The sequence below is a fragment of the Falco peregrinus genome, chromosome 6 (genome assembly GCF_023634155.1).
Source record: "Falco peregrinus isolate bFalPer1 chromosome 6, bFalPer1.pri, whole genome shotgun sequence".
Taxonomy (NCBI): Eukaryota; Metazoa; Chordata; class Aves; order Falconiformes; family Falconidae; genus Falco; species Falco peregrinus.
In genome coordinates, this window is record NC_073726.1 from 39,249,177 (window position 1) to 39,393,355 (window position 144,179).

Genomic DNA, 144,179 nt, shown 5'->3' on the forward strand with positions numbered 1-144,179 from the left:
TCATAGACCTTGACTTATCTTCCACTAATTAGGAGAACAGTTGCCAGGTTTTCACCTTCGGAGTACAGATAACGGTGTTATCTGTACGTGGGACCCAGTTTTGCAGTATACTGGAAGTGTTCCTCCAAATAAGCTGTTTTGACATAAATTCTAGTAACGAGAAGCATTTGTGTCCTTAATGTAAACGGTGTGTTCTCTAAAAACTACCCATGATTGTCGATTAAGTTCTACGGGACTTTGGTCACAGAGAAATGTGCAAAGCCTTGAAGCCTCTTTAACATTTACTGTATTTTGGAACAGAAAGCTTTTAAAAAGGACCATAAACTGAAGCCGTATGGGGGCACGCCATTCAAATCCATGCTTGTGTAAACATTATTCACACAGGGTATTTCTAACCCTGACCACTTCATCACACCTCCAACTTGAAGCTCCTACAACTTCTACATCTATGCACATGTACCATTCAATGTCAATGTCCCTTTAGCCAGGAAAGTGTAAAGCAAACAGATATAATACCATTTCTTACACATGATAATCTCTTTTAATATCTACAAAAGACTTTAAGGAACAAAAACCTAAAGGTAAGCTCCGAAATTCTGAAATCCATAGAAAGGCACCTGTCTTTTTTTTTTTTTTTTTTACATTTGGCCTTTGTGCTTTCACACCACAGGTTAAAAATATGTGAATACAGGTAAAACATTATTGAAATCGTAATTATTAAGAGTTCAAGTGCTAAGTCACAAACTTTAAAAACAATAGTATTAAAAGTGTTTTGCTTTGATTGTGTATTATGTGAAAGTAAAATAAATTCACATGTACTTAATGACAAATTTTACTGCACTTCTAAAGAACTATCTTCAAAAATACACTTTGCATGGTTTCAAATCAGACAGTTTATAATTAAAAGATTAGAACAATTTGTTTGGGTTGAAAAGACATTACAAAACAAAGCACTTAAGATTATTGACCAAAATATTACAGCCAAGTATTTCAGAAATTTGATATCATCTTTCTTGGGTCATGATCCAAAGACTGTGATACTTGCCTATAAGGTCAAAAAAGGCTAACAGCCCTCAAATACGTGTTTTTTTTAAAGCAAGGCTGCAACTACAAAAATGGGTAAGAGTCAAGTAGAACAAACATCTTGAAACAAATTAATATGAAGTGAGGTATGGTAGTGTTGAAGTGCTACAGTGGATTTCTGCATATTCAAACTTACTTCAGGTCAACTACTTTGAAGTTTGAGATCAGTAGACTGCTGACTGCTTGCTGCCATCTTTTGTCGTATGACCCTATGTTAGATGTCCAATAGCCGCAGAGAAGATACATTCAATTAAGCACAAACTAACAACGTGGTCAGATATGAATGAGCATATCTGGCAATTTAGAAGGCAAACTGTAAGTAAAAATGCAAGCATACAACTTATTCATAATAAATACATTTCCAAGCATTTAACATTATCAATATTTTAAAAAGAATTTAAACAATAAATGCAACTATTTTATACAGAACTGTACCATTTATTATACACACAAGTATATCAGTTCCCTTTGTTTACAAAGGCTGGTTACAGATATATGGAATGTTACAGTACCATCTTGCATAAAATTTTAGTACAATTCGTACTTCAAAAAAAGGGTGCAAAACACCAGCCTAATAAATTTGACTGAATTGAAATATTTTTAATTACATCATTAACACATACACAACAAGCTGTACATAAGCCCACTTTTCAATCACCACTTCAAGATACTGTAGCAAGTACATTAGATTATAAATGATTCCAACTATTCAGTTAAATTTATTAAAGGTTTGCACTGCTACTCGCTCTGGAACCTTTGAGATACAGCCTGTACTCATGAATTACTGAGCTCTTGTTAGTACAGTTAAAAGGCAGTCAGCACTGGTTGCCAAAGTACTAGTCACAAGAGATTTCCTCAGAGAAACTTCACCTGGGAACAAACATTTCTGGATACTTCTTTTCCTTCGAGAATACAAAAGAAGTTTTATGGGGTCAAGACTCTCCGTTCTGTACCTTGGATGCTGGTGGATGCATGAAGTCCTTAAAGGGAACCAGTGCCTCTTTCAGAGCTGAGCACACTTCTGAGGATGAGCAGGTGATACATTCTACTAAAGTCGGGTACAAGGCAATAACTTGTGCCCACGTGTTAGCATCAACTGCAATGAAAAAAAACCCCAGACTGAATCACTTACTACTGTCTAAATTCTTACAGCATACTTTTTTTTTAATACCTGTATAAACAAGAGCACATTCAGGTGCCTAAACATAGGTACCTAGTGCTACACGGACACTATGACACTGTACAGGGCTCTCAGATATGACGATGTATTTTTGCAGGAGAGCCACACTTTTTTACAGCAGCAGCTGGAAGCCAGATGGTACACCCATGAAATGGTGCTACACACCTGTGTTTCTACATATAAGTCATTCACTATGTTTTCTGGATGAAGAACTGACAAACTGAAGATAATTCTCTCATTAAATCTGTAATGCACATACATTTTCTGCCTGCTTTTCTCAGCTATTGACAGAAAGTTGTATTGGACACATTTCACTTTTGGAAACTTGTCAGCAATGGGGCCTTCTATTAATTTCAAGTCAGTCCAGATTAAAAGAGCTAAGAAAGCAGAGGGAGAAACACTGGACCAAGACACAAAAATATCCATGGTAAAGTTTGTTAGTCCAACAAGTAAAATTAAAGATTGTATCATGAATCTTATTTATTATGCCACTTCCTTATCTCTGTTTTGGCTCTGTTTCAAAAGAGAACAAACTCCTGATTTCAGAAAACATTAATAACCTTCTTAAATAAAATTATTAAGAGCTAGAAGAAGTGGGAATAAAGTGATTCTCTAATTTTTCCAGTGGCTCTCTTCATAAGAAAGTATGCAGGAGGTCTGACAATCAGTACTGTATGAGGCCCAGGTGAAGAATTTCTCTCATGGCAGGAAGAGGGATTTGGGGAACAGTCCAGCTGAGTTGGCTACTCTAGCCCTCCAAGAGAAAGGCCCACCGAAGTTGCACTTCAGTTGTCTTCAATGTTTGCCAAAGTGCTTTATGTATCCTGGCATAGTTCTGTCCTCAGCCTTTTGCCATCAGCCTTGGAAACCACATTATCATAAATCCAGCTGCTCAGTGATGCTGCAAGTGAGGCACTGCCTCTCCAGCAAACCCACTTGCCTGTGTTTTTCTGGAAAGGCTGGTTTGTTTGTTTCAGGATTGGGAAGATTCTTCTGTTCCTCATAATATCAAAAGCAGGGAGGCAGAGGGAAGTGTTGTATATGCAATTCTGTCAGAGTTTCAGAATCAAATACAGCTGGTTTAAACAAGACTCCTAAGTCTTCTGGTGGGAAATCTCTATGCATATAGCAGGGGCAGCTTACAGGAGGAACAGGATGCACAACTATAAATTTATTAATTTTATTTATATATATATATATATATATATATAATTCAGCCCTTTAAATATACCTGTCAGCCATTTACTTGGGGATCAATAAGCTAAGACAGCTTTTTCAATACGGAGGACAGGTGGTACTAGAGCAGAAGGACAGGGAAAGCAAGACTGCAAGTTTAAGTACACAGCAGCCTGCCCATGTGTTTAACTTGTACACCCCTTTAATTGCACTGCAGGGTCTAGCAAAACTACATATACTTAAGAATCCTACTAACATTTTATGGAATGGTTTTTGTTTGTTTTTAGAAGATACTAAGCTCGCTCTAATAAAAGACACCATCAATTGAAGCCCCCTATTTTATCAAGCCTATCTTAGGATCTTACACTTCTAGGTCTACTGGAAAAACTCTGTGGGTTTTTTTTTTTTTGTCTACCTGCCACCTACATATACACAGAATTACCCAATACTGAATTTTACAAATTACACTTTTTTTTCAAATTTATGTGAAAATTACTATATGAAAGAATAAAGATGTCTTTGTAGAAGATACAATGTTATCTTGTTTAGAACTATGTTGTTTAACAATAACTTACCATTTTCAGGTTGAGTTTTTTTAAGTGAATCTATGAGAGTACTGACAGCTTTTAAAACAAATATGATTTCTGTTACTTGTTGCCTAGAAAGGAAAAAGCACAAACAGTCAACTACTAATTTTTGGTTCAAGAATATAAGCTTTTCTATGAAACTTACACAACACTAAAAAACATAGGTAATTGAAACAGCTGCAATGAAGCCTACCAAAAAAAAAAAAGGATATTTAGAGATTAAGGTTATAATTTGTCTTTAATGTTCCCACCAGCATTGCTGCTGTCTCAGCTAGGATAGCTTTAAATGTCACACTGGAAACACTTAACGGCACACACATCTCAGTCTGAAAATACTCATGTACATGATTAACTGTAACATGAAAATAATCAGTTCCATCATTCATGATCAAAACCTTCAAAAGTTAACTGAAATTTAAATAAGCTCCCATTTTAAAGAATTTCCTGGTACTTCAGTCAGTTTTTCTGTTTCAAGAACAAGTACTTGAGTCATGATTCACAACATTGCTGTTTGGATATTTTCTCTTATTTTTGAGGTCACTCCACCTCTCAATTTAGAAACTATATATAGCTCTATTGGGAATAAAGAGAAATCAGATTTCAGAATTATTATGTTGTAGGTATCAGAACCATTGTTTCAATAACTGAAACTATTAGTTTCTAAATCATATTCCTACTGTCTGTGTAACCGCACCAAATGTGACCCATTATTATTCAAAGCCTTTTCAACAAAAAATTGGTATAAACATTTTCTTTGAAATGTCTTCTCCAGAAATATTTCCCTGTCTTTAGATTTCACCCACACACACTATTTTTTTAAGGACTGAGTGATATTTTGAATGAAACCTTCTCAGAGTACTGGTAATATCTTTCATTTCCTAAAGACAATGTACGTACCGTGGAAGAGGACATTTGCCACTCAATCTCTCATCTTCTATGTAGCGATGCAATACATCCTGTGACCTTTTCAAGAGCACAGAAAGTGCCATTCTAGAGATGTAGCCTTCCTGAGGAGTTGTGACTTTATTACTGAATGAAAACTGGAGCAGTGTTTCAAAACACACCTTAGAAAATTCCTCTCTCATTCGAATATCTATTTCAGCTTCTGTCAAAGTAAAATGTCACATTTAATTGTGCAGTGTGCATGCCAATATACTAAATGTTGCATTTCAATCAATTTATTATATTTTGCAAAAAGGTTATCACTCTTGTAGTATTAAAAAACATCACTAGTGATAAGAACAATTATTAAGAATACATTTGAAGAAAAAGTGACTGTGCAACAATCACAACAGTTCTAAAAAGACAGAATACGCAACACATTCAGTAACATGTCACCTACTTGACATTGCTTTAATAAAAAAATTATGAAATCAATTAAAAAAACCCAGCAACCCCAGTTCTACACCATAAGTACTAATAACTTGGTACTGTATAATCCAAATACTTTTCTCTGTCATGGCTTATGTCCATTTTTTTCATCTTTCCCAAAAAACTATAAATGCTTTCCTCTTAACAGCAGAGAAGGCATCTGGTTAGCTACACCATGTAGTTATGCTAAGGTCATTTAATTTTTAAGAACATGGTATTATGTCTGTCTTACAATTTTCTGAAATTATTGTTAGAAATATTTCAGCTGGCACAATGCAAAACAAACTACGTAAAAAGTATAAAGTAACAAAACTACGCTATTATATATGATACTGACTAAGAAGTAAGGAAATAATTTTTAAAAAAATCACAAGGAATGCTCAGCAACTTCCATGAAATAAAATATAATCTATAAAAACAAGCTGGATAGCAAACAGTTTATACTGAATACATGCCATGGAACTTCAAGTCTTTATCAGAACAAGTACTCAACATTTTCACTACTTTCTAGTAGATTTAAACACTGTTATCTTTTGTCATTCAGGTACCATACCTGTGAAGGAGGATGACTGAGAATGTATTGAGCCTTTATTAAGCATCGTCATTATTTGACCAACAAATTCCTTAGGAATAAAATTAGCATATGGCAGTATCTCTGTGCTGATAAGCTGCACCACCTAAAATAAATTGAATATATTTATATTGGTGTTCTGGATATTAAAGTAGTAATTCTAGCACGAAGAAGACAGAAACATTAAACGAAGAGACATATCTAATGAAACTTCACAAAATATTCCAATGCTAACTTTTACAATTTGCAGATATGTCTAAGAATTGCCATCTTGCATGTAACGTTAAACTTTAAATAATAACAAGTTTTTCCCTCCACTTTTGTCGGAGTCTCTGAAGCAGTTACCAGTCATATTTCACTGACATTTGAAGTATATTCTTCAAATGGAATTTATGGTTTTGAAAAGAGAAGATCCAATATTAGGAGTCTTTCTCTACTTCCACTCAATTCCATATCCTCCCTATGACATTAACAAATATATCATATGCTTACAATGAGACATCTGCAAAGCAGAACAAGCGAGTTAATTATCTAAACGAGCTTAAGGCAAAGAACATTAACTGAAATGCTTTCTATCCTTGGGTTTGATGCTCCTGCTTAGGAACAAAGTGGGTTTAGATCTCCATAAATTAAGGCATTAGACCTCAAGAGTACTGCTCACTGCAGGCAGAACCACTCCCACTTTTCATCCAGAAATCTCTGTATGCCAGCTGCCACTCTGGAGAGATGACAGGTGATCAAACCCACAGATACTGCCATATCTTCTCTGCAAGCCCTTCTACTTTGTACCCTTAATCCCTGGGCTGCCACACCTCTCTGTGCTGGAGTGAAAGGGGACAAGCCCCTCTTCATGCCAAGTACCATGTTCTCTTTAATTTTCTTCGGTGTTATCCAACCGAACATGCCCTCTTTTACAATTACAGCTGTCTCTGTACTGCACAAACAAGACATTTCTTCATTTATGCACAAGCTTTTCAGTAGTGAGAACACATCTGGAGGGCAACAATGTCACTGTTGGCTGAATACCCCGCCTCAACATGGAAAGCACTCCATGTTTAACTGTCAGCTTCCTCCATGTATACAATTACCTGTGTAATTGCTTGGCAATAACATACTAAATAAGAAACATTGTGGTTTCGCCACTTTACGCTGTTTTGAACTTCAGAGTTTTTGGCATGCCCCTTCCTACTTTCTGCATAACTCTGAAGCAGCCAAATTCTGAGCCTATGCTTTTCAAAGAGGGAAATGGTATCACAGGAAAAATAATGAATGGGTAACTTCTCAAAAAATTATTTCAGAACCAAATGCAATCTGTGAATGTCACCATCTCGTTACGTTTGACAATATCACAGGAAAAATAATGAATGGGTAACTTCTCAAAAAATTATTTCAGAACCAAATGCAATCTGTGAATGTCACCATCTCGTTACGTTTGACAATATATTTGTTACAGTCTCCTTACCTCAACATCAATACTCTCATTCTTCTGAAATTCTTGAATTGAAAGATTATCAGGAGGTGTACTAAAAATAAACATGCTATGTTATACTTTTAAATTCACAACGTTTAAGGAGATAAGTCTGGGGAAATGCATTACATTTAAAGTTAATACATGCATCAAGTTGGTACTGTTATATGGCAATGTTATGAATATCTTATGAATAATGATGATAAAAATGATTCAAAAGATACAAGTAGTAAAACACTGAAACTGAAGAGTTACAACTGATGGACCAGATTAAGGACTTGCACCACCAACACCATTTTTCATATGCATCTCAAAGCAAACTCTCATATGTGCAAAAGTCACTATATCTGTTAAGATGAGTCTGTGAAGGTATGATCAGGGGATCAGTTTTTTACATTTTACTTTTTCTCTCACTACGCAAGATAAAGAGACTTTTGAGTACATCTAAAAAATTACATTTTCTTCTGCATTAATGAAACACACTTTTCATTAATGGGACATTATTTTTCCTTGATAACTGAAATTATATATTTGTTCTCATTCTTAACAAATTTTATGAAGAGACAAACTCATTTTACAAACAATAATTTTGAAGAAATTCAGAACTTTCTGCAGTTCTTCCATTGTATATAAAAATTACTTACAGATGAAATGTCCAGAAATTATTCAACCATGACAATTACCCAATACTTTACAACATCCTACCTTACCTGCTTGTAAATTTGGAAATCTTGTACCATTTAATTGCAAATTTTATGCCAGCCATCTGTCATGCAGTCTTCTGTGGCGAAATTTTATCTCATTTATTACATCCTTCCCTGTACACACTGGACTACCCATTCAGCAAATTCAAATTCCTTTCCTTTGCTGGATTATGCTTCTGCTGAGTTATTGGGTGAAGTTCCTCAGCAGGACAGAAAAAGGCCTCCTACTCAAGACAGCAATCAACTACTTCAGCTGATGTACTGACATCAGTGTTTTAGTCTGTATCAGACATGGGCTTTTCAAATTAAACTTTTAGACATCCCCGTTTATAAACCTTGGTTCACATCTGACCTTAGAGTGCATAGAACTGGATTCATTTTTGATGAAACTAAATTTAAAAATGTATTCTAAACTCTCGCACATGCTTGCATGACAGGAAGCCAGACTAGAGCTACTCTGAAATAAAATATCTCAAGTGAGCACTCTGTGGGTGATGGATCCTTATCATGAACTGTTTTGCTTTACAGATCTGCTCCTACTGCACTTTGCAGGCTGGGAAATCAAAGGTACTTCACAAAATAGATAAACTCCAAAATACTTTGTTTATAATCCCATAATCACAGATCGCTTGCTAAAATCTACACAGATTCAACATACAGTTAGTGAAATTACTAGAAGAAAAACAGACTATAAGCCAATGACAACCCGTGGTATAAGAGCTTTCTGAGTTACGTAAATTGGGAGGCTGAAGGATTGTATCATGAAAGTATTATGTGGTCACCCTGCACTCTTCCTTAGGCATCCCACTAATCCAACAGAAGCAGCAAATAGGCCTACATATGTGTCTGTTCTGACCAAGTTACACTGCCCTCGTTTTTCTGACATAGACCAGAAGTCAGAATCCTCACGCCTATGTCTCTCTGAAATATAAAGACAGTTGCAAAACCCACTGGAATGTGGGTTCAGTTTCTCCACAGTGTGTCATGTGCACTGATGGTAAGAAGTTAGTGCATGCAGCTAATGGAATAACCAGTAGCATTAACAACAACAATTAGAGTCAAGGCACTATAAAAGGTCAATTTAATTTCCTATCTCAAATTCTCTCCTTCTTCCATAATTCTACATTTTGCCTTTTTAAAAGAATTATACAACATCTTCAAGCTGTGGAACAGTTTGGAAATTTCACCATTTCAAAAGAACAGTTAGAAATATTGGAATTAAGATTGTCTGTGGTACTTCAACTTGCTGCTACTGTGTATGTTTGTGTGTCACGATGCATCTTACATTAGATGATGCTCCCCCCCCCGCCCTGAGAAATCACCTGATTAAGTATACAAGATAGTCACTACTGAGAAGGAAGGAAAATGCTAGGGTCAATCTGCCACAACATTCCCTGCCTAATTTATGGCAGAATAAGCAGATGCAAGGAAAACAGCGCTCTGGACTGAACAAAGAACGAAGCTGTTCTGTAAGCAGAGGAATTGGTGCGGTACTGTAGTGTCAAGCAGACTGGCATCCTTTGGCATATTTCCTAACTCCGTCCCCAGCCCCCAGCTTTTCCTCCACCTCATATCCCTCCCCAGGAAAAAAAAGACATGTGGTGCGTACTTCAGAGCAAAGCACGTGCTCACTGGCAAGGCAGCTGCCAAATATACAATTGTGGACCTGTGCCAGCCTTGTCCTCACAAGGGTACTTGTCTGGGCCTGTCTTCTCCATCCCATTGCCAACTATAATGAAAGGTTTAAGAACTTTGGAGGCTTCTAAATCTTATTCAAATCTGGTTAGTTTAGCTAACAGGTTTTTGGTGGCTTTTTTTCCCCAGTGTTCCTCTATGTTGCTGACCAGGTAAGATTTTTCCAAAATAGGCTTCTTTCCCCGATCTTCTGGCTGCTTAGCATGAGACACCTAAAGTTCAGTCTGCACACCTATAGCTAATTTTCAGTTTTGACAATTATGACAGTAGGTGCCAATGTTTATGTTTGAAAAATAAATGTACCTTCCTTTCTCAAAGGGACTTTATGTAGATAACTTCACCATTGTCTGTGAAACACTCATGTGTAACATACATGACTAGGAAAAAACAAAAGAAAAAAAAAGAAATACTGTGGTTATTGGTGGTTTGTGTGTTAGGCAGTCAGAAAGGTTGGAGGTACACATTGAAAACAAAGAATAAATTAAATATTAAGTAGCTGTTCAGTCAGTACCTTTTGTAACACGAAGAAGCTACCTATGCAAAACCTTTAAATAAACTATTATGATGCATACAAATGCAAGTCATGTAGAAATACATGGGAAGCTTTGATTCTGACACTTCCTAATTTACAACTGACTGACTGTGAGCTGAGATTTACTTTAAAGAGATGTTAAGACCTTTCTGTCCAGTCATCCACATCTGATCTGCCATATATACTACAGATTACGCTACATACTTGTTCATGTAGCACATTATTCCCAGGTAAATAGTTTTTTCTAAGGTGTCTGTATGAAACATCTACCTAGGGGCCAAAAGCTTTGCTGGTCTGATGCAATACTGCCAAACCACACCCGAAGGGTCAAGAGCCAGGGAAGATAAGAGGCAGTGCGATATAAACTGTTGCTGGCTTTCCTAGGTACAGAGATTCCAGCCGCTGCCCACCATCCAAGGAGGGTGCTGGAGCCGTAACAACAAAGAGCTAACAGCCTCCCAGAGTCCTGCTGTGCACAGCAGCACTCTGCTCTGAAGCATCTTTTTGGAGGCTATTGATTTAATTCCCTCATGTAAGCACAGACTTCTGCTCTAGTAAATTATATATACACACACGTTTGTTGAATTTTATTTTATATAATGGCTTGACATGCTTCCATGAAAGCCTCTGGGAAAGAAGCATGATATGAAATAATAAACAGACCAGCCCCTTACTAAAAGACAATTTTATCTAAATTAAGTTACATTAAATGTATTAATTTTTAAATGTCGTTCTGATTTATAATAAAAATCAAGATTATTGAGCCTCCTCAGCTGTAGCTTGCTTTTTAAAGAAAAACAACAAAAACAACCCTGAAACTTACTGCTTGGAAGCCATTAATCCTCTATGACAGCAACATTTTCCTTCTTCCTGTACCTGGGCTCTTTTGGCTATATTTGAAATTTCTTGATGTACAAAGTGGCACAGACCATTTCTGCTGTGATCTGTACTTTTTAAACATGAGTTGACTATCTCCTCACATTCAGCCCCATAGCTGGCTTGAAATCCTGTTCCCGTCCAAAAGGCAGAGGCAAGACCACACAGAGGAGGTTCACTATTTTAAACACAGAGATTCACAGTGCTTTAGTTTAAGGGTTCTAACCACAGTGACCGCTTGCCTAACGAATGCCACCTCAGTTTCACCGGTGGAAGCAATTTCTAGAACAACAGTGATTAGAAGAACTATGAGTCAGACTAGAAAAATGTTTAAAATATTGATTAAAAATTAAGAACATCAGTGAAATAGATTTTTATCTTTCTACTCTATCCTCAGCCAGGTAGAGACTTGGAGAATGTGCATACAAAACCAAGACAATATGCACTGGGATATTTTAATGAACAACGGTAAAGGGAAAAACTAGCCAAATCTGTTATGCAGTGTTGCTCGGTGGACTGACTTCAATCAGACATTAGCAAGTTTTACAGAGATGCAGGCGTTTCATTTTTAGAACCATCCCAGCAGTGCTAAGTCAGCTTTCAAGAATAAAGGTCTGAAAAGCGAGTACAAAAGGAAGATATTTACCTAGCTTTGCATGAAGCCTGGGAAGATAATAGCATGGAACATGTAGAACATTAAATAGTGGAAAGTGTGGAGTATGAAAAAGCATACAAGAGTGGAGGAAGAAAAGGAAGTTTCTTTGTGCCAAAATATTTCAGTTTCCTTGAAGCAGAGAGCTGAGGAAAAATTACAGAACGCTGGCATAAAGTCAATTTTCAGCTCTAACTGTATTCAGATTTAACTGGATATATCTAACTATTCCTGTCATAAGGGGTGATACGTTGGATAATGGTAAAAATCTAGATAATGCAGTAATGCTTTTATTCTGTCTCACAGAGAGCCTCTTGGGGTGTCTCTGAATTGTATTTTCCAAATTCTTTGCGCGCCAGAACCTTTTCAATCCGTGCTGGTCTTCAGCAGTGCAGCCAGATTAGTACACTTCTGCACATGACTTAATAAACCCCCTGTCCTGCGTGGCATATTTGCAAGTTGGAAAGCCACCAGGGGTGACTGACTCACAGTTGCAGTAAACTGCAGTTATGGTCAGCAGGGTCACGAAAACCAAGTAAAGTGTACAAGTCACTAATCTAAGAGCACAGAGTGCTCTCATCTTCTCATCTGTAGCTTGGTCAATTGATTTTGGTGATACAGACAAAAAAACCAAGTACTACCAAAAGTTTTAAAAAACACAAGTCGTTGTTAATATAAAAAAATCAAGGAACACACCAGAAAACAGTTCTTACATCACATGGCCTAAAATAAAGGACCAACATGGACAGTTGGAAAGTGCATTCCCATTGCCTTCACCTATAATCTGAAGGCTGACATGCACCTCAACTCAGCAATAAATTTTAGCTATTATTTTCAAAACAGTGAATAGATTCTCCCAAATTATTCTGGAATAAGACACCACTATGATTAACATATATTTTTCTTTGTTACAGTTCTAATAGAAAAGACAATACAGTAAATTTGAAAATTCTGAATTCAATTTACTTAGAAATGGAACAACTACAAATGTAAGAGACTGACTATACTGCAATTACAATCCACTAAAACACACAATTTAATTTCAGCACAAAAGGGACAGGTTGCCCTATTTGCCATGGCTAGTTTCACAGCATCTTGCACAGAAGTGCAGGAGGACTTAACTGAAGGAAATCAGAAGAAAATTACCTCAGTGTGGGGAACTTCCACAGCTATCTCTAGAGCCCTCCTTGCATCACAGAGAGAGAGGCACACTTCAGGAGCATTGTGGGGAGGAGGAGGAGGAAGAGGATGAAGAAAAGGAGAAATGACTGCTATTACTGGCATGAGGCAGATGTACTCCCCTCTCAGCTTTAACTTTTTTTAGGACCACAAGGCTCAGGCTGATGGAGGGTTATCTGTCCTAAAGCTACAGGGTCGGGGCTCTAACTGTAAGTAGGAGAACCATGCACTTGGGAAGACAAACTGCTATTTAGAAAAAGATGGACACTAAAGGGGCAAAAAACCTCCCCCACACCCCAAACCAGACATTCAATAGCCATATAAACACACAACTACATCAGCAAAAATCACCTACTCATAACAAGCCCGGAAAACAGTAATGATAATGGCCATTAATTATAATCACAGGCCAGATTATCCTGCTACAGCCATAGGTTCTATAAACCTCTGGCCTATTTTTAATATTTTAAATTCTTTTGAACCTTAAAGTTTCTACATAAGAGAACAGAAAAGTTTCATATAACTTTTCTGAGAACATTTTTAATTTTGATGAAAATGCTGATCCCTAAAACACATTTTTGTACGTAAAATCATAGAATACACTCTGGTCTCTAAAGCTGAGAAAACATTTAAGCGAAGATAGACAAGTTGTAGGGCATCATAAATATTCACAGAAGTACTATTTTTCCTTTACCTCCAGAGAATATTCACCCATGTATGACAGCTGGCAAAAGCTATTAGAATTAATGCCAACAGTGATTGTTTCTAGCAGGCAACACGTTAAGATGGAATTTCTATGGTTGGAATAACTTTCAAGAAAAGTATAAATCACTTGCTGTAAATTAAGAAAAACAGACAACATATTTGGCCAAAAAGGTCATGCAGATAAAGGTGGATTATCTTGAATTACATTGAAGATCTGTGGTAATTTTACTTCCCTGGATTTATGAATGATTAATATTCAAAAACTGTAGCAGTGCCAGTCTGAATCAGCTAAAAACATGCAAAATGACTATGTTTCATCTGCTTTGCAGATATGTAGGAATAATTCATTTACAGCAAATAGTAGTTCATATTCCCAAAATAACTTCTAAATGAACATAAAATCTTCTACAACAACCTCAAAAACCGTCATTTTAATTTTGTATTCCCAACAGTTATATTGATTATAGGGTGTTAATTAATCTGGACTGCCTGTCTCAGAATGGAAGCAGGACTACTAACTGTAGCTGAAAAATAAAGCCAAACCAGATATTGGAAAGATTATTTTAAATTCAAGAAACAGTGAAGCATGAGAACAAAAACTTGCATGATTAAAGTGTCTTTTATGTAGTCTCGATGAGCTCTTTTATCTTAAGGTACTCCTACTATTCAATAATATTTCTACGAAGTAAATGGAAAAACAAAAGAAAAGTTTTTAATTAAATTGTCATGTAACCCTATTGATGACATTCCAAAACCATTCATTAGTACAAATATTTTCACTAATGAATTTGTCTCTAAAATTAAGTTTTATTAGTATTTATTTTTATCTGTTTGGGGCAAGCTGCTATTTATTCATCATTAGTAAATACAGCTGTGCTTGGTTGCTAATTTTTGTGTGTTTGCAAACTATGCACACACAAATACAGAACATATTAACATTAGAAAACAGTCAGGTTCTTCTGTACCTATTAAAAAGAAAGATTAATTTGTTACTGAAATCAACATACACGCAGAAAATCAGAGAATTAAATTTTTCATATTCCACATTGTCCTTTAATCGGAGACACTATCAGATATACTTGAACAACTCCTAAATGATGTTTACCCATAGATGTTCACAGAAGATGGAAATTCCATACTGCTCCTAAGCATCTTCTAGAATATCTAACCTTCCTCACAGTAAAAGGTTTCCTTAATGTCTAATCCAGACTATACTGTTGTACTGAAATGCATTTTTACCCATTCTCAAGGGACAATAAAAATTCTTCTCTAGAGCAATCTTTTAGAATATTCTGAAGACATATCATGTCTTCCTAATGATATATTCTTTTGGTTAAACAAACTAATAGATCAGATTGTTTAAGTCTCTGATTGTTATTGTTTTCCACTTCTGGACTTCTCAACCTGCACACATCTACAGCATTCCATTCCTGAGAGATTATGGATGTACTTAAACATCTGCCTGTCTGCCTAGTTACAAACCTGACTATTTAGCTACACTTTTCACAAAGTATTGTAAGTAAAGTGTGGTTAATTATTAAGGTGCAGTCAATTTACCTGTGTAGAAACAAATGCAAGAAAACTACGGGCTTCTAAGTGAATAGCAATGCAAGAAGTAATTTTCCAAAATCCATAGTAAGTTGACTACTTCAGGATGGAACTCAAGAAAAATAAATATAGTTAATGGTGTTCACCTTAACTCAAAAAAAAATTAAAAAAAAAATCATTGTTGCAACTCTGTTCAAAGTGAAAAAAGGAACAAATTGAGTATGTATCAGTAACTCTTTATCAAATCAATAGTAAATATCCTTGGGAGTCCATACAGAATTCCTTGGCCTGGTCAAAATAGCTATGTCTTGTATTCAAAGGTCAGTTGAGCTCTTTCATGCTCTGACTTTTCAGCTTTTAAATAAAGTTTTTTCTACTTTTCTACACTTTTTGAAGTAGACAGACTGGTTACATTTTTCATTCTTTCATTAAAATATTTTTTAGATATCAAATATCTCTACAGATAAGGCTATTTTTACAGAACTCTACTGACACATTTACAAATACTAAAATAAATAAATAAATAAATAAACTGTGTTTACCTTTTGGTGAATAAAAAGTCTTCAAAAGTATTTGCCAGCTCTGGCCACATACTGTCAAATTTTCCAGAAGATGCATGCTGCCTCGCAACAGGTAGTCCGATAGAGAGAACTTTGAGAAGAGAGGAAACAGCTAGCTTCCATGTGCTTTCAGAAGGACAGGAATATTTCAGACTAAGAGGTATTCTTAGTGTCTGCAAAAAGAAAGTTAAAATTTATAGTTGCTCAGACAAATCTAAGAATATGACAGGTTTCTGCAGAAGCTCTTGGCAGACACTGTCACAGATGATAGTACACATCCCTCCCTCCTTTTCTGCTGGTATACGAGATGTTCTTTTAAAAATGTAATTATAAAGATGATTTATATCCCAGCTGTCTAAAGCACAGGTCTGTTGCCAAGTACATGGTTAGAAGTCAGAGTTGATCCATTACCAATTAGACTGTGAAATTACATACTAATTTTCTTTTTCTGTATTGCCATCCACCATTTCTGCTAAACCTGATAAATGGGCTTTCCTAACATCTAACAGACTGTAGCCAGTTCATTATCATAAGTGTATTCTGGAAAGTTTAGTCCCGTTCCTAGAAAGCTATCCCAAGTGCTTACACGGTATAGGAAAAAAAGCCTCATTAAACTTTTCCTAATATGCAAAAGTTGAACTGTATACATAACCACTGCAAGACACCTGGTTGTTGCTGACCGTTAAACCACATGAAGTTTAAAAGCAAAAAGAGTTAGTGAAATTCTAAGATAAAGGCTGCAATACAACTCAAATGTATAGCAGATGAAAACAGCAAATTTTAAGCCTTTTAGATATTGAAGCTGTCTTTCTATCTATCAAAGAAAGTAATTAATGAGTTTAAAAACATTAAGCATTTATGCTATTTACACTGTACGTATTCATTTTAGAATTGTTAGTCAAACTAACTGAACCCGATATCAAGTTTGGAAAACCAATTATTTAATTTACATTTCAAATACACAGTGACTAAATTCAGGTATTACACATATGCTCCCAATGCTTTTAGTGAGGTCTTTCATTTGAGGAAAGCAAAGGGAGGAAAGATTCACTCTTGCTATCAAGTGTGAACCAACTGTAATTAACTCTCTATTGTCCAAAATTATTATGAGAGCTAAGATCTAACCCTAGAGATAAACAGAATCTTTTCTGCTGCTGCTGTTGTTCATAGGGGTCAAATCTAATTCCACTATCAACATGGGTTTTGGAGACATGAAAAATAATTTTTTAAAATTTTCATCTACTGCAAAGAATGACATTATTATCAACTGTGAACATTAAAGAATAGTAGTGTTTATATCAATTTAACCTATCCCATTAAAACAGAAGTGGAAAACAACTGCATTAACTTTGAAATACAAATATTTAATTCATAACAGATTCCAAATAATACCACGTAACTATTTTAAAGCACATTCGGGTTTCTAAATCTTTATACAGGAACAACCTGATGTCAGCCAAGTCATTACAAATAAACCTAGGTCGCATACATCTCTTTTTCCCCCAGACATTTACTACTACTACTATTATTTACGAAAAATTTTGCTAAAATGGAAACAAGGTCAAAAAAGAAGTTGAGTTTGGTAATTTCTCCTTAAAGGCACATTCGTGCATCTGTAACATTTCATAGCTACATCAATGACACACAAAAGTAATTAAAAAATCAAAAGCAATAGCTAGAGCGCACGTCCACAAAGCATATATGTCACTCTACAGAAACTGGTCTCTACTTCAACGCCATGTTTACCAAGAGGCCTGCTTATCAGATTCAGGTGCATAATACTTTAAAAGATTAATACTTTGTGGTCTAACACATTTGTTAATTTCTATCTTAACAGTGAAATACTGATGCTGACATTATCCAGCTAAAGAACAATACATATAGGCTAATCAATACTTTTGCAGCTTGAAAAGAAATTACTACCTTCTGCGTGTCTTCATAAAATTTCCATTTGTTTACTAAAGCTTTAGGCTTCCCAGAAAGTGTTTATCAATACTAGCTCAAAATAAAACTCATGACTTTCAATATGAGCTCATTAAATTCAGCGCGTATGCAGAAAAAACTTTTACCTTAATAATGTTCTGAAGAACCTTCTCCGTTACCACAGCTTTATGGCAAGCTGTCTTTTGGTATAAGTCCACAACAACTTCCAGTGATCTCTCAGCAAACGGTACATAATTCAATGCTACCCATTCCGCCTAGGAAAAGAAATCAGTAAATTACTGAACTATATGTGAAAACATATGTTTTGCATTGAACTTTCTGTTTAATGCATGCAAGGTTTGCTAAGAATATGGTCCAAGCAACAAAACTGCAAATACAGTGTAGTCTGACTATGGAAATGTACTCTACACTGAAGTAAAGTACATTTAAGTAGGAGAAATGTTGCAGTCTAGGCAAGACAACTACATTAGGACAATCTGTAAGGAAATTTAACTCACCGGTGCAAATAGTTGTATCTAGTGTGATTCCATTGTGTTGCAGGACAAACAGAATAAGAAGAATTAATACATACATAATAGTTACCTCTTTGATTACACTGAATCAGATGCTCATGCTTAGTGAACAGCAGAGTACACAGATCAAAAGAATTACTGAACATGTCCCATTTCTCTACAGCACGTGCAATTAAAAAACTTGCAGCTTGAGGGAATTTTCTCCATTCAAAATTATTATGTCTTTCTACTAAATTTGGTATCACGTGTAGGACAAGTTATTTTAGATTAATTCACTGGAAAAATTCAGACACATTCACTATGTCTGGTGTCCAGGCATGACCCTTCCTACACAGAGGAATACAATCTATAAAAGCAAAGTAGAATCCAAAGGGAGCAAACAAAGATAACAAAAGCATGTTTCAAAAAAACAACTAATAAATTAACATATTATACTGTACAACATGCACAGCAAAGTTTTTCCAGATGGAATAAATGCATCTTGCAAAACGACCTATATCTGAAACTGAATTCAGTTCACCAGCCAAGTGAAACAAGCGAGATTTCTAATTAATTACCTGATTATACTTTGCATTCGCAACATGCTTTGTTTCCAACTGTCCATACTGTGGAGGCTTGCAGGAAAATTCTACAAAGGCCAACAGCTGGTCAAAGATTGCAGGATACATTATCTGCATACTTTCTGAGCCCACACATATAGCCTATACCAAAAGAAAATACAAAAGCTTAATATGTATTTTGAACTTTTGTATTCAAAAATCTGCATCAGTACAAGGAGCTCCTAAAGAAAAATTCCCATATAAGACTATGCAAGAGTCTGTACAGCAAGAGCTGTATAAAAGACAGTGTATAGTTCTAACAGTTTAAGGAACGTAAGTTTTGTTATTCTATTAAAGTAAGTAGCAAGATACCTGGGCATATATAGCTTAGTAAATACAGCTATCTCATTTTGTCCAATGAAAGATATCTCTTCTTCACAAATTCTGATTTGACATGACAGCAAAGCATAAGGCCTACGTAAGTCCTGTCTGTTGGTCTCAGCCACATCTTCTTTAAGTTCTACTTCAAAGAACATTTAAATCTCAGAAGTAATTCATACAAGGTTTTCATAAGCAGATAAAATTGTGTCTTACAGAAAGGAACATAAATAAAATGAGGATGATATGGTTTTAGTATAGCTGAAACTCATAATCTTGCTTTAAAATGGAAAACATTTCACGAAGGGTGATATACTTAAAAGATGTCAATGAAATACCACGTTGTCGTAATCTAATGATTTCCTGTTGCAATATAAATCCCAAGGCAATCTTGGGGCTTTTATTTTCAAAGCCAAACACAACGATTCTATGAAGTTACTCCTAATTATTTTCTGTCATTTTAAATGTCTTGCCTTTCTTCTCAAAGTCTCTCCTCTCAAAGCTTCAAGAAACAGTCTATTTATTGCTCCACAAAAAGACCTTGTGCTTGTACTGTCATTTTCCTCAGGGGAGGAATTACCCCCTCTTTTCATTAACCACAGATCACGCATGACAAGTTGTGGCTGAACTCACTCAAGGTGCCAGCTGCTCCAAAGCTGTTTGAGTGCAGCCTCCATGCTGGGGCTGTGTCATGAGCTGTGGCAGTAGACGGGCTAGCAAATATTCTGAGTCCCCAGCCATGAGAGGGAGCAAGCCAACAGGGGTTACAGGCACTGTCATCACTAGATGACCCTAAGACCTAGGTGCAACCTTCAGGCAATCTACAACTCGCAGTAGAGCGCTCCGTGATCCACAATGGCCTTTCGCTTTTCCTCAGCTTTCTGCAATTCAAAACTCTTCTCTAATGCTCAAAAAGCTTAATCAACATCATGAATATAGCGCAGCACTCCTTCTAAAAAGCCATACTTCTTTTCTGGAAAAGATGCTTAGATCCTAGATATTCACCTGTGTGGCAGAAGACTAAAGGTTTAATTGCTGATCTAAAAGTCACATGTGTCACTAAGGATGTTGAAAGTATCTTTAAGAGATGCTTATAAAACAAAGTACCATTTACTGCATGAAGTGCACTTATTTACATACTTAAGAGACATGTATAAATCAAAAAGTAATGGTTGGACAACAGTAAAACACAGCCAAAACCTAAAATAAAATACTCTGCAGTCAACTGTTTGTTGTAAAAATTGATACGGTACTTTAGGTTCAGAAATTTATGCTTTAAAGGATTCTAGTACTAACCTTCAAACTTTTTAAATAGTTCAGATTTATCTAACAACTCCCAGTGCAACTACTGTCAGACTACTGGGTTTTTTTACAGTTTTCTGTAGCTAATTCTCTACCATCTTTGTCGGTATGTGTAAATACAGCCTTGAGTCTACCACACTCATCGCTCAAGAGGTTTGCATCCATACTGCCTACAGAGGCAGAATTCAAATGTGTCTGACACCCAAGCATGTATCTGCGTTCCTCTGTTTGATGAGCCAGCTGGCTCACTGCAGGGTTGACCTGGAGTTAACGTACGGAGGGACTGAGAATAATCAAGAGAATTTGCACTTGTGTACAAACTTTAGCTGAGGCTACAGTGATGAAGCAGGCAGCTACACTACAGCCGTGAAAGTCCAGAAGACAAGGTCTGATGAGAAATAAAATTAAGAACAAAACAAGGAGTGTAAAATGGGCTCAACACATGGAAGTCTGAAAGGAGAATCAAAGTTCCCTTCCAGTGCTATATTCCCGAGTTGCAATCTTTTACTAGTGCAATCACATCATAAAATCTCTTTATTAAACCAGTCAGAGGCTCAGTCTTAAAAATGTTGGGGTTTTTTCATGCTATTCCAACTACAAGTTGTTCCAGAACTTCTTAGAAAATCAGAACTGACCCAAATCTTCCCGTATCAGCAAAGAACAAAACTCAATCTGATCCCACATGCAAATATTTTAGAAATACTTTGTTTCAGAGAAAATGGAAAATATTTACATACTCTTCCTTTAACCATTCCACTAGCTCCTGTGAGTACTCCTGAGAATATTAATTCATTTCAACTGAGGAAGAAGATACTGTGGCCTCCAGCAAAACCACGTGATGGACAGCCTTTGCTCCACACCAGCACTGCCTGCCTGCCTTGTTATGTGAATTGTATCGCGTTATATATCCAAGAAGAGCGATCATATGACTTCACAGAACTTAGTGATATCCAAATACACTTAAACTTATTTTTTGATTGACTTCAGTGCTGGCTTGTTAGTAATACAACTATAGATAGGGTGGGAGCTACTGTATAAACTGAGGTACCTTCCTATGTAAATCCATGTTGTGGTTTAACCCCAGCTTAATCTGTATTTGCAGAGGCTTGTAACTGCCATACTAACTATTTATATTGGGACAGGGGAATAGAGATATCTCTATTTTTCATGGGGAGTTATTGCTTTTGTTATTGTTTAAGTAAACTTCAGCTAAACCGGTTTAACATCTTGACAAGATCAAGAGTATAAAAAACATGCAGGTTTTCCTCCTTTTAAAAACTCTGGTAACCCCTTCTTTGAAAAGCACTAATACTGTCCTGGTTTTGGCTGAGATAAGAGTTAATTTTCTTAACTGGTACAGTGCTGTGTTTGGATTTAGTATGAGAATAATGTTTTAGTTGTTGTTAAGTAGTGCTTACCCTAGATCAAGGACTTATCTGTTTCCCATGTCTGCCAGTGAGCAGGTGCACAAGACGCCGAGATAAAGCAAAGTCAGGACAGCTGACCCAAACTAGCCAAAGGGATATTCCATACCATAGAACGTCATGCTCAGTATAGAAACTGGGCAGAACTGGCCAGGGGCTGCTGATTGCTGCTCGGGGACTGGCTGAGTGTCAGTCAGCTGGTGGCGAGCAACTGCATTGTATATCACTTTGGTTTTTTCCTCCTTGGGTTTCATTCCCCTCTCCCTCTGCTTTTTATTACGATTACTATTGTTTGCTTGATTTTGTGCTTTTTGGTGTTTTTTTTTTTTCTTTTTTACTTTATTTCAATTATTAAACTATTCTTATCTCAGCTGATGGGTTTTACCTTTTACTGATTCTCCTCCCCTTCCTATTGCAAGGTGGGAGGAGTGAGTGAGCAGCTGCATGGTACTTACTTGTCAGCTGGGGTTAAACTATGACAGTTCTTTTTGGCACCCAACACGGGGCTAGAATCCCAACCCTGGAGGTATGAAGGTATTGTGAGGAAAACCAATCACAAATGGGGGTTCTTCCAGGAAACCTGCAGGACAAATGCCTGCAGCCTTTGGGAACTAAGAACACCTGGATAAGGAGACCAGCAAAGAAACAGAAGAATCTTAGAGATGAATACATGGAGTAAGTGGGGAGAACAGGACTAGGGCAGGGCTGACCTGCTGTAAAGGGAAGGGTACAAAAGGGTCAAGCCTGACTGGAAAAGGATGAAAATGTAGTGGATACAATTGGTGTTAAAACTTCGCTATTTATATTCCCACACACAAAACTGAGATTTAATACCAACTTCTAACCTTACACATCTGTTCTCAAAATAGATTAATGAATATTCGTTAAACCCATAAACTAAAGAAATGACTGCAAGGTAATGAATCTGCCTTGCTTCTAGGGTTTAAGTAAGTATGAGAGAAGTCAATCCACATGAAGCAAAAAGAAAACAAGATACTGAATTGCTGCTCATTTTGTAGGCACCACGTGTTCCGTGAACGAAATGGGGCAGGATCCTTTCGGGGGCAGTTGGCGGGCAGGGGCGTGACCACACAGCTAAGCGAAGTAGGCATAAAATGAAAGCCCAAAGGAATAAAGTCAGATCACATGGATAGCTTTCACTCTAGCATTTCCTGAGTAGGCTTTTTGGGGCAAATTTGTAGCTTCGGGGTTTTTAAAGCAGCACAATATAAATGCATGATCCCAATCATTATCAGCTTTGTTTCTTTTGAATAAACAAGTTTTCTGAATGAACACTGTATTTTGCAAGGAGATATTTTACAACTCCAGAAAGAAGCAATTTTTTTTTTTTTAACTATGCAGAAAAAGGGCACCCTAATCTGTTGTTTATAGATTCACTTCCAGGAAAGGTGCTATTTGAGGGTAAGTTCTATAGTAGGAACTTCTTAAGGAAAATGCTGCACTTCTGCTTAAACAACTGGTTAACAAGAGGCAAGAAGGCAGGCGGTCTGCCATAGACGTTTTATATATTACATTTTGTATGAACTCGAAGTTCTCATGATCACTGTTCTTGACTTTGTTTATGGCAGTACCTGGGCAACGTAAGGAATACTGTTTGTGGGACTGTTCCCCCAACTCTATGTACAGACCTTCGTACAGTACAATAATTTAATATTAGACAGACAAGTAAATGGCTACAAACACAGCACAACACTGAGGGTATTTCTGCAATCAAGCAAAAGTGGATTTCATAAAGATTACACCATTCTTTTCAATGATGAGCACCTGGGCTGCACCAGGAATGGAGATCTGATTGTTCCAATAACACTGTGCAATTACAAATAATATAAAAATTCATGTTTGAGTCACCACACTATAGTTCTGAGAAGACAAATTGAGACACGGTGTAGTTTATCTTTTCACCACGCATTTGAAGTCACATTATTACCTTTTGTAAAACATCTAAAGCTGTAAGCACTGCTTCCTGTAAACTTGTCAAAACTGCCTCAGTGTAAGATGGAAGGATGAAAGGGGAAGCATCAGAACTGATTGGAACCGAAACAGCACCGTGCAAAATGACACCCAGCTTCTGCAGATCATCCATGCTGAAACCAGTTTTGATGTGCTGGTAAAGAGCTGGGAATATCTGAATTAAAGCTGTAAGAAAAGGCTGGCTGGGAATGAAAGTCAATTTATCACAAGTAATTGGAGGCCTTGTACTTTCTGAACCAATCCTATACCAGCTGTTCCAGGCTGCCCACCAAAGATTCAAATCTTCAATCTCATCTGTTATTACAGGTGGTTCAGAACCATTGTATCTTCCTATTCTTTCTCCTATGGAATCAGTTCTCATGAATGATCTGCCAATACTAGTGGCAGTTGTTGTCCCTACCACCACAGGTACAGAAACGTTGATAGCCGGTGGTGTATCAGGTTTCTCTGAGTCTCGGACAGGAGAAACAATTTGTAAGATCTCCTGGAAGCTTTTCAGAGCAGCCAAGGAAACTTCGTTATTTTTGCTGAGTGCTGCTGATTGGATGTGATCCAGAAGAACATCCCAGGCTTGGGAAAAGTCTCCTATTTAAAAAAAGAAAGAGCAAAAAAATTAACTTAGAACTGTCCTCCTATTCCCCTTCCCATCCACCCTGTCTCAAGAAGGCTTTTCATGTACTTGTTACTCTAATACAGAAAAATATCATGAGGTTAGGTGATGGCTTGGATGAATTTCAGAATATTATCAGTTCAACTGTAACCAGAAAGAATGAACATGAAATATGAGGAAAGAAATAATATATCTAAATTCATGTCAAATTTGCTAGCAAAAAAATCACATACCACATCCCATATCAGAAAAAAATGTTTTCTTTATTCAGGATAGTGAAACAGATTTGTTCTTATACATACCAGATGCCTGCTGAATTCAAAAAGTGTGAAGTACACACAAAGAATTAAGGGTCAAATCTATAGTCATGCAATAGAGTTATAAAGAATTTATTTTAAAATGCTCTGATAATTGTACTGTGGAGAAAGATTTTTGGAGTTTGAGTTTTTCATTAAATTTAGCCTTAACCTTCAATTTTCTATGTTACTAATTACAGGGTTTGAATAATTAAAACAGCCCTGTAATGTTTTAGTTTTTTATTCAATTTTAACTCAGGTCTAATATAATTTAAAATCTACTACATTTCAGCAATACCCTTGATAGTTATTCATATATTGATATCTGTATCAAAAACAACCAAAATGAAATAAAACACAACTTATTTCTAGTTCATATATGTATTAATTGCATACTATGGGATAAGGAAAGTATATTGATGTAGTGGGGAATTTTCTTTGCAACCTATACATTCCCTGCTTCTTTTTCCCTTTCTCCTTAAAGAAATTAAACATTAGGTCATTTACCAAGCTACTGTAAAATAATACTGCATACAACTGAACAATATAAATGTTCAGTACTTCACTGAATGAAGTGAGATCTCTTCATATTGTAAGAACACTGCTAAACTTGACACACTGATGCTACAGAAGAGTTCCAGGCAAGTACTGCGTAACCTTAGAAAGACAAGAGGAAAAATATGTTCTGACAACCAAAAGAACAGAAAAATTATTCTTGTTATCAGGCTACCAGAAATTAAAGCTATTTGGCACCTAGAATTGTGACTAGTGAGATTTAATTTCAAGTACTGTCATAGAGAAGAAGAAACTGGTACTTATAACTTTTGGCCCCAAGGAACACGAATTAAAAACTCTGTAATTTTCATCACACTTAAGGCGAGACACAACAGAACACATTTTTAAGCTAAGATTCTTGCCCAGTACTTTCACTGAAAAAAAATAAATAATACAAAAGCAGAAAGTTTATTACTGTATCTTTCAATAACTGTTTAAAGTTATTGTATAAACTTTACCTAAAGGCTGCAGTAAGTATCTCCTGGTGTTAAATATTCTTGCAACTCCAGCCAGTGTTAATACCCATGTCTCAGCCCACTGTTTCTCAGCTGTATCCCTTGAATGATGGATGAGAATGTTGCCTCCTCCTGATTCAATCTTCTCTTTGTCAGCTGTGGTGGAAGATTCTCGAACCCTATCCAACAGGTGAAATAAAACCTGTAATAGTCAGAAAAAGAGGAAAAAAGCAACTTTTCAAATAACATAGTTGTATTTATGGTAAAATAGCAAAACATAGTAATTTTTTCCATTGTCCTTTCTGTCACTGTGTCTTCTTGAGAATTCTCTTATTCTAAACAGTCCCTGCAACAGGTGAGAGTAAGGATCAGTCAACGGTTGTTTACTTGAGAAGGGTTAGAAACAGCATGATCAAAACCACTGAGGGCAGTGTTACCACTAACAGAAGTTAGCAAACCAGTGGATGTCTGATACCTCAACAGATACAACTTGCAGACTCAACTACAGCCTGATTCTTCCGTAAGGTATAACCCAACATGACTGTGATTTAGAACAGGGTATTTGACAGATCCTCTCAAAAAGAGCCAAAACAGAGCACAAAGCAACAACAGATCAATAATAATATCAGATCAGTCCAATCATATGACCCTCAAACGTCTCTATACTTTTGCACAAAGAAACGAGTCATTCATTCTTATAGGAAGGGAACAGCCTTTTTATCCAACTCCTGAGTAAGAAAGAACTCATGAAGATACAAAAATCACATTTCATAAGAGGCTTTAAGGGCCAGAGAAGAGACAGTGTAAAAAACCACCCACAAAACCTAAGAAATCAGACTTCTGCCACCATATGTTATCTTTAAAAAGTCTTAATAAACTAGCTAATTGATATTAAAATAGCATGTCAATGGTTATTAAAATATGAATGCAATTTAAAAAATATTCAGTGAAAGTTTACACATCATACCTTCCATATTACTGTGTGCCATGTTGAATGTTGCAACAAAGTTCCATGAGCACCAATAGTAGAAAACAATGTCTGCCCAGCGCTTTTTCTAACTGCAGGTCGGGGATCCACACACAGCTCTCCAAGTTTGGCATACAGGCATAACCAAAGACAGTCAAACGGTGATGCAGGATGAAAAGGTCTATTCAGCATCACTCCCTTTTCTTCTGCCTGTTTCTGCAACACTGCTTCTTCTTTGTTTAGCTCCTTTTCAATTATTTCACCTCTTTGGAAAAAATAATCTGAAATATTCCACTACAAAATAAATAAGACATATGCTGTTGTACAATAAAAATATTACAATGCTCTTAATGATCATGAAATAAACTGTTTCTCATTTTCACATTTAAAAGCATTTTGCAAAGTACATCAAGATATTAATTTCTCTGTACTGATGGAAGACAGTCAGCACATAAGTACTGTGAGATGCAGAAAGTACTTTTCTTAGCCTCAGCTTTCATGCCCCAGTCATACATGAAGTACTAGAAAGGGAAAACGTATATTAAAAATAAGACAGCGATGAATGTGCTTACAACACAGTACTATTTCTTTAACCCTGGAGTCATGCAGATTAAAGATAAATTGTGCCTACTCAATTTACATATGATTCCGAACTCCAGCATAGGAGTTCAGTAAGAACTCAAAAAATAGGTTTTGCTTTCATCTGTAGAATTGACTACAGATAAATTTTCATTTAAGAAAAAAAAGAAAAAAAAAAGAAAAAGCCAGAAGCAGCATCATTGTAGGTTAATATAAAACTCACCAACAAACCAATTGAAGTTAAGCTAATATTTAGCTCTTGATTGTGAAGTCCAAAGCTTCCTGCAACTTCAACAACTATCTGTAGACAAGTACATGGCATTGTTGGAAGAAAGTCTGTCACAACCAACTGAAGACACTGGAATGCAGTCCGTATTAAGGACTCTCTTAAAAAAAAAAACAAAAACAACACACACACACACACACTCATTTCAAATTTCTTCAAAAGCACAGCAACTTTTTGAATATGATACAACAGGAGATAGCATTATTAAAAAAAAAAGAAAAAAATCCACTTAATATTTTGACATTAATGTGCAACAATGCAAATGTTTCAAAGGGTTTTTTGAGATATAACATTAAGTTCAAGCTTCCAATTCTGATGTATTTTAGACTGTTAATTAGCTAGTGAAGTCGAAGTTTAGACTCTCCCGTGGTCCTCAGCTAGTTTTTTATAAAGTGAAATCCACTTCTCTGTTCTAGAGTTCTGGGACTTGTTAGTTCAAATGTGTCAGCTAAAACATTCTAAAAAAGCAACAATGGAAAAAACAAAGCTTAAGTTTAAGCATGATAATCTTAGCTGTTCTGAACAATTTTTTGTATCAGCAGTTACAAATTACTCAAAGTATGCCAAACAGGTTGGCAAAATGCATTTTTATATATTAGGAAACATTCATGCTAATGTAATGGTAGTCATAGTTGCTTCAATACTACATTATGTTAGACAAATTCTTTTCAAAATATCTGCCATTAAATAGATCTTTAATAAATACTTTGCCTTCAGAACCAAATTCTTAATACAAACATTAAAAAAAATTAGCATAGAAAAGGTTTATAAAAAGGAGCTCTCAGAAGCAGCACAGTCATCTAAAACAAAAACCTTGTTTAGTGAGACACAAAATGAAGGAACCAAAAGGATTGGTGGACTCTAGATTACACAAAATAGGGAAGATGCATTTCAATTTCACTAAAGAGTAGGTTTTTTTCATGCTTAATATTCAACATACGAAATAAAAAATTCAGAAAGTTTGTGATACAGAAACTTAGCGTCCTTCAGAATACATATCGCAGGGAAAAAATCAGAATACAGATGTGTCAGTTACATATTTCAGAATTCTAAATAAAATAGTAATTTTTTCAATTAATTCAAAACGAAAATCATAGGTGGGCCATTTCCACTGTATCGTAACAGCCAACGTGATATGGGAGAAGCCAGAGGAATGCACAAGAAACTTCACATGGACCATAATGGTAAAACTAGTAATTCTCTAACACGATGCATACTGCAGAGAGACACCCATCCTACCACATAAGATCAAAGGATTTATCACTGCTTTATACTCATGGAGGAAACGCTTATACACCACCTTCTCTCATATTCATTACAGGAGTCTATAAAGTGAAACTGCAGTTCCCCCTCCACTACAAAGTTCCAGAGGTATGTGACCTTCAAGGACTCCCAAGAGAGAAAGAAGGCAGGAAATGGAAGTACAGTTATACTACATTTTGAAGAGCTGAGTTAATGGGAAAGTAAACTCTCTTTCCAATCTTCAAATGCAAGGCTGCTAGAACAAATTTAAAACCGTTCATTTCCCAATTTATGTCCCACACTACTATGTGTTTGGAGGAAGGTTTCAAAGTCCTTCACGCAAATGGCAACAGCAATACAGCTCTTCAAAAGGTAAAACTGTCCTTGATGTTATAGGTGGCATGGAAAGGTAAACACAAATGCAAGAAACTTAAGCTTAGCTTGAAAACTTAAGATCAGGGTTTATCTATCCTTAAAATAAAAAGGGGCATCCCGTTGAAAAAATCTTCAAAATCAGACTTCCTTTTGTTTGGCAGGCTAGTACCACACCATCAAGAAGTGACCAATGTTATCACTGGCTCTCAAATAGCATCTTCTGTATTTATAGCAGCTTTGCAAGTTCTCCTAGAAGGTAAAAGGATTTCTGTCCTGGAATCCAGGATTTTCACTGACCAGAGGGAAGACATTTGTGAAGAAAATCTCACGGTTAGTAAGTTTAATAATGAAGTATGATAACAGTGCCCACATCTTGCACTCACAGTAAGTGAGGTAAGAAATTCCGTTGTTTCCCAACAAAAAGGAAGCTTGCTTGATTTTGTTTCCCCCTTCTGTAGTTGATACGATGTGGGCAAACAGTACTACGTAGTTGAAGAAAAGTAGATTATTCTATACGCTTTTTAGGAGGAGATGAAGATATTATACAAGATCTTAGTAACATCTTGAGATACTGGCCAGTGAGGCATGGGTTTAAAATGTAACGGGATCTGAAGACTGTCTTCAGAAGGAATCTGTGTTGGTTCTCATCCATTAACAACAGTGAAAACCAACATGCATGTAGGAACCACAGAACACACCGCACTCACTGTGGGAACAGCAGGTACCAAAGGAAGCACGGTTACCAAAAAGAGGATGTTCACAACCAGGAACGTCAACATCCTTGGGGATTTTTTTGAGTACTACTGCCAGAGCAAACAATGCTGGTACAACACCAAATCCTTCAAGCATTTCAAGGGGCTTTAGGAGGTCTTCGTATGGCCAGAAACTAAGGTGAGGTGAAAGAGATACGCCAAGGTGAACTGTTCTGATACCAGAGTTATTTGATGACCTATCTTGGTGCTAGTCTTGACTCACACCAAAGAAGGAATAATGTGGTCTAAATGTATGGGTATGGTTCTTGGTGCTTATAGTTCTAGGGGCAGATGTTCATTTCACTGCTCATTTGAAAAATACTCCTTGCAACTTCACCTCTTGCTTTCCCTTGTGGGCAAGAGAACCAGTCCAGTAACATTCCCTCTCTGTTGGCAACAGTCAGCTGTTAGTCAGTCAAGGGATTCACCCACAGCAAGTAAATAAACTTCCATCCTTGTGCTACCAGTAGCCATTTAGAGAGGAAGGCTTCAACAGAAAAAGAGAGCGTTCAGATGACAACACATACTAGAGACTACCCAAAGATTAAAGAAGAAAAAGAAAGAACAGAGGAACTGTGAGCAACAGCTAAGACAAACAGAATTGTCTGCAAGCACCAGAGCTATGTCCAGCAGCTGGTTAACATCAAATTAATTGGCGCAAGGAGTACTCCTCAGGGTATACTGCATGCTGACCACAGGAGAGCATAGAGTGGAATAATACTGTGGTCTTCTGAAAGATTAATTCAGTAAAATAAAAGTGTGCTACAGGACAAATTAAAAGGTATATTTGCGTTGAATAAAATTGTTCACAAGCTACAAATGACAATGTAAGTTATGGCTATTATCAAAGTGGCTCTTAAAGTAAGAAAAAAAAAAAGCAGAATTATTTCTATTATTCTTACCTTACATGATTTCTAAATTTCATTTCCACCACTTACCCCTGATCACTTCGGATTGCCCCCATAACTCCAAGCACCAATGGCCAACCAGGTCCTAAGCTGTCACCCTGACTTTGCAAAATCTGTAGCACACACTCCAGCTGCTTGATCCTGATATCAGGATGACTGATGTTTGACAGTTCCTTTAGTGGATTCAATAAAAGCAACTGCAGTCTCTAAAAGTCAACAAAAAAAACATATTAAGGATGCTAAAATTTAACTGAACCTTAATTATTTCTACGTATAGCAAGTGAAAACATACAGTACCAACTGAAGATTTATTAAATGAATTCAGTAACTCATTCATTACATGCTCAAATTCAGTGTCAGACTGGCCTTTCTAAACAACTGTTTTAAAGGATCTCATCAGGAGATCTAAACTTTTTTCTCCTCCTCCCTGACAACCACCCCTCCCCCCAACCTGTCCTCCAGGTCCCTCAGGAAGTAACTACAGCATGCTGCTGTAAAAACCACCATGCAACTTTATGCTCACCCAGCAGGGCTAGACCCAGCTTCCTACTAAAGAGACCTTGAAAAAACTATCCACTGAACGTCAGTAAAATTATGAGAACGTTTTATTAATAATGGATTAAATAGCTGTGATTTAGGAGGTCAGGCAATTTATTTTTTACCTGCCATCACATCACATATATACTTCTAAACATTCTGGAATCGTTTTGCACTCATGAGGGTGATCCATAACTTGTTCTAACAAACGGACATTGTATGCAAGCATCACTACTCTTTGTTACGCATTTGAAAAAGGAAGGAGAGTAGTTCATTAGAATGCATAAGGTGATTCTCAATAGTTACATCTGAACATTACAGCTGTAGGCTTTATAAACTCAATAGTAAAGTTGCTGTATGAATGCCTCTTATTCGTTGAACTGTTGAAAACTTCCTCTAGGGAAGATTTTGATTTCATGTTCATTTTAAGTTCCAGAAAAGGAGGAAAGCAGCTGCTTTTAAAATTACTTTACCTGATTTTGAGATAATGGAGGATCATGGCTGAATGTCAGTCCTGCTTTAATGAGAGAAGTTAAAGCTTCTGCTCCCCATTCTCTCATTCTCGAGTTTGGATGCTGACAGACCTGAAAACACAGCAATATTTTGTTTAAAGTCACTTTTATTTAACCAAGATTTGAATACTAGTAATATAAAAAATTGGATATTTTAATTATATTAGAATGTACATAGGTATTATTTTTATAACAATACAATATATCTATAGATGATAAAATTAGGTTTAATAATAAAAAATGTTTATCTTTTGGACAGACATACCTTCTGAATAAGGAAGCAATAGGAAGCAGTGAAAGACACAGAAGGAAACATAATGAAAACCACAGCACTTCAAGCCAATATATTTTCCAAAATGAATATATTAACTGCTAATTCAGATAATGATTGATTAAAAAGCACCAAACATCTCTTCAATGAATGCCTGAAACTCTCATACGTATAGTAGCTTAAGGCTAAGTTAAAACTCAGTTTCATCTTTCACGCACTGTTTAGCGTGACAGTAGCTAACACAGAAAGTGTCTGCTCTTCTGTATTCTCAAATACAAAAAGTACATCGTAAATGTAGAATAAGCTTTACACTTCATTATTTCAAAAACTTGACAAAACAGTAGTGAACAGTATTTCAAGCTTAAGTTTCAAACGTTTGTCTTCATTTCTCTTTGTCTTCTAGTTATCTAAATCTAATAGTTTTGTTAATTGCTTTTTTTAGAATAGAAAAATGTAAAACATTGTGCAAATCCATTGCATAGATACCTAGTATGAACTGTACTCCCATATATGATACATCACCCTCAAACAAATAAGTCTATGTTTCATTGACCTCTACATAATCATTTCCACCCACCCTGCCAGCCCTAGCTCAGATGGTGTGAGAATCCAGAATCAGTGTCCAAGGCAGGATCATAAGGAAGGCTGATGGTTTTATGGACCATTGCCTTATCAGCCACTAACCAAACTGAAAAGGAGGACAATGAAGTAAAGCTAGCTTCACGTTACAAAATGCAGACAAGAAATAACTACTTTCCTGAATTACTTATATTTTTGCTACCCTATATAAGAAAAAGAGAATTTTAACTACTTCGTGATGCTCTGAATCTGACCAGCTAATCAGTTCCAGAGACAGAGAACAAATTCTTCCCTCAGGTTCTATTTAATTGAATTTGCAGCTGGTGTTTTCTTCTTCTTCCTTACTGTACCTCAGTGACAGGTTTAAAAGGAAATAGGGCAGTACTTTAAAAGAAATTTAAATAGACTGTGTATTTCCTACAAAACAGTGACAAATACCCACAATGGATAGCAGACTGAAACAGACTGCTTACTAGATGAAAACAAAGAGTCCCGAGATGTGGATGGTGAACGTTATTGTCTTGGAAAGGGAAAAAAAAGAGAAGAAAAAGAGATGCCTCTGCTCAAGTCTTTAAACCCCCCAAGTATCCAAATTTCTTCTCCTAGATAAAAGATTATGTGGAGATGATCTCCACAAATAAGGTTAGAGATGTCAAATCCTTAATTTGAAATAATGCACTGGTTCTATGGAAGTGTCTGTTACGTTCTGGAAAATGAGGAAGAAAATCTTTCTCCTTTACCCACTTTAAATCAAGCCCTGTTCTTGTATTTCATTCTTCTACGTATCTTTGCAGAGAATTAAAATACAATTACATTCTATCACTTGTTTTTAGTTTCACATTAAAAATTTAAGATTTTTTTTTCTTGATGGAGCATATAATTCATGTTGAAGTTAAAATACTTAAGAAATTTAAGTAGGATTATGACATCTGTTTTTATATTTGTACAATGTTTTCTTAAAAAGAACATTCAAAACCCTTTGTTAGTAAAACTAATGGCTTAAATCTATCTGGTAAGGACAGAAAACTGTATCTTAAAATATTCCTAGATATTTGTACTATGTGAATCCAAAGTGAAACCCATTTATGTAACCTTAATTAAAAACACATATGAAGTATAATAAATTGATAATTTTAAACACTGCAGTGTTTTAAACATACAAAGACTGACCGCACCATAAAAGACAAAGTCAATAAGATATTAAAATACTGGAATTTAAATACGTTAATTCACTTAAAAATTCAAATTGTGATGCATTCAAGTTGCAAAAAAAGAAGTGCATAAACAAAAACATTTAAATACTGCTCAGATTTTTTTAAAAAAATACACTTCAAAAATGCATTCCCACAATATCTTTATTAATACAAACTAAATTCTAGTATAACTAATAAAAGCAATTAGTTACCTCCAGAAGATGACCGGTCAGAGGTCTCCAAAGAATCTCTATCCTGTGCATGTTGACTAGTCCTGTTTCCAGTAATTTAGCAACAGCAAAAAGCGATGGTTCCTTAATAAAATGGAATTTGAAGACATGACTTTGAGGTAACTCAGATAATGTCAGAGCTTTTTGCTACATTGTAATTAATAAATTAATGTGCAATTAATCTCACTGAAGTACTGTGTTTTGTAGACTGTGAATGCTGTCACAACAGTTTAGGTAGCAGGGCCAGGAAGTTTCCACAGCATCTGCAGTACTTTGTGAGAAGCCACAAGGCAGTAGCAACACCATACCATGAAGAATATTCTTTCATAATTTCATTCTTTCATAAGTTTTCTCCAAGTTTGACAATAGTCAGAGCACTGGTATTCCTTTCAAAACTCTTCTTTTTACACAGTCCTCCCTCTAACCAGTTTTATAACATATTTTACTAGAAAAATAGCCTTTTTCCCATCACAGCTTTTAAAGCTGAAGTTATATATGAGCAAACAATACAGAATATTTAATTTAAGAATCCCCTTATGTTTTATCTTCCATTGGCTTCATAAATTCCTCGTTCATCAAATACTCTGCAAACATCTGTGATATGCTTCTTAAATTATTTTTTAAAAAATCAACATATAGTCAAAATGACTGTTGCATTGGAATAATTTTCTGTTTCCATTTCTGATGATTCTTTATTCTCATCTTCTACCGATTTTAAATGCAAACTTTGCTTATTTTAATTCATTCTGTGTTACTGCAATTGTCAAATATTATAAAGGATATTTTCTGACATCATTATCTCTAGCACAATAGATCAAGTAAGAATTTTTAGAAACCCTCCTCTGGGATTAGATTATGACAAGGAGAATATATAATCCATTTTATTCAATCGCAGGGTCTTTAACCTTTCAGAGCTAAAGGTTGTTTACTGAGGCTGACAGGAATACTATCATTTTCCCAAGTAAATATGAATTATCAGGGGGTTTTTAATATCTAAATTGTATGGCTTTTTCTTAAGTATATTATAAAAGAAAACTGAAATTAATATGAGCACTCACAGAACATACTGTGCTATTCAAACCCCCTAACTTCTGAAATTACAAGGGCTTTAAAAAGTTTTATCCCCCCATAATCTGATTAATGGAAACACATGACATTCCTTAGTTAGCAAAATACATAGCAGGAACACAATGAGAATGTTCAGAGAATTTAGTAACCATATGAACCATTGTAAACAAGACATCCTCTGGTTCCTAATTTGTTTTTTACTCTAGAGTAACAAATGTATTACTGTCTTAATATGAGAAATAGTATAAAGGATAAACATTCAAGTCTTCTGCCTGTTTCACAAAACCATCTAAAAAGAAAATAAAGAACTCTACCTTATTGTTTCCATAGGCCATATCCATGGCTTCCAGAGACAAGGAGCAAAGAGCGTTTATTAAGTGATGTAAAGACACATCATCAAGGTACCTGAAAAATAACAGCTATCAAAACACTGCCAAGTTTGATATATATACATTATTTTAATTATAAGGTTTCTTACTGTGAGCTTTCAAAAAGCCTTGAAAGTATGTTGGATATAACTGGGAGATCAGTCATAACTGCTGTAGTCAGAACCTTGAAAAAGAGACAGAAATGTCTTATCCATTGCAATAAAAATTAGTGCATAATCATTAACGGTAAAATGAACAAGCATGCTTACTGTGCTGGGCCCTTCTACAGCTCTTCCAGGTTTTAACGCACCCCCAACACCAGGCTTCAGTCCCAGAATCCACACAAGATGCTGAAATACAAAAGGATCGTTTTCAGCAGAAAAGCCTTTTCAGGCAGAGAGAAAACTAACATTGTACTTGAGCTGGACCCGGCAGCCTTCCAGCCAAACAGAATTCAAGGGAAATGCTACAGTACTTACTCAAGGCAATTCAAAGTACACCATAAGTAGAATCAAAGCTTATTCTATTGCTCACATGAAAACCTAAAACCAAATTACAGCAAAAAAGCCAGGCATAAAAGCAACGTATAAATATTTCCTGTTTTACCTGAAGAGTAGCCAGGACAAGTTGCCACGACGTACCAAGAACGGCTCCATGGCAGTGAGCTAAGTTGAGTAGTGTCCTCATACACTGTATATTTTTTGAAGTCAGCTAAAAAAAAATAAAAACAAACCACCAAATGACCACACAATTTTTATTATTCTACAATAATAATGTTTCTAGGAAACCTGCACTTTTTTACTAATTAGCTTAAAGATTACATTTTGTTTGCACTGATGCAATGTATCTTTTTTAGAGTAGTTCAGTATCTCTCCTTCTCTTAGTCTTATCTTGCTGGGGGTTCGAATACAATTTGGTCGCTGCCCTCTCCTCCCAGTCTCACATCATCACCAAGAACACAAATGCAAGTACTCCCACTATAAGTGCATCTTCTCCACAAAACCAGAGTCTATCTTAAAAAAAAAATAATGTAAGCGAACCTTCACACACAGGCACATAATGGAACTGAGATCTAAGGTTTTTCAGACAGAATGGATGGGAGCTGCTGAGCTAAGTGTCAGATGAAAAACAAGAGTAAGTCTTCCTTACAGCCAGAGAACATTGCTGTCCAGGGCTGTTCCAAATTAAAAGTTTAACACAATATTTCAGATAACCAGTATTTGTAAGAATGCTGTGTATCTGTTGCCTATTTTTGAGAGACAGTGAGATGCAGAAAGAAGCAGTTAAGCAGGCTGAGATCACTTACAAGTTGTACTTACCATTACTGTTCCTTGTGGCTGAAGAGCTAAGGGCTGCCCTACTGCTACAACCTGCTGATGAGATTCGCTTGAGGGACTAATCATCTGAACATTCTGTCCCTGAATGGAATATGCTACAGGAAAATTGAAAAGAAAAAAAATCTAAGTTTAAAATACAGTACTTACTTGTAGTAACAACCACCTTCTGGCAAACACACTCCAGAGAATTTTTGCACAGTACTAGTTATAAGGTAGCTCACTTTGAGACCTTTAGTTGTGTTTAGATTATTATGTCATTGCCTTATGGAGTTAAAGGAGGCAGTAATTACCCTGACTTGCTATTAGGTATGGCTTGCAATACATCGAGACTGGAGTATTTGCACCAAGACACAAGCACTAGACTATGTCTCAACTCAGTCATCTGTGGTAACTGTGTGTAAATGGTATCATTGTGTGCTACAATTGTACTTGTGCATTCAGAAAATGAAGGTGTCATAAATGCTATGTCATGATGTTTTTCCAGTACAGGACTTCAGGACAGCTATTTTGTAACTCACCTGTAAAAAGAAGGGTAACCTACATAAAGTAAGTTCATTGCTTCATTTCCGCAGAAATCCCTGTAGCTCAGTCATGCATATTGCTTCACAGACTTAAGATCTAATAATACACTTGGTTCGTGGGCTGGAGTAAAGGTGCTGGTCCTTGTTCCCACACTAAGGTATTTTTGTTTTATATTAAAAGGTCTAATATTAGATCCACCTGCATAGTCTCTAGGTAGTTACATTTCTCGCTACATAGTAATTAATTTTTAAAATTATAAACAAAGTACATCCTCAACAGGCATATCCTATAAATTACAACATTCTCTCAGGATGTAGGAAGCATCAATTCAACTTGTAAGCTGAACAGAACCCAGAATTTGAGATCTTCCGTTTATGCAGTAAGTACTACCATCACTCAACAATTGTACAGAAGACTGTAGAACACCACAAATGCAGGATGTTTTAGCCAACTCTTAAGTATCCGAGTTGCCCGGAGAGCTTTTCAGAATCTGAATACCTTATTTACATATCCTAACAGATCTTTAGGATGATAGACAGATCGCCTTAGAATATGAACTTCTGACATACACCACGTATTCAGGAAGTTTTAGGTTGACTAGAAAGATACCCAGCAGATGCAGCAAGACTAACCAATTCTGGAAAGCAGGCAGTCTAGGCCTTGTCTGAGGATTCCAACATAATTTAGGACAGCCATATACTACAGTTGTATATCTTTGGAATCACATCCCAAGAAAATTTAGGTTTACAGGACAATACATGGAAACAAAATTAAGGAAAACCTATATACTTACATTTGCTAGACAAAGCTGCAGTTGTGCTGTTTAATACAGTAAGGGCATAGTGAGGAGGCAAGGATCCTTTGCAAATGGCAGTGATAAAGGCATCTCTTGATGTTACAAGACCCAGTCTTCCACAAAGTGCAGCCATAGTCAATTCTGCTTTTAGAATATTTTCAGTGGCAGCTTCATCAGTGCTGAAAGAGTACACATCATTTATCAAGAACTAATCCACAGCACAGAAGCAGGCAGCTAACCAAAAGTGAAAACAATGAGAACAGCTACTTTAAACCTGTCAGCACTATAAATACTGAAGAGCAAGCATAACCAATCAACAAAATACTTCAGAACCACTTCCTGTAAAATTGATCTTCAGTTCTGAATGATTTGGCAAAGAAAACTATGAGGAGATATGTAACATTAATTTTAGAAAATGGCATTTGATAACAACAGATGCTTTGAAAGAGACAATTAAGTTACCAAAGTTATCACCTAGTAAACGGCTTTCCACTTCAGAGACTGCATAGTACTAATGAGTACTGAGACATTATTTAGTCTTTTATCACCAGTAATCAGAAAATGAGTAGAATCACTTCAATGTATTGAAACATTCAAAGTAAAAAGGAATAAAAATAATATAAATCGTTTAAATGCAAGCCAATCTAATTAATTGTGCTACACTGAAGTGCATCAAAAGCTGATGCTAGACTTCTGGAGATCTCTGTATCTCGTACTCAACACAGCCTCACCCTGTCTAGCCACCACTAACCCACAAACTGCTCATGTGCCATGAACAGTGTACACTCATACAACTGTCAATTTGACTGGTATCAAAAGTCAGTTCAAAGTACAGTTGGGAATCTCGTCTTTGAAAAATCAAGAGAAATGAAAGACCTAATACCTGGCATCAAGTAGGAGGGATAAAGCAGCCAGAAGACCACACCAACAAGCATTTACCATTTCTTCCCAGACAGCTCTGCTAACTTGAAAGAAAAACATATATTTGTTTTTAAGCAGAAACACAGTGTTTTACTTAATAGCTTCAATTATATCACAAACAAAATGCTTGCTACTGCATCTTTGAAAGTGTGGGTTTATGTGTACGTTTACACAAACACATATATGTGTACACACAGACACCCTCACATCAATACCATTTAAACAGCTGCCTTTAAAGTAACATCCATAAAGTAAAAAATGTCATCAAGACAATACTTATTCTAAATTACACTCAAAAAAAACCTTAGAAAGGTATATATAACTATTTTTAATATTTGTCTGTAAAAAAAAAAAAGCATTCAGAAGCGCACAGATGTGGGAAAAGAAACTCACTGAAATTTTGCAGTGAAGGAAAAATCCTCCCCCCCGTGGTATGTATAATTCTCCATATTTTATCATTTCTTAATTTAAGGGGTGGGGGTGTGTGGAGAAGGTCTAATAGATTTATAATGTGCCCGCATCCCTTTCCCAGCTCCCTCTTTCCCAGCTCCCTCGCTGCCCCCCGCCCGGCCCCGCCCAGCCAGTGTGCCTGCAGCACCACGGAGAGCTCCTCACCGCCGAGCGGCGTCCCCTGTCCCCTGTCCCTGTGCCGCCCGTGCCCCGGTGCAAACCTCAGTGCTACCGTCCCGGCTTCCCGGGACACAAGCCAAAATCACTCTTGAGACACAAATCTTTCTGTATGTACATATACAGCCTCCTGATATGTTGCACAAATACAAACTTCAGTTCATACTACGTCAGTTTTTAAATAAGTTCTTCCCTAAATACTTCAATCATATTTAAAATCTCTTAATTAAAATGTTTATCTTTTTATCTTGTTACTAGAACTACATTTTTCTTTTAAAATGGTTGTAACTGCCACATTCTTCTCAGCCAGGTTGCCTCTTGTGACCTTGGATCTCAGTGTTAAACAGAATTAAGGACAAGGCACAACAGTAGTTGTGGAGAACAGAATGCCTGTTACCTCCCCCTCACACACCATGTACATACCTGTAGAACAGTATTAATTGACCATAAGGAGTCTATGGCTAAGGTGCTATAGGACAGAGACAGTACATCAAGCATCTTTTTTAGAGACTACCGCTGTTCCGTTACAAAAAAAAACCCACAAAACAAATTAATTAAAAGATTGTATGTATGATTTAGAAACAATAAATTTCAGCAAAAAAAGCATGAACTACTTTAATCCTGCTTTACGTAAACCCAGTATTTTACACAGTATGTGCATTTTCAAATACCTAGTTCTTTCTCTGATTGGTCAGATACAGACTGCAAGACTTGCTGCTCTGAAGACTGCACCGGTAATGAAGATGTCTCTGTTGTGGTTTGACCGACTGTTTCTGCCTCTCCCAGCTCTCCTTCAATCATGGTAGTGATACCACGGACAAGATCCAGTAAACAGTGAAATGCCACTGACATGGCATAGCCTTCAGGAATCGTAGGTGGCTCTACTTTGTCCAGCATTTCCAAACTAAAAAATTGAAAGCATGACAAGTAAGCATGTAACAGTACCACTGTGATTAGCAACAATAATAAAAAACAAGATTCCAAATGAATGTTAAGTAGAAACAGGCTCCAAACACCATCCTTTAAGATTTATAGCAACTCAAGAAAAAAAACTTGATTAATCAAGTCATTAAGTAAAAAAGTAAATGAATCACTAAATAAAATAGTAAATGAAAGGGTAAAAACTCCAAGTACAGTATTTAGATCTGCAAATAAATTACTTTAAGAAAATAACATATATAAGCAAACATTACTGAATGAATCATTTTACTTTTATTATTTTACTTAAAGCCACTGCAACAGAACCTATTCAGTACACCACAAGTACGTAGGAACAACAGAGGAAATATGTCAGAAAACCATGACAGTGTGAACATAGTTACAACAAATTGAGAACAAGTCAGATGTTCTGTTATTGTTATCTTTGAGTCCATATGACCAGAAAAGCCTGTCATAGCTAGATAATACATGACCAAATATTAATCACCTACATGCACAGGTAAACAATGGAAGTTATTCGTACAAAGAGGAAATGTTGACATGATTCACTGCTGAAAACCATGCAATTAAAACATCACTATATTGGAACTACAGCCTCGCTGCCGCTTTTCTACATAATTTACCTGAAAAGCACATAAAGAACTGTTGCGTTAAAAATCCAATAGGAAACAGATTGTAGCTGCCACAGCTGCAGCATCTACACAAGGAGAGACTGTCTGTTACAAAAACTACCTGATATCCCAGCCACCACTATTTCATCATTTACTCTTAAAAAGGCTAAGCATTCCAGCTACAATATACCAAAGACATTTTTATACTGCAGTGTCACCACTGTTTTCTGCACAAAGGATTTTCCTTCTCCCACATGTGTAACTTTTCAGTTATTACCTCTAATTTCCTGAAGATGGCTGCCTTAGATATCTGGAGGCATAGGCAGTATAGATAAATCAAATGGTCAGCATTTCACCCTCTATCTACAAATAAGTGTGAGTATATATATGACTGTGATTAAAATTATTAATGGGTTTTATAGTTACAATGTACTTGTGAGGTAGAGGTCGTGTACCCTTACTTTCACAGATGGGAGAGCAAACCACTGAAAAATGAAGTGAGTTGTTTATTTACATGGGAATGGCCATGAAAAACAGTCTTTGTCTATTCCTCTTAAAAACACTTCCTCATGTAAAGTGGAAGACACAGTGGTCTGGGAAGAGACAAGCCCACACTGACAAAAAGATCTCTGCTAGCTCTGTTCATTATTCATATCTCCAATTAAAACATTGTGTAAAAGTATAAGATGTGGCCATTGTATGAAAATCTAACGGCAGCAGTAGGAGCAAATCAATGCTAGGATGTGACCCAAATCTACAGGTACAGTTAGTCATCTCCTTACATGCAGGGACTACAGACAAAAGTACAAGATAGAAGAAAAACTGCTGACAAGACATATGAGCAACTATTCTGTAATCTTACACCGAAGAAAAGAATGCAAGAACTACTCAGAGGGAATAATGTAGTCACTGGACAGATCCAAAGGTAAGACACAAGTGAGTTAAGAGCAGCACAGGAGACTATGATGGTGGCTGCTATGTTCTTGAGCCAGTTAAGAACAGAAAGTAAAAAAAAAAAAGAAAAGCAGGAGGTTGTTGTAGCTGGCCAAAGCAGGAACTAGCTTTCACCCACTTTTGTACGAAATTTGCATTTCCTGAGGACCCTCAGGTAACCTGAAATAACATTCACGGCCACTGCTAGAACAAAAGTCAAGTCAACACACACATGCTTAACTATTGAAATCTGAGGATGAATTTGTCCTTCTGCATCTCAAAGGCAGATAAAGGAGTTTCTACCTTAAAGAAGTAGTGAGATCCAGGTGATTTGCTGATTTTACTGAGTATTAGTATGCTAAAATTTCATGGGCGGTACAAATAATTTCCCATTTGGAAGCAACTGACCCACAACGGTTATGACTGATATGAAAAAAGCTTCCACGATTTTGAAAGTAACATAGCATTCACAGCTTTAAACTGAGAACACGATCTCCATTATACAAAGTCATGACAAAATAACTGGTCATTCTAAGAAGCATTCACAGTCTAACCTTCCTATATAGGTCAATACATTGTTTGGAATGACAACCTGGCCAGCATCTACCACAATATCCTGTTCAATAAAAACTGTAAATACAGTAAAGCTGGTGTAAGAAAGCTATTTGTCACTCCCACTGATGTCTCATTTGCTTAATGCCCCTATTATCTGCCATTATACAATCCAGCAAAAGATACTGTAAAACAGTTACATACTGTAGAGTGAGGCCCAAAACTGAAGAGTAAATACAGCTCAGTATGGCAGAAAAAAAGCCCAACAGATGCTAAAGCCATAGGAGACATCTGGATCAGAATCCAGAGCATTCAGACAAAACAGCAAAAAATCAGAACACCTCATGGCACTGACAAAAATAAAATCCATAATATACCTGAATGCCAGTGAAATGAAGACCTCAATATTCAGTAATAAAAAAATAAATATATCCTTAAACCATCAAGCTGGAAATAACAAATATTTGTTATATACAGTTTCAAAAAGATAGAGGTACTTACTAGGTAGCTTTAGCACTGCCTTGTACTGTTACATTCAGGATGGGTATCCAAGTGCCTCTGTACTCAAAGGCAGGTAATACACTTGCACCTCCTCCCATTCCAAGCACTCCTGGGTTAGTTTGTGCTGAGCCAGTATTCCCAGATGCATTGCCTCCTGTTGAGAAAAACAAAGTTATAAAATTAACCGTTCTAATTTTAGCGATCAGCAAACATCCTTTTTCTACATTTAATTTTCAAGATGAGATACCAGGATTAATCTGAGACATGCTGCTCGCTAATAAAAGCCACCACCAACACAAAAAAACTATTTTTGAGCTCCCTCTGCTGTCTAAAACACGATGTGTAAAGTAATTATTTTGAAAGGCACAGTTGGTAGATGCCTACTGCTGTATTTTCAGTCAGAATGAAATGGTTTTGTGAAAAGTATAGTAGCTTTCATTACATTCTGTGGACGAACTAAACTCCAATGGTCTCAATAAAACAATACATATATTAGTGAAGAACCAGACAGATATTTCAAAGTTAATTTGAATATTTGCATCTAGAACTCAGTAGTAGGAAAAAGAGGTCAGTCAATACAATCCCAAGCACAAATACAGGCTGAGTGGAGAATGGATTGAAAGCAGCCCTGAGGAGGTGGTCTTGGAAGTGTTGGAAGACAAGAAGCTCAACATGGCCCGGCAGTATACATTTTCAGCCCAGAAAATCAACCATATCCTGGACTGCATCAAAAAAAACTTGATCAGCAGGTCAAGGGAGGTGATTCTCCCTCTGTACTCCACTCTCATGAGACCCCACCTGCAGTGCTGCATTCAGCTCTGGAGCCCCCAGGAAGGACATGGACCTGTTGAAGTGAGTCCAGAGGAGGGCCACAAGGATGATCAGAGGGCTGGAGCACCTCTCCTCTGAAGACAGGCTGAGAGAGTTGGGGTTTTTCAGCCTGCAGAACAGAGGGCTCCCGGGAGACCTTACAGCAGCTTTGAGGTACCTAAAGGGGGCCTACAGGAGAGCTCGAGAGGGACATTTTACAAGGGCATGTTGTGGTGGGACAAGGGGCAATGGCTTTTAACTAAAAGAGGGAAGATTTAGATTAGATATTAGGAAGAAATTCTTGACTGCGAGGGTGGTGAGGCACTGGAACAGGTTGCCCAGAGAAGCTGTGGATGCCCCATCCCTGGAAGTGTTCAAGGCCAGGCTGGATGGGGCTTTGAGCAACCTGGTCTAGTGGAAGGTGTCCCTGCCCATGGCAGGGGGGTTGGAACTAGATATTTTTTAAGGTCCCTTCCAACCCAACGTGTTCTATGATAAGACAGCCTGCTACAACACAAATTTCATTATAATCAGAAGACTACATTAGAAAAGTAGGTTGCACTGAGCTGCTCTTTGCATGTTAGACATGGCCACAAGAAGAAAAAGAGGCAAACAGAGACATGCCTGAGAGACATCAGAAACACTTGGGTGGAAAGAGTAAGTGAAAAGCTAAAGAAGAAAACAGACTGGAACAATAAGCCAGAGAGACAGTAACAGCACTAAGGGTATGACCCTACTGTGCTGCTGTTTCATGAAGGCAAAATTTAAGTTTTCAGGAGAATATTTTAGAATAGCTTCTCATATGTGCGTGTTACATGATGAAATGTGCTTTTCTGATTTACCCTTAACTGGATTAAACTAACCCAGAAATAATATTAATAAACATGTTCTATCAGCTTCTGTACAGACAGCTATTAAACAATAGCCATTGACACAAATTTCTTCACGTTACCAATGCTAACACCAACTTGGAATGCAGACTTCATGACTGAACCCTGGAAGGTGTGAGTTTAAAACCAGACTTTTTCATGTTTATTAATTTAATAGTAGATATGATAGATAATTATACTTTGATTCTCGGTTTATTATCTCTTAAGAAGGCATGTCAAAAGACATCCTTAGAAATTATTTTTACATTGTTGCTGAGGCATCTGTATCTAGAACCACAGGGAGAAACAGACTCTTAACTTGGATGTAAACACTTGCAAAGTTATTGACAAGAGGACAATTTCTTCTTATAAAAATAAAAATACACCGAGTAAAATACCAAACCCTGGCTGCAAGAAAAGACAATCAAGTTTAGTTTCAGTAAGTGACTGTTTTCAGCTTACAGAAAAAGGAAAGATCATCTGAAAAACACAGACCTATCTTTCTACCTCTTGGCTTCCTCAGTCCCATTTTGTCCCTGGACATCCAGAAGAATTAGCGACTGCCTCCCAGGAGGAAGCAAACACACACTGTCTTACTACTTAAATTGCACACTGCCAAAAATGACATCCCCACACAAGGAGACAGAAAGCAGACAAATGTGTTACAGTCAGAAATGAGAAAAAATTCCCTCAGAATTTCTCTCAGAAAAGTTGTGAGCCAAGAAGCTTGGTTGCTCTTGAAGCAGATACTAATGCAGGAGCACTGCTCTGCTGACTGGGGGCTACATCTTCCCTGCAATACAGGTAGATAAAATCACCTGTTGTACCAGACCTGAAAACACCAGTTTGTCTCAAACTAGCTTTTCACTTCAGTGAACACAAAAGTAAAGAACTGTCACAATCCAAATGTATATACTGAATCAAATCAGAATTTACTATTACAAGAAAATCCTGGGTAACTAAAATCATAGTATGGACAAGGTTTTACCAGTTTGGTTTGGTGTCATCGATGTGTTCCCTGTGCTTGGTACAAGAAATAATGACTGGATGAAGGAGCCCAGTGCATTCACAATATCACGGAAAACTTTAGTGGAATGTTGCTTCATATCATACGATTGACAAAAGGACCTGGAAAGTATTTTATAAAATATAATAAATATTTGACAAATAAGGGACTAAAAGATTATTTTAACAGCAACTCCCCTGCCCCTCCCTCCAAACTGCAGACTAAAAACACACTTCAACTGCAAATATTTACATTAATAATAATATTTAGTTTTAGGTAAATTTTCCTTTGACACTGGTTAAGAGAGGGTTTGGAATACTCAAATAACTATAATTCATCCCCTCTAGGATAATAATCATTGCCTAATGCTTTATAAAAAATTATCTTGAACAGTTTACTACATTTAAGTTTCTACATAATTTTAGAATTTACAATGTTTATTTTCACCCGAGAAAAAAATAAAAATTTTTTAAATTTTACGTAAAAGTGAAATACAATATATTTAATACCTTAATAGCTGAGGCTGCACACAAAGCCTATGAATAGATTCTACTGCAACAGCTCTTAGCCACTGTGGTTTGTCTGCATCCAGAAACTTAACCAGCAACGACAGGAAGATTTCACATTCTGTTACCTGAAAGATACAGTTCATAGCCATTCATTTAAAAGAAGGCAGCTCCTACAAAACACTTTTTCCAAAAAACTTCTGTTTCATCTTAGGAGTCCCATCCCAGGAAGTTTTGTACAGGATCTAGAAAACCCCTTCAAGAAGCATTTACTCAAAATCACATAAAAAGCATACCTAATAATCATAATATTTTTGCCAAGCTAACATCATATATGCAATTGTATTGAAGGAGTTAAATTCCTCAAAGACATTGCATTAAAGTTCTTACATGTGCTACAGTAAACAAATGAAACAGAAAAATATCTTCTTTAGCAAGTATGTAAAATTTGAGAGGCAAGAACAGCTGAACATGGGGGGGGCGGTTATGCACATTCTGTCAACAGCTTTAGCAACACAAGTCAAAAGTCTCTTAGCAAGTATTAACAAGGCATAGCAATTAACGTTAAAGCCAGGGAATCAACCTAAGAAGTTCAGAAGGTCCCCAAAACCTTAACTGAAAGGCAGTTAGATACAGAAAGGACAACAGCTAATTTACTCTGACAATTTATACAAGTCCATATTTAATAAAATTATACATGTAGAATACACATAAACACAAACACATTTAAGAGGAAAAGAATATTTAGACTTTTCTTCCCTCAATATATGTCAACAGTTCCCAAGAACTAATTGTTACTGACCACAGTACTGGATATACATAGAAAAACACAATTACATAAAGAAAATTTGAACATATTCTTACCAGCAAACTGTAGAACTGCTTAATCAAAACAGAAACAACCCTCAGCAAACGCATACAGATGGGGAAGTATGGTTTTTCCACTGGTGCTGGGGAAGATGATGTGCTCGAACCTTGCCTGAATTTGATATTTGGGGAGAAGAGCTTTATAACAAGTGGGCATACCCTTTCTTTAAGAAGAAAACTGAATTCCTGATGCTGAAAAAGAACACAGAACAAATTATAAGCAGATATTCTTTAATTGCTACCATTAACTCTCATTATACATCTTATTTACATTTACTGTTATGATCAAGCATTCTGAAGTCATGTAAATCTTGGTATAAATTAGATGCTCAGGAAATTAAAAGGAAGAACAGCCAACATCATTGCAAAGCTACCAAAAAGCATGATGAAATGACATGGTTGGGTTCATACCATACACTCCTCTTCTTGTACTTTGCAAATTGAAATAGGCTACTAATACATCATTTATTGTATATTAAACTTTCTAATTTAGCTGCTGTCTGCTAAAATGTGTTACTGTATGATCATGGTGCATTTATATGCAGTAGATGCACACAATTCATAGTCATGATTCTTGCTACTTTGCAAGTGGGGCAAGGTTGTTTTCACAGAAGTAGCAATGCCACAAACTAAGTTACAGAGCTGTCATACATCATGCAAGATAAGAAAATGCATCTTTGCAGGAGATATAAACAGCAAAACAAAAAGTGAAACAGGAGTACAACTTGCTCTACAAAGTGCACAAACACAGGCAAATAAAATGTATGGGAATCAAAAAATGTGGACAAAAAGTACACAGTACTTCTCTATTATAAAAACACAACATGTAAAATCTACAAGTCCTTTTCAAAAAAGTAATTCCTCTTTAATTTAGCATGAGTACTAATGCAGTGTAAATTTTACTATCTATGTGAACAAAAGTCTTCCTGTTTTCCTTGCAAGAACTACTCACTTGTAAAAAGACTTGCGGAAAGTCATTGAGGACTGACTCAAGAAGTTCAAGGCCAAATGTCCGGGTCATTTCTGTCATACCCACAAGCCAGTAGGGAGCATCAGCATTAACTAACTGACAAAGATCCTTAAAGAGAAATACAATAACATTTATACTCTCTGCAATCCTGTACCAGCATAAGTTTTCTGAGCCTACAACAAAATCTCCACACACACACACCCCCCTTGTAATGAGTAATTTTCCAATTTCAATGTAAGGTTTCCTAAAATAAATTATTAAGCAAAAAACTTTTAAATAGAAGTTTTAAACTTTGCTGGTATCCTTGTAGCAGTTGTGTTCATTCCTGTTCTTCCTGTTCTCACTGTTCTCAAAAATATCTCAAGACCAGTAAACCTGCTAAATCAAGAAAATTTTTATTGGTGATGACTACAACTACTACTTTTTATTATACACTCAACTTCAATATACAATACCAAGCACAAGAAGCAAGACTGAACTATAGTAGCAGTGTTTGGCTCACGAAAAAAAAGAATCTTTAATTTAATGCAGACAAGCATGCCTAGTTATTATTTAAGATTTATAGTAAAACGCTCTCCTAGGCCACTTTGTCTTCATTTTCCAGCCATTCCCTGGGATACAGGATATCACTGCCAATTACAATAAATGCACATAAGAAAGCCTAAGGCTCTGGTTAAGGGCCTTGTCAATATACTGAGAGAAAATTTTTGAAATTTCTGACAGAGATGTAGAAGCACCCAGTCATAACTGCAAACGTATAAATACATGCTCCCCAACTACCTGAAAAAGCATATATGCATCCTTAGCACATGGCTTCAGTGTACTGACAGATCTTCTGTTACTATTTCCTTGAACTGCAACTGGCTGGTCAATAGTATCTGTGTAAAAATAAAAAAACAGTTTTGTGAACAAAGGAACTGTTGAAAATCAAGTACTCATTAAGTGTTCTTACAAAAAGATTCTAGGAGAACACAAAGGTAATTCTTCTGCAACTTATCATGTTGGCAGAAATACACATTAGATTGAATACCAAAGATCATCAATACCAAGCACCTCTTTCCAATGAATGTTCTCTTCAAAATTACTACTGCCACATATTTCACACTCAGTAACCTAAGTTACTTTCACCTTAAATGACACCCTCACCTCAAATTCCTTCACAATACTAACCTGAAAACCAGCTCTCATAGCTTGAAAAAAAATCAGCTTTTATATATTGCTGTACTGACCTGGACTGACACAATGGCTAAGGATTTTGTTTCCTTTGAATACAAGTAAAAATGTAAAAAGACAGTAAAAATTTGAAATATCTGATTTTTTTAAATAACATTTATACTTTTTAATACTTCTTTATCTGAAAAAATGTTTCATGTGTGTCTAAAAAAAAGTTAATACAAGCAAGCAGAGTAAAAAGCATACCCACCTTTGTATCGTGCATCTTCAGCAACCACTCTCTCAAATACAACAGTGACTACCTGCCGCACTGTAGCTGCCGCAGTGTTATTTGTGATATTATCTTTTGTGAAGTGCAATCGAAAACAAAGTACAATTGCCTGAAAGGAGAAGACAAAAAAGAAAATACATCACCTTACAATAATATATTTTCAACTTTCAAGCTCAAGACAGCTAATTGAGGAAAGGTTTCCAATCCGCATTGTCATGTTAAATTTGAAGAACCAGAAAAAGTTTTACAGAGTACCCTGGCCAAAAACCTCTTTAGTAATCCTCCCCAAAGGTAATCTAGAAGCGGTGTTAACTGAAGACATTATGATGTGGCAATAAAACTACCATCATACAAAGAATACACAGTAATCTACCATGTAAAACAATTTGTATCAATATTAATGTCAAAAGGCCACTAGAATTACATGGTTAATCACAGAACAGTCAGTCAACGCCAAAGCTAAAATGCCATTCCTCTCCTACATTAGATCACAATACCTTCACAACCATGTTGACTCAACTGCTATTATTCCTCTATAAATGTGTATTTTAATGTGACATTGTGTTGGCAGTGACTTAATACTGTTTCCCATTGGATTCCATACTACCTCTAACACATGGTTTAATACTTAATTTTATAATGAATTTTGAAAATTAACATATATATGTGTAGTGAAACCTGTATTTCTTGTTCTTCTGTCCTCATTATGTGTCCTTGCACTTGCATCAACCTCAACCACACCCAGCCATAGCACTATATGCTCTAAGCCACACAAGACTCAGAATTTTCTTTTGCTTGTTTTTCTTGTAAATGATTTGTGGACACCCAGAGACGGTATCTCTGTGTTAGTTTGAAATTTTACAACTCAGTCATATACCTATGGACTTTCAGAAGATACTGCAAGATTCTCTAGGTTGATCTAAAAGCAGTGCCTGTATTAAGGGGCTTTTCAAGATGGTTTACCAGTAATTTTCTTAATTCAAATCAGTCGAGCTGAAGCATACATGCAATATATTTCTGGCTCAAACTGATTTTCTCTAAGAATTTTTCAGCATGGAAAAAACTCCAACTTTCAGAAATTTTTCAGGTGGTGGTGGTGGTGGTGGAATCTTGGTGGGATAAAATGAAACCATTGCATCATTTCACCCATGCCAAGTAATGCTTATATTTGGTTAACTGAAAAACTCTAGTAATGTCACGCTTTGAACAACACAAAGAAATTTTACATACATGCTGTCAGGAATGTTTTTCCCTTAGCCCTGTCAGAGCCTGTCAAAATTTGACTATACATTTCTAAATGTACTAGATTTTAATGTGCACTGAGAAAATTGTTAGAAGTACAGCAATTAGATTCTCCAGTAACTGTATTATGTGAGCATGCTTCTGGATGAGGACACAAGGTAAGAGAAAGCCATGCTGGGAAAGACCTTCCCTATTTGACGCTGCTGTGCTCACATGTTCTTGTGGTTGGTGTCCAAAAGGAGAAAGGTTCTAGACATTAGAGAGATTAACAGATCAAGGATGTTGAAAAAAGTCTTTGGAAGACACACACAAAAAAAGTAAGTGAAGTAGGATGTAGATACCATGAACCTAAGAATAAGGAGGTTGAGAGACAGGATATACAGAGGAAGGGAAAGAAGAATTAATGAGCAAAGGGATGAGAAGCAGATAAATGATACATGGAAGGGAAAGGTAATGTGGACTTAAAAAGCAATTGTCTTCTTCTAGAGCCTAGATTCAAACTTGATAAAATGACAACACTGCAGGTTGTTAAAGAACATCTGCTACTCAGCTAATGACTGCCAATCCCACTTTCTAAAGTATTTCCATTTTCTTAAAAAATTATGCTTCTGCCCAAGAACACAGAATCTGATCTGGGACAAAAGAAACAAGATAGTGCTGGAGTCTTTTAAAATAATTTGAATACTTAAGTAAATAAAACCTACACCTACTGACAAACCATTCAATCCTTAGCAAGTTTTTATTCTACCATTTATAGGTTTTATTTTCCATTATCTTCCTGCCATCAGCAGACCTTTGTAACTTAGCTTTGATTTCCCTCCCTTAGTTAAATGGATTAATAATGAATTTAACATCCACAAATTTAACCAGCTAAGAAGTTATTTCATTAAAACCGAAGCAAAGACAAATGGAAAACCTTCCACCAGAAAAGAATGCCTTCAAAAAGAGTCTTCAATTCTATTCCCTCTTCCTCTCTTACAATAAAAAAAAAAGGGTGCTTTGATATTAAACCAACACACTGAAGGCAGAGCATAACAGAGACAGCAAATTAGAATGATTTATTTAAAAACAGAAAATCTTTCTTAAAGAGGAAAAAATTATAAAATGTAATCTAGAAGAGGAACTGAACCAGAACTTCACAGTTCACAGATGGATAAACAATGTTGCTCCTTCAAAAAGAAATATCTTGCGATGTAAGATTGAAATGGATCAGAAACCTTATTTTTTTCTAGTTGAAACATAATATCCAAAATGGTACATGTTTAAATTATGTAATGAAGTTACTTCAGTTCTGACTGAAAGAGCAATATATCTGGATGGCTTGCTGAAGAGATTTAAGGCAGGGTGGCAGGCAGCTTCTTCTAATATTTGCTTTATTAGTGAGAGCTTACACTGTACTTTGTGCTCTGAATTCAGTTCAAAAATATATATACGACAAATTTAGCATATAAACCAGATAGGCATTAGCCCAGTGCTTTTATTTAAAGTTCCCATTAAGTCAGTATTACTGTGGAGGAACTAAAAAACAGACTGAATAGGAAGCTAAGAGAAATTGTGTCTTCAGTCTAGATAGAGAGACAATAGACATACAATGGAATCAAGAAAGCCCTCATCTCTTCCATTATTTCCAAATGCTTCATGCATAAAATTTCTCCCTGTTTTTCCTCTTGGATATTTTAAGTACTATAGGTGGTGCTAACAAATTCTTACCTTGGACAGTGCTTCATCATGCACAACTGTGTTGGTTGTTAAAAGTACAAGAACTGTCTGGAGCAATTTAAGTTCTTCAAGGCTATTTTCCATCAGTTGCCAAAGCATATTAATAATGTTTCCTGCTGCAGCCTACAAAGAAATATTTTTTTGCCAATAATTAAGTCATTTACATATGGTATATCATGTGCACACACATAAGAACAGCACTGTCACAAATGAGTAGCATAACTGAATTTGCCTGTTTGTCTATACCGTAGGATTACACTGAGAACATAAAGCCAACACAAATTTCCCAAAATATTTTTAAAGAATTGACAGCAGAAATCTCTTAATGTGTAGTCCAAATTAAAGTGCATACTTAATTTTCTACTTAGAAATGTAGAAAGACAGTAAAAAGACAGTTTATCCTCAAAATTCATTCATATCAGAGAACAGCGTAATTTTACATTATGCAAGCACAACTGAAGGTATATTTCGATAGTATTATTTTCACCAGCTTCTTAACACACTATATATGCAGTACTGTAATATATCATAACATATACAGATGCAGGAAATGTGCATCCATTTTATCTTATTTTTAAAAGTAAAGTGGAACAAAACCATAATGCATGTTATCACGCAGAGTAAATTTTGTGGGTGCAACTTTAAGAATTTTATTTATCGATGACCATTACATGTTCTCTTCCTGCAGTGTAAGAACACAAACTAAATGAGGTGGTTTGAACTTTCATGGATTTCCTTCTAAAAGTTACTACTGTTGGGTTGTTTTTTTTTAATTGTCAGGAAGGTTTCCTTTTCAATTACAATTCTTTAAAGACAGATATGAGTAAAATACTTTGCAGACTACGTTCATTATAATATAAACAGCCTCCAAAAAAAAAGCATTCACCTTCGATTTCGGGCCTGTATTTCCCATACTGAAATATTTATGTATTTATATAAAGATTGATCTTACCTCTGAAACAACTTCATGGGACATGAGCCTCTGTATGGCTGCTAGACACAGCTGAGTGATCTTTGGTTCCTTTGTTCCACAGCCCATTAGAAAAGGCTGAACTACCTCTGAGCTGTTCTCTTTCAGTGCTTTCAAAAAGAGATATGGAAGCAGTCAATGTTTAATACCTTGAAGAATACAATGTAAAATTTGTTAATCATACTTATCAAGAAAAAGCAATCTCCGCTCTTGGAAGTTTGGGATTTACCCTTGCTCCACCGGGAAAAGCCAAGTGAAGACAGACACTGGGCTGCCACAGCTCGCTTACACAATTACCCTGGCTGAGGCACAAATCCCAAGCACCTTCTCACACTCAAGTGACTTTCTCTTTCCAAATCCAAAATATAGAGTCCATGTGGTTAGTAGGAAGCTGTAAGGTTCTATCACCCCAAGCCTCATCTGGCCTTGCAGCAGTGACCAGCGTCAGGCTGGCAGCCTGCTCCTTCTGCTCTGCTTCACCTCAGCACCAAATTCAAAAGCAACACCAAGTATGGCACAGAGACATATACCAAAACAGGCAGCATGAAGGGGAATAGGAAAATGCCACCAACAAAACAGGAGGAGAAAGAAACCGCACTGTTTGTATCCTGGGTACATACACCTGGCTGTGAATTCTTCAACCAGTGTTTTAGCAAGAAAGGGCAGCTTCTTCAGATGAAGCTTTGAGCTTTGTCAGGAGAAAGCAAGTTTCATGAACTTCCCCCTGGCCCAGGAAAAAGCTTCACAATGATACAACATTCCACGCTGACATTTTTTAAAGTTTTTCCCCATAAAAGTAACACTAGACATCTGAGATAAACTCCCTAAAATTAAAAAAGAAAATATTTCTGAAAGACGAAAGGAAAGCATGACTCCGATCAATTAGTGCTTTTCTATTTGCGGGTGTGGTCGTCAACTCATGCAAACTTTTGATTTTAGCTGCTCAGCACCATTTCAGATACTGAAAATTTCCTCACAGTTGAAAGTTCAATGTGTATTCTTACACTGAATATCATACACTGTTTTAGTCCATGTGTAATAAGAGAAATGTATTCATGCAAAAGTTTCACACACATTTTTAATCACAAATCTTACCACAAACAAACAAAAAATATGTTCTCACATAAAAATGCAAACATGATCCGCTTTATTTTTTTTATTGAACAGTTTGGCTCACAAGAGGATTTATTAAGTATCACTACAACTAATTTGGAAAAAAAAAGAAACATCAAGGTAAAAGCTACAAACATGTATTTTAGTGATATTTTTCAACTGAAGCACTAACATGAATAACAAGTTAATTATAGATGCCAAATTTCTATAAGGTAATAGCTCTTACAGGGTGATATTAACACATATGCAGTCCACAGTTTTGTCAAGTCTCTTCAGAGCCAGTACAGGCTCTATGTCCTGTTGCAGAGGCTGACCTTGCACCAAATGCCTAACCAAAACCAATTAAAATGTCAGCATAAATGTGAATGAATACACTGCTTGTTTAACAGGGTTTTTTTACTACCAAGCAAATAAACCTGCTTTTAAAATATACAGTAAATATCATATCCACTGATACCGTTCTCTTATGAAACACTTCATAATTTTCCAATCAAACCCAAAACGTTGGCTACTGATTAAGACATGTAATTTAGGCATCTAATTGTTAGTGTCTACATGAGCTAGGTGTCTAAGCTGCCCTAATAGTCTATGAACACCTACAACACACGGCCAGTAGAGGCTAGAGAGCTCATTTTAACATGGGCACAAAACCTTCTTCACTCATATAAATTTGTGGACTGCCATTAAACTCTAACCATTGAGCAGAAAGAAGAAAGCAAAATTTTTAAAAAGATAACACAAGCATTTATACTTAACATCAGATTAATGATAAAGTTCTAAATGGCAAAAATGGCATGAAAGTTAATAAATAACAAGACAAAGACAAATTTAAACCTCTTACTGTATTTTTCCTATAAACTATTAAAAACAATAGTCACGCAACAGGATCTATGCAAGGATTTTACTTTATGAAGCTGAAAAATTAGTGTTTCATAGAACTGGTTTGGTAGTGATTATTTTATTAGCTCCAGTCTTAAAATACACAAAAATTTTCTCATATCCAGGTCTGCTTCCATTTTGCTATGAAAACTATGTGAGAATATATTGAAAAAGAAATATATCATAATGAACCACATCAGAAAAGAAGTTTTGAGAAAATAAAACTTACTCCTTCATTCCATTAGCAAGATTATAATTCTAATTTTTTAAAAGAACTTCTAAAAAAAAATATTTATGAATTGCACATTTCAGAGCCATGTGAGAATAATTTCTTACATTTATCTCCTATGATATAAAGCACAAGCTGAGTTCTCTTTTGGAATTATCAAATTCTCATAAATAAATTACAAAGCACATACAGACTTCCAAGAATGAAGACTCTGAAACTGCTCAACTTTTCAAAGAGAAAGAAAGAAGTTAGATCAATGACATCAGAGTTCTGGCAAGTTAAACACATCTCACCAGACTATTAATAAAGATTTATAAGATTTTAAGATTGCATCTATTTTCTTAAAAATAATAATCCTACACAACGTAATGCTTCAAGAAAGCACCAGGTCAGCTTATTCAAAACAATCCAATACAGTTGTTCTCATCTAATCTAGTGAAATGACAGTTTACATCAAATTATAAAGAAAAACCATATCCTGAACAAAATATTTAAATTACTAGAATGTCTAGTAGATATTCCTAAATCATCTAGCAGTTAAAAAGTATCTACTTCACTAGATTTCACAATTATGGTAGCCTTTGGCAGCTTTATTATTGCTATACATACTACCTTCTCCTCCAAAAATTTTAAATAACAGAGATCTTGACATTAGCTTATCTACAAGATTAGGTTACAATTGATATCTCAAAAAATAGAAGAATCCATAAATAATTTGGGCTGTTTAATGGCATTATGTTTAAACTGTGGAATGTTAGGATAATGTGCAAGCAAAGTATATGTTCCCCTCTGTTCTGCAGTTTCTTACTGCGAAAAAAATTATTATCCTATTAGCAAAGATTAACTAATTAAAATAACTTTTACGATCTGCTGGTTTTCCAAACCTTGTATCAACAAATCTGCACAGTTTTTTTGACAAATTAAATACTAACTACAATCTAGTTTAAACCTTCCAAAGGAAAAGTACTTAGAAAATTTGACCAACTGCCAGAAAGTGTTCCCTCAAAACGATACAGACTGCCTATCCAGGCCCAAAATCAATGATCTTTCACATTTCTTTGAGATGAAGATGAAAAACCGATTTTGCAGGATTACAAACTAACTTTCTAAAATATAAAAGTTCTTTACACAGTAACATGCCAAAGAATGTTGACAGCTTCCCAAATGTCTAACTACAGACTTCTCTTGTTCATTTGTGTATTTTCATATAGCTGACATTACCTGGCATAGTTTTCCCACTTATGTCAGCATTCATGACAGCAGTAAAAACAAAGAAAATAAACAAATAAAAAATGAGGCATTAAAGTGAAATATTGAGGGGTGGGACTGCTACTTCAAATAATTCTAGAAAGGGCCTCCTTACTGATATCTGGTTTACATACCTCAAAACAAGAAATAGTTTTAATCTGTTTCATTTGGACTTTTCAAATAATTTAGCATTTTAAGAATTTTGACTACAGCCGGCACATTCAAATCTGGCCAAAGGCTTTAGTAGCAATTGGCAAGAAGCCATCAATTTACATGATATTTAATAAAGCTGAAGAAAGTCAGAGACACTGTTTTAAGCACGTACAAAGGTGCAACTCACAAGATATCTCCTGTCCCTAAAGGCAATGGTACATCTTAAATTGAATGACCTTGTCTCAGAGTAAGATGGAATTTTGCCTGCCAGGTACAAATCTCCAAAGGCTAGACCCTCACACTAAACACACAGAGGAGGATCGTACTGCAGAACTCCACACAGAGCACTCAGTGACAACTGTGGTGAATGTTGACAGTGAATAAAACATAGATAATTTGGAGTCCAAGTATGTCATGCTGTTTTTCTAAGTGGACAATTACTTTTCCAGAGCCACAACTGAAAACGGAGACCTTCCTCAGCAACGGTATAGCCCTAACATAAAACAGAAGCAGTGTTAAAAATTCTCAGGCTACTGGATTTTTTGCTAGGTGCCCAAAAGTAAAGCATCACTGATATAGCACACACTAGAAGACACATAGGATTATTAGACATATCCGAGACATCTTTTTAACATTTTGATCTGCAACCCTTGTTTATTTTTTGCGTTGCATTGCAAATAATTACCTGCCAAAATATCAGTGTTCCGTGCAGCTATTGTTTTCACTTTTATTATTCCTGATTCAGCAGCCTGGAAGAGAAGAAGATAAGTAGTTCAGATGCTATTTCATACATCAGTATGTGGAAAGAAATAAGAATATTGAAGATAAATAAAAATGCACAGTCTCCAAGCAAAAATGTTTTTGTCATGTTTTCAGTAAGCTGAGCTAATGCAGAAGTGAGATCTTTGTAGCTTCTGGAATTCCTTTCCAGAATTCCACAGAAAGTGCTATATTCTGTGGTTCAGAATTTTTAGAAATCATTATTCTCATTGTATTACTTCCCAGTCCTACGAACACACAGAAAAATCACTAGCAAAACAAAAAACCCTGTTACATACTCTGTAGAATTTCACACTGTGAAACAATTACCATGATATATCATCTGTCACATTCATCAGGTTGAAATTCTGAAGAAACCAAGAACATCAGTAATTACATCAATGCTTAATACTTAACACTTAAGCAATGAAATCTGGTTAATAAACTGGATGTGGTACACAACACTTGCCTGAATATCATCGTTGTTCTTCCAGCTGGGTAGCAGTATTTTCCATTCAAAAGCTAACACTCACTAACAACAGGTACCAGAATGAAACCCATTTTCCCATGAATTTTGTCTCCCTTATGCCCTAAACAAATTATCCCAGGTAGTACCATGAAGAAGCCTTCCTAACAATACTCTCTGTTCTTCCTAACATGCCATACAATCCACACGAACAGTTCTTCCCCTTTCCCTGAAAGTACAACCTGACAGACCAACAGCATCCTCCTTCCCGTCCTGCACATCTTCAGCAGGACCCAGGGCTGCAGATGTGCAGGTTGGGAAATGCATGTGTACAGACTGGCTGGGTGACAACCAGGGGCTGCAGAGCTGAGCTGCCCACCAAGGAGACCCCATACTGCCACGAGGGAACAGTAATTCTCTCTTCAATTGTTCACAAACACTTCCCAGCACAGATTACTAGTCATGCTCTCCAATGAAATCAAGCCAAACTGAAAACACAACATTAAGGCTCTGCATTTCAAAATTATGATTTCTGACAATTTTTGTGTATAAAACACAAAAATACATTGCAAATGGAACCTTTCTGGTTTGTAATTCCATTAATACCCTATAAACGTCTGGAAACAAAGAAGTCATGTTCAATACACTGTGCACCAAAATAAACGCAAGAGTTTTTTGCAAGCAATAGGACATAAATTACTGGAAAATATTGTTCTGCTGAATTTGAAAGTACATTTCCCCTTTTATTTCAGCTTTTTATTTCCACACTAAACATTTCCATTTTTCCTCTAATACTACTATTTAAAGAAGTGTGCCATCACTGTATAAAATGGATTAGAGAAGCAGACAAGCTGTGGCAGCAAAAATATGAAAGTGACGGTACATGAAGTTCTATCAAGTAGCAATATTTCCCCTCCCTCAAAACACTACTCCAACAAGACGTCACCAAAAGTCAAGATGATGATATAAACTCATAATCAAGTATTTTAATTAGCAGTTGATATACGTATTTCTCAAAATAGCTAAATTAGAAATGCAGAACTGAAATTTTGAACTTTTTGGTTGTTTCCGGTTTGTTTGGTTTTCTTTTTTTTAATTTCCAAAAATAACATAGAAAGACTAAACACTGCCATAAAATAATTTAAGTGATTTGTGAAATTCTGGAGAATTATTTAAGCTTTGTTGAACATAATGTTTCCACTTCAAAAATACAGGCAGAATAATATCCACAGTACCTGAACTAACATATAACATGCTCAAATGAGTATAAAGCAACATGCAAATATTATCTTTCACATAATTCAAATGAGGGGTGCCAAACAGTTCTCATTTACATGAATTATGTTAACTTAATGTGTTGAAGTGTCTTACATTTTAAGTTAATCCCCATTCTTCTTCAGTTATAAATTGTCAGATAATTAGGGGGGTCTTGTCACAACAAATTGTTCCTATTAATTAATATGAAGGATTTGTCACAGTCCAACTTCAATTATCTTCAAACTAAACCTCATCACATGTGCTGTCAATCAATTTCTTTCTTGCCAGGAGTGACAAACCCACTCTGAATCAAATATTAAGGCTGCCCACATGCGTGACATTGGCAAACACTGTGCACTCTGCATGAAGAAAGAAAAAATTATTTCCAACATAATGTCTCCTAGTTAATTGTTTCTATGCTAGCTTTGTATAAAATAGCATATAATTTTTTAAAACTAAGGTACAGCTATTTGACTTTTTACAACCACTCTGAACACGACAGATAGGTTTTCTCCATGAGATATAGCAAGTTCTATGATGATCTGCATTATACTACGGTTTCTATTTAGAATCCAAATCCAAAATGGTTACAATTTAAAAACTAATTACACGGCATACCTCATACAGGAAAAAAATCCAACACTCCACTATATATGTAAATAATACCACATATTAACATTTACAAAAAAATAACTTCAGTTCATCTCAAATAACCAACAGAAAAAAACAGACTATAAACAGTTATCTGGCTATTCTGTCTACATCAATATAAAAGTGTATTTGGATTGCATCAACTTAGCAAATTGAAAGAGATGTCAATAGATTTTAAGTTTACCGATTTACGTCAATTACTACAGCACTTTCAGGACACTGCCCCATTAGAAAAAGAACTTCTAGAAACACTAATCAAGGAGATGGTCAGCATCATACTGTGTATCTGTGGGTACAAATATGATAATTTGCTTTCACACAAATACAAGGCACTATGCTTTTAAAGCAGTCACCACTTTTTCAAAAGTGGCATTATCAGTTTCCCTTAGCACCACAGTTAATAGTAGTCTCATGAGCAAGTCAGCTATCTCTATAATCTTAAAAAGAATCAAATACATGTAGTTCCTCTAACATAACAAACCTCAAGTATACTGGAAACCTTCAGTCAATTAGATTTCCTGTTCTGCTACTTTAACAACTGTGAAATGAACTGAAATAAAATGTCTCAAGCACACACTTGCCATTATTGAGGTTTGCTTCATGTTTCTGCTGAAGCAACTACAGCAGCCAGTGTGGGGAGGGGAAATGATTGATGAAAAACAGAAACTGACTCTCAGCGATAGCACATATTCAAGTCAATCTCTTCCAGCACTTTAATTTGGTTTTAATCAGTCAGTCTCACAACAAAATTAAATAGGACTCTCCAGGCTCAAGCACTTAACCCATCATCTTTCTGCTTCCTCAGAACTTACCAAGTATTTGCTGATTACATGAAGATCACCCTTCACAGAAGTCAAAGGCAAAGAGGAAATGCATGTACAAAAATATCAAGACACACATAGTGCAGTTTGAAGTAGACTGAAAACAAGCCTGTGCATGGTATCTACCTGCTGGCCTTGAAGTTCCTCTCCCAAGGTACAGTCTGACAACATTCATAGTTCCACAAGAACCTTACCCTGAAGCTACCTTTTAGACAGAGGCTCTCTGCACAAGAGCGACCCAGCTGTGGAAATTCATAGACACTTTCAAACCCACCTTTAAGGGTTTCTCAGATCCAAACCTCTTCTCCTCCTTACAGATTTCTCAGTCCTCGGTTCAAACAGGGAAGGGCTTCAGCCTTCCTGTCACTGGATGCGCTGTGTGCATCTTTCAAATTTTTGTAAATTTTAATGCTTTTGCAGGGCCAAAAGCAACAACAAGGTAACAGAGTTAAGTAATTTCTGCTCAGGCACTCAGCAAGCAAAGACTTAACCCATCCTCAAGCAGAATCAACATTTTCCAACATCCAAGAGCTGAATTTCTCCACATCATAGTTTTGTGTGCACATATTTAAAGATCTATAACTCATAAATAGCATATGGAGGGATTAGGATAACTGGGGTATGCAATTCTACTAGCTGCTGTTCAGGGTGATGTAAAGGCAAGCCACCCATAGCAGCAGCAGAGTGATAAGCACATCTGAAAGGCACCAGTTTCTCAAACCTGTCTTCCAGGGACACTGTAGAAGCACTCAAACCTAACTGCAGCAGTCTACATTACCAAAAGATACCACTACAGCTAACTCCACTATCAGCTAACTCCACTATCGTGGCAGCCCAAGAATGGCCACAAGGAATAATGGCACAGTGTATGCTCAAACATCTAACTATCTAATTACATAGCGGTTTTCTCCTCACAGGCAAAGACATCATGGAACCCCGTTGCAATGCAGATGGATGGGCAAGCTAGGTACCAGAGGGGTCAGCCAGGATGCAATTCAACAGCATGTCAGTTGCTCCACTGTAATCCCTATGGATTTGTTGTTACTCTGGGGTAAACGTCAAAGAGCTACCCTTCTTTCACTGAAAAATAACAGCATAGTTGACAATTTTTCATAAGAGAAAGATGACAAAAAATTCTAATCTGGAATCTCTCCTTTACCAGCGACCCTTTTCAGGAAGTGGAAACACCACCCACTGTCTCTGCTGTTTCAGTATTTTTTTTTTTTTAAGTTTCAAAAAAGGGTTTTTAAAAAGGTTTTAAAAAGGATCAACTTGCTGATCCTCGAAACTGGTACCTCAGAATTAGGACCAGAAGTAGCACCTTTTTTTTTTTTTTTTTAACAAAAATTATATATACACATAAAGATATTTAATGCAACAACCAGGCACGTGCTCATTTCTAGTAAAGATTGATCTAACATTAAATATTTTGTGTAAACTACTAAAGGTGATAGTACTGTTACCAAAAGTTATTAAAATAGAGAATTTCCACTCCTAGTGCTTTGAATGACCATTTGTGTTTTGACTGTATTTTGAGAACAAATTGCTATCTCCAGATATACCAAAATTGCTGGTAAGGTTTGCAGCTCTTACTACACAAGCTTTTGATTTCTGTCTTCTAAAAAGAAAAGCATTCAGGAATGCTTTCAGGAATGATGGTCTCTGTTGGCATTTACATTACACTGTTTGCTAACCTTTTACCAAGATTAGATGAGAGTAATATTTGTCATCTATGGTCACTTCCATATCTATTATGGGAAACAAAAAGAGCATTTTTTTTTCTATTCATCATTATCTGTCTTTCCAACTGGAACACTAACCCTACACCCAATAGTTTAGATAAGAGATCCTCCTGTCTAAAAGTACAGTTTCACTTCATTGTTATTCTGGCTTGCTTTGCAAAATCACATTCTCGACCATTACTGTACTGCTAAACTATTATTTGGAAAAGGACATACTCACAAAAAGCTCCACACTAAATCAGCCTCATGAAAGCACCCAAGTATACCACATTTGTGTGAGAAAGCACTGTACTTGCCTTCTGCATTTTTATCTTCCTCCCCAGGAGTACAATCCCTACTCAACCCCTTCTCTTTTATATATGCTCATTCTACCTGTAATTTAAACTGGTGAAATGCCAGTTCTGTTCTGACAGCACTGTGCACTCTCAGGGATCTATTATATTGAATTATTTAATGTATCTGGATTACAGCTTGCTCACATGCTACTGGCTTGGAGCAAGGCCTACCAGCAGAGTCTCTGGGAATGGAGCACCATAAAGGCAGATAAAGGCAGGGAGTATGTGAACCAGGTACTTAATGTCAACTGGACACATACAAGCCCACACACCCAAGGGCCAATGCCATTGAAAGGACAACCTCTATCCGGGTCACAGTGACTTGGGAAGGTTATTGATGACTGGGGAGAGGTAAATGCTACACACATCTCCAGAGTGGGCTGAGAAGAGCTTTCAAGACACTACAGGACAGTCAGTTACACATCACTAATTGGTAAGGTTACAGAACAAATCCTTCTGGAAACCATCGTCTAGACACATGCAGGACAAGATGATTAGGAATAGCCAACACTAATTTAGCATGAGCCTCACCAACCCAACTGCCTTACTGCCTTCTACAAGGAGATGATGGGCTGTGTGTGGCTAAGGGGAGAGCACTACGTATTTTATACCTTGACTAGAGCAAATGCCATCTCCAGTTGTATCCTTATAATCAAATTGGTGAGATACAGACAACTGGAGAGTAAAGTGGGTAAAGATTGGCTCAAAGGGTCATTACAAATGGTATGAAGTCCAGCTGGTAACCAGTCACTAGTAGTGCTTCTCAGGGGTGGATACTAGGGCTAATACCATTTAACATCTTTAACGTTATTAGCAGCCTGGATAAAGGCATAGAGTCTGCAGACAAATGCAACATACTTGGGGGGTGCATATTCAGAGGAACCCAGATAGGCTGATTGTTGGAAGAAGGGTTCACTGGAGTCAAGAAGGCGCTCAATGAGTTATGCATCTTGCTCAACTTTATTAGTTTCTAACACTACTTATATAGAACCGATACACATGCATATCCGTAAAGCAGAAATATAATTGGTTAGTAGTCTCTAAACACGCGCGGTTCTCACACCCCTAATTATCATCACTAAAATAAGTGTTCTATCCATGTAGCTAATTGTGTTGCTGTGCTTCAGCCTTGCAGTTTGTTACTCCCTATTTTCCCATACTGGTCCCCATCTTTCTTGGCCCTGCACCTGCTTTCCCAGCAGCTGTAGCTTGTTACAGCCACGGCCTGTTGGCACAACATAATTACTCGGTCTCAGGATTCAAGAACAGCTCAAGGCTACCTTTCTTGTTGTCTCCAGCACAGCAACTTCAGTACAATTCTGATTACAGGCCTATTCTAATACCAGGCCTGGATTGTGCAGATCTTCAGAGATTCTAAGGCCGTGCTTCTGCAGCCATTCTTCTACAGCTGATAAATGGGCTGGTAGGCACCTCACGGAGTTCAACAAAGGCCAGTGCAAAGTCCAGCCCTGTGCACCAGTACAGGCTGGGGGCAGCCAGCAAAGCAGCCTTACAGAAAATGACCCAGGGTCCTGGTGGACAACAAAATGGAACCAAAAGCCAGCAGTGAGCCCTTGTAACAAAGGTGGTCAACTGCATGCTGGGCTGCATTAGCAAGAACACAGGCAGCAGGTTGAGGGAAGGGAGTCCTTCCTGCTCTTTGGCTCTTGTGGGACTGCTGCTGGAGTAAAATGTCTAGTTTTAGCCTCCCCAGCACAAGAAAGCCATTGACATGTTGGGGCAAGTGCAGTGGAAGTCTACTAAGACAGACAGGAGATGGAGAACAACGGATAAGGAGATGCTGTAAGAGCTGCATTTGTTCAGTCTGAAGAAGACAAGACTAAAGGGAAGGCTTGTTAATGTCCACAGTTTCCTAAAGGAAGGCTGCGGTGAAGGTGAAGCAGTTGGCAATCACTCTTCAGATGTGTGCTCCACACTGAATATATGCACAAGTAGAGAAAGAAAGCGGGGAACACTGACAGCAATAATGCTCCTTTCAAATCACTTCATATACTGCAATTCCGCACAAGCTTCTTACTGTGATTTTTCTTCCACAGAATCTTAGTAAACACAGTAAAATAGTACTAATTTTCCTATAAATTAAGAATTGTATTTTGGTAAACCACCTTTCACTATCACAAAACCCTCAATACAAAACCAGCTACAGTTTTCCAGTTTTTTTACATTTGGAATATGTGATTTACGTGAACTGCTGAATAGCCTGATTAACTTTTTTTTTTCTTTTTAAATAAATAAATTAATATATTTGCTGGTTTTCTTTGTATAACCTTTATTTATCATATGAAGACAAGAAACTGCAAACAGGCCATCAGTCTCTATTCATATACAAAGTTGCTTCTTCACCTGTTCAGACTTTACCTGAGACAGAAGCAAAATTGTTCTGGTTTATTCTACATAATGTTCTACTTGAGCTCGGTGAAGGAAATAAATAGTGTACATTTCTGATTCCAGCAACAGGCACAACAACAGTTGAAGATACCAAGTTAATTCTGGCTAGACTTGACTCTGCTCAAGGATGGTGCCATTCTCAATGGCCAGAGCAACTATGCTCTGAGAAAAAATTAAACCATTAACCAATTCTATTATACACTTTCTCCACCGATTTAAGATTAATGATATAGCAGGGTTTGGGTTTTATTTTTTAAAACCACACTATCTTGTTCATTTCCAGCTTTAGTGCGACTATGTTAGTTGTCCTCATATTAAAACTGCTCTTTCACTTGACAGGAGCGACTGCTCCTCTGGTCCGTTAATCCTCTGAAATTGTCAGTTTGCAGTATCAGCAGCCAATTCAGAATCCTGAAGGTTAATCATCAGTAATGCCAGGAGAGGTGCCAGTGTTATCTAAATTGCTTCAGAACTGTTGCCTCTGGAGGTACCTCACTTGATGTGAATGTGGAGGTATAGATAATGAAATACAAATATTTAATATCAAGAGTTTTCTTCTGACAATCAAAGCATTATACCTCAGCTGGAAAAACCATCACATATAAATCAACAGAACAAATTAGAATGAATTAACATAAACCAACTAATTACTGAACAGCATCAATATAGACAGAAAGAAAAAAGCTAACAAAGACTTGATACAGAAGAATTAGCAACAAATTCTTAATTTACACTCCTCTCCTCCACAGTCAGACAGAATCAGGATGTACCCTCTATTTTGTATTATATTATGTATGCTATATTCATACATTATATTTATATATATATATATATAAAATCTATTCTACGGATATCCTCAGAGAGCACATGTCTACCATTAATGGATTTCTGAGTGATCTGTCAAGTACAACACAACTGATTATAAACCATGGAAATAGAGAACTTGAATTTTCATTACATACTTTTGTCACAACAATCATCATTCTACAATAAAATAAAACCCAACACCCTGTTCCAGAGCTTTAAGCGATTTACACTTGAAGATCAAACTAATTTTGCCTTCACCTTGTTGATCAGAACAGATGGGACCATGGAACTCCTAAGGCTTTGCCATAAATACTATACTCGGAGTCACACAGTCTGAGACAGCAGCGCCAGGGGCATGGTAAAAAGAAACAAGAGACAACAGTTTGGGTACTAGTTAAGAATAGGAGTTGCCAAGAATTTCCAGCTTCTGCTACAGCTTTCCTGTATAATCTTCAGGAAGTCATAGGAGACAGGTAGTGATTAAATCAGAGCTTGAGATGCACACATTTACATATTTTGACTCCCTTTACAATGCAGATCTAGTCTCTACTGAATGCTCCTTAATTCTTAAAGCGCCTCCTCAAGCTAACTCAACTGACCCACTACCAGGGGCTCAATACCGAGGTCTAAGCTTAGGCCTTTGTATCCAAGACAACATGCAGGCAGCAGAAGACCCATGCTCTTCCGACCAGCTGCTGGAAGCCAAGGAAGCAACAGTAATGCATCTCTAGTAGCAAAGATACAACGTGTAGGTTGCAGAGTGAATCAATCCCCTGGCCACAAGATCCTCTGAATAGCTATTTGGCTCCATTGACCGTATTTCCATAACAAACCGAGCCGGCACAATTGATGAAGGGAGCTCAGACACCTGAAGTTAAGCACCTTAATCCTGCACTGAAAAGTTTACAGACACACTAAGATATGGAAAGTTTTAGTCATTTTTTTTTGTTCGTTACATTGCAAGGTATTACATGGTGAAGAAATTGGGTCTACATATATGATGGGAATAATTTTTGAACACATAATATTTCTTACCAAAGACTAAAATGATGACATTAGACTTAGGATCTATAATAAATCTTGATGCTTAGAACATATTTGAATAATCACGGTCCCCTAGAAACATAATACACACTTTTAATATTCATCTGTGTACTTTCAAAATCATGTTTTTGAATAAAAAACACTGTAAAATTAATGGCCAAAAAACATGAAGCCAGGAGACTGCAGTTAGTAAAGATCAGGAATTATAAAAGGAACTATAGGAAATACTAGGGCTCATTTGTTTCAAGCTACCAGCTCAGCTACAGGCTGGCAACTAAAGAATGCTATGGAATAATCTCCAGTCACATGCACAAAACACATGCTTGAGTACAAACTGCCTAATGATGACAATATGCATTTTACAGAGCATAGTTTCTTGATTTCAAAAGAACCTTTAAAATATTAGTTAAGTAAATACCCATCAAGGCAAACTCTACAGTATTTACATCCTTCTGAACTAATGCTGTAAAGACCTGAAAATCAACCAACTTGGTAAATTCAGTGTAGGTTAAGTTCCCTGTAGGCTATAATGTCAGAATTATTTAATCCATTTTATTCAATAAATAAAGTAGAAAACCCCAAAACTTGGTTACTACTACAGAAAATGGTCCATGTACAAAGGTTTATTCTTTGCCAGGTCCATTTGGCTCATCTTTTTACCACCAGAGTAGCATGGACACAAAGCTCTCGGAAACCATTCAATGCTAGTAATACATTAAGTGACTCTCATGCCCAAATCACAAGGCATTTTAGCATGTTGTTCTCTTTCTCAGTCTTCTGATTTGTGTACTGCACTACATTCAACACATTTTCTGAAATATTACTACTGTATTACTGTTACAGACCAAACAGCTAACATTCCCACATATTTTTTTAACTGCTCCTTCCAGTTGCATTATGAATCCTAATGTTCACTTCCACATTATAAACCAAAGTAATTGATCTGTATCTTTTTAACACGTTTAAGTTTTGCAATACATCCTTATATTTAGTTTCACAGAGCTACCCAATGACGTCAGAGAGGTTCCCTAAAAGCACAAGCTTCCCCCCCAAAATTTTGACATTAGCCCTAAGATGTGTTCAGGATCAGCATATCATTCCAAAATAACCCAGGGGATAAAACTGTCATGTATGTCACTCGGTGCAGACAGGAGTGGACGCCAAAGGAAGAAATGTATGAATAAAATCTGTGTTCACAGAACACAACAATCTCAGTGCAAATGCTATCTCTTGGCTCAGCTAGCCCACACCACTTCTACTGTAATTAAATAATGTAAAGTTTGCTTTATCCAGAAGTCAGTCAAATCTGGATTCTTTAACTTTTACCCAAAGAATTCTGTAAGGTTGCCTGCTTGCAAGTAGTTATTTCTAAAAGAAGGAAACTAAGACTGCAAAATTGGATTCTATTATTTTTCCTAGATACAACAACTTAATTTACAATACAGTTTCAAAAATGTATCTATATGCCAAAGGCATACACAACTCAAACAGTTAAAGAAAAGCAATGCTGCTGTTTCAAAGAAAGACCTGGAAAAGAAACAGCACAGAGATGCTATCAAAAGCTATCCTTCAGGAGTCTCAAGAGAGCACTTCAACTGACCAAAGCACTCAAAGACAAAACTGTGCTGCTTTTCCAGGTTGAGGGAAGTTGAACCCTATTTCTTTTCCGGCCTACTATTTCAAATCACCACAGCAGCAAGCATCCTAGAACACACGGACACCTGCAACCCACTACACCACTGCTACACAGATGTCCCACAACAAGTCTAAAGCAGGCCAAGCTCATCCTGCCATGCGAGGGTGAAGTCCTTGCCCCCCTCTCCCTCTCTACCAGCACAAGCGTGCCTGTAACTGTGCAGGGAGCTGGATTAGAGTTTGTTGGTGTTTTTTTTTTTCTTCAAGCTCGTTTTGCTTTTACTGCTATTTAAAAAGTCAATAAAAAAACTGAGTCAATGTAGAGACTACAAGCCTACTAGAGAGCTGTGACTTTTGAACCAGAACTGTGTAAACAACGAGGAGTTACATACCACTGGAATTCAGGCTGAGAACTTTTTGCATATACTTATTTTCCCTTTTAACTCCATAATTTCTGCTAATTATAAATGATTTCCCCTTGTATTTCTAAGGGTTTCTTATGCAGTGAAATTACCTAACTAAATCAGACACAACTTCCAGAACAATATTTTCATTCAGTATTAAGAAACAGCAGGTAACCAACCTATTTAGCACACTGAACTATTTTCAATTCTGTCGTAAAACTAAATTCTTACTCCAGTTTACTAGAGACCACCACAGCTTCCCACACACCCAGCACAGGATATTCAAGCTCCAGTCACTAGCAGGTTAAAACAGTTTATAAAGCTCTGCATGCAAGCCACGCAATTCAGTTCAGAGTTAGAAGCATTACAATGCTCTCTAGCACAGAGCAAATCTTAGGGCCTGCAATATTAAAACAACAGAATAATGGCCAAGCAGTGTTGTTTTCTATGAGAAATGCCCAATTACTTAAGATAACATGAGCACAACTGATGCCTATACCAAAGACTGCTACATCCTCTGTAATTTCAAGCTCCAAAAGCTACTGTTTAATTTACAATTGCCCTGAGAGCTTTTATCACATCTGAGGCTGGTGTCTATTTTTCTAACTGAGAAACAGGAATAAATTGTGAAAATATGAATACATTTTTCAGCAATATTATTTGCACATCTGCCAGTATACACAGTTTTGGCATATTATACACAGATAACCACCAAATCACTCCTTGGTCATAGTATATAGCTTTCATGCTTAGTATACTTCTGTAGTCAGTGATCTGAGGAAATACCAAATAGAAAAAACACCTAGCAACAGACAGACGTGGGTCTGAAGTCTAATAGTAACTGGTATTCCCCACACCTTTCAGAAGAGTAAGTCTAGCATGTTAGTTAATCCCCAATCATCAGCAACACAATTTCAAGCCCACAGATTCTTTCCGCAGCTCCCATTCTCAATGTATTAAGCCCCACCACCTAGGAAAACCATACCCTGGTACTATTTGTCACACAGAGCAAAGACAAGGTGTGGATTGCTTTAGGGCCATCCATACATTCCGTTACTTCTTAGTTAAAAGCTCTAAGGGGAAGGCAGTTTGCCACATATTTGGGTCATAGGTTTAACATTGGGAGAAACTCAGTAATTTCAGTGTTTCTTAACAGATTATCAAAAAGTCAGCAAAAAACCTCAGAATCCACTAAGTGACTTACAACTACATGATTTCCGTATAAATCTGACCTGATAAGAAAACTTTACAGACTCAGAAGTAATAGAAAAATATGAGATTAAAGTGCTTAAAAGAGTGAAGAGTTCAAGTTCCATTCCCAATAAGGGCTTAAAACCTTACTTCCACCTCCTAGCTGAGGATAAGGTCTAAATCTCACAGCCTGTGGGATCCCACAGCCAGCTGTCCCCCTTTCTGCTGCACACACACCACCACCCACCAAGAAGAAATATCCAATAAAGCTCTTCAGCTGTGTCATCCATCTGCCTGTTCAAAGAATCATTTAATATTGTTTTGGTCCGTCTGTACCTAAGAGATATGGCATTAGTTTGTAATAACATAAGCATTAGAAAGATCTTTGAAAAGTGAAAACCAAAATCCTATTTAATTAAAAAAAAAAAAGGCACCAAGCTCTATTTTTCAGATCATGCCACTTTCTATCTCCTTACAGTATGGATTAAAAAAGAATTCGCTCAAATTAATCATTTGAGCAACAAGCAGAATTGAGAACTGCACTACTACTTTTATCAGCAGCAAGCCTATCAGCTAAACTAATTTTGCAAAATTTCAACAGTATTAATATAAAAAAATTAAAAAAAACAGAATAGACAAATCATTTTAGAAAGGACTGATGAAAACAAGTACCTGTGAGCAAAATTTCAGATCATGTTAGAAATTGGAGAGATTACTTAGAAGCAGTTTACCTTCATAAACTTTGGTAGGTAGGTACCTACCAAATCTAACAACTGCAATACAGCTCACAACTGTTAATTTTGGACTAGAAGTTTTTCAATAGCTTTATCACACCATGGTAAGTTTATTAAGTGACATGGAAGCATACACATCAGCTGCAAGATAAACTCATAAATTACAATGCATGTGGTAGTGATGAGGATAGTCTACTTACATTCCAAGTGAAGAAAGTGAGATTGTAAGCAGTAGGAATTAGTTTTAAAAAGCCTGTTTAAATACGGTTTAAAAAGCTGGTGCTGTTCCAAATCAGCAAGAAGCACATGCCATTCCTCTGATCGCTCTAGCTAAATCTAATCATGATCAGACCAAACACACGTGATTAATATACCTGTTTAGCAATTGAGATTTGACAGAAAAGGCCACCCATTTCCCTTAAACCAAGAACAAACCAAAACAACAAAAAAAAAGGCTTCCAGAAGCAAGGAAGTAAGATCGTTTCCTGCAACTGTCTCATACATCCTATTGTAGGACTGCTTTCACCTCAGACTTCTAAGTCCACAACTCACAGCAGAATCCTTAAGCACTTTCCAGTACTATTCCGTAAACCTACCCAAACTCCAGACGATTGTGAAAAACTATAAGTGTTTTTAATGAAGTAAACCATGCAAATCATTGTCGAGGTGTAAAATGGAACAACTCATGTCATACTTACACAAGAATATGATAAACATACTGAACAAGTATCAAGAACTGCACATGCAGTAGTTAACCTTCACCATGTCAATATAATGAAGTACTACTAATAATACTAGCTTAAGAATTAAACTGCCCATCTTCTCTGTAGATCTTGAAGAAAGTAAACATTAATACAGAGGGGAAACTTGTTCAGAGACCAAACAACTTAGCCACACAGTAATACACAGGAGAAAGTGGAAGCAGCACGCCCACCTCCCTCCAAAACCCACAGATAGATTTCTGTTCAACTGACCACAACTTTTTCTTATTTACATTTGACCACACACAATTTCTCAGTACTGATCACAACTTTCTCGTTTTTCTGTGACCACACACAATTTCCCAAAACACACCTGCATTTCTCTGCAACCTACAATCAATCGCATATAACATGCTCTGCTACAGTGTGTCACTTCATGCCTTTCAAAACAGTCAGTCATTAATAGATTCAATTAATCTGTTAAAGTGTGTGACACTTCATACCACATTAAACATGCTCACAACTAACTAGAACTAAAGTCACATTACACACGTAATTCCTTTCTTCCAAACAGGTACCAGTCTTTACCGTATTTTCCCAAGTACCTTTCTGTTTCTGCAGCTTAATCTGAGTCAATATATTAGCATTTTTTCCTCCCACTATCATGTAGACAAAACACTTTTTAAAATGGCAAGTGGCAAACTACCGATAGGAAAAAAGTTAAACTGACTGTGTAAACACACTAGAGAAACAGAGTCAAAATCTATACTTTAAATTGGACAGAAAAATTGTGGTTGCCCTTCAATTAAGTAATTCTGCCCATCAAGATTACTGAAGTCCCAGGCTGCACACGGAGTAAGCTGAGGTTTGACAAATAAAATATACAACCCTAATGGCGTGAGTTTATTAAGGAAATTTTTAAAAAGGGAGAAAAAAGTGACCTAAACTTCTCTGTCTCCCAAGCTTCCACCGTTGTAAACCATACCATTGGTAAGCCACATAACCCCCAAACCGGGGGTACGCTAGCGATCACCGGCGCCCCACCGTTAACACCGGCGGACACAGATGTGCAGCAGTAAGAGGTCACGTAGGCCGGCTCTGGAGCCGCACTTGTGAAAGCGTGTGCGTTCGTCACACGGCTCAGGCACGGACCCGACGGGAGGGCTGCGCGGCCCCAGGCGCTCCCACCGCGGCCGGCATGGCGGCCGTGCCCGACCGGGGCACTGCACGCCCCCCCACCCCCCGCAGGGGCACAGCACGGCCACCCCCCCGCAGGGGCACGGCATGGCTCCCCCCCCGGGGCTGTCCCCGCCCCGGTCCCCGGCCAGCCGCCAGCAAAGCGCTGCCCGCCAGGCGCCCGCCCGCCGGTGCGCCCAAGCCCTCGGCACCGGGCCCGCCTCGGGCGAGTTTCGTGGGGAGATGCCGAGGCGGCCGAGCCAAACTTTGTCTCTCCCAGGGAGGCCGCTGCGGGGGGTAAGCGGGGCTGCCCCCGCGTTGCCCGTCAGCAGACGACCCACCTCCCCAGCCCCGCTCCCGGGGGTGAGCTAGCCCGGCCCGCGTCCCCTGTCTCAACGGCGCGTTAAAAGCAACGCACGGACAAACGCGACATGCAAAAGCCCCGTCTCGGCACGGACAGCGCGGCAGCCATGGAGGACGGACCCCACTGGGGGCGACACGGAGCCGGGGGCGCGGGGGCACATAACGCCGGCAGCCCCCGCTCCGGCGGGGCCCCGCGGCCAGGGAGATCCCCCCGGCGCGACACCCGCCGCCCGGCCCGGCGCTCACCTCCTTGACGGGGGGGAATTTTTTCCGGCACTCCAGGCTCAGGCCCCGCAGGTCTCCCTGCATGTTTTCCAGCAGCTTCTTCACGGCTTCAGGGCTGCTGGTCCCGGACATGGCGCCGCCGGGCCGGCCCCGAGCCGGACGCTGTTCCGAGCCGTCAGGGGCAGCGCCTCCCGCTCCGCGGCCCCGGCCGACACGTCTGCGCCCGACACCGGAACCCGTCAGCCGCGGCCCCGGCCCCTTCCCCTCCCCCGCGGGCCGCCGCGCCCCACCCGCTCCCACAATGCCGGGCGCCGCCAGCACCGCGCGTCAGGCCGCGTCCGCACGCACGGCCCCGGGGCGGGGAGAGCGGCGGCGCCGGGCCCGAGCTGCGCCCTGACACGCTGCGGGACGGGAGCCGCGCCGGGCCGGTGCGAAGGGGCAGGAGGTGGCGCCGGGGCCCGGGGCGAGGGGTGCTGCCGGCGGGGAGGGCACAAACGGTGGCGTCGGTGAAGAGCGGCTGGGGTGGAGGGGGCGAGGGCCCCTGGCCCGGCCGCGGGGCGCCCGGGAGTGGTCGTTGGCAGCCACTGCCCCGCCGGGCGGCTGGGGGAGCCCCTCTCGCCGGGTTCTGCTCTGGGGGGAGAGGTCGGCGCTGAACGCGGCTTAAAAAAGCAAGAAGCGAGGTAGAGCTGTGAATCGCGAAGCTGTTGTGGTTCCTTCTGCGGGGCGGGCGGCTTGTGCCCTCCGCCGCCCGTGTGCCGGCGCCGCTCTCCGCGGTGCGCTCCGGGCGGAGCCGGCGTCGGCGCTTCGCTGAGAGGCTTTAGATAAACACAGGCCGGGCAAAAGCCGGGGGCGGGGGGGGCAGTCGGGTGCCGGGTACCTGCCTTGTCGCCGGCCGTGTGCCTCTGCAGCCCCAAAGCTTCCCACCCGGCTGTGCTTAACCCATTTCGAACGCAGGCACCCGCCCGCGAGCCCGAGCCCTTCAACCAGTGCCGCTGCCGGCGGCAGCGCTCCTGTGTGACCCGCCGCAGCAAAGGCCTCCCCGCCAGGCAGCCTGAGCGCTGCCTTCAGCATCGAGCGCTGGACGTTTCACGAGGGTTTGTGTCTCTGCAGGAATTATTTCTCCGTGTTCTGATTGCTGTAAACCCCGTACTGTGGTGGCTCCCCACCTGTAACGGAGCGTGGTTCCGTTGCCCTTCCACAAACCCAGGGAGCTGGAAAGCGTTTTTGAGCTTCTGCAGTCCTTTGCTTTTAAACTTGGGAATCTTGGGGAAAAAATCATGAAGAATCAGAGCACAGGAAATTTTTGCTGCCTTAGTATTAGTTTTATTTTAAATAAGGGCTTTGCTTCAGACTTCCCTGAAAGTCTTCAGTCTTATTCAGAGAATGCTCTAGGATTTCTTTTTGTCTTTCTGTGTGCATGTCTTGTAATGAAAAAGGGAAAAGAGCATTTCATAACTTTGAGCATCCCTCCATGTATATTGGTATTCATTTACTGTGAGATACTTTGCAAATCATATGGTAAACAGGGTCACACTGGCACAGCGTTGTTACACTGTACCTGTAGACATAAATCTTTAGGTGTGCTTTATGAGGCAAAAAGTGCAGGATTGCTTTATAAGTAATTTATTATTTTAAGACCTTTAGTTTTACATAATTTTCAAATTATTGACTGTTGACTTGACAGAACTGGATAAACGGATGTGAGTTTTTAAAACTGCATGTAGTACTGGCACAACTGAAAGGTGGTCAAACTTTATGTGGCCTTGGACAAGGAATTAGGATTTCACCCCTGTGTTTGCAAAATCAAACCCATGATTCTGTAACATTGTTACACTTTCAAAGTGCATTGGTCTGTGTATTCTCAAAAGCTTTGATTTTTACAGGCTTACTTGAAAAAAAACAAACCAAAAAAGCAAGACTGTTGTCTTCAGTAGAACTATTTACACGCTTAACCAATAAGCATTTTCCTCAGGATGTTCCCATTTAAGTGCTTCCGTTATGGGCTTCAATCCTGATGGCAATTCGCAGACCAGTCCAAATACCTTCATAAGAAATATGGGTGACTTGCTAGGAGAGTGAGTCAATTATTGACTATGCATAGTTATTTCTTAGGTAAGCTTTAATGATTTACTTCCTTGTTGTTGTTTGGACTTTTCCACCTATTTACTGTACATGGTGAGCTGCGGGCATATTGGTACTCTCTGAATCTACTTGTCTGCTTAAACTAAAACAATTTAAATTTCTTGTGAAATGAGGGTCAGTAGGCTGTTCTATAACACTGCCTTTCTTACAAAAAGGGAGCAAGTATTTTGGGTAGAATTTGTCCAAATGTCACATCTTGAGTTAAAGCATCCTACTGTCATTATTATTCCTGTAATCAAAATGAGGAAGATGAAGAAAACTGTCATATGACCGTATTTCCCAGTTGACAATGGTAAGATAAGTCAGAATAATTGAGATTAATCACATTTAAAACAAGAAAATTGGTATGTATTAGATGGTATCTGCATACGAATTTCCTGCAAATCTTACTGTTTTGTTTAACCAGACAAGACTACCATAAACATTGTTTGGATGGGGGGCTACTCTTACATCATGAATGCCTGATAAGTTAACTTAAATGAAAAACAGATGATGTTTTCCTTAATCAAAGCCATAGCAGTAAATTTTTCCACCCTTCCTCACAGAGTAATGCCAAATTCTGAAGTAAAAGTACTGAGGGAATAGATGATTACTGCATTTGCGTAAAATTGACATCTTGTTGCAGTATGATTTTTTTGATGGGGATTGTGTGAAAAATTGTAAAAATAATTAAGAACAGTAGTGGTAAATATTTTTAATATAAACTATTACACCTCTTAGAAATGTTTTATGTATTGTTTGTGTTGTAATTTATACTGTTTGTTTATACAAAGTGATGGTTTCTTGAGAAAAAGCAGATTATGTCATGTTAATTTTTATCCTGTTAACTTGTACTTGCTGATTATCTGTCTTATTTCAGGTGTGTAGTGACATAGAACTTGGAGCATGCTACAGGCTTTCTGTATTTGTAACAGCTTGATAGCCACCCTGCCACCTCTATTAAGTGTAACATATAAAAAAAAAATTAAAGCTGCTTCTGGCTGACGTTCCACCCTTTTCACTAATAGCAGTTTGCTCAGTGCTCAGTGTTTAGATCAAGGAAGAAAAGGACTGTATGATACTCCTCTCAAGCAAAAAATATTAACATTCTTGATTTTTAATATAATTTTCTTATTACATTATAGAATCTTAGATGTATTAATGTGCCGAGATGCATGAAAAAAAAATTTACTGCAGCATTCTAATTGCCTATTACAATGCCCTGTGCTTAGCTTTCAGTCATTCACTGTTCTCTCCTCTCTGCAGATTAACAGCACCCTTTAACTATGTCAGACAAAACTGGACATTCAGTTGTAATAGTACCCAACTCACAGTACTGGAATGCAAAAATAATCTTAGGATACTGTAACAGTATATTCCAGGAAATTTAGTCTGCTTCTAAAATTGAGATTATTATGACTTTTTAGTGTCACATAATTTCTGTTTATACATTGTGACACTTTTTTAACCAAGCAGAGCACTCGTGAATTTGGTCAGACCTTCTGTAGTTCAGGATCTTAGTAAATTTGGTATAGAGTTACTTTAAATAAACAACTTGTCTATTAATTAGAAGGGGGGTTATAGGTTAAGTGCAGTCCCCTTCTTCTCTGAAGACCATTCTGTGTTTGATACTTAAATTGCATTGACTTACTTTAAAATTTGTTCTATTTTCATACTTCACTTTTTATCACTTACATTTATCATACATATATCTTTAACTACCAGCTTTGACACTCAGTCTGCTTAGCATTGCCAGCCAAATACAACGAGATGGCTCATGGGTCTGGAAATGAATCATACAAGTGATTGCAGAATGGAAAACTCAGATCAGCTGAACACAAGAATTGGGAACTATACATGTGCCTGAATCTCAGGCACATCTCTTAGTGAGAAAGATTATTTTGTGTTTGTTATAATGTATGCCTTTTGTAAATGCAGAAGATTTATTAGATAGTTCAACTGCTCTCGTTTAGCTTATTTAAACCAGCCAGGATCCTTTTAAGTGATACTGATTTGATTGTGAGTGTGACTTACTGTAGTTGCATTTCATTGCAATAGATACTATTGCATGTATTCCTAAGCCGCCTGAGTAAAAGCACTTGCCTGTCTTTTGGTATGTTTTAAATGTCTCTGTTTCATTCAAGTCACTTTTGACTCAGAAAGTGGAGCAGCACATGTGGGCATCTCTGAGGGCACATTTTTCACTAGCAAGCTAAAAGTGCTAGTTAGCTGTTAAGCTAACTTTGTACTGTGTTGCAATTATTAAATTGTTGTTTGCTTTGTTATTAAATTGTATGTAATTTTGTGATGGGCAGTGGGTGATTGAAATAATTCCCTGTAGCTTTATGGCCCTAATTACCAGCAAAAATGCTCATGAGACCTGTTGTGATTCGTTAAATTACCTGTTGGAGCCAGTGTTAGTGTTCATTCCAAATGATGCGCATCAGTCCATTTGATTCAATTAAACATGGATAACATTTGGCTGTATTAATTTCAGGTGTTTAGTTCTAATTACAGTCCATCCTGATAGATGTATCCAGTTGCAGGCTTTGGATATAAGAACAGGGCTCTGTCACTGTGTTATACAGAAGCAAAACTTTCAGATTTCACTGTGGGGACGAATGGTTTCATGCTGATGGGAAGAATCATGGCTTTTCTTCTGAGTTCCCTTTACTAACACTCCTGTATACTTTTGTAACTGATACGAATCTATACATAGGAACAGTACTAAACAAACTTTGGGATATGAAATATCAATTGTGTGGTCAAGTAAAGGTGTTCGCAGACATCTCTGGTTGGGTTTTGTACTGCAGAGTTAAGAATCGTGATGGAAAAAAAATGCCTCATAGCAGATTGAACATAGGCATTGATATCAAAAGGGAAGTTAAATTTTAAATTAGAGAGAGATATGGATTAATAACAAATACTTGTAGTCTTTGATAAAAACCTATCCATTGTATTGGTCTGTGTAAGCACAAAGAAGCCCTACACACATACTTTACTATGTGAATGCTTCAAAAGCTCTTTAAATTGTGGACACAAGAAATGGGGCAAGAGAGTGTTTCTGTTGTGGCCACAAATGGGTTAAAAGCAGAAGTAATAATCTTCCCGCTAGTACCTGGCATTCTGTTTTGGTTTTGTTTTGATTTTTTACAGAATAGAAGCGAAGCCCTTGTTCCTTTAGGATGTGGCTGTATGAGGAAGTTAGACCTACCAGCAGACTGAAAAATACTTTTTTTCCTGCATGAACTCCTTGTAAATTTAGCCTGTGTTCCTTTCTGTGTAGGTGTGAGCATATATGTACATATTAGTAAACACTTTGTTTGTATATTTGCAGTTAATACACATTTTATTTTGTTTAGTCAACTAAGAAAAGCAGTCCCTGCTGCTGCCTGTCGGTGAATCATCCTCTTTGTCAGTAGCAGACTATCAGTAATTATGTCACAATATCTTTAAGGACACAGACAAAAACGTGAAGTAGCAATGCCCAAAATGTCAGACCTATGACACGCATTAGATACCCCACGGTGATTGCCTGTGGGGTTACAGAACGAACACTTCAGGGCCTACACACCCTTGGATGCATGGCTCTTGTGTAACCAGCCAACAAAAGCGTTTTCCCAATTTTTCCTGCTTGAATGTTGTCCAAACAGATTCTCAAAGCAGGGAGGGTTGTTTTGCATTGCCCTTTAGAGTTCTGGTAATTGAATCAGATGAACCTGTTAATGTCTTTTCTGAGACTGAACTGCTGTCTGCTGCCTGAATTAATACGTTGCTGTCTTAGAGTTAACAGTGTAGCAACAGGCGAACAGGTACATGATATTCACAAAATCTCACCAGCAGCTCCCATACCCTTCATACTTGCAACTGAGCGTGAGTCAGGACAGATTAAATAACTTTTCCAGCTCACACAGGAAGTATGTGGCTGGCCAGGGAAACAAACCTTGCTCTGTGCGTTACACTGAATCTGTCTTTCGGTCCCTCGCATAATAAGTGGTATTTATTAGATAATGGTATTTATTATCTATTCAGGGAGCACCCGTGATTTTTTCCCTGCATGGCATGTAATGCAGTCCATTCATAGTACCTTTTTTTCCTGCAACGCAGTCCACTCATGGTACCTTTTTTTCCTGCCAAGTGTAAAAAATACACACACACACAAAAAAAAAGAAACTGTGATGGAGATTTTACTTGACAGTTGTTTACACTGAAAAACCTCGTGCTGACCATCCCTGCTACCACCTTAATAATTAGCCATGTGAGGTCATGGTCAGCAGATAAAGAATCTTCAGTGATGCTGCACTTCTGATCAGACTTTACTGCGGTCTTCATGTCCATTATTAGTAATTTTCATTTAGAAATAAAGGCATAGATGTGTTGAAGCAAAATAATTGTGGTTCTAGGCAGTGTTATTTGATCCAGAGCTCTTGCAGCGGACAGTGGATTCAGCTGCACTCTCGGGAGTCTTCCTGCGTTACCTTGTTCTGACTGCAGGATGTGTAATGCAAAAATGCCTGTCAGGAATGTCAGACATAGGCATTGCGCTGCAGTCTGTTTATTTTGCCACTTTCTCACCTATTTGCCAAAAACCTCCCTACATCTTTTTAGTCGTTTCTTTTTTATCTCTTCTTCAGCTTGTATGAACATTATGGATGTTGTTCCAGACACTTAGTAACCTACAGACAGTCTGCTAATCACAAAGCAACACCAGAGGGGAGAAGGGTGTCCCCCTGTGTAAAAATAATTCTTTTTGGCTGCTGCATCAGGGAGGAGAAGGCAATGGATGCTTTCTCCAGGCTCTAGTGAGTCCTTTAGGATGATCATTTCAGATTGCAGACCTGGGGCTGCTGAGTGATACCATTACTACAGGAGAGTTTTGATCTGCTGAATGGATGTTAGGTCCTTTGTGTTAGGGGTGGCCTCTGTCTGCATAGCCAGCATTGCAGTCATATCTATAAAATGCAGAAAATAATTATAAAAATAGATACACTCGCTATACTCACATAAGTAGCATGGAGGCCAGTGCACTACATAGGTATTCTTTTCTCAGTGCCATGACCACACTGCTGGCATGACCATCTTAATGTGTAGCTAACTCAGACCAGCCTAGAAAAGACTCAGTATGGACATGTACTTCTGAGAGCCTCCACAACTGTTCACAAAGATAACTGAAGTATGGCCACTGTTAATTTACAGGCAGTTCTTTCTGTAAACCGTAAGGATTAGAGATTTCTTATAGAAGAGATCCTGATGGAGAACTTTCTGGTATAGAGGCCTCGATTTACCTTCTATGTTGCACTCATCTTTGTTGCTTTATGAAGATGATAGACCTCTTATTTCATTCAGAGGACTCTGCTGTCGACATAAATATTTGTATGGCTGTATGTGTGGCTGTGTTTGTAAGCAGCAGCCTGAAAGAAATACTCTGGTTGAGTAAAAACAGATAAACAGAATGAACATACTTCTTGAGGAATTTGGAAGACAGCCAAAGAAATCCAATCGTCAAGAGCCAAATGCTTTCCTTTGTAGCAGAACAGCTATGCAGATCACCTCCACGCATGAGGATGTATTCCCAATAACACAGGGTTATACCATCATATGCATCTACGTCCTGGGTCATGTGCAAGCAGATACCTCCATATCCAAGGATGCATACATGTTGTAATTTCATAGTCAATACTAGTATTTTGACAGCATTTCTAGAAATTATATTCAGTATTTCACAAATGGGGAACCCCTTTCTGGAAGCTACTGTCAGGGCATCAGTGGATGAGCTTGTCTGTCTCCTCATGCTGGTGCATGGATGCACTCACTCTTGGCTGACCACTGGCTGGATGTGTAGGGAATTCCAGGTCTGAACACTTGCCGTTCCAGCTGAGAGCCAAGCCCTTGAGCTACTGAATGGATCATTAAATGGGATGTGAAACTTGTTCAGCCAGTCTGAGCCCTTATTTCCCTTTGGCAGCATGGTCATCAGTAGATTCCTATGGGTGTTTATTTCTAGGGGCCTTACTTCCCTGTTCCAGTCATAACTAACACAATCGTGCCATGACCTACGAAGATTTGATAGACTGATTATAAAATTAGAAGTTAACATGTACTAAGTATTGACAAATTCTTTATGAAATGGCTGTGCTCCTGACTAGCTCAGCCACACTTCAGTTTGGGGGATACACATGTCTGGTGGGCTTGCAAGTCTTATTTTGTTGGAGAGATCATAGGAAGGCAGGACCAGCCTTACTGACAGCTACAAGAGGGTTTCAAAGAACTTGACACTTCATTCTTTTTCTCCTTCAGGATATTTGGAGCCTTCCTTTGTAAACCTGTTCCTCAAAATTATTAACACAGTTCCTGCTTTCAAGACATTATCCAATACTTGGACACATAAACTGCAGTCTTCTAGATAATGACTAGGTAAGGACTCGTCAAAAAATAATATGTCACTCCTATTACTGTCTTATTTCAAAATGTCCTCATAATGTACTACAATCACCTCTAGCTTATTTCCTTTCTACTGCTTTTCTGCATCTTTCACTAAGAAGTTAAGCCCATTGCTAGGCCAAATTACTTTTTTTTTTTCTTTCCCTACAAGGCAACCCAAAGATTATAATTCTCAGTCACCTGTTAGTGATTTTTGGCAGTATTTGCTTTTTTTTTAAATCATAGTACCCTGATTTTTTTTAGAATGTATTTGAAATCCTTTACCACCTCCTTATGGGTATCCTACAGCTACTTTCTCATTACATTCATCTTTTCTATTAATGCAGTATAGCCTTTTCCATACTCCTGCCCTTGTCTTAGCTGTGATTCATCGTTTTCACATACATTCACAGTTCTGCATAATTTCTTCCTCTTTGTCATGAGTTTTTTGCTTTTGTTTCCTACTGGTGTACAGTCACATTGGATTACTTGATATGTTTGTTATGGAATGGAATATGGAAATTTAAATCTTAAAACTGGTTTGTTTCCTTTTATTTTTAACTGTACATTTGTTTACAAAAATTTTGGGATTTATATTGGTTAAATAAATTAAGTTGTTATATCTATGTGGGCTTTTTATTTCAAGGAAAGAATACCATGTCTGTCAAATTTAATAATGTTGTCAAATGCTACTAGGAAGATGGGGATGTTATATTCCATCACACTTGATATTAAAGGAGTGATTTATGTCATAAAAATAAGATTTCTAAATTAGAATTTCAGACTGAGCACAATGTTAACCAAACAGAAATCCAAAGATTAGAAAGAGAGGATAACCAAATGCTTCCCATAGCAAGTAGTTATACAACCTTTTATGATTTATCTCTTAATCTTTGCCACCTTATCTGAAAAATATTACAGAAATATCTAAGGTTACATTTCATGAAGACAACTTTTAAGGCATTATTTCCTATACCAAAAATCAACACATACATCTCATTTCCTCCAGCTGTGTAAAAATAAGTTAATTCAACAATTCAGGATATTTTATTTAGAAAGTTCTATTGTCTCTGTCCCATAAGTTGATTGTGATTATTGTGTATTATAGGCATCAGCAATCTGAATATTTTTAATATGTTTGATCAAAACATTTCCACTGACTTCATTGCCCAACTGTAGTTTGTTAATCTAAAATGTTCATAACATTTTTTTAGTTAAGAATTTGGAAACAAAAAAATTTTTAGTATATGAATGATTTTCTTTTACAGTAATCCCCAAAATGTCCACATGGTGCAGAGGCCAAAACCTCACAGGTAGCAGAGTATTTTTTCTCTGTAAAAAATGTGAAAATGTAAAAGATGTGAAAATCAAACTGCCATTGTCAGCAGTCCTAGTACGCTTTTTAAAAATGTCTGAATCTAGGTCTCAGCTCTAGAAGTTGTATTTAGGATCCATGTCATACCTGGCAATTATTCAGGACGTCAGTCTCACCAAATAAATAGGTTATTTAGACACTGCATTTAATTCAATGAGCAGCTATTACATAATGCATAATTAGTCAACATGACTAAGGTGTTTTGATTTGGCAAATACTATAGAGTAGCAATACTGTGTAACTTTTATTGACCCGTTCACTTGCAGCTGCATTATATTAGAGTTTATGGAAGCTGCTGTTTCCCCATTGGAATGGGGGAAGCAGAACTCAAATAGAATCCAACTACCTTTTCCTCTTACTCAGCAAATTGCCCAAGGAAATGAGTCCTATATGAGCAATCTTAAACTTTGTGTATCATATGACTGAGAAACATACTAGTGAGTTGGCAGAAGGGGTATTCTTCATATTTGCTTTGAATAGGTATAGATAATACAGAGTTAATAATTACCATCCCTGCGCTTTGCAGACTTCTCAGCTGAGACACACATTTACACAACACCCCACAGCGCAGTATGTATTTCATAACATTAACAGATATCAAAAACAAGCATAGCTCATCTGAATTCTTTCCAGACACCTTTCGCTGTCTTTTGGAAAATGCCTTTGTGCCCCTAGAGCCAGCTGCAGACCTTGTTCCAGCCGTACGATGTGTGGGTTTTGATTTTTGTTTTTGAGGAAGCATGCATTTTTCAACAGGGGCATGTCTGAACCCGTTGTTGTGCTTTAACAGAAACTGTCATGCAAATATCGTCAGGGATGCTCTTCCAGCATTGCAAAGAAGGAAAAGGGAGATGCGTATTTCAGTTTAGGTGGTAACCAGGGGGAAGAGTTACTTTGAAGAAATGACAATAAATCAAAGGGGTTGTTCAGATGGGATTTGGAGCAGCTCCATGAGTTTAATTTGTTAGTAGCAATGGTACAGGAAGGGAAGAAAAATCATATGTATTGCTACCCTGAAACCTATGTTAATGAATTCTTAAAGCACTGGTGAGCGAAGGCGGCCTTCCCTCAAACCCCACTGAGCTCACAGCAAACTACCCACAGATTCAGGCCTCCGTTCAAAACTTTGAAGTGATTTTTAAGTGGTGCCATTAGGTCTGAAGAGAGAAAAGCATTTCTCTGAAAAAAGAAGGGTTTTTACAGATTCGCAGATCTCAAAGCTAAGTCGGGTGGCTCAGACCAAGCCTCCACCCCAGCAGGGGAAGGGCCCTGGTGTGCCCAGGCCACCTCCCTCCCCAGCCCAGGGAGGGCACCCCCCCAGCACCCACCGCTTACCTCCGGTGGTTGTTCCACTGGCATCTTTATTCTGCTTCTTAAAAAGTAATTGCACAAAAGACTCCCACACTTACCTCTATTTTCAGATTGTCTGGTTTCAATTTGAACCATTAGTTCTTTGAACGTTTCTCCCCACTGCAGTACCCCCTGCATACAGCCACTCCCACCCCCCCAGTATCACACAGAAATCGAGGCACTTCTGAGAAAACAATTCTTTGTATCAATTACTGCAAATTTATTTACTCAGGGGTTTGAATATTTTTTTTCTGTAACGTCTCCCAGGTTACAGTCTGACCTTTTAAAAGGTAGTAACTCAGATGGTGTGTTTTCCCAGGATCCTTACCACAGCCCTCAAAGATTAAGTCGACTTATTTCTGCTTACGTATCCAAGGCGGGGGGGGGGGGGGGGGGCAGTATCTTAGGCCACTGTTTCACATCGGGAGCTCACGCTGAATTGCCACCAGGGCTGAACAGGTTTTAGGGGTACTTACTACTTTCTGCTTTCTGTAGAAATGATTTAGTATTTTACACACTGAGTAAAAACATTAATTTAAGACCAAGTGCCACCAACTTCTCCAGTCATGCCCCTATTCCACAATGATTTCCTAATGGAAACTGTTTTGAGATTGTTGGTCTGTTTCTAAACTTTGTATTGGGTGATACCGCGTAACACTCATGTTTTGATGAAAGTAATGTGATACTTGAAGCAATACTAAAGTACCAAGCAGTTAAATAATTCTAGTTTATCAACTGTTTTTCAGTCACTGCCCCCCGCCCCCGGTAACTAAACTTACTTTTCATAAAACCATACTGACTGATGCGAATGCTTTATCATCTGAATCTGGTATCAGCTTTTGCATTATTTGGCTGTTAATGCTATACAGCATATAGTAACCCAGTTCATTAACTAGGGAATGTGATAAATTGGTCATAGATGCGGCACATTTCGACTCTTCTGAGGCTTCCATGCTGTTCCAAGGTTTAATTTTTTTCGGTAAGACATGTCTCCCTGCCTGCCCCAGGAACACACAGTGCCAGTAAAGCATGCAATGTTGAAACTAAGAAAGAGGAACTGTTTTCACTGTTTACCCCTCAAGGAAAAAGAACTAAAAAAATCTGCAGAGAGCAGTTTGCCTGCAGACTAAGAATATGCTTATTCTATCAGATTGAGCTTTCATATTGTTTCACTACCTTTATAGTGATTATCTTTGTCAAAATAACTTGTACTTGGAAACAATGAGAAACCATACACTGAAATTACAGTCTGACATCAAAGAAGGTGGCATAACTTTAAGAAAACTGGTGGGTTTGCCAATTAGTCTTTTTGCCTGCTGTCCTGACTTCCCTCCATAAAGATTTTAAAACACTTAAAAAATACACTGCGCTCCATAAACACAGCGCTAACTTACTGGGAAAGCTAGAAGGGGTTGCGGCCTTCTCAGTAGCAGCTAGTTGTAGATGCAGGAGATGTTTCTACATCATCTGGCAGGGTAATATCTGACAACTTTTCTTTTCTGTCATCTCAAGTGTAAGTTGCGAACTTCACTTCAGAATGCCAGGAAGGCTGGACTTTAATTAAAGTGGATGGTAGACAAGGTCAGTGAATTGATCTCCACTGAAACATCCAGAACACTGTCTGAAACAAAGTTAAACAAGAGGTCCTGGGCAGTATCCTTCCCACCCAGTCAGACTTCAAGTCATGGACCACTGTTACAAAATCTGTGGAGTAACTGCAAGCTACAAGCTGTCTTCTGCCTCCTACTCCATTTTGTTTCTGTGACTCTCACATTAACAAGGTTAACTGTATCTTATCAGCTTAAACCCCAAAATAATATTTATAGCCATCAGAAAGCTTGCTGTCATTGTAACTGAAAAAAAGAAGGCATATTGTATATTTTTATCAGAGATTATTCATAAAGACGTTAGGACCCTCCTTCTTATCCATGTAAGTGATTAGCTGAATGACAACAACTTTTGATATGACACCGTAAAGAATAATAAGCTTCCTATATTTTTAATTTTAAGCATGCCCACACTGGATGAATTACCATACCTTAAGTGTGAATACTTGATAATTTTATGAAATTCACAACTTGGCTGAATTCCTAGACACCTCTGAGACAGTCACACAGAAATGTTACTGATTTTTACATCTGATTAGGAAGCTGGTTACACAAACTTGGTATGTGTAATCTTGGAAGACAAATTAGCAGTAACAACAAAAAAATTAGAATCTATGTATTTTTTTCCTAACTAAATGTTACTTTGATCAATACCCTTTTAAACTCTTATCTGGATGATCCAGCCATTAGTAGGTAAGTACATTCCTTCAAATGCAAGATCCTATGTATGTATATACATATCTGCATTTTCAAAAGCAGAATGAAATGCATTAGGAGACCAAGTTACTAGGTATCAAAGCTCCAATCACAAACTCCAAAGTGAGACTTTGGTAAGTCAGAGCAGATCCTTTGGTCCTTCATGATTTTCCCAAGCAAGTTCTAGGCTAACATGACGTGGGAAAACCAGTGGGAGTTATGAATGCAGGGGGGCTCTTTGTGCTATTCAAAGAGATGATCGCTTCTCTAGGATTACTTCCTCTACTCCACAGATAAATCTCACCTCTCAAGTGCTCTGACTAAAACAAGCAAGTTAAACTCACAAGCTATTTAGCACATAGCTTTGTATTGGGTTACTGTATTCCACACCTAAATACCAGGTTTTAAAAACAAAAGCTTGCATCATTTACCCTCCACCTTATTGGTTTGTCTCACCTTAAATATATTATCTCATTTCACCAACCATCTCAGAGTTAGTATCCTTCTGTTTGATTAATTATTGTTACAGTATTACTTCTAAAAAACAAGTAATAATGTTTACGACAATAAACATTGTGGCCTTATAAATGTTTTTAGAGCCAGACAATGACATGGGAGAACCTCTTTTGTATATACTTTCTTCTGGAAATACTATTAATCTTCTTCTGTGTTGGTCAATAAATAGCCATTTTGTAACCAATAATGTGAGTCTTAGCCAAAGACTACTCATTACACAAGCACTGTGGGAAAAGAACTTGTAAGAAAATGGAAGACTAAGTAAGGCCTTGAATAGCTTTATTGAAATCTGTATAAATAAACATGCGCATTTCAAATGTAAACCCAAGTGAACTCAAGTGCAGACAAAATTTTAACCTCTGTCATGCAGGAGGTTAGTTTACATTTAAAAAAAAAACCTCAAAGCAGCTTTAAAATACCAGGATGAAACACCAGTTTTAATATCAAGGTATAAAGCAAAGCCATGTCCAACATACCTCATTTATATCCTGGTCAAATGCAATTTTTTAAACTTTTTAATGCTAACATAAATAAATAATTTACCAAAATGTGCACTCACAGAGTGAACTTTTATTTACAATACACAATTTATAACCTATTGTATTTGATTAGTTCAAGTGAAGAACATCATACTTTTTGCTTTTTTCTTCTTTTTAAATTATTTGTTTGAACAGTGGGACACAAAGCAGTTCTCCAGGTAGTAGATATGTGAAGTGTGCCCCCACACTGAAGAGCCCCTCTCAAAGGCAGTATTGTATACAAATCAACAATACATTCTTCCAACTAGATCAAAGGGAAAGCAGCAAATTAAAAAATGTTTCAAACTGTCACACTTGTTTTGGCATCCTGGACCCCTGAACACAGTTAACTAAAATCCAATTAAAAGTTTATATGCCTTATATACTGTACAGGTTCTGACTTGAACATGCAAATGCCAATTCTCTTATAATGAGTTACCTTTTCAGATATGCTGTAAGGCTATGGTGAATTCCATCAGGAACACACAAAGAAAATTAACAGGCCTACCTTTAAAGTTATTTAGTTCATTAACAATTTAAAGGCAGGTTATATTGAAAAAATTCTCATCTAAGCCTGATATACAGTCATTACTATGGATACAGAATACTATTAACTCTGACCCTATTACAGAGTAGTTTGCAAGCTGTCAAACTACAAAAACTGGGGAAGAGAGAACTTACAGCACAATTTTAAATTTTGGACTGACACCAGATTAAAATTATGCATGTCTTATAAGCAAGATAACAGGATTTACGTCTGCAGAGTAGATTCCAACAAGCAACAAAGGATACTTACATTTAATTGAAAAACTTTTTGTTAATGCAGCATGAAATCCAGAACCTGTTCCACAGCAGCAGCAAGATGAACATAATATTCTGGATGCTCAACTAGATCACAAAAGGTTAAAACACCTTTTCAAGCTATTTCTTCTATTGTGACCGAATTTAAAAAAAAAATAAAAATTAGGGAGAAACAAATATTTGCTGTTTCAAGAAGACTACTGCTTATATATTTATGACATTTTTACTTGTAGTCTGTGTGACAGCCTAAAGAATAAGTATATATTCATCCAGAAACTAGACTTGGCAGTAGTATTCTTGCAGTACTAAGAAAATAAATGTCAGAAGTCCACAGATTTAACATTTTAGTTATTAACTCACATCTAAAACAAAAGAAAACATAATCCATCAGAACAGCAGCAGAAAACTTAAAAGGGGTTTATTTGTGACTTCCTATATATAGCTTGTGAATACAAGACTGTAAATGCATTAGAGACAATTTCTGTTTAAGTTTTTATTGTTTCACTTCAAGTACTGCACATGTTAAAATGTAATAAAGATTTACATTCTGTTATCTGAAACTCCCCTTCTCAGATTTTTATTCTTAATTTGGTGGGCAATTTCACTCTTCCAATAGGTATCCCCAGTGAGAAAGTCTCTTCTATGGCTTCTAGTTCTTCCATTAGTTAGTGTGCATACAATTTTCATTTTCTATATCATTATCATTTTCATTGCTATCTTCATCACTTTCTAGTGGGATGCCTGTGGCAGCTGAAGCACCTCGTTTAGTTTCCCGGTCAAGAGGGAAAAAGCCAGTTCCACTGATTGTGTCCTGTCTCTGGTAGAAGAGCACATACGCTGCTTTGGACTGTAAAAGAGAAGTATAATATGCTCCTGAGGCTCCAGACAAAAATTTACAATTCAAGTTATCAATTTTCTTTTTTTCTGCCAAGTCTACAAGGTAAAATTACAAAGGAACCCAAAGCTTCCATGTAAGTTACTTTTGCATGTTGGAGCAAACTATTTTTATTTTGTACTGTCCTTTGAAAGAACACGAACTACTACCTACAAATTTACTGCCAGGTTCATGATTTACTCCTTGTTTTTATTCCCTTAGGAATAAAACGTCATCAACAGTCCCAATTTTAGAAACACAGAAGGTACTTGCCACTATTTGGTCCTCACATCCACTGGACACACTACTGTCATCAAAGTAGTACCATATTCCATCATCCTTATTTTTTGCAAAAGCAGTATCTAGGACAAAAAGGTACAATGTCTAAGGACTCTGTATCTTCACAGCTTGATAATCAGTTGCTAGTATGTTACTGTGAAACACTTGGTATTTAACTAACTAAAACTTATTATCAATATTAGACTCATACTTTCACACTTCTTTTAAAGCAAAGAACACTTAACCAATAACGTTCCACTTCTGATGCGAATGTATAGTGAGAAAGGTCAAAATAAATCCCTCAGTGACTTTTTCATTTTTCTCTTTTTGAAGGAGATGCACAATGTACAAAAATACAGACAAGTAAGACAAAATCAGTTGTAAGAGTACAGTAGCTCTTACATTTTATCTTTTCACAATATGCATAGCTCGAAGTATAAAAGAACCTACAGTTATCCATGACAGCTCAATTCATATAGATTTTTCTGTTAGAATATTTGTGAAAACATTTCAAGGTAATGAAAAAAAATTGTCCCTCAACCATTAATGATTGCCAGTGATTCAAAGTGATCAGTACTTAAATCAAAATAAACAGGGAAAGAAAGCTAACATATAAAATGATGATATTTGAAATCAACTTACAATGCCCTCCTCCCATTCCTCCATAGTGGTTGGAGACAGCAATCAAGTTGTAGCGGCAAGGCCCTGCATTGGGATTAATAAGGAACTCTGACATGTCCAAGTCACTGTTTAAAAAAAAAACCACAAAAAACAAAACACAAAAAAACAACCAAAGGAAGGTTACGTTAATAATATTTTTAACCATTTTACATTTTGGTTGTCTTCGAGCCCTTTAACTTTATATTCCTCACAGAAAACACATGTACCAGACTACACTGACAGTGCATCTCTTTCACTCTGTGAGGAGTGGAACACGAACCAGTAATGTTAACCAAAAGTATTCATAGAGTTCTTCCATAATTTTTCCAAGTTCATACTTTTCACCTACAAGCACTTTGTCATCAGTGTTTACTGGATCCACACATGGAAGCTGAAAACAAACATTTCACATAATTGACAGATTAGACTTGCCCTAGTCATGCTAACTTTTACACTTCTAGCACCAAAATGTTTAGGTTTCTTACTTTATTGGAAAGTCAACCAATGTATCCAACTTGTCTCTCATGTATCTGCTATAGGAAAAGCGCTTTAGATGAACTACCAGTACAGGGGGCAGTGACCACAAGTCTAACTTCTTGGTAGCTTGCTGATGTTCTTTACAGTTTGGACAATACCTAAAAGGAAAAAAAAATATTAATTAATTGCAGTCCGTATGTATGTTAAAATACATTACCATAGAGAAAGCCTGTAACATGGGAGGAACTGAATGAGCAAGAGCTGAAACACACACGTTCCGCCTTCTGTTACTAGTGCCATTGATATTCCTTCCAGTTTAAAATGTGAGGTGCTAGCGTGCAAGCATGCTCACAGTGAAGCCTACAGCATTTTAAACACAGAAGTAGCACCCTTTAGTACAGGACTCATCTCCTACAGTAGTCCCTGTATCTTTAGTCAAAACACAGCTTTCTCTTACAAAAAAAAGATGGTTATGAAAATACTTCAGGAAAACTAACTATATGAAAAACCATAAATAACAGACAACTGTGGTTCTTCCAAATTTCAATTTCCAAGTTCATCCACCTCCTACCCCATCCCACCTACCACTAAAGCCAGGTAACAGTGACTACTGGAACCTGAAAAACTCCATAATAAAAAAGTTTGCCTCCTTAGTAGGCAAGTACAAAACAGGCAGTGACTTCTAAAATCCTGTTCCCTGCAATGCATACTTGAACCTTTCAAGAACTAAGGCTCAGGGAGGAAGGTAAATAAGAACAATGCATGGAAGCAACTCTTCTGTGAAATGGTCTATGCATATTCTGCATCTTGGTATCTAACAAGCAAAGATCTAGGGAAAAAAAAAAAAAGAGAAGAAAAAAGACTGCACAAGTGTCTTTACATAGCAACATCAGATAAAGACAAGAAATTAGGAGAACTGTAAGGGCTGGCTGTAATTGAAGAATAGTTTTTTCAGTTGGCTTAGAATATCTGGAATACAAATAGCGCTGGACTAGAGTTGATGAGGTCTTGTAGATTAGACCTGTGAAGACCTGACAAATGAAGAAAGAATGTGATTAGTGACCTATGGTGAGATGTATCTAGTAGCAACTGCTTGACTTCAGCGGTAGCTGTATTTTGTAGTTTAAATATTCTACTTAAAATGTGCTGCAAAAATGGAAGCGCTTCACCATACCTGAGTTATAGGATATCTCAAACAGTCTAGCCAGTGTTGTATAATCTAGCCAACCCAGAAAAAAAAAAAAAAAGACAATTTTTAAGTCACCCTTCTCCCCTGCCCAAATAAAGGAGGATCTTCAGTGACAGAAGTCTCCAAAACTTTTAAGTATCCAAAAAAGAAAAAGTGGCAGAACCTCTTTTCAAACTTAATTCTGAGCTTCTGATGTTGATGAAGGCTTCTTATCTGCTAGAAAATTCCCAGAGAAGAAGGATTTTACAGGAATATCCTGTAACTGTGAATATTCAGATACAATCCCAAATCATAATCTGGAAGAACCATGAATCAGAATAAAAGTCTCCACCAAAAACTTAATGGTTGGAACATGAATTTGAGAGGTTCTACTGACTACACACATCCCCCATCCCACAGACCTGTGGTTTAGACACATCCCTAGCTCATGTATCAATGGGAGGCAAGTTATGTATTTGCATTAAAAAAAAAAGCCAGTATGCACCAACCTTTCTCATCTTGGAAAAGAATATTTGTTTAAACCACTGCATTGGATTTGGCACAATATCATTCATTCACTGTGGATCACAATTCACATACTAGAGTATCTTAGGGATCTACCCTTCCTCCTTATGCATTGTCTCCAATATAAACGTTGCTTCTCTATATAGTAACAATTTTAGTTAAGCAATGGATCAAAGTAGAAAACACTTAGAGATTTTCAACTATGTTTAGGATTATAAGATTCAAAATACCATTAAGAAATCAATTAGGTATCTCTGTTAATGTTCAGGTGTATTTCTGATTACATTTTGAGAAATACACCACAGAACATAACAATTTTATTCTTTTGTTCTTACCATGGGTCTTCAGCACCTAGTTTTTCCTTTGTTGTGAACAGCTCAATGCAATCTTTTAATTTCACAAAAGGCTTTTTTGGAGGCTTATATTCCACACTTTCATGTTTTTCAAAATCCTAAAGAGAAGTATTTCTTGAGTTAAGAGAACAAATGAAACAAAACTCATTTTAGTGATGTCGTCTTACTATAGACAGTAACTACAAAGCTCCTATATATGGAAAAACTCATCAGAAACCACTCAAGCAAAAAGTTTTCACAGCTTCAGATTTACTTCCAAATTAGTAAGCCTCAAATTGGCTAATTACTTAGATGGGTAAATGAAGTTTATTTATGACAACATATTTACTATGAAAGATGTGAAAAAGACATACTAGCTTCTTTTGAAGAACTATAATCTCTTATGTCACGTTAATTAAGTTGTATTTTTCACATTTAAGTTTTATCGGTGCTGGAAAGGGGAGCAACATAAACAGCTTACCTCTGCTGCACTATCATCAAAATATCTCTTCTTCAATTCAGGATCCCAATCCAAAGCAAGGAAAGATCTTTCTAAGATTAAAAACATGTTTTCTCTTAATATTATTTCTTGCTTTACATGATATTGTATTAACTTTGGGCAAACGCTCTTCAAGATGAATTAATGCTAGGATGAACTTAAGATGAAAAAATTGCATTTCTAAGAGTTAATTACAATAGCAAATTCATTATTTATACAGAATTGACTATTGGGAAAAGAGATACATCAAATAGCACACACAAAGAATGAAATACTATTCTATGAAAGAATCAGAAAAAAGTAGAATTAAATGTTGCCCAATCTGTTCCCCATGACTTACCGTCAAGCCTAGGCTGCCTGTCATCAAACCTAATATGCCTGGTATCATCTTTGATGTAGTTTATGTCAGTATTGCCTAAATTATTGAACTGGAATGTAAACAATCGCTTTTTGTGTCCCATGAGTGTTTGACCTTTGCAAGTATCTTCAGTACATAATCCGTTTTCAGAGTCATTGTCACCTCCAACTGAGTCTTCTGACTGGCTGTTTTCATTCTCTGAAGGAAGTTCCTGATCCTGGCTGGATTCATCATCTTGTTCATCTGTCTCCATTTCACCTAAAACAATCAGAAGAATCAGGAAGAAATGAGGTAGAATAACAATAACTTTCATGAAAGACACTACAGAACTAACTTCAATGACAAACCGAACACAAATCACTAAGCAAGTTCAGATATTACAGTCTTACTTGGAGATCCTTCTTCATGTATTCCATTTGGGCCATTACCATTAATACCATGGTCCTTACAGCAATGTAGGGATCCTTCAGTGTCTTCACTTTCAGTACATGTTTTTACATATCGGCTAAATATAAAAAACGAAAGCAACAGTTAGAATCAATGGATTTTAAAATATTTACATTATTCAAGCCAAACAATTACATGCTTACAGCAATTCCTTTCTACTATACTGTATTCCCTAACTCCTGATTTATTCAGAATTAACAGTTTTATTGCCTAACATGTCTATTGTTACAGGCACATCTGAAATTCTGCTCATCTGTACTCTAATGTTTTTGGCAGTTACTTGATTTTATACAACTTGATTTTTGATGTTAAGTCTCTGTTTATCCAGAAATCACTTCTTTAACTGTTCACTAACCGTATTTTTTACACAAAAAATATATGGGTTCAGTTACAAGAAAAGTTACCTCAACAGAAAATTAAGCACAAATTTCAACTGGAAGTTGTAACGATTCTAATCTCTTCCACATAGTGATACTTATTCCAGTCTAGTTTCAGAAAGTGCCTAACATACTTCTACAACATAAATTAGTATATAAACTTTTATAGTAGATACAGGAGATATAACTATAGAAGAATAACTGGCAAAACACTTCCATTTTACCAAGCCCTAACTAACAGCTATGTTTACAGCAGAATTAATTCCCTTAAGCTGTCAATACAGATTGACCCTCTACTGTCTTCTCAAGTAATTTTTGAATTAGGTCATGCTAACAAAAGATCAAATTAAAATCCACACTAGTTCACAACTCAAGCAGCTATAATAAAGACTAAATAGTCAAATCTGATCAGTTTGTTAGCAATGCATGTAAAAGTGAGTTCCTACCAATTCCACCTATTGGCATTATTCATGACAAATGCATTTTTCTCTAAACAATAACCTTACCACATTCTTAGCAGCAGCAGGTTATACAGTTTATCTTCAGTGTTGTTTCTAGGCACTGCTATGAGAAAAGGTTGACCAAACAGTGAAGAACCACTATGGCTGTAGCTAGTGTGCCTGCACTTTTCCCTTAAACAAACAGGAATTATAACTTGTTCTGTATCTTCTGTTCTATTGATAGCAATTTCAAATCTAAAAGAAAAACATCAGAAATACAAAGGACAACTGTCATTTAAAAGATTATAAAGGGGAACACTTAAAAAATAGTAACCCCCCCAATATTTGTCTTTGTCTTATGTCTAGTTACCTAAACAAACTACAAAGAGACATGAAGCATGTTATCTGTACTTACACATAAATGTCATCACGTTCCATAATACTACTTAAATTTTCATCCATGCCAAATATCCTGTGGAACCTGTGATTGTATATATCAGTAACAATCATCTAAAAAGAAAATGGAGTATATATCATTAAATCAGGTTAATGTGTTAAAATGTTCATAGTTGTGCTTCATATAAGCAATCACTCTTACCTTATCTGCAGCAACACCAGACAAAGCTGACAATGCTGTGCAAAGATCCAGTATATTTCCAATTTTGGGAACAACAACTTTGTACTAAAAAAAAAAAAATAAATGTCACTTTCATTTCTTAAGAGAATATGCATGAGGAAAAAAACAAAAAACTTATCACATGTTCTGCAGATTCCTGAGCTTAAGGTGTAAAGTATGTAAATCAACTAATAAAAATTCTGAAAGCTGCTGAAAATGTAGTAGTTACCTTCACAACTTTGCTCATACAAACACACACATTTTTGAACACTACATTTATTAGTTTTTATAATGCTTTTTAAAAATGTTATTTTATTTTCTCCACAAGAAGATTAACCACACCAACTACTTAGATTTATATTTCAACAGCACCTACTTAATTAAGCATTTAAATACCGTGCGTGCTATTGACTAGATTCTTAAATTTGAAATACAAACCAAGTTGTTTATGTATTACTAGGAAAAAAAGCAATGGCAGGCAATGGATAAAAATCAAATTTAAATTCACATGCAGAGAGAGAACCTGATGACCAACAGTCAAAGAAAACCTCTCTGTGGCTTCCCTTACTGCAGTACACCTGCAGTTTGTAATGAAACTCCACATAGGACTCTTACCTGTCATATGCATAATAAGAACAGGATTATTTAGAAATAAGTATTATAAATTTGTAATTAATTGCCAAGTACAGGAGGTGTTTGTTATTTTCTGAAGTTTTATAGTTATATAGACTCACAAAAGCTCTACTGAACTCTTACTCTTCCCAAACACTATTTATTCCTGCATAACCATCTTATGTCATACAGGGTCATTTTCAACTACTGTGTCCCCTATGCAAACTTGTTCTCACAAATAATCAAATTTCTGTCAGGTTCACCTCCCACTAGTTAATACATGTCCCTTTACCTTCAGTTGCCTAACTCACATTGCTTTTGAGAACGCTCCCTCTCCCCCCACCTTCCTTCTTACAGTACTCTGATTTCATGTGTTAAAACCTTTTTTCAAGTCTGCCTAACTGCCTGTGTCTTATTTATTTCACGTATTCTCACTTACCCCGTAAGGTACAGCTAGAACTATTTAATCATGACTTTGTTACCATAAGCTATGTGCATTGTTTCATACCATTCTAAGGAGTGTAATACCATCCTTCCTAAAAAAGGCAACAGAGATACTCTTCACACAGAAATCTCATCTGAAATTTTTTCTTTTGGCTATTAAGCGATAGCACAGAAGAATTCAGGACTACCTAATATATTTAGTCATGAGGTTTTATGCACCATTTATTACCAATATTTGCCTTTTGAGGCTAAGAAATTGACAAATTAATTCTGGATTAAGTGTGTAATTTTTTTTTTTTTATAACCATACAAATTTGTTATAGCAACACTAAAATAAAAGATGAGGACAGCAGACATTTCAAATATTATGAAGCCTTATTAATACAACCATAAAGAAATCACCAATATCTTCCTTGAAACTGACAGAAATGTAAGAAGGTATGTATAGCTTTCCTCAGGCTTTCTAAGTGGGACTTCAGAACACATACCAGAAAACTAAAGCTTGTTGGATTTGCTTATTGTTCTTATAAATTTAAAAAATGTAAAGGAACTCAAGCTCATCGTTAATGCCACATGAATCAAGAGTTTTGTACATAAACTAAGAGGCTTACCTGCATAGGCTTCGCAAGTGGATCCATTCTAACTAAATAAACTTCCAAAGTACGTTCTTTTTTCATGGGTAATGGAAGTGTCAAGTAACAAAAGGGATCAAAGGTTACAGATATCTTAGCACATTCAGGACAAACTAGGGTGGATTTAAAAAGGCCATGAAATATATCTACAATGATGGAATCATTTCTTTTTAAATGGTTTTCCCAGGCTTCTTCAGCAACCACCTGCAATTAAAGCATGACCTGGGTTATGACAAAGTAGTAGGAAATGAATAGTGAGAATTATTGGTGAGAGTAGTTAATAGAACATTCTCAGTTACCACCTAAACATAGAAATCTCACTCCAAAGAACCCTGGTAAGAAATGCACTACTGTCAGGATCACAGGTTCAAAGATGTATGTTTATACCTCAGACAAAGATTCTGTCAGTGATATTACACAGTCTGAGAGAAACTTCAGACGGCTTGGGGCAAGACAAAAGCAAGACTAAAAATTCCACCAAAGTAATTCATACTTGTAGCAAAAGAAATTATCTGTATGCTTGTAGCTCAATGCCAGAAGAATTTTCCTAAAGTAAGAGTACTGGAAAGATACATAATGCTGCATACAACAGAACAGGATTTTTTTTTCCAGCTGAACTCAGCACTGAATTGAACAACAAGTCTTAACAAAACCTTAACACCCTCCCCACCCCCTCAATTACCTTCCAAATAAACAGAAATTTACAAAGGTACTTGAACAAGATCTCCATTTTAAGGTCTTGGCTTATTTTCTGACATCTCTTTCAGAAAAAGCAACGCATGATCAGCGTCCCAACCCTTCAGTGCACAATCATCTAAGAAGTATCTAGCAATGTATAGCCTTGACTAAAATGAAGATGATCACAACCAAAACCACTACCTTGTCTGGTCTCCCATCTGCATCCTTCAATTGAATGTAAGGCTTTTTCCTAATTCGGTTCAAATCCTCATGTAATCCATCCAGGAGAAAAGCCAGTAGCTCTTGACAATCTTGTTGCTGATAACCAGAAAACTGTGGTGCAAATCGTCCCACTTGTGTCTATAAAAAATAAATACAAATATTTCTGGTATCTTTATTGTTATAAAGATTAGGTATTTTTGAGATGCTACAGCAGAAAGTTGAAAAGGTAAAACTTTTTTTTAAAAAATAACTTTTCAATGGAGCCAGGAAGCCAAAACTAATTCTCAAAGATCAAAGCACAAGGACAGTTTACACTTATTTAAACATACATCCCAGCATTTTAACAGTTAAATGAATGGACTGCATACTGATAAATATTACTTTAAATTCTTATTATTGCCTGTTTCCATATGTTCTGTATACTTAATCTAATAACAATGTATGTTCAGGTTAAATTTCATACTGACCTTAAATGCTCTTGGGGTAACATAGCTGTACTTTCCTGACCACATCTGCTTGATGAGCTCTGCATAAGATTTTGCTATTTCACCTCGCATTCCTAAAGGATTGTCAAAATTCAGCTCTTCTTGGTATTTATCATTGAGGAAGTATTCTGTAAGAGGAGGTGTGTTGCTCAGACACTGTAAGTAGAAATGCAGGGGTTTTAGAACAGTGATTTGAAACAAAAGAACGTTCAAATGTTGTTAAAGCAGTCGTGAACAATACCTTAAACTGTAAAGCCTAGTGCCTGCAAGGAAGAAAATAGAAGAAGAAGAAGAAGAAGAAAAAAAAAGAGAAGTATGGCCTTTTCCAGAGAAAATTAATATTTTTTAACCAAGACTGGCTACAGCTATCATTACAAGTTATGCACAGATAGTATTTTACAAAAGCTTCAGGTCAGAATTTATTACATAGTAGTCCAGCCAAACACAGTGTCACACCACAATTTGTATTGAGGTTCAAAACAAATTAAGGTGGTTCTTGATACATGAATAGTAGCTTTATGAAACTCCTTGCTCAAAGTTGTTATAGATGCACAAAGTTTACAGGGCCTCAAGAACAGGCTGCAGAGGTATTTGGAAGAAAGAGCCAACAGGGTTTATTACATCAAATTACACCACATTCAGAACAACATGTGAACAGAAAATAGTTGAAAACTCAGGTATTTTTTTTTTTTTTTGGCAAGGGTGGGAGGGAAGGGAAGATGAGGATGCTTGCCCTATTCCTTCTCTTCCTAGACATCTGTTTATGGATGCCATTGAAGACAGCGATCTGTGCTGGATGGACTAGACCTCGAATCACAATTGGTCTAGCCCTTCCTTTGTTCTTTTAAATTTTGTGAAGCTGTTTAGAGCTGAAATTCATCAAGGAAAGCAAGGGTCTTTGTTTAGACTGAGATAATGACTTATTCGCTTTACCAGTTTGTGTCTTCTGTCAGCACTTAGGGACAGCAGGATGTAATCACTAAAATATGATTTACAGTTTTAGTAAACCATTTTTAGTTTTTGTGTGCTACTCCTCACACTCTTTTAAACACAAACTTTTCCATCGCTTGGAAATAATCCCCATGCCTCAGCATATAGATTAAGCAAAGTTTCTTCATTAAATATTATAAGCTTTTCTGAATTCTTTCCTCTATTAAAGACTCCAAGGCCAAATATTTCAGTCTCATCTGCCTCTCTGCAAACAAGGGGAAGAACAAAAATATTAGCTCCACATATGCTACTGCATAAAATACAACAACTGAGACTGCAAGAATTACATCTTTATTGAGCAGAGCAAAAAAAAAAAAGTTATTCCTATTTCTTCCTATCACACCTGTGTAATATTACAAAGCAAAATCATTCACATGCTGTAGAGAGCAGAGTTTCATGCCTGTATCACACTCCTTTCTTTCCCTCTTCACCTATAGGTTCCATGAGCTATCAACACTGAAAAAAAATCCTGATATTACAGGCCCTTTTGGACACTGAGGGTTGAAGAAAGCTTATTCTTCTCTTGCTACATGGCAAAGAGCTTTTATTCCTAGCAGTGGTGATGCCAAGCCCCTCCAGCCTCACAGGTCCGTGTTGCCAGTTCTGAATGGACCCATGCAGCTAAGAGGAGAAACACTTGGTGTCTCAAATCCATACAGCAGTGGTCAGTCAGGGTTTTTTCAAAAGATTATTTTTAGCGTCAACCTAAATGAATGGTTAGACTACCAAGTTACACCAGATACTCAGAAACAATACAGTGCAAACCACACTAAAATAACTATAAATGAAAGCATACTACAGGTAAAACTGCATGTTCAATCTGAGTGATATGACAAAGCCTACTGCCCAAAGAAGTCCTGCCCCTTCTCTGCTGATCTTCATCTGATTGCGTAATAAAACATACTCACCTCACTAACCTGTCAAAAAACTATGTTTCCTCCTCACTCTTCTCTGAATTGTTTTTGGGCTGGTTTAGGAGATCAAATCAGTTCAGCTGATCAGCTTAGTGTAAGGAATGTCCAGAACAAATTTCTATAGGTTTTTAGTCAAGCACTACATAATGTGCTGACAGTGTGCTGTTTCACCAAAAACTTAATTTATCTTTTTCTAGTTTTTACCTGATTAATTAGTTTTGTCACTTTCACAGAATATTAATTTATGTTTGTATGTATAAGTCAGGAAGATGTAATTTCCCTTTTTCCTTATAAAGATTTCCAAATTCCAGCCTAAGATAACACCAATGGTGGTACTGGAATGCACAAGTATCCATCTGAACACATCAATTTTTGAGATACAGAGCTGACTTTTTTTCTGAAATATCAGATGCCACAACTTTTAAAAGAGTAGCTACTGAAGGAACTAATGCAGTTGGCCACAAATACGCTGATTTTTTTCAACATAACTGACAAAACTAAATAATTGCAAATATGTTTACTTCTTGAAAAGTATGACAATAGAGAGCTATTTAAGATCATAAAGTCACAGGGAAAAAGCATCCAGAAGCCAATTTGAAAGGAAGCCTACATTCTTAGTTTTCTCACGTTGTGGTATGTTGTAGGTTACCAAGGAAGCCTCAAGGAAAGCATCAATAAAAAAAAAAAACCCAAACATTAGAACCATGACAATCTACTAGACAGCAAAGTCACCAGATTTACCCTCCCTGTTCAACGTAGCAGTTTTGGATTTTATTTAAAACACATAGGTAAACTAACAAATATACCAACAGGTGAAGAATAATAGAAACCACAAAAGCTAAACAAATACAGTAAAACTACAGAAAACCATTTGTGAACTAATGAGGTAACAGAACCGCACTTCACTTCAGGTACTGCAGCCTCCACAAGTTTTCTTTAACCACCAAAACGTAAGTGCTCAGTCTCTGAACCCAAACTGGTCTTTTAGCTAAATGATCACTGGCAAAAATGGAACAGAACATAGAAGCTACAAGACCAACCATGAGACAAACTACAGAAGGGAAGGATTGGTCTTCAACATGACAAAGGTTGACACTGGAATTACAGTTCCATGTTACATATTAATCAGTTGGGGGAAAAAAAAAAAAGAAAAAAGACATTTCTGTAGCAGAGCAATCTATGGATAACAACTATTTAGGTAATCAGTATCAAGTGATCTTAATCAACCTCCAAGAAAATTAGACAAACAATGTGACTGGACAAAACGATGCTTCACACAATTTATACATCAACTGTATTAGGTAACACTGCATGCATTGTTAACGTACATACACATGCATACAAACACCATGGAACAACTCTAAACTACTAAGTCAAAAAGGAGACCTATTCACCTGTAAACACACATATAGTCTACTGTTTAGATAGCATAGCTGTAACTAGCAAGGTGTGGCAGGCATTAAGATACACAGGAAAATGAACAATAAATAATCTTTTAGTGTCGTATCTCTCTCTCTCTAAAAATATAAATGCTGTAGCCTCACTGGAATACTCTGATTCCAATATTAGACTATGATCCTGTTAGCAAGTCCACCTGTCCTACGAAAACTTCATATAGGTGGAAAAATAATAATAAAAAGTCAACGTTATACTTATCTAAATCCACATAATTTAAGTATAGGAAAACTTTGACAAAGGAGTTTACAAAGACTCTTATTGTTTAATTGATAAAATGAATGAAGAAAGAGGGCCATCAAGACAGTCAGTGGCCTGAGAGCACTTGCTCTGTGAGAAAAGGCTGCAGCATCAGGACTTAGCCTGCAGAAGAGACTGTTTCAGGGATACCCAACAGGAGCCTTCTAGTACCTACACAGAAGTTAAGTAGAAGACGGAACCAGGCCTTCACAGTGGTGCACAGTGGGAGGACAAGAAACAACAGGCATAGGCTGAAATAAGAGAAGTTAAGGATATTAAGAAAAGTTTTCCTTGTAAGAAGTCACGCAGTGCAGCTGAGAGTTGTACAGCCTCCTTGCAGGTTTTCAAGACCCAACTGGATAAAGCCCTGGGCAACCTGGTATGACCTCAGAGCCAACCTTCCTTTGAGCAGGAGGTTGCACTAGAAACCTCCTGAAGTTCCCTGTAACCCAAATAATCCTATGATCCTAATATAATGAGGAAACATTTATTCACAGCCTATAAGGGGTATCACATAGAAATAACACTAAGAATAAAATTTCAAAGCAAACATCATTACCTATCATGACAGTGAACTGGGGAAACAAGAAGCAGACAATAAGATCACATCAAGCTAAAAATTGAGTGTTCCTGTAAGAATCATGGCTCTTCAACTGTCCTAGTTAATAACAATTTTATGCAAGGGACATTGATATTTTGTATATCAGCCTTCTAATATAAGACAAGAGCTGACTCACTGAAAGAAAGATCCAAGTAACAGGAGAAAAAGTAAATTACTTTACACCTGTCCATCCTACTTTTGTCTGAAGTGCTAAGTGTCAGATGTAGAGAAAAGCGCTCAGCTAATACACCCCTTAACCCAAATTCTGTATGCCAATGGCAACTGAGACAGAACATCAAAAACTTTATCATTTCAGGTTTCACTCTCAGCAATAATATCCAAAGAGGGAATATTAATCAGCTTTCGGAAGAAAAAAACCTGCTGAAATACCCCACTGCAAAGCTCTCAACAGCTGTTGTTCAAAAGTCAAGTATATACAATCACACATGGAAAACCACATAAACATGAAGATGTGGGGAGGAAAAAACCAAAAGAAGTGTTTTTAATGGAAACATTTACTTTCCTTCTTCTCCTGTTTTTGAATCAAAATAAACCCTTTGTGAACTCTTAGGTTTTCACTGTGAAAGAAAAAATAATTTTCCACAGAACTCTAATCACTAATATCCCAAAAGGGCAAAGCAGTACTCAGGAAACATCCACAGATGGCAGCACAGCAATGCTTCGTGAGATTCATATTTTTCTCAGTTTTTTCAGCTTACAACATAGACATGTACGTAAGTGATTGTGACTAAAACATCTACTTGCCAAATACTTTTTTTTTTGCTTGATAGGGGTTCAAACATTCAGAATAATGTTTTCATAAAGTCCAAAAGCTCCCTTTTGTTTGTCACTCCTGTTTTATTTAATGCTCAGATCTGCAAAAGCCATTTAGGCCTTAATAAAAAATGAAGCCTTAGGTGTCAGCACTGAAGTAAATTAAAATGATACACAGAATATCCCTTCAAAAGAATCTGAAAAAATCTATACAGAAGTTCCAGTACAACAAAAATATTTAATAGTATTGAATTATTGCTTTTTGATAATAAGAAACTATGATACGACAACACTTGGGAGAATTACAAGGGTCTCTTAATCATCTTAGCCTTACTCCTACTCAGCTTACAGCTGTTTATGGTACAACAAAGGATCTTACCTGTTTCTTCACCATCTCTCCTCTAGTTGTCTTGAGCTCTGTAACACTGAAAGCCCCTACTCAGAAAACCAAAGGTTTCTTTACATTAATCACCTAGAAGGATGAAGGGGCAAGCCTAACGTTACCTGTAGATTGAAGAGCTATTAACGAACTCGAAACAATATTTAAGAAACTGACAGGATTATCACATTTCTACCTAGTACAGTTAAAGGGTAAAACCCTTCAGACAAGTTTGTCAGACTCTGGACAGCAAGTGCAAGGAACTGGCCCTCCTCTTCAAGGAACACTGATGACAGTTTTGATGCAAACCATCTTCACTGTACATCAGACAAGCAAAGAAAAGCTGTCTGAGAAATGAAGCGGCTTCTGAAGCGGAAACGGCTCTTATATGAACAGTAAGGGGCCTCAATGGTGTCTGGGAAGGACGAAGATCTGAGAAAAGTGGTAATCAGCAGGAGTGCAGATAAACTAAACTCTGCTTCTGTTGAAGGAAGCTACATTGATTACACTCAGCAATGACTCAATGGAAGGGATCACAGCACAGCTTTTCAAATAGAACACAAATGGAACTGAAAACTATTTCAGAGTCTAGAACTCTACAGTAAAATGTTTTGTTTATCAGGATAAATCTGTTTTCTTTAATACTGTGTTGACATAATTGTGAAGAAAACCAGCTTAAGGTGGCAAATAAAACTACAGGAGGTAACCAAAGCAGATCAGAGAATCACAGAATAGCTGATGCTGCAAGGCATCTCTGGAGATGTCTAGTGAAATCCCCTGCTCAAAGAATGGTCACCTAGGCCAGGCTGCTTGGCACCGTGTCCAGTCAGGTTCTGAGCATCTTCAAGGCTGGATGATCCACAGCCTCCCTGGAAACCCCATTCCATTGATAACTCTCACTGTAAAAACATAATTTCTTAACTTAAATGGAATTGTCTGTGCTTCAGTTTGTGCTCAGTGCCTCCTGTTCCTTCAGTGGGAACTGGGTTTCACTCTACTTGCTGCCTATCTTCCCCGCCCCAGTATTTCTACACATTGGTAAGATTGCTCTGGAGCCTTCTCTTCTCCAGGCTGAACAGTCCCAGCACTCTGAGCCTCTCCACGTAGGTCAGATGCTGCAATCCTTGATCACCCTTGTGGCCTCTCGCTGGACCTGCTCCAGTATATCCCTGTCTCTCTGGTACTGGGGAGCCCGGAATTGAACCTGGCACTCCAGGGGTGTCTCACCAGTGTTGAGGGGAGGGGAAGGATCACCTCTCTCAGCTTGCTGGCAATGCTTTTCTCAGTGCAGCCAGGAGGCTGTTGGCTGCCCTGGCCACAAAGACACACAGTTGTGTCATGTTCAGCTTTTTGTCCAGCAGGACCTCAGGTGCTTCTCTGCCAAGCTGCTTTCCATCTTGTTGCCCGTCCCCTGACACAGCCCAGCGTGTACTGGTGCCTGGGGTTATTCCTGCCCAGGTGCAGGCCTTTTGGCTTTCTTTTGAACTTCATGAGGTTCCTGTCTGCCCATTTCTCCAGCCTGCTGAGGTCTGTCTGAATGGCAGCACACCTCTCTGATGTATCAGACTCTCCTCCCAGTTTTGTGTCATCTCTAGTCTTGCTGAGGGTGCATTTTGCTCCATCACCTAGGTCAAAGCCTAGGGCTCCCAATATTCCCAAGCAGAATTTCCCTAGTCTGCCATCCACATACTATCTGGGCCCAGTCCTTTGTTGCTTCCAAGATCAAATTTGTTTGGAGTGCTTCGGCCATAGGCATTACACCTCTAGCCAGAATAATGCAATGTTACTCCAGTAACAGCAGGAGGTGAAATTAATAGCAAATTAGTGTAGTGAATTGTGTGCTTTCAGTGTAACTGGAAAAAAAGGTAGAAGTTAACTGGTGGCAAGAGGAAGACAACAGCAGAACTTGCAGTCTGCAAGACTGTAGTGTGTTAAGAACATGTCATGCTTTCACTAAAAAGCACATTCACGGATTTCTTAGGTAACATTAAACTCTAAGCAATACTTTCTTTGACAGATATTAGGTGGAACTGAAAGATACTTTACACTTCCTTGCTAAGAAAGCTGACAAATAAGACATTTAAAAAAACACACCATCAAGGACATACTAAAGGTACTAATGCCAAACTAAAAGTTGCACTGCTCAATAAACACCTAATTCTCTTACCCAGAGCACTGCCCTGTTAATCTGCAAAATTGTATTCATTAATTTACACCACCATTTATCAGAACTTATTTGAACACTTGATTCCCTAGATGTAACTGAAAAGCAATGAAGTCAAAGCTGACATGATTTAGAACACAGACCTCAGAATTAAATCCAGTTAACAAAATAGGATGTTGATGTGAATTGTAGTAAGTTTAAGTTGTATGTAAGAAACTAAAGGCAATAACCCATGTTTATAGTTTTCACCTAAAAGGTTATTTTTCAGTGTACATATATGCAAATTCACGTATATAAGTTTAACAAAGGTTTAGATAATCAAAATTAACCTTGTTTTTAGTCAGTCTAGTCTGACAAACAGTGTAGCATTATAAGAAATATTTAACTATGTATGTACTAAGAACAGTCTTTTAATTCAACTTTTAAAAGACAATTCTGGTTCACACACTAGATGAAAATATATTCTTATTTTTTTCTTTACAATAGCATAATGACACAATTCAGAAAGAGGTTACATATAGCATTTTTATTTAGAACGGACTGTAAAAAGTGTGTCCTTTCCCCTTTCAGCTGAGCCATCTTTTGTACAGCATGCTAAACCCCCCACCCCCCCCAATTACTTCCTGCACCTTTCAACTTCTCCTCAAGTATCGTCATACAAATATTTTAAAAAACAAGAATAAATTGAATTTTATGGAAGTCTTATATAAATAAGTATGGAATAACCACAGAATAAGCCCACATACCACTACAGGCTGGGGGCTGACCGGCTAGAAAGCAGCTTTGCATAACACGTCCCCAGTGGTCATTTCCTGTGGAAATGTGGAAAAGCCAGAAGTGCAGCTCTGTGGGAAAGGTGGCCAACTGCAAGCTGGGCTGAGTTAGCAAATAGCAGCCAGAGGCAAAAGGAAGCAAGACTTCTCCTCTATTTGGCACTTGTGAGACTGCTGCTGGAGCGCTGTCTTATTTAGGGCTCCCCAGCGTAAAAAAAAAAAAGAGTGGAGGAGGGCCATCAACATGGTCAGGGGGCTGGAGAACAACATACAAGGAAAGGCTGAGAGCTGTATGCATTTGTTCAACCTGAAAACAACAAAATTAAGGGGAGAGCTCGTGGTTGATGCAGCTACCTAATGGGAAGCTACAGAGAAGTGAAGCCCGGCTCTTCTCAGAAGTGCAGTGACAGAACTAGCGTAATGGATACAAACAGGAGGTGGAACCCATGATCATTCTGGGTTCCCTTCTAACCCAAGTTATTCTCTGGTTCTATATACAAAGATAGGATAAAAAAAACCCTGTAAAAACTATGAAACTATGGCATATTCCTTCTTTTGAACAAATTTAAACACCTTCATAAACTCAGCTTACAAATGTACCTGAAACTACTTTTTTCTTGGACAAGCTAAAAAAGGAATTCAACATTTTTTTAATTTTTTTTTTTTTTAATTTCACCCAAAGAAATTGCAAATGTAAGTTGGGAGCTCTTGTGATGACAAAGGAGGAGATTAACTCTGAAGTATGCTTGGTTAAGATCTATTATCTTTAGACTCAGCAGGAAAAAAATGTCAATGAGAACTTAAATACACTTTACAGGTTTTTGACATACGACTGCTTTGATGACAAAACATGAATTCCAGAACTAAACAAAACCAAATTAAACTATTAACTCTTTCTGATCATCAAGTAATCTACCCCTGTAGGTTCCACTTCGAAGTAAAAGGACTAAGTTTATTGCATCTTGGCAAGAGTAACACTAGGTATACTAGTACTTCTCTCACAATCAATCAAGCAAAGAAACAAGCTATTACATCCCTATAATGTATCTCATCCATGAAACAGCAGCTATTCAAAGGGGAAAGGTCAAAGGGAAATATGTTCAAAGGTTTCCTGAATGTTAACCTGTGCACCAGAAGTACATGAGAATTAGAAATAAAGGCCCAGTAATCCACCTGTCATCTACTTTTTGACACTTCAGCACTGCAATCTGTACTCAAGTGCATCTCAAAATTAAGAAGTATTTTTCATGACATGCATGCATGGCAATCATTAAAAAAGCAAAGAATCCCGCTTAGGCGTTCACACATGTAAAACTGATCAAATCTGATACTGATCACTGTGCAGAAACAGGGAAAACAATGAATGCAGCTATGTAAATAAACTTTTCTAATATACCAATATACATGTATTTCCTCAGTTTTAGTCCTATCCTACTACTTAATGGAGTCTCTTAATATTAGTTTCCAAACATCACAAAATATAACAAGATATTAGTTTCCGAGTAATAAGACAAGCTCATTTTATTCTGAAGTACATACCTGAATTGCTGAATTCATGAAACATGTATTCCCCAAGTTACTCAGACCACACAGGCCTGGCTGCTCATTATGTCTTCCTGGCTCTGAATAATCATAATTCTTATAAGCAGTATATGATGGGAGACAATAGTTTGAATTTTTCACACTGTAAAAAAACAAAATATCTTTCACAATGTAAACATGTACTCTATAGTACTTTAATACATACAAGTACTTTATAAACTGAAAAATTAAAAATGTTAAAGTAACTTCTGTGAACGAGAAAGGATTTTAAAGAAGTATTTAACTTTGGTAATAACATTAATTTCAATTTAGAAGTCACCTGTGCAAACAACCAAAACCTAATGTACTGCAGTATCTGTAATTATTATATCCCTACCCCTTTTTCACAGGAGCAGCTTCACAGCTTACTCTATTCTTCATTGCTCCATCAAATTTAATACACTCAGACTTTAGACACCACCAGCAGCAATCAATCATTTACGTCCCTTTTGCATCCTGCTACTGCAAGAGTGAGGTCGGTGGGAATAGGAATGCAGAGTTACAGGTGAAAGCTGAGATTTCCACGGCCACAGTGGCATAGCTGCCTCACTGCATCAGAGAGTCTATTTATAGCTTCCCTGCTAGGACAGCATAATCCAGCATGCAAATGCAGGAAAGCCTTGAGAGGTAAAAGAATGCGCAAAATGCCTTGCAACAACTTCATTATAAATCTCTATGACGCATCTGTTTGGAGAAACTGGAGAAGACTGAAATAGGCAAAATGGTTAAGATTTAAAGCAATTTGTTTCCAGATGAAATAATGCAAATACTAAATATAGAATAACCCTCAAAACAGTAAAGTAAGCATATCCGAGAACACTAGAAAGGAAAAAGTATCTTGTATGAGGATGCTCTGTCATATTACAGATGTTAGACAAAAAAAAAAAATCAACCAGAAAGGTTATAAACTTTTTCTTAAACTATTTCAGGCACTGATCATAATGAAATGCACGTGGCAGTAGCTTTGGCTAAAGTTCAAGAGTATTCCTGCAGTCACTAAGCATTATTCACATTAGAAGCAACTTGAACAAAAACGTGAAAGTCAATTGCTGAGAACGACAAGGGAAAATATGCAGTACAAAGAATCGGTCCTGATAAATAACTGAGATTCAGAATTGTAAAGGTCTGAGGATGCCAAGTGCCCAATGGTACACTCCAGCTATTATACTTGAACAGTATCACACCCTTTACATCCAACTGAATCCCAACGACGCCCCCCAGTGCACAATTACTCACTTTTCATTAAAAACAGTTGTTTTGTTTTAATCATGAGTTAATGCAAATTTCAAACAGAAGGGGAAGAAAACATCTCCCTCTTCTAATGGCCTCAGAAATCTGTGTAGTTTATAGTCCACTGTCCATAAAGCTGCTGTTCTCAAACTTTACATCTGATCATTTCTTTTTAATAGTCGACTTTCCTGTCAGTCCTTCCCTTTTCCATACACATGCATTTTCTCTGTTCTCTGGCTTGCCTCCGAACTAGCTTAATTGCATTGTGCTTACTGGTCATTCCCCATGAAAAATCTCTGTAAAGTTACTTTTGCCTATGCAGCTTAATCCTAACCTAAATGCTTAGCCCTAGTTTACACAAAATACTTTTTGAACTTCAGGGCCCACATACCTTTCAAGCTTGCTTCTGCGGTCAACCATCCCCTATCATGAGTCCCTGGTTCACCCATGCATGAGACACCCCCAGGGAAAACTAACTTCCATCTCCCTTTGCAGCTACAGTCCAGCTACTGCAATGAGCCACTACTCCCTTAAGGTGGCAAGCCTTAGTCGTCCCAAGAGAAAAAGCACAAGGTTGCCACTGGTGGTAATGCAACCTCTGCAATATAACCAACCCTCCAACCCAGCTCAAGTGCACAGCGGCAATAGAAAGGCACATGTACAGGGTACACAGAAGCTTCTACTTTCAGCCCTGCTTGCTCCCCACTGCTTTCCTCACCTGACTCAAAACTACACTTTTCACAGAGTTAACAGAAGATAAATCTCTCTTGGAAATCTAGGCAATGTAGGGGTAAATAAACAGATCCAACGTAATTTTCCTAGGGATTTTCACTCTCCTTTTCCCTTCTCTGCAGCTTTTCCCCCTTCACTGACTGCCACCTCAGGAAGGACACTAGAAAGCTAGGAAATGCCATTAATGTCTTTTGGCTACAGTTTCTCCATGTGAAAGATTTCCTCAACTTAGCTGAGTACCATCATGGTAATTCAATTCAAGCTAACTGTAATGCAGAGATCCCCAGTGTTCTTTTGCTCTAAGGGACAAACTCTCAAAAGGGAAAGCTATTTCTGAGCTCTTTCATCTTCTGTACTAGCCCACAGAATATAGTTACTACACATTCCGTGAGTCAGGTCTATTCATGTATTTTTCTTTCAGGGTTCTGTGGTATTTTATCAAAACATATCCAGCAAGATACAGTGCCTACTATCTGCAGCAGACTAGGAAATATCTCTTTACAGCCTTCTTAGTCCACAAATTTCATTTTTTCTGGAAGAATTATTTTTATTCAAATTATAATGTGTCTGGTTTTCATGCTTTTGAGAAGGGAGAAAAAAATAAAGTATTAACAGTCAGTAGTAAACGGCTAACAATGGAAAGCAAGTAAAGATACAATGCAAGCCTACATAAACTTCATTCAAACAGAAATGCCCTAAAGAAAGTAACTTGTGATAGCGTGTCCCCAACCTGAATCTGCTTCTCCTACAAAACCTTTAGAAAGTTGCCACTAATGGAGAAATAATGCATGGAAAACAGAGAGGTAGCATCAGAATGGGGCAGTCAAGTAAGGGCAATTACAGAAACAAAATTGATAGTTCTTAGAAGAAATCGCTTCTCAAAAAAGGCAAGACTTGAAAAAATAAAACTATCTTCAGACCCTTGAACCACTAGACAGTTTTTGAAGTAGTGAAAATGGTACAGGGAGGTTTCCAAATGAGATTTTATCATCTGTAAATCTATAAATTTTGAGTTGCATGTGCCATATCTGAAATGACTCAATATGTACCGTCTGTATCCTGCCTTTAAAACTCAAAGGAGCTTTCAGATGATGATGAACCCAGAGCATTCGTTGTGTAGCTGGGAGTTCTGGGAAGCGTGGATTTGAAACAGAGAGGTTTGGGAAAGCATCACTAGCTTTGGAAAGGACAGTGGAGTGCCATATACCAGCAACAGGTGCTGCAAAAGCAATCTGAGTTGCCAGAATGAGCCCCAAAAATTACAAGTTTGGAACACTTACTGAGCTCCATAATATTTCAATCACTTTAATGCACTGCCAATGTATTTTTGTGACCAGCCCCTTTAACAAACCCGTAATCGGGTTCCATCGATTTTTAGAGATGCCTGAAGCAGCCAGAGGTGCCCACGTCACTAAAGACCATTGTCTTAGTTACTGTTCATGATCATTGCCTGGAGAGCAAAAGATAACATTATAATCTATTTAAGTAAAGTTACAAAAAAATCACCTTCCCCATAATATTTGCCTATGTATCAGGCACAACATGAAGAAACTGTTTTTACAAGGGATGGAATTAACATTTATACTTCTTGAAATGAGCATACTGAAATATACTAAGCATGTGATCAAAGCTGCCAGCTGTCCGTCTTCTGACAAGCTGACACTACTGAATAGTGAAGCAAGTCATTTCAGGAGCCTGAAACAATGGTTACAAATGACAAAAACAAAACAACTTTTCATTTAATTCCCCAAGCAAAATCCCTGTTCAACTGTTTTTAATCCCCTCCCCACATAATTTAAAAAATACCATATGTGACATGAAATGTATTGCTTTGTAACAGCAATAAACAGAATTCCAGTAAGACCTAAATGATGCGTGTGTCTCCCTGCTCTTCTGAATCCACTAACACATATTATTGCTAATCCTCCTATGTTATTCTTTCAACAAGATCACCTGTAAAGGCAAAAAAATATCAATGATCAATCATTTGGAATCCTCCACTCCATTAAATGCAAACCCATATTTACAGAAATGAAGGCTCTGGACCTGATAAAATTTGCACAAGCTATTTCTACCATCTAATGTATGACTACCTCAACACACAAATATTTACCGATTTGAGGCTATTACTCAGAACACTTCTAGGATTAGACAAGTATTAGAGACGTGTACCATATAAAGAAACATGATACATTTCAGACTTTTAACATAATTTGTACTCTACAGCCAAGCTATAATAATTGCAAAAACAGGCTTGCAACGACTAGCAATTATGACTATTACTACACACAACCTGTTGTTTTTTCTGCCTCAAAAATCTGCTTTGTCAGCTAAAATTATCTTCAAAACAAGTGTTGATCTTTCATTTAGAGTCACAGCGTCTCATGTCTGTACAGGGGTGCCAATGGATACAGGAAAGCCACAAATGTGTAATTTTGCTATTGTAGTAAAGATAACATGCAATGTAAGAGGCAATAAGGCAGAAACATGAAAATAAATGCCGGGTATAGCTGACAATAAATAGTTAATTAAGAAAGTAATGAAAAGAAGATAGCATTAATTAATGGAAAGGAAGTGCTTTCTTAGACAAGGGAGGTAACTGCAAGAAGAGTAGAACATAGGAAGAAACTGATCATAACCTAGAATGATATAATACAATACAGAGATATATCTCTCCATTTATCTTCTGAAGCCAAAAATTCTTAGTGCAACTGTATGTACTTTAACATATGTAGTATATTAATGGATATGACTTCTCTATCACTGAACTAGTTCAGTCTGACCATGTGTTCTGACAGAAGTGCTGCTAAAAATTCTTCTGTATTATACATTGTAGTGAACTATAAATTTGTGATTTTTAGACTTTTTAAACTCATCATAATTGGATTACTGCATTGTAAAGAAAACCATATACTTCTGCACTGAATATCTGCCTTACATAACATCCAGATAAACAGTATTTTGAGTTACAAGAGAAAAATGGCCGGTATTTCATAACACTATAGAGAACATGTACCTACCAGCTGATTTACAAGTGTTGTACTTTACAGAAGTTATAGTCAAGTTATAAGAAGTTATAGTTAAGGCACTTTAAAGGACCAATTCCTTATCAAATCTGTATTTTATATCACTTCCTTTTAAACATATATTTCTGTTGAAAACCCTCAAGTTAAAAAACAACCAAACAAAAAGAACCCCAGAATTTTTACCTTAAGCTCTAAAAGCTCCCATTTTGGCTCCTAAATAAACCAACACATAGAAATAAATTCAGATAAATTCAGCCAAAGCAAGTGAAGAAACTATCTTTAAAAGCTGCAAGAGCTAGCAACAGGTTTCATAAGTGCTCCCTAAAAATAACTACAGCATCACTAGGGAGAAACTAACATTTAAAAATAAAAAAATATAAAGGAGGAAAAAAAAAACCCAGAAAAAAAAAGGAAGAAAGCCTTGCTGACTTGATTTAAAATGGTGGCTTCCTAGGAAAAGGTAACTGTTAAGCTTTGGTTTTGGCATTACAGCTGTGTTTTGTATAAGCAATGGGGGAAGGAGAGATTAATTCTCAGCTGGAGGCTCAGCTCTGGTCAAGTAATTTTTCACACAATCATAGATACAATATACTTTTTATTTACTACACATTCACACACAGAGTACAATAGACTGCAGTTAAATACATGAATTGCAACTGTTTAACAGTGAGAGTTGGGGCTACTCACAACTGGTAGAAGCACAAGTGACGCTTCACCCCTTAGGAAAAATCACTTCTGATAAATGCAGTATTTAACTGGAAGATATTGTATAAGATATTTAATATTTATGTCACCTTTTTAATATTTAACATCTTCACGTTTGATCACAAAATGCCATGTTTGGAAAAATATTTTAAATTTGAATGAATTGTAAGAAAAAGCCTCTTCAATTTCCCCCAGCTTGCATTAAAGATGAGTGCTCTCTGGTTTCAAGCATTGAAAGATGCTCCATTATCTGTTAAAGTGAAATAATTCCATGTTTTTCTATATTCACCAACTTTTTTTACAGTTGTGTACAACAAAAAACGATTACACACAAAGTTGGCCACTGGAATATGAAAGCTCTTCTTTTAGAGTTTTATCATATTCTTTACTAAACTTCTGACTTGCAATATAAAGGTGAAAACTCTTAAAAATGAGAAGCCTCTTTTACTACACCTCTGTTCATTGTAATATTCAAGCACACCTATCACACTGACATCTCTTAAATCTTCTAGCACTAAGACACAGAAGTTGCTGATAATTAATCAATGGCTATAATCACTATGACAACCATTATGGCTAAAGCAATTCAGCTGTAGTGGTCTCAAATCAAGGTGTAATATCACATATGCTACTATACGATACCTTAGCATCAATAAGGGAAAACCTGACCACCATAAGTAGTTTATACTTTTTTTTGTTGTCCATCTAAATTCAGGCATGATTACAACAACAACAACGTATTTTTAGCAAGATAAACTCCTAAATGAAGTCTTTACGTATTTTCTTAACAATGCTCAACATTCTTTTTAGTGCCTATTCCACTGAGGACTGAGTTACCAAACCTCTTTAACTGCGTTTCATTTCCTAATATCAATGCTTTACAATAGCTACACTATGAAATAGTGACCAGTAACAATTCACAATCCAAATATTGCAAAACAAATCAAAATCCTTAAGCTAGGAGTTACAAAACATTGAAATTTGTTTATGTTACACTGGGGCAATTAAATAATGTTTTAAGGTATATTGCTTACTTTCTGTTGTTCATGTTGTTATAATTATTTGATAGAGATGGAGAGATCTTTGGTAAAGTTGAAAAATTGGATGCACCCGGGGACCTTTAAAAATATGAAGATGATAAATTAGATAAAAAACCTGAGATATTAAAAACTGAAAGAAAGCTAACAAATGCACAATGCATATAAACAAGCAGGGAAAAGCAATTTTTTAAAAAAGTGGGCAAAGCTCTAAAAATACTCAGGACATGCTGCCTTCAGATTTCATCTTTTAAAACTTGAAATGCTTCACAGTAATTCAAATTTTCATATCATGTTAAAGAGATAGAGCTATTATAAACAAAACCCAACCAAACAAAAAAACCCCACAGGCCACTGTGCTAAAAAAAAATTGTTTTCAGTTTACGGTATGACTAAATATTTTGATGTTCTGAAACGTAGAATGTGAAGTTTCTAGCATGGAAATTTTATTAATTATTCATTTAACCATAACTGGATGTTGAGATGAGACACAAAAACAATTAAGATACGTAGCTTGTGGTTAGGTTAACAACAGCATAAAACCATTTAATTAAAATTGTCTTCTTAATATTGTTTAAAAAATCCAGCATATTAAGCACAATACTAAATAACCTTTAAAACCTTTTTTTCCCCAAAATAATAGCATTATCACTGATCCCCACTGTTTAAGACTGTTTTTAAAAGATACCAGAATACTGATCACTTTAATCACAAAGACCCTCGAGCATAACGATTAAATACAATATACAACTATCTTGCAGTGTGTTTTCCTTTTTCTGATCAAATCTTACAGATAACCATGGAAAAGGCTCTGAATACTCAAAGGAATTTATGAACCTTCATGTTTTGGTGGGCCCTACGCAACTCCAACTGGTTTGCAAAAAGCTCCAGCTGTCATTGGAAAGCTTTGAAATACGTATCACAGCATTAAGAGAAGAAAGTCTGCACACGCAGAATTTTTTTCTAAGTCTTTCAAGAACTAAACTCTGCAAGGTTATAAACATTTTTACACAGGGAATTCTCCTGGGTATATTTGCACATTTATTTACAACTTTTTATTAATAAACCTTTTCCAAAAGAAAAGAAAGATCACCATGTGAAGGAAATGTTATTAAATTTTTAAAGTATTCTGACCAACATTCACAAAGCTTTCCTGTAGATTTCCTTTATCAATCCAAATTCTCTTTGAACATTATCTTCAAAGAAGTAAACCACAAAGACTATGTCCACAAGAAAGATACAAAACTGAAGACAGTTTAACCCTACTTAAATTGAAGATATTTATAGTTAAATTATGCACATTCATACATATAATTATTTTAAAAGCAGCTATCTGAACGGAGTCATTTTGAACTGAAACTGAACTACTCAAAACAAATTTGAAGCTTTTATACAATTTAATCCAAATTCAAATGCAATAGTTTTAAACTTAAAAACTCAATGTATAATTGTTCTCTAAAAAAATTAAAAGAGACCAGAATAAGGTACATAAAGATCTGGTTTTCACTGAAAACCAAAAATAAGTTAATTTGTTTCTTAGAGAACATGACAATCAGTAGTTTTATTTTTTGATAGCATTTGCTATCAAATAAAAAAGTGATAGTAACAGGTGAAACAGTAAGAGATTCCTATTACTGTATGGTATACGGCCTCTCTGCTTACATTGCTAAATCATCTGTACAGAGAAGAACAGAATTCATTCACAGCTTTTACAGTTTTTAATGTATTTCAATACTTGTGGGAAAACTTTGCAACAACATTGGCAGAAATCCCCCCGATGATTTAAAACAAAAAAAAATCAGATCAAAACAAGGATAATAAAAGACCCTGAAAAGACAGTAAGTGCTAATCTTGAACATATTGGCATACTTAGTTCTGCCTTTACAATTGTACAAAAACAATGAACAAAAGTATCTACTCATAAACAACTGCAATGACGTAGGAATCTCCTAAGACAAAATGAGTAATTAAACGTACAACAAAACCTCAATTATGTTTTAAATGCGAAGTTCCAAGGCAAAGTATATATCCTTTTAGTAGTACACTAACTTAAGCATGTATTAATGTCCAAAGAATACAGCTATTTGCTTGAAAAAAATAATCAATTTTAAACTCTGGTTGTAAAAAATTCCCAATAATCAGTTAAACTGCCTTGTTTCTCACATACAGGAGAAAAGTAAACCAAATTCTCAACACAGCTAGAAGAACATCAGGAACTACGCAAAAGATAAAATTTGAAAGGTAACTTTTTATTATTTAACAAACAAAATCCACAGAATTGTTTTAGTTCAGCATTTTAACAGTCCAGCAAAAGACAGGTTAAAAATCAAACTTTACTGTAGTCCTACGCCAAAACAGACAATAACTCATATTAGCTACTGACTTCCCTTTGCATTTATTTCATTAACCCTATGGTTACATTGCTTTATACTTTAACTCCCATAGTGATCCACAGTAGAGACACAAATATGGACATCAGCAAAACCAACTGCAACCTGAGCAACTCTTTTCCTCCAACAATCTGTGGACCTGCTATAGATTGCCTGGATCAGGATTAAAAAAAGAAAAAAAAAAAAGACAAAGTTTCTTTGGAGAACTGGAAGAAGCCTAACATTCACACACCCTAGCCCTTTACCACTGTGATACCTGCTGGTGAGGCAACACAGCTGGGCACAAACAATCCAGGAAGGTTCTGGAGTGCATTGATGACAACTGCCTGACAGGTGATTGAGGAGCCAACAAGGACAGATGCTTGGCTAGATTCCATACTTAAAAACAAGGAGGAATTTGTTGAGGATGTGAAGGTTAGGGCCTTGGCTGCAATGACTATAAGATGGCAAAATGCGGAATCCTGAGAGAAAGCAGGGCAGAAAGCAGTAATCCTGAGAGAAAGCAGGGCAGAAAGCAGTAACGCAACCCTGGACTTCCAGAGTACTTTAGCCTTTTCAGGGATCTGCTTGGAAGAGTCCCATGGGATACAGCACTGGACAGAAGAGAGATCCAAGAGAGGTGGTTGATATTCAAGGACCACTTCCTTTAAGCTCAAAAATAGACCATCCTGACAAGTAGAAAATCAAAGGTAGGTGGAAGCCTGCATGGATGAACAAGGAGCTCCTGAGCCAACTCAGACATGAAGAGAAAGTGTCTGAGTGAAAGCAGGGGCAGATAAACCAGGAAGAACATAGAGATACCAAGCACTTATGCAGGGATGAGGTCAGGAAAGCCAAAGCCTACCTGGTGTTAGATTTGGGAAGTGATGTGAAGGACAACAAGAAAGATTCTACATGCACACAAACAGAAAAAGGAAAACTAGGGAAAACATGACACACTACTAAGCAGAGCAGGACCCTGGCGACAAAGAACACAGAAATGGCTGAGGTAGTCAATCCCTTCTTTGTGTCCGTCTTTTCCAGTAAGATGAGTTTTCAGGAATCCCACGCCTCTTGAAACGAAAATCTGGAGCAAGGCTGACTGGAGCAGTGAAGGACAATCAGGTTAGGGAGCACCTGAACACAATGGAGACACATAAGACCATGGGGCCAGATGAGATGCACCAACTGCTGAGGGAGCTGGTTGATGTTATTGTGATGACACTTTGTTTTTCAAAGGTTCTGCCTGACTAGGATAGGCTACAGAAAACTGGAAGAGAGAAAATAGCACTCATATCTTCAAGAGGGTAAGGGGAGAGTATCTGGAGACCTACAGACCAGTCTGCCTCATCTCAATTCCACAAAAGGTGATGGAGCAATTAATCCTGGAAACCACTTCCAGGCACATGAAAGACAAGAAGGTGGCAAGGACTAGTCAGCATGGATTTATGAAATGGAAATCTTGGTTAACGAGCCTAGTAGCTCTCTATGATGAGATTACTAGATTGGCAGATGACAGAGGAGCAATGTATTTTCTTTATACCAAATTCAGTAAGCCTTTTGATATTGTCTCCTGTAACATCTTCATAGATAAGCAGATGAAGCATCGGTTACCGTAAGTGTACAGTGAAATGGATTGAAAACCAGCAGAATGGTTGGGCTCAAATGATTTTGGCCAGTGGTACAAAGTCCAGTAGAAGGCCGGTCACTAGTGGTATCTTCAAAGGGTCAATACCAAGTCCTGTACTCTTCAAAATCTTTATTAACAACCAGAACACTGGGACAGAGAACAACCTCAGCAAGACTAGAGATGACACAAAACTGGGAGGAGGGGCTGACATCAGAGAGGTGTGCTGCCATTCAGACAGACCTCAGCAGGCTGGAGAAATGGGCAGACAGGAACCTCATGAAGTTCAAAAGAAAGCCAAAAGGCCTGCACCTGGGCAGGAATAACCCCAGGCACCAGTACACGCTGGGCTGTGTCAGGGGACGGGCAACAAGATGGAAAGCAGCTTGGCAGAGAAGCACCTGGGGTCCTGCTGGACAAAAAGCCGAACATGACACAACTGTGTGTCCTTGGGCCAGCAACCATTGGGAAAAGGATTATCAGCAGGTCAAGGGAGGTGATCCTTCCCCTCCCCTCAACACTGGTGAGACACCCCTGGAGTGCCAGGTTCAATTCCGGGCTCCCCAGTACCAGAGAGACAGGGATATACTGGAGCAGGTCCAGCGAGAGGCCACAAGGGTGATCAAGGATTGCAGCATCTGACCTACGTGGAGAGGCTCAGAGTGCTGGGACTGTTCAGCCTGGAGAAGAGAAGGCTCCAGAGCAATCTTACCAATGTGTAGAAATACCCAAATGGAGGGAATGTAGAAGATGGAGCGAGACCCTTCTCAGCGGTGCCCACTGAAGGGACAAAAGGCCATGGGTATAAATTGAAATAAATGAAATTACATCTAAATGTAAGATGATGTTCACAACAACAACAAAGGGATAAACTGACACTTTTTTTACAGTGAGGGTGGTCAAAAACTGGAACAGGTTGACCAGAGTGGCTGTGCAGTTTCTATCCCTGGAGTTATTAAGAATGTGCCTGGACATGGTCCTGGGCAACGTGCTCCAGCTGCACCTGCTTTGAGTAGGGGGACTGAAAGAGATTATCTGAAAAGGTCCCTCCATTGTCAAGGATTGATTCTGTAAAGGTCTGGTTATAATTTGGCTAACAAAATCTAGCATTTGAAAGCAAGCTTTAGTATGTTCAACTTCTTACAAAAAACAACTAATTCAGTTAATCCTACTTCTTTGGGATGTGTGAATGAAAGGTGGGTATTTTAACATGCAGCAATAAAAAAAGAATTAATGCTCAGGGCATGTATTTGTTAATAATTTCTCAACCCTGTGTTAACTGATATTAACAAACGTGTTTGTTAAAGTACCTTGAAAATGTTGTACATTACTGATGTTTGATGTTTACCCACAGGGGCTCAGACACATGGTTACCACAGTTTAACAAGTTATTATGCATCAGCAAATGGCAGTCTAGCTCCTGACTGGCAGACAAGCTCTGACAGCTCTTGCTTTTAAAATTTAAGACATCAGAGTAAGTCCCCATTTAGCTCTATTCTCCACAATTATCTTTCTTACAGCAAAGTCAGTAGAAAGGCACACCTGTCTGCACAGCAACTGCTTCGGCGGGGTAGGGGGAGGAGATTTTAAATCTCTTGCGTAAAGATGATACTTTTCATTTCAGTAGACAAACAAAATTTTTCTTTTGAAGACTCATGGATATTTTTTTCCTAAAAAACTTGGATACACAAGCATTAAATGACTTCAAAAAGGATAGCTTAGCATCATTTATTCTTCTTTTTTCCTCTTAAAAATGTGATCCAGCTCAGAAACAAACAAAAAATCAAATAAGAGCCTTTAGTGTTTTTCAAAAGATAAAAAGAAATACCATTTTGAACTAAAAAAAAATATGAAAAAACTTACCATGTGACAAATATTGTGAGAGAACATTCATTATTACAGGGAGAAAAGACTGTGAATGTGTACAGTTTCAAATTTTTGTATGGTCTAAATAAATAAATCAATGTATTCCCTTTGTTAAAGTTAACAGACCATTTGTAAATAGCAAAGCAGTCAGCTATTTGGTTAGGATGATTTATCCCACAGTGAAGTCTAAAATAAATGGATCAGAACTAAATCTGTTACTTGTACTATACACACCGATGTACATTAGTAATTAATTAAAAATACTTGGTTTTTACCATATAAGAAGTATCTTTTAAGAATATGATGGATCAATAGATTTAACAGTTGTTTATTAATGTTTTCCAAGAAAACAGCAAACACTACTTTTCTAAAATTAGAAGAAAATAAGTTCCTAGTTTATAGCTTCTTCATATGTTTAACTTGCTCTTATATTTGCACATAAGCAGTTAACAACTTCTTAACAAAAACCTAATAGAAACCTTGTCCCGGCTATTTATTTGGTAATTTGTGGAAGTTCAGAACTTAAGTCACTTCCTTCTCCTTGTCTCAAGTTTTAGAATCTTTTTATAGTTCAATTAAAACATAATTGGATGAAATATTTTAATTTTTGGTACAGCTTTTCCTGAACACAAATAATATGACTTTTAGTACAGTTGCTTAAGTCACTTGAACCTTAGATTTTTTTATATCTTACTTTCAAACATCCTCTTGATGACAATAAATTCAAATAAGGTTGATTGGTTGTTTTTCTATCTGTAGAGTACTCTCCAATAAAAAGATAAAGATATGAAAAAAATTATCTGCACGAAAATCACAAGTCTTCATTCAAGGACTGCAATCAGCAGCAACTAAGCTACCAAAAGCAACTGGGATCCATGTATGGATTAGTCTGTCACATGTATGACGTCAGAGAAACAGTTAGTCACAGGAAAGACAGTATAACAAAATTTTCTGCTGAACTGCCCATTAACGTTGAGTAATAACTCTTTTGTGAGCAGATGACAGTAAAGACATTCCAGGAGAATCATTATGAGCTCCCTAGAAAGAGTTTCACAGAAGCCAAGCTTCCTGAGCAACAAACATCCCAATAGCTGATACAAACAGTTGATGTAAACAGAACCTCTCAGAGTGCCAAAAATCCAGCTATTCCTAAGCATGACTGACCCTATGCACATTTTAAGAATGTACAACATATTCCAATACTTCCAGACCTCAGCAGGCTGGAGAAATGGGCAGACAGGAACCTCATGAAGTTCAAAAGAAAGCCAAAAGGCCTGCACCTGGGCAGGAATAACCCCAGGCACCAGTACACGCTGGGCTGTGTCAGGGGACGGGCAACAAGATGGAAAGCAGCTTGGCAGAGAAGCACCTGGGGTCCTGCTGGACAAAAAGCTGAACATGACACAACTGTGTGTCCTTGGGCCAGCAACCATTGGGAAAAGGATTATCAGCAGGTCAAGGGAGGTGATCCTTCCCCTCCCCTCAACACTGGTGAGACACCCCTGGAGTGCCAGGTTCAATTCCGGGCTCCCCAGTACCAGAGAGACAGGGATATACTGGAGCAGGTCCAGCGAGAGGCCACAAAGGTGATCAAGGCTTGCAGCATCTGACCTACATGGAGAGGCTCAGAGTGCTGGGACTGTTCAGCCTGGAGAAGAGAAGGCTCCAGAGCAATCTTACCAATGTGTAGAAATACCCAAATGGAGGGAATGTAGAAGATGGAGCGAGACCCTTCTCAGCAGTGCCCGCTGAAGGGACAGGAGGCAACGAGCACAAACAATTCCATTTAAATATAAGAAATTATGTTTTACAGTGAGAGTTATCAATCAGTGGAATGGAATTTCCAGGGAGGCTGTGGAGCACCATCCTTGAAGATGCTCAAAACCTGACTGGACATAGTCCCAAACAACCTGGTTTAGGTGACCGTTCTTTGAGCAGGTGGGTTGGACCAGACGATCTCCAGAGATGACTTCTGACCTCAACTACTCTGTGATTCTGAATATTAGCTGATGTTCTGAAATGATCCTGCCCTTTTCAAGCATTATAAATGTTTCCTACTTTCCACTATTGTATATTTTGACTGTTTTAAATATTGCATTTTATTCCCTGGCCTCAGAATTTATGTTTACAATTTGTACTCTTCTAAATAAGGACTAACAAAGAGGTAGTCTCAGCAGGAACTGGTGTGAGACCACTGTGTGACCAGTGACAGAACTGTACGAACATATCTGCATGCATACTATTTGTGATGACAAACTAATACTCCCAATGCATCTCACACAGAAGACTCAAGTGTTTAGTATTTCTACCTCTTTAAACATTTGTTGGATTTTCATAAAGTTTTAAACACATGTAAAAATCTGTCCCTATTACTGCTTTTTGATAGTTTTGATTTGAATCCACTAAGTTTTGCAAACCTTGCACTGTTACAATGCATCTAAATACCAAATCCAATCAATCCTGCCAAACCTGAAAAACATCCCCCAGCTTTGCAGTAAAACTATTTATCCTCATTTGCTGGCTTACTTAAAGCCTCCTTTGACACCAGTACTCTCAGTTACCATTTTAGGTCTCCTCAGATCAAACATGTCCCAAGACACATTCTTTAATTTACATACACTCCTGAATGCCTTCCATAAAGTGGAATGGAAATTTGGCAGAATAAAAGCAGGTAAGTGCCACCACCAAGAATATCTTCCTACCAAAATTTTTTTGATCCATGATTATCTAAATTCTTTTGACCTTCAAAATCTACATCTAAAATTTGACTCAGAATTTTCATTACTAGACCTTTTTGAGGTCAGAGATTAAACCAAGTATTTTACATCCCATTCTTTCTGCTTCTGTACATTCTCAATTCTTTGTGTCATGAACAATATAATATTGCTCAGCAAGATGTTATACTAAGCTTAAATTGAGCTCAGACTTCATTAAGCAACTTAATAGAAGCCAGTGCTACAATAAAGGTGCTTGAGATAAACCACCAAAGACAAAGAATCTGTCCTTCAAATGACAAGAAATGATACTACAAAAAATGTTCTAAAACAACAGTGAACCTCAAGTATATGAATGCAGAATATCAAAAGGGATAAAAGGAACGTAAAATAAACTTTTGTAAAAGATATGCTCAAGAACCAACCAAAAGGAATAAACGCAGTTAACTATATGTAAGGTTGAGTTCATGTTAGTTTACTAGTAACTAGTTCCAACTGTTCTTCAAAACCAACACAACATAATCTAGATTCTGGAAACAATATTAAAAAAAAGTTTATCAATCTAAATGAGAAAAAACACACTCAAGTTGTCCGACTCACTTCCCATTATCAAGGTGCTGTTGATAATGGCAGCAGGAAGAACAGAGAAGAAAAAGAACATCCTACTGTGTGAATTGATGACAGCCCAACAAAGAACAAAAGCAGCATGCTGGTAATGTAGACTGCAATTTAAATAATGCTGACGTGTAAACATTGTGCTCTGGAGATAAAAGTACAAGCTATCCATGAAAATATTTACATATAAGAAAAATACTAATAAACTACATATATCTATGTACACCTAACAGATACGCTATGCTTTGAAACAGAAACCTAAATAAAAACCTAAACTTTTGCAGTTTTGTACCACGGGTATTTTTATCTGATTTTAAGCAGGATAACATATATCACCGGCTGAAATCAACAAAATTAAGCAACGTACATGCAGGAATTCACCATTATTATGTCATTTTCTACAATATGCAGCACTCCGAACAAATACACTATTTGGCATATTTTCAGCTAAAACATTTGAAGGCAAATTTACAAAATGTCATTTCTAAAAATGTGGGTTTTTCAAAGCAAAATAATGTGAAAATAGTTAAGCTACAGTGAATAACATGACTTAAATTCAAAACTTACTTAGGAGTTGAAGGACCTCTTGGCCATGTTCCATCCTCATTCTTCTGTTCTATCACCAGTACCTACCACAAGAAGTGGAATAAAAAAACAAATACAGATATCGTAGACTGCTTTCTGTTCCAATCTTTTTAATGGATTTATTGACATGTGATTGAGACAGAAAAAAAACGATGTTTAAGTTACTATTCCCTGAGGTTCAAGAATATTTCATTCAATTACACTGCACTTTCTGCTTACTCTATTCACTTTTTTTCTCCCCACAAATCTTGTTTTGTGCAACTTAAGGCAAGCCACTTAATCTTTTTACATCTCAACAAACCATGGATAAAATGGCAAGACCTTACCTCTCAAAGGGGTCAGAAGACAACCTGCAATGGCTAAACAGTACCTATGAACCTATAGAAATCACCTGCCTACACAACCACCCTGTTACAGGACAGGTATTCCTGCAGGAGTTTTGCCTCACACACAACACAGGTCAGTAGAAAAAACAAACAACAAAAAAAGCCAAACTATTTTCTGCCTTGATAGCCTTAAAATCATACTTGTCTGGTTATTCCTATTTTTTGCAAAAGCATTCATTTAATATTAATTTTCCAACGGGACAGTTGGCCAGTGAAATTAATTTGATTCAAGTTGTTATTAGTACAAAAGGAAGTACAGAACACTCAGTCCTAAACACAGCCATCAAGTGCCATTTGAAACGCCTCTGGGTATTTGAGCTATCTGCCCTAAGCCGGCAGATATGACACAGGACCTACAAAAAGCTCATGCCTTTCTGGATTGACAGCTGGCATAGCTAGACCACTTGAATGGCAACAAGACTCCAATATTTAAACTGAACTTAACTCTTAATTTCCAATGCAACTAATTCCGCATAACTGTACACTGATGTTTCAGGATGCTAATTAACTGTCATGCTATGCCTGTATGTGTCTACACAGTGACATACATTCACATATGTACTTATGCTCAAAACCTCATCCATACGTTATGCTGCCACTTGAAGATCTAATTACATTTTCAGTCTGAATACACTAAGACATGACATAGAATGCTAGTCTTCAATCATGACCTGCTTTCTATCTGGAAAAAGAGTAGTCTGCTATCTCTGGCCATGAAGGCTGTAAGACAGATTCTGCCATATTTCCTTCCATTTGCTCTCTGAAACTACTAAATAAAAAGTTCAATAGAACCCTTAAAGGCTTACTTCAGAAACCAACTGAAAAATTGAAAACATCAATTTATACAATCACATAGATAGCTTAGAATTACACAGTAAAAAATAATTAGGTTAGATAGCCTGTAATATTCAGAATAACTATTACTAGATTAGGAGGCTCAGCAAGAAAAATAACAACCTCGTGTGTCAACAAGAGCAACTGACCAAACACACACAGTTGTTGTGACAAACACAACATTTAGCATTTTCAGGAACCACGGTTAAACTTCATTTTGAACAGTATTTGTTTTGCTGAAAGTACAGATCTTTTTGTGGCTAGATTAGGCCATGCTTGCTTCTAGTTAATGTTTCACTGGGACAGAGGCAATTTGCAAGTTACATCTTTGATGCAAACCTTTTATGGGACATGTGGGCACTTCCACCAGGACCTCTGCATTGTTAAAATTACCTGTGTAAGGGTTTAAGTGTGTGTAGCATGAAGCCAAAGGGCACTGTAGTTCAAGCTGTTATTTTGGTGCACTGATTACTTTACCTTCCATGCCATAAAAGAAAACTGAAGCACAGCATAAACACTGCTGCTAAGTAGGTTAAGTCAAGTACTTCAAGGCAAAATATTTTAATATAATCTCGCCTAGAAATACTGCCAGCAAATTTCATTCATTCATATTTGTAGTGCACCAGCATGAATTACAGTTCTTGAAAAAACATCCAACTGCATTTGAAGACTAAAGAATAAATTTAATCACCTGAAAAGTTATTCTAACAATGAAACTGTTCAATCAGTTAACATTTATATTTGTGTAGCTTTAACATCCAATATTTCTTCTTTATATTCATGCGGAAAGGTAAAAAAAGTATCTTGTAAGAAATTCTCCCATAAAAGGATTTAAAGTGATGATATAGTCTCACGCTAAAGCAGGTTTCCAAGCTCTTTTGTCTCAATAGTTCTGATCTGAAATATTTTCATTTTTTATTTTTTTCTGAAATCTGGACAGTGGAATTTTAGTAGAAGGCATTACTCTTTTAGAGTGCCTAATAAGTTCTTCAAATTTTGCGTTTCATTATAGGAACATGTCCCAGATCCTAGGAATATTTTTTTTTTTATTTTAGGTTTTACCAAATTCAAGTCAGCAATTTCATGTTCATTTACTTTAAATTCACTAGGAGTTAAACTGTAGTGAGTTTGTGTGGCAAGGTTTCAGTAGCTGGGGGGCTACAGGGGTGGCTTCTGTAAGCAGACACCAGAAGCATCCCTCACATCTGACAGAGCCAATGCCAGCCAGCTCCAAGATAGACTCGCCACTATTCAAGGCTGAGTCCATCAGCGACAGTGGCAATGCCTCTGTGATAGCATATTAAGAAGGGGAAGAAAAAAACATCTGTGCCAGCAGGAGAGAGGAGTGAGACTATGTGAGAGTAAGAAATCTGCAGACACCAAGGTCAAGGAAGAAGTAGGGAAGGAGGTGTTCTAGGCACCAGAGCAGAGATTCCCCTGCAGCCCATGGTGAAGCCCGTGGTGAGGCAGGCTGTGCCCCTGCAGCCTATGGAGGTTAATGGTGGAGTAGATATCCACCTGCAGACCGTGGAGGACCCCATGCCAGAGCAGGTGGATGCCTGAAGGAGGCTGTGACCTGTGAGAAACCTGCACTGAACCAGGTCTGCTGACAGGACTTGTGACCCCACCGGGGACCCACACTGGAGCAATCTGTTCCTGAAAGACTGCACCCTGTGGGAGGGACCCACGCTGGAGCAGTTTGTGAAGAACTGCAGCCCATGGGAAGGCCTCATGTTGGAGAAGTTAATGGAGAACCTTTGCCCGTGGGAGGGACCCCAGGCTGGAGCAGGGGAAGAGTGTGAGGAGGAAGAAGTGGCAGAAACAATGTGTGATGAACTAACTGCAACCCCCATTCCACATTCCCCTGCACTGCTGGAGGGGAGGAGACAAAAATTGGGAATTAAGTTAAGCCCAGGAAGAAGGCAGGCATCGGGGGAAGGTGTTTTTCTGATTTGAATGGTAATAAATTAAACTAGTTTTCCCCAAGCTGAGTCTGTTTTGCCTGTGACAGTAATTGCTGGGTGACCTCCCTGTCCTTATTTCCACCCATGAGCCTTTTGTTATATTTTCTCTCCCCTGTCTTGAGGACAGGTGTGATCGAGCAGTTTTGGTGGACACCTGGCATTCAAGCCAGGGTCAAACCACCACATAAACTCATCTTTAATTCTGAAAATACACTCAAAGACTACTTACGTTTTGATGAATTTGTTTATAAAATTCTCTATCCCTAACACAAGCTACTAGGAGGCAATTTTCATTTTAAAAAAGGAATATTCATTGGGTACAACTACATTTTCATGAGCAAAAAAATAAACATATAAAAAATAAATAATATTACACTGTACCTGTCCCTGGTATAAACCAGCATCCTGTATGGTACTGTCTGGTTTATTCAAAGGTTCAAAAGTATTACTCATGTATTTGTTCCACAATCTGGTCTCTTTTTCACCTGGAATATTGAAGATTTTTCTTATCTCTTTTTCAATTGTATCTGTTTTGAAAGGGAAAGAACACAAGTTTAGCATTTCAATACACAAACAGTATAAAGGTGAATAAAGTATTAGAAATACCTACTCTTTTGTTATATTCAAAATATGAACCAAACTGTAGCCTTTTGTTATATTCAAAATATGAACCAAACTGTAGCCATGCAGGTACATCATGTTGTAGGACAAGCACAAAGTTGGTAGTTCACTTGCCTTTAAAATGGACAGTCAGAGTACTATTTTATTTTCTCTTTAATCTCTTAGCAAAGCAGACTAAATAAAGACAAATCAATAAATAACAGATGACAGGAGGTACCTAGGTACCCATCTACTAATTTCTCAGTGTGGTAGCGTGGTAACACAGGAGTGCACGTGGGCAGGGAATGTTTAGAAGCAAGACCAGGAGCAAAACCAGGTGCAGGGAGTGTAAGTCATTCTGTTCCTCTCCCTAAATCAAACCCTTTTTTTATTTTCACTCTTCTACTACCCATATTACAGTGCAATTAGCACTAACCAAAATATGTATGCATAAAGTTTAATTTACTTGCTAACAGAAATTAAAGACTACTTTGTAAAAATGAAGCACATAGATTTTAAAGGATAACGAAAGATTTTATGTTCCCCGAAGGATTTAACATAAAAAGGTCTACCAGCTCCTACTCTACCTGACAGAAATATAATCAGTGTTACATAATTTTAAAGCAGTATAACTATTGTCTACAACTGAAATTTAATAAGTTCCTAGTTAACTCTACTCTCCTTTTGCATAAAAGTAGTTTATTAAAGAGTTCTTAAATTTGATCTAACGTGTACAGTGCTATACCACACAACCAAGACTTTTTTTTTAAATTGTAATTTTTTTGTAATTGGTACACTCATAAAGCCCCAGGGCAGCCAAGTCTCATAACAGCTAACACAGAACACAAAACAAAAGTCAAAAATGTACAGTTTATTTCTGATGATTACTGAAAACACAATTACAAAAATGGCCCCTGTAAGCTATTTGAGAGACATTCCCCTGAAGTCTCAGAATAAAACACCAGTGTGTCAGCTCCTCTAGCATTCCCCTTGCTCCCATTTACTTAAGGTTATTATTTTGTCTTCCACTATGTTAAATACAAAAAGTCAAAATGAGACCTTAAGCTCAAAAGTACCTTGTAAAAATCCAGCCACTAGCTTGTGAAACGCATGACAACTGGTCAATATAATATTTGTAGATATTATACGCAACTGAATACAGTTTTCTTCTATACTAGTTAACACACATTTTAGTATGAAAGCAAGTGTTAGACTGGATCATCTGTTTCTGTAACAGAGATGATATGTAGGCAAGGTAGGTGCTTTCAACAAGGCAACAGGCTGCTACTCAATTTGTTGACTTCTCAAAAACAATCTGAATCTATTCTCAGGGATTTCAAATAACTGTATTTGAATATAAGAATTAATCTAGTCAGTAACAATCTTCCAAAAAAAATAAATCTAGATTTATCAATGACTTTCACTTAAAGAAGAATTTATGAAAGGTCATTCTTCATTATCTTATTAATGACATGGCAATTAATTATTTGAGCATTGCAGTTCATATTCTTGACAAGTACTCAATTAACATTTATTATATTAATTTCTAACATATTCCAGCCTCACTAACAGAACTGTTATGAGACGGGAAGCATCAATCCTATCAGATGACAAGACTCTGGGAACAGCACGTTCCACTTGGTTTTGAGACTGTGAAACTCAGGTTCTTTTACATACTTCCATGAATGTAACCAATGCACACTATAATTCTTCCCTTGCCACCCCTCAGCAAGTATCACCAAAGTGCTGGCTTATGTTCTAAAGTGAAATGTTTTCTAAACGTTTCTAAATGTCTTCTAAATGAAAACATTGCATTCGAATAGGAATGGTCTGAGACATGTTGCACATGGGGTTCTCTTCTAGTAGTGTTATACACATCCCATGTTTGAGATGATCAGAACTTGGATGATGTCTAGAAAAGACAGGAAGAACTGGCCTTTAAAGATGCCTCTCACTGCATCAGCTATATAGCCACAATTTGAGATGGTTCAATTTGAGACTTAAAGGTTATGGATCCAATATAGGATATATCCTGTAACGTTAAAAATCAGATAGCTCCTCCAAAAAAATAAAAGCTGCATGATTTAATTACTATTTTACAAGACTTTGTGGAAGAGTCTTGATGAGATGCTGGAGAAATTCAGTGGATCCAAGTACAGCCTGGATCCTCAATTAATAACTGGCTTAAAGGCAACTAGTAAAATGTTAATCTGTACTACGAAACCGTAATCCCACCTTCCTCAAGAAGGGAAAGGCTAGTCACAGATCCCAGAATAAATTGTCCTCAAGGGTGGCCAGTTTTACATTCTTGTATTCTGCAGTAAGTTACAGGGAAGGATGAATCAAAGCCATTTGCCAAGATAATTTACTAGCAAAAGTCCAAGAGTCCATCAGACGCAGAGCCACTGGTGTAATTTCCTACAGAGTTTATCAGCTCAGTTTTGGAATGGTTTTGTGGCATTGCAGACACAACCTGACTCCTATTTCTCCATAACAGAGGTTTCAGACAGTCTCTAAGTTTGCAACTTGTAGAACTCTTTGAATAAAGGTAGAAAAGGCCTACACACTAGCTGATGACCTAGTTTTATCATACGATCATATAATTACAACTCCTGAATGGATCATTAACTCATTTCCACTCAGAAGCCCTGATACTCTCCAGGATCTGCAACAATAACAAGACTGAAATGCTACCTGAATTACATATATTGTCTAGCTCATTTTCTTTTTAGAATTTAAAAATCACCCCCAAAAAAGTTAGCCATCAGTTTCAAAATCAATATGCATTGCCTCCAAGGCAAAAGTCCTCAATTGCAGGAGATTCCCAAGAAATTCCAAAGACCACGTTAGATGTCTACAGTACCACCCCAAGAAAATGACTGCCATTATTAGGCCTGTCTTTGTAATTATATTTTCCAACCTTGTACTAAATTATTGACAGCCAGCTTAACTTAGTTTCTATTTGAGTGGAAAAGCAAAGGTATTCCAGGAGTAATGCACATATGAAGCCTGGTAGGTAAATATTATATTGTGCTTAGAGTATTTAAGGTGCTCCAAAACCTTCTCTGTAATAATAAGGCCAGTGTCTGGAAAGGGGCTGCCAGCGGGCCTGACTCTTATTACCCTCTATGACAATTTTCTCACAATTGTAATTCTCTCTCCGCTAAGAAAACATGCATACACCTCCAAGTAACAGTCATTCCAAAACATCCTACTTCTGACTAGAGAAAGAAAGTAGTACAGATTAATCCATTACCTATAGTTTCAATGATATGATTAAAGTCAGTATAGCTACAAAATAACTTGTATTTGGTCTTCAGGGAAGGATAACGTTAAATTGTTTTTTCTGAGTTTCTAGGTTTGCTTAGAGAATAATTAAGTACATCCTCCCCAGTTAAACCAGATGTGAAAAAGGCCCATTAACACATGACACTGAAGCCTTGTTTTAAGGACAAATTTTGTAATTTAAAAGTTTTTTTATAATACAAACAGATGAGTACTTGTTGAAGTTTAAAGACTAAAATTTAACAAAGTAAAATGATTCTGTTTTTAAAGCAAGCAACCTGCAAAGAATTAAATGGTGGCAAGTATAAGTTACTACCCATAACAAAGAGAAGCAAAACCTGAAAAAAATACATTGTTCTCAAAGAACATAAACAAGAGTAATGGCTGAGCATAAAGTGGCAAGAGCATACATTACAACTCTAACTGCACAAATACAGCTGAAATACCCCCAAAAATTGAGTTTATATGATCAGCAGTATTTTTGCATATGCTCTGACTGTTATTTCAGAGACAAATGTGTTAACAAAATACAGTTTCAAACAACAGCACAATACTGAAGGTAAAATAACTACAAATGAAGTTAACTTAGAGGCTTAATACAGCACTAATTTACTGTAAAAGATTGTGTCTGGCTGGCCACTTCACAACTCAAAGAACACTGCCTTTGTAGTTCACCTTCAGCCATTAATTTAAATAAAATTCATTCTTGTGTTTTGTAATGTACCCTTCTCTTTAAATATATATATGATGACAAACAAGTGTTGGCTAATGAAAAACAAACAAAAAGACATGAAAAAAAATATTTCTTACACACCAAAAGCCAAGAAAAAGCACTATGGAATCCAATAGATAATTAAATACATCTCACTGTTCATTTCCTGAAAAGCACAAACCCCTAGAGTTAACACAGATGCCTAGATATAACACAGTTACTATTTTTTTTGACTGTATTAAAATTCCTAAATATCCCAAACTGTTTAACTTTTAATTTTGACCCAAGACTAGTCCCATCCTTTTTAATAGTTACAATACCCATCTACCATTTTACCTAGAGACTTTATTCAGAACTTGCTACAAAGTACCGTTTAAACAAGTAACAATCATATTTTTTTAAAAAATAGTTGTGCATACCTATTGTGTCAGCTTTACTAAATCTTCGTGTGACAACATTGTTCATGTTTCCATTTTCACAAAGCTTTAATTCTGTTAGATACACTTCTACTTTGCAGTGCTTTACAAACATACCCTGTTCAACGACCTGAAAAACAGACTGGGATCAGGTATCAGTCCAAGTATACTTTCATATACACGCTTCAAAATATTTTTGAGAACTCTTCTAGAAACTCAAGTTCAGTGAATGTAAGACAATTAATAAGTGCCAAAAATGAGTTAAAAATTCTGCTATCACTTCTTAGAAATACAGTAAACTAAAAAGCAGTTTTTCTTCCCATGACTATGTCTTACCTGTGTGTAACAACACAACTTTGAAAGTATTAAGTACAGTGGAAATCAAAAACATGCAGACTTTACCAAAAGATAAGATACTTGACCAAAAGATAAAAAACACCAAAAGTTATTTTTATTTCAAAATACATTTGTTATATGCTACTTCCTCAAAACACTAAGAACTAGTATTCACAGTTAAAGTTATCAAAAACAGAATACATACTAATAAAATCTGGCTATCACATTTTTGAACAAAACTTACAAATCTTCCACTTATAACGTGGAATGAATAATGTTAATGAATAACGAATACATTCATTTGAAATTTCACCTACTCATTACAGTTTGTTATATGAACATTTTTGTAATGCCTATTAAAAAACAGGTAACTACACAGGATAATTTTTTTTTTTTATAAAAGTAAAATGTAGAAAAAATATTCAGGGTCACCTCTTAAATGTTTTTCCCTTTGATCTTCCAAAGTGTAACTGCAGTACTTAGTCATGTAGACTGTTCCAAAATTAACCACTGGCCTGATATGTGATACATCTGACAAATACGGTAAAAAAAAAAAGCCACCAGCTAATTGCTAGCAGAGATCTGCTATCTGCTGTACAAATATAACTTGCATGCATGTGCCATAGAAAAAAAAAATAAATTAGTGAATGATTTCATTTCTGTTCAGAAGTTTGCCTTAGCTTTAATGATTGCCAACTATCACATTTAAATAAAAATGCATCGTCTTTTGAGCATCTTGGTATGGTTTTCAGCTACTTGAGCAACAACAAAATAGTTGCAGTAAACAAAACTGTGCAGTATAGCCAAGACACTTCTGAGAAAAAAACTGACACTGTAGTGGTAGTATTACCACATCCTACTACATAAAGACCTAACATTATTTGACATAGATCAAGTACAACACTGTACCCATTTAAAATCTGGATGCACATTTCAAAAAAGTTGATGTAAAAAAGGGGATGGAATAAAAGTATAATTTCACCTCTATGAAAAAACACTAAGGCAAACAGGAAAAAGAATCACTATCAAATAACAAAAGCATCAGAAAGAAAAATTCTGAACTGGAATATGCATCTCAGAGCATAACTACTGTTCATATTGGCAGAAAATAACGAAGTTATGCCAGTTTACCTGGCCACTCATTACACTCCATGTATTTTTCCAGTTAGTTCCTTCCAAGTGGATAGCAAGTTACTCTAATTTCCTTTCTCGCTCCTTCCATTTTCCCCCCAAAGTGAAAAAGTTACAGAACTTTTAGTTTACCGTGATGATGGAAAAGCATTCCATCTTGAAATACATCTTCAGGAAAAACAGTAACAAGGTGGTAACAGATATAACTTTAAAGAAGGAAAGCCATTTTAACAGCTCTTACAGAACTAGAGTAAAAGAGACATCCCTGGAATGTTTCTTCAAAAAAAACCATCTCTTTTACTGTGTTAAAGAGAAAGTTAAAAAAACCCAACAAAGTACTACTATTGCTGACCAAATGAAACTTGAAGACAAAAAATTTCTTCTATAGCTAAACCTAGCATTTGTTTGAAAGGAATGGACTTCAAGTAAGTAGTCAGCATGCATGTAGTTTGACCCCAGTCATGTCACAGGAGGAAAAAAAAAAAAAGTTACGTTTTACTAGAAGTCATATCAAACTAAATTCTCGTCTTAAAATTCTTCAAGCAGTTTTTCAGGAATTAAAGATCCTTGTAACAGAAAGAATACACCCCAAGGGTCAATTTAGAAATGGCAAACATACCAAAATGCATTCTAAAACTTAAGAAATTCAGTCCAGCAAGGATACAACTGTAATCACTAATCTGAAAATCTTAAGAAATAATACAAACAAAAAAGACTGTCTGATCAACAAACTGGTAAAATGTCGTATCACCTTAATAATAAGGACGGTATGTGCTGAGGCAAACAAAAATTAGTATCACGTTATTTAACAAAATGTTAATTCTTTAGTATCTCTAACTGACAGAAGGCCACAGTATCCACCATACCATGGACTATGACTTGTGCTGAGGTAATCTTTTTGTGTAAATAAAAATCTCCCTTATTAAGCTGCTGAACACAGAAGACCATGCTTATCAGAAAAGGAACTACCAACTACTTTGTCAGTGTTAACAGTATTAGCTAGGCTTTTCACTAATATAGTTAAGACAATTTTAAAGTTGTATACTTAATTAAAAAAAAAAAATTGCATTAATAGACTTAGAAGCTTCTTAAACAAGTTATTCATTAGAGATCTTACTTCCAGACAAAAAAAGTATTATACCCTTCGCATCTTTGTTTCTTAATATTAAAAACTTAAGCCTTTGAAATCTGAATAAAAATTAGATATAGACAACTACTGTTTTAGTTGCTTTTAGATATGATCATCATAGGCCAGGACTTACAACCTTCCAATAAATTCCTGTGCAACTCCTGCATATTTGTAAATCATATTCACTCCAGTAGGTAATTTAACAGTACCTTGCGTGCTATTGGCTCTTGACCTTCCATCAATGTGTACCAGCTTACTAGCCTATTCCAGCCTTCAGTTGGCAAAAGGATGTAGTCCAGCTCATCAATGAGATGCTCCTTGAGAGACTGAGAATCACCATCTATAAGAGAAAGGTATTTTTACTTGAATACCGAAATTCTGTTGCTTGAGTTTTTAATGTAACATTTTTCACATAAGTAGCAAACAAAATATTTTCTGAGTCACAGTTATGTTATCAGTATTATGGTGTTCAAAGCAAAACTCTTCTGAAACCATTTAGCCAAGCTACCCAGCTCATGCACAGCACGCCTATTACAGGTAGTATTCCTACACTCATGAACCCAAGTGACAACTCCATATCCTCACGCAATCATAAGCTCCTAACTTGTTATCACACGCTATCACAGCCTTCAGAGAAACCAATCCATTTCTCCACCCACTTTGCACATATTTCCCCATCACCATGGATACTTCTGTTCCATGCTGCAGTTGCATCCTTCACTGAAAATGCTGGAATGGGTAGTTACAGTAGATCCAAGGCAAAGCTTGAAGTCATTCATTCCATGCCAGACTGGGAAAATAACATGGTACAACCCTCCTAAAGGATCCCATGCGGTCCAGAAACACAGTCCCTACAAAATTCTTCACAGAGACAGCAAGATGCAGCACTTGAAACAAGCACAACTTGGCAACCTCTTTAGATAAGTAGCATGCTTTTAGCTTTGGTTCAATTCCTACTACAGTAGTAAGAGAGCAGCTACCCCTATATAGGTAAGATGCGATTCCAGACCTGAGCCACTGTAAGCCTCAGACAATATGGGCAGCTGTCTTTCCATTTGGAAGTACCCAACTACAGGCCAGCAGACATCCCTCTGTACAGAGGGAGATCAAACAGGGAGACTCACACATTCAGCTCCATGAATGAATCAGGATGACAAACCTAATGATGTATAAACCCAAAAAGACTATGTATATAGAATAAATAGACTGTAATAAATATACAGTCTATTTATTGTCATTTTCATATGTGAATGAACTGCAGAATTAATTTTAAAAAAAAACAACTAAAATTAAAACTGAGCATAAAAGTAACCTTAATGTGAAATCACTTCAAGTATTTGCCTTCCCCTTGGATACTTCTAAGCAAAATGAATAGTTACCTTCATTTTTCTGCAAGGACAAAAATAAGCATGTGTTATGCACATATGAAACAATAAAGTCCTCTGATCATATTTCTGTAACTTTCTTGTTTCTCCTTTGTACAGACAGAAAACAAAGCATAATGTGACTTCAATTAAAAAAAAAATATCCTGAGCTTTAAAAAAGACACACGTAGAAATCAGAGGTCCTTTTAACTACTTTTTTTTTTTTTTTTAGCAAGAATTCAACAAAACATGTTTCAAAATGACCTTTTTGGTAAGAGGGCAACACTACTGAGGACATTTAGAACTGTGTTCACTTCCTGGTGGGAAGAGTAAAACAAGATTCAGCTTACCAAGACTCTAGAATAATCTCCCTACTCTACCTACACTTGCACCTTAGTTGGTTTGAAGGATTTCTGATTTTAAGAGAAAGCACAGGGGAAAAGCAGTACTTTTTGCTTTCATTGCCCAAATGGTGAAAATATAGGCAAAGAAGGATGCACAGCTTGCTTCTGCTCCTATTATCACTGGTGCTGACTCCCTCTTTCCTTCTCCAGCAAAGCACCTTGATGTGTGAGCAAAACATGGGAGATGCATATTCTTCTTAGCTCATGTATTTCAAGCGTGCAGTATTTGTTACTGCCATTAGCTACTCAGAGATGGCAAAAAGATACTTTTTCCATAATATGCAATCTGTGCAGTTTAGAGATGACTTAATGCAGTCAAGAAGGTACAATATGGTTTGCATGCACTTCCTCCAATAAAAATTGTGAATGACTTAGTAGGAAGATCTAAACAAAGAAAACCCAACAATAAGAAAAATCCTAAAATACAGCCAGGTAAGTATTACAACTATGAAGTTATTTTAGAAAGAAGAAATAATCAAGTTCAGAAACAGCCAAAGTATTTGCTGCACTTTTAGCAAGAAAAACCACAAGAGCAACACAGAAGGCAACAAAGTGGAAGAAAACCTCAGACTTTGAATTTCACTTTGGGAGCCAAAGTACATACATTTCTCAAGCAAAAAGTAAAATGGAATTTCACATTAACATCTCAGTGAACATATAGGTAAGAAAGAATTCAGTTCTTCATGGAGATAAATATAATTATGGGACCTAAAAAATGAGACTTCAATCAATGCACCTGTTTAAAAGGTACTTTCCTTTTCCTCCCCCTCAGGCTGTTTCATCCTAGCTGTACAAGTAACAATTTTCAACAGTCAAATTTTGGTTCAACACTGTCTTGACTGATTAGGAAAAACAATTCTATATTAAAAAGCTGCATACAAGAAACATTTGCTGAAATAATTAATGACTTGTACTATCAATTCTTATTTGGCCCACTCAACACTGTGCCTGTAGTGGTACCATTGTAACTGGGAGCAAAGTGTGGGGAGAAATCCACACACACATCTTCAGGTCCACGTATCTGTTTAAAAGGTTCATACTATATTTCTCCATTGACCCGATATTGCTACAGGAGTTTATAGTGAAAAGATACAATTTGGATTCCATTCTGTCTTTCTAAAACCCCCAACAATTTCTTCTAGCGTAAATTTTTTTCAGCACCTTGTCGCATCAAAGAAGTCCTCTGAGTCTGACAACTCAGTCCTTCATATGCAACACTGTTTTCTATAATGAACAATCATCTATACTAATTGACTGGTTCCTGCTTGCTTTGCTATTGCTTGTGCTTTTGATAAAGTTGACTATATATCTCTTCTTTTGAAGATGGCATGTGTGCACTCCATTACATTCAACAACATTTTTTGCATATGTTGACATTAACTGAAATCTCTATACCTGTTACTTTTCACTGCTCTCACTTCATCCAAAAGGGATCAGCATTTAAGTAATGTAAGCATGATATACTGCTCCAGTTTCCTGGAATCAGTCTTTCTTGAATTTAATAATAGTTTTCCTTATCACTGCATTACACTGCAGAATATCTGAGCAAGCATGACATTTTTAGATTATTTTATTCTTTAAATCAGATGCAAATTTTCAGACTTAACACTTAAGGACAGCAGTATGAGAGCAACTAGCGCATACTACATGCAAAAGACAGGATTAAAACCCAAGCATTTTCAGGTTCAATTTATGCAGCACAGGAAACCTAGTACAGAGGATTGCTGCTTTGCAGCAGGTGAAGGAGACAGCTACTATCTGCTGAGCACTAATGCCCTCAATTGTAAAACTACCTTCACACAGGAACAGTAGATGTTAGACACTAATTGGATGCATGGCATCACTGCCAATGCAGAGCCATAGTTTTTGCACCATGAAAGAGCAAAAAGTGAAGCTGTTCATAAAACCCAATGCTGTATTTATTTTAAAGGCGTATTAGCAGTGTCAATATGATAGAATACAGGTTTTCAGATGCTTTTAGCAAAATGGCTAACATAACTAAGTATGCACTGCTAACCCTAATATAGGCTTCATATCTACAGTAAATTTAAACATAATCTGAACATGTATGCAGATTAAGTTATAAATCATACAGATCAACTAATACTACTTTGCACATCAAGAAATCACCTTTTTTTAAGTGGGTAGACACAGAAGAGAGAATAAGCTGATGCTGCCTCACTGAGGCTAAAAAGATCTTGCTACATCTGATTTCAACTGAAGAAGTATCACCTGAATAGGCCCACCTCACTGCAAGAATGTACAAAAAAATCCAGAAGCTCACACTTCAGAAAACAAAACACATCACTTACCTGGAGCAAAAAGACCTTTACGTTTGTGGATGGAAGAGAACATATAGATGCATATAACAATACAGCACCTTCTTCAAAGGCACTGATACTAGTCACTGTCAGACAGGCACACTCACTCACACTGACAACTAGTGCAACATGGTATGACAAGTCCTATGAAAGAAGCAATCATCTTTAACATTTAACTTCTAAAATAATGAGATATTAATTGCACTTGAGAAATTCTGCATGAAGAAAATCAGATTTCATTATAAACCCCATGAAGTTGTAAAGAACTGTATTACTATGTGCAAACAAATTATGCAGTACTATTACATTGCCTGTAACTGCAAAGAAGGAAACCAATTATCAACTAGATTTTGTATCCACTAGATTTTGCAGATTAATGAGACTAATGGTATTTCAACACTGGACATCAAATACAAAATTTAACCTAAAGATTAAAATACCTGGGAAAGTATTCTGAGACCTGTATGCACAAATCTGACTATAGCTGAGCAAAAGTCAGTCAGACCTGAGTAACTGTAAACAGTGACAGCGTTTAATCATAGTTAGAAGACCATAAAAAATTAGGAAATTACCCTCTATCATTTCACCCCACTTTATATTGTCAATGAGCTGCTTAATACCTCTTCTTCAATTGTTGCAGAATCAAAGTAAAGGCTTGGGGCTCATTTACAAAAAGAAATCTTAGAGTTCAATGTAAAAAATGTTATTTTCAATCAACTAATTTAGTTAAGCTAAAAAAGCTATCTGTCAACTTGACTAAATTTCAACTCCCAAGGTATCCCAAAATGTCACTATAAACGAGTACATTATATTCTGTAACCATTGCAAAGAAGCTTCAATAATTTTATTTATAAAATTGTGATTTGTTAGAGAAATCTATTCCAGTTCCCTTGTCATGGTCTGAAAACAAAAAGTTTCACCTTCATATATGCTGAGATTCATTTATACAATCAACTACAAAAGACGAACAATCTGTCACAAATTTGCACTCAGTGTTAGTATTGGCTTATTGCACAAATCAGAAGCAGTTACCTTTGAGAAGTCCAGAATTATCAATAGGACCAGGGTACACATTCTGATCTCCCATCTGGTATTTGTCCCAGCTGTCAAAACCGACATATTTTTTCCACTGTTTGAACCAGCGACTATCCACTAGATACCTTAAATGGAAGAAGACACACAAGTTAATTATTGGCATGCCACTGCTTCCTACAGTGCCAATTAATTCATGTTAATGCACTTGTATTCATCAGCCTTGCAAAATGGAGAATGTTTTTCTGTCTGGTCTGCTAACCATTATCAGCATCTCCTACAAACAAGGACTTTAACTGCTCACAATTAAAGATCCCATTAGTCACAGTGGGCAAGTACAGTTTTGCAAGACTGCCAACACAGCATATCGGAAGTTGAAGAATGGGAAGTTCAAAAACATTTCCTGTTTTAGCATGAAAACATCAGCAGCTTTAACTCCTGTTCTCAATTTGTGAATTCAGGAGATTCCAGTTAAATCTTTATAATTAGACAGTCCCTTAAAAAATGAGAGATAGCTTTTAGTAAAATACTTTTTCTTGCTGGAGCTTTATTTATAACATTCATAATGCAAGCTGAAAAACTTTAGAACTCTTATGTCCTGTCAAGAACCAGAGTCTGTTTTCTTCCTTTGAGTCAGCATCAACACATACAGTAAATGTTCTGCTTTGAGGCAGTACTAGATGTTCCTCCTACATATAATTATCAGCTTCACACTTCCATATAAAGGGATATCTCTAAACTCAGCTCCACAGTATTTCTACCCAAATTAAACAGTTGCCAGTCTGGATTTTACAAAGTCCAGAGATACCTACATTTATATCTTTTTGTCCAGGATTTCTTTACGATTAAGATACACTATTTGTTCAGTGACCCTCAGATTTTATATAGATGTATAATACACATTTTTTTATTTTTTTTAAAAAAAGGGAAACACCTTCACTGTTCCTCTTTCCTAAAAGCATCAACTGCCTTCTGTCTGGTCTGTACCAAACCTTTTGCTACTACCCTTGTATATGTCAGAGTATCATCACTATCAGGTAAACCTCATTCTTTCCTCCAGTATTTGACTACTGAACTCTGATACGCAGCGTACCAAAAATATGCTATTGAAACTTTAAGAACTCTAAAAATTTCCTGGTGATTCAAATACTAGTCTGCTAATACATATAGCTTTAATAGGCAATCATTCTGTAGGAGTTACTCATGAAAACCATGGAAAAACACAGAAAAAAACATTAGCACCCACAACTCTTGTAACCAAAGAAGTAAAAAAACATTGGTTGAATATATATTTTGCTGAATAGGTTTTAAAAAAATACATTAGTGGGGCCTTAAACTTATGCTTCGAAATGATGTAACTACAGTAAGAATTAACAAACCTAAGACAGGTAATTCTTGATGACTTTTTTCTTCTCTCAAGTACAGTTTTTCTCTCTTATACACAGAGATCAAGCCTGGAGTCAACCCCCAGAATAACTGCTTGCAACCCTCTGGTAAAGAAGGAATTACTACCAAGTTGTGCTCACTAAGTGGGATCCTTTGTAGTCAACTTATCAGGTTCTCTTCTCAATAAGCCCAAATTTTTCAGTCTGTACAGAATGTACCCTTAAGTGCATGAACCTATAGGTAAAAGTCCTTTGGAAAGTAAGACAAAGGTGGCATTAGAAAGCTATACATAAGATCACCACAAGCTTCTGGATGCTTGATTTCTCTACATTCCTTCAAAAACATTGAAGACTAAGGTCTCTAAGGCAACTTTACAACATCTACGATGACAGCATCCTAATTCACATCATTAAGTCTTGATTTAAAATATGATTACGTCAAGTAATAATGAGTCTATGCGCAAATTAATCCTATAGCCTTAGTTTATAACTACCCTAAGCAAACATAAATAGGTAAGGCGAGCTGTGTCTCAACTGCTATAGACACAGTTCTGCCAGCGTAAAAAACTTTGGTTAGGGACCAAATTTCTCCCTTACTGCACCAATGCTAGCTGTAGTCTGGAGCACGTACCTTTACCACCTCATAGTGTAACACTTGGTCTTGTATCTATTCTACTATCACAACCTGTTACTACTACTCAAGCATCATCAACTACTACAAGTTGCTCT

General features: G+C 37.1%; 2 protein-coding genes and 2 long non-coding RNA genes across 8 annotated transcripts in view; 2 read left to right on the plus strand and 2 right to left on the minus strand.

Moving 5' to 3' along the window:
• Positions 1–518: 518 nt before the first annotated feature.
• MON2 (MON2 homolog, regulator of endosome-to-Golgi trafficking) lies at positions 519–74,503 on the minus strand. Of its 3 annotated transcripts, XM_055807534.1 has the most exons (35): positions 74,267–74,502; positions 58,211–58,274; positions 53,886–54,013; positions 52,925–53,056; positions 49,952–50,081; positions 49,309–49,406; positions 48,511–48,636; positions 47,556–47,750; positions 46,695–46,819; positions 46,168–46,307; positions 43,501–43,654; positions 40,636–40,868; positions 39,300–39,381; positions 38,414–38,595; positions 37,081–37,193; positions 36,368–36,472; positions 36,031–36,111; positions 35,872–35,945; positions 35,708–35,798; positions 34,308–34,409; positions 32,014–32,124; positions 31,034–31,209; positions 27,664–27,826; positions 26,862–27,155; positions 25,898–26,096; positions 23,935–24,563; positions 18,901–19,044; positions 18,329–18,346; positions 17,957–18,085; positions 15,870–16,060; positions 7,431–7,491; positions 5,951–6,074; positions 4,924–5,131; positions 4,015–4,097; positions 519–2,179 (listed from the first exon to the last, which is right to left on the minus strand). In XM_055807534.1, the coding sequence occupies exons 1-35, from the start codon at positions 74,375–74,377 to the stop codon at positions 2,016–2,018; spliced, it is 5,160 nt and encodes a 1,719-aa protein (XP_055663509.1). In that variant the 5' UTR covers positions 74,378–74,502; the 3' UTR covers positions 519–2,015. The 3 variants fall into 3 exon arrangements, 2 of the variants coding, with proteins under 2 accessions (XP_055663509.1, XP_055663510.1); XM_055807535.1 differs by lacking the exon at positions 18,329–18,346; XR_008747712.1 differs by lacking the exons at positions 519–2,179; positions 4,015–4,097; positions 4,924–5,131 and having other exon boundaries at positions 5,988–6,074; positions 7,431–14,744; positions 74,267–74,503.
• A 124-nt stretch (positions 74,504–74,627) lies between these two features.
• On the plus strand, positions 74,628–78,491 carry LOC129784700 (uncharacterized). The gene is made up of 2 exons (XR_008747714.1): positions 74,628–74,673; positions 78,092–78,491. It is a non-coding gene; the product is annotated as an uncharacterized LOC129784700 (long non-coding RNA).
• A 10,101-nt stretch (positions 78,492–88,592) lies between these two features.
• Positions 88,593–144,179, minus strand: part of USP15 (ubiquitin specific peptidase 15) — a 70,132-nt gene continuing 14,545 nt past the window's right edge. Inside the window, exons 2-22 of one of the 3 annotated variants that reach the window (XM_005242078.4) lie at positions 142,066–142,193; positions 137,154–137,284; positions 134,352–134,478; positions 129,717–129,862; positions 126,134–126,195; positions 116,373–116,456; positions 109,604–109,748; positions 99,757–99,930; positions 99,269–99,427; positions 98,369–98,593; positions 96,684–96,767; positions 96,501–96,595; positions 96,152–96,340; positions 95,211–95,326; positions 94,804–95,079; positions 94,446–94,516; positions 93,968–94,083; positions 91,948–92,097; positions 91,445–91,548; positions 90,797–90,885; positions 88,593–90,496 (exon numbers count right to left, since the gene is read on the minus strand). In XM_005242078.4, the coding sequence (XP_005242135.2) occupies positions 90,311–90,496; positions 90,797–90,885; positions 91,445–91,548; positions 91,948–92,097; positions 93,968–94,083; positions 94,446–94,516; positions 94,804–95,079; positions 95,211–95,326; positions 96,152–96,340; positions 96,501–96,595; positions 96,684–96,767; positions 98,369–98,593; positions 99,269–99,427; positions 99,757–99,930; positions 109,604–109,748; positions 116,373–116,456; positions 126,134–126,195; positions 129,717–129,862; positions 134,352–134,478; positions 137,154–137,284; positions 142,066–142,193 (2,857 nt within the window). In that variant the 3' untranslated portion in view covers positions 88,593–90,310. Of the gene's footprint in view, positions 90,497–90,796; positions 90,886–91,444; positions 91,549–91,947; positions 92,098–93,967; positions 94,100–94,445; positions 94,517–94,803; positions 95,080–95,210; positions 95,327–96,151; positions 96,341–96,500; positions 96,596–96,683; positions 96,768–98,368; positions 98,594–99,268; positions 99,428–99,756; positions 99,931–109,603; positions 109,749–115,215; positions 115,589–116,372; positions 116,457–126,133; positions 126,196–129,716; positions 129,863–134,351; positions 134,479–137,153; positions 137,285–142,065; positions 142,194–144,179 lie in introns of those variants that run through there. The other 2 variants (XR_008747713.1, XM_027793439.2) reach the window with 2 other exon arrangements.
• LOC106112779 (uncharacterized) lies at positions 95,029–106,073 on the plus strand. The gene is made up of 2 exons (XR_003556463.2): positions 95,029–95,112; positions 101,202–106,073. It is a non-coding gene; the product is annotated as an uncharacterized LOC106112779 (long non-coding RNA).

Excerpts from the sequence above, each read along its gene's own strand:
- MON2 (XM_055807534.1), bottom strand. The coding sequence starts at position 74,377 with ATGTCCGGGACCAGCAGCCCTGAAGCCGTGAAGAAGCTGCTGGAAAAC. Across the intron at positions 50,082-52,924 it reads ATGATGAAGCACTGTCCAAG|GCAATTGTACTTTGTTTTCG; the intron begins GTAAGAATTTGT and ends TTCTCCTTTCAG. Across the intron at positions 16,061-17,956 it reads TTCTTCAGAACATTATTAAG|ACACTAAGAATACCTCTTAG; the intron begins GTAAAAGTTTTT and ends TTCTTTTTGCAG.